At 46.2% G+C, this 144,179-nt stretch overlaps 3 protein-coding genes across 3 annotated transcripts; 2 read left to right on the top strand and 1 right to left on the bottom strand.

The window, feature by feature from the left end:
• The first annotated feature begins 45,106 nt into the window (after nucleotides 1-45,106).
• Nucleotides 45,107-90,125, top strand: LOC119448420 (cholecystokinin receptor). The gene is made up of 4 exons (XM_037711732.1): nucleotides 45,107-45,314; nucleotides 84,703-84,876; nucleotides 88,844-89,413; nucleotides 90,094-90,125. The coding sequence occupies exons 1-4, from the start codon at nucleotides 45,107-45,109 to the stop codon at nucleotides 90,123-90,125; spliced, it is 984 nt and encodes a 327-aa protein (XP_037567660.1).
• LOC119449665 (putative nuclease HARBI1) lies at nucleotides 64,980-67,683 on the top strand. The gene is made up of 4 exons (XM_037712888.2): nucleotides 64,980-65,300; nucleotides 65,356-65,498; nucleotides 66,382-66,550; nucleotides 66,927-67,683. The coding sequence occupies exons 1-4, from the start codon at nucleotides 65,082-65,084 to the stop codon at nucleotides 67,617-67,619; spliced, it is 1,224 nt and encodes a 407-aa protein (XP_037568816.1). The 5' UTR covers nucleotides 64,980-65,081; the 3' UTR covers nucleotides 67,620-67,683.
• On the bottom strand, nucleotides 67,819-69,686 carry LOC119449666 (uncharacterized). Its single transcript, XM_037712889.2, has 3 exons — nucleotides 69,430-69,686; nucleotides 68,767-68,835; nucleotides 67,819-68,522 (listed from the first exon to the last, which is right to left on the bottom strand). The coding sequence occupies exons 1-3, from the start codon at nucleotides 69,512-69,514 to the stop codon at nucleotides 67,819-67,821; spliced, it is 858 nt and encodes a 285-aa protein (XP_037568817.1). The 5' UTR covers nucleotides 69,515-69,686.
• Nucleotides 90,126-144,179: the final 54,054 nt, after the last annotated feature.

Here is a 144,179-nt window from a genome sequence, read left to right as displayed (position 1 = left end):
TTGTAATTTACTTTTTTTTTCAGCTGATGCCGTACGATGGAGCTTCATACGGGTACTGCTTACCTGGTGTCCCAACGTTGGATGAACGCACAAGAAGCGCGGAATGATCTTTTATGTAGAGAAAAATAAATATTTCCTCATTTCACAAGGAATCTTGCGTCTACTTTGTGAGATTGCACGTGGCACAGATTCGATGGGACTCGACAAGATCGTTCGCAATCATTTTTACCAAATAGACCGATTGCGCACGAAGACCGTGCGCGGTCGGGCAAAAAAAAAAAAAAAAAGCGTAGTCGGCGTGCAAGCTAGCGTTCAAAATGCGCGCGTCTAAAACCGAAAACGGAAGTAATTGATGCCGACCGCTTGGCGCGCTGCCGTCAATTCGGCCGCTGCGCTCCATGGGAGTGTCCGCTCTTGTTGAATATCTTTCTCTATGGCGCAATCGCGATGGTGCAAGAAAATATACGAAGAACCGAAGGAAAATGATCGTTGCCAAAAAAAAAAAATCAGGCCTTCCGTAAGCCGCTGGTTTCGGAATGTTCCAGAGGCGTCTACATTGTTCGACAGCTGCGGGCGTGCATGCCGCGCTTACGGTACCGCTTGCAGTCGAATCGTCTATCGACGGGGCCCGCCGAAGCAACCACTACCGCGCACCTTCACGCCACCGTCGTGTTTGCGGTTCCCTCTCTCAAACTGCGTGACTTGCAACTCACGAGCGCGTGCTTATATAACTAACGTGTCGGCATCCGTTTCTCGGATACCGAACTCGCAGCACGTGCTGGACAAGCACAGTATTACAGCGCAGACGCAGTAGCTGAAGGCCAAATACTGCAGTTCATCGTCGAAAAAGGGCAGACAATATTATGAGTGCGCCGCGACAACGGAACAATAACCGACACCGTACACACGCGTGTACACACTGGTGACGGTAGCCAACACCACCCAGATATCTAGGTGGTGTTGCTCTAGCAGACGACGCCAGGAGCAAACCACACTAAGCGTGCTGACGACGGCGACTCTGTTCGATTTTGCAGGAAATAGTGTGCAGACGCGCATTAAAAAAAACTGACAAAAAATGTCGCAGGTGCTGACGACGGCGACTCTGTTCGATTTTGCAGGAAATAGTGTGCAGACGCGCATTAAAAAAACTGACAAAAAATGTCGCAGTTTCGCCCGAAAGGCGAAGCATCAATTGCGATAGCAAATTAGCAGAGAGCTATTCGGAGTAGGGATAGTGGTTTTGTCGGCTGCATAAAGTTGGACACATTCACTTACTAACTGAATTAACAAGCGTGGTGTCAGCGCGCAGAAGCACACATGAATAGATCACTCTCGATGACCGCAGACCACCACTGTCAAAACGCTGGCAGCAAGCGCAGCCGCCGCAGCCAGCGAAGGTTCGTGCGGTCTATCGCTTCAACGGAAACTGAGCGGCCGAATGCACAGCGCATACAAAGGTCAGAGCCGTGTGGAGATCGTTTGCAAGATACGGTGCGCACGACAACACCGACAGCCCATACCGGCGCAAACGTAATAAAGAACCAAGCGCAAAGCGCAAAGTACATAAATGCATTTGTTGGCAGAAAGAAGCCACCCCCCCCCCCCCCCTCCTTCCCGCGCTGCCTTCCCGCTTTGCTCCTTTCGCGTGGGAGATTGCGTCGCCAGTTCCCCTTGCGCCCGGTTGCAAGATACGCATTCGGTTCTGCAGCAAAGCGTCGCCCCCCTCCCTCCCATACCACCACGGTGTTTCGCGCCACGGAAGTCGCGTTTGCTTTCCGCCGTGCGTTCGCACTCCGTGATAGCGCGCGTCCCACGCGTGCTTTCACTAGCACATACGGCGCGCGGCGACGATTTTATCGCCCTTGTACTTTATACAGAACCTCACGGCGACGACGACGGTGACGCCGATGGCAGAAATCTGCTTGAAGTGTCCATATAATTGCTACCGCAATAAAAAGTTAACATTATGAAATGCATGTTTCCTAGCGCGAGAAGCTGGCCTAGGTTAAACACGTAAGGAACAAACACTTGTCCCTTACGAAAGGGATATTCTAGGCGTTCAGTATCAACCAAGAAATAGATAAGCGTGTAAGCATGGCCTCCATAAAGCTAACAGGAAGGGAGATACGGTATCTCCGTCAAGCCATGTCTGGGGGCCATGCGTAGTAGCGTCTGTCTTGTTTTTGTTTTACGTGCCTGATGTACTTATAGTATGTTCGTTTCACTTGTAAACTTATTAGTTGAAAGTAACTAGCGTTTGTTCCCTACGCCTTGAACATATGTCAGTTTACTTTTTAAGCAAAGCTTTATAGCCTCACTTGTGTCGGGGTCGGTGTACGCGTACGTGGTGTCATCATCAGCATTGGCTTGAGCGTCGTCGTATTCCGCAGCTGGCTCGTCTTCGACCCTCGGGTTGTACTCGCGCTCGTTCTCGGCACGCGCTCGTGCCACTGGTTCCGCGTTCGTCGTCGTCATCATTTTCCACAGCTGGCTGCTTTGCCGCTCATCATTCCAGCGTATAATTTCACTTCTCTTCTGTCATCGTAATGAGGAGGCCACGTTTACGGGGGTATGAGCCATTCATTGTCTTACGTAACGGACTGTTTTAATTTAATTCGCAATTTAATTTCGAAGAATCGCAAGCAGCAATGGCGCGCGGATGCTGCTAAGCACGCCGCTGAGCAAACTCGAGACATCGAACACAAGCGACAACAGCGACGAGCAGAGAATCCTACAACGCAATCTAAGGAAAAGTTGCACGAAAGGGAAGGAAAAGTAGAAGAAAAGAGAAGCAAAAGTAGTAGGTCAGGTACACACACGACAAGCTTCGCTTACCCCCATTTTCTCGACAAGGCCTGGTGCTTTTCCTTTTTCTTTATTTTTTTCCCGGTTGTAAACATGCAATTTAAGAGTGCGCAACTAGCCCAACTTATTATCCTTATTATTATTAAATCAGCTAGGCTGACGATGATAATGATGGTTACCCTTATTGAACGTGATGTAATCTCTGACAGACCACGGAAAAATTCCTTGAAGAACCTCAACATTTAGCCCTCTAGAAAGCCAGAAGGCACACTATTTCCTCTGTTCAAAAGCAATGGAATCAATACTGTGCTAGCGCAGCTAACGTTGAGTCGACAAATGTACTTCGATATCGCATTACGAACGCTCCAGATCCTTACAAATATAGGAGATTATTTAATTTATTCCTTTATTTTATGTATGTATGTATGTATGTATGTATGTATGTATGTATGTATGTATGTATGTATGTATGTATGTATGTATGTATGTATGTATGTATGTATCTATTGATATATTTAGTGAGTGAGGGAGTCATTTACTCACGCTGGGTGGCTGACTGATGATTGACTAAATGAATGGGTTATTTGAATAATCAAGAAATGAATGCTTGATTGATTTACTTTTTTTCATCTTAGAGGTATACCTCCACGCTTTTCTACGTACACTAATTACAGGGATTCAAAATTCTGCTCCCCTCAATCACAAGCACAGCGAACCTACTTTACGGAGTAGTAGGAAAACATTCGAAAATGTAAATAAGTATGAGACAAACATTACTCACTCAGAAGCCATTGGCGACACTAACTTTGTGTTTTTGTACTGCTTCTAAGGTCAATTGCTTGGGTATATTTAAGCCCCTACATCTGCGACTACGTTGCAGAGCTCTACGTCACACTAAAGCTCAACCACAAAAATTGACGCAACTGGAGATCAGCGTTGTAGCAACTGCCATTGTCTTATTTTATCTTTTTTATCGTTTATAACTAAAACCAAAGAATTGTGTTTGCGTCGTGGTCTGGCGCTGGATAAGCAGACGGGGGGGGGGGGGGGGAATAACTGGTGAGCTGCAGTTTTCCAGTTCATCAATTGTGCGTAGTTATTGCAGCCGTCTCACAAATGATGCGAAGTAGTGATGCGAAAGCTGGTGCAATATTATGCGCAGTATGTCTCACATTATTGTTGGTACATGGGTGATCAGCTTGCTAAAGCCACGACTGCAATTTCTGCAATTTCTACATTTGAAGCGAGCAATCTCTTTTGAGAAGCGGTAAACTTCAGTCAGTGGTGTCTCTATAATTCAAGACACCTTCGTTTCTTTAGGTGGAGGTCGCCAGTGCTGACGACACGCCTCATCATCCACGCCTCATCCTGCCTTTCGCTTCTTGACGCTTATTGTATTCATTTATATAATTTATTATAGTCTTCGTTTATAGTAATTCGTCTAGGCGCTGGTTTATAAATAAGATGCAGTGCGTGACGCCAGCGAGCCATTTGAACGAGCGCTCCTGAAGCCAGGCACAGTATTCTCCAAGAACAGCATTTCTTGCTACAGCATTGATCTCTGGCGAATCGAGGCCACCCTGATTTGTCGGCAATGGCCATGAGTGGTTTTTACGAAGTATTTTGCTTTCGCACCGAAATGGTCGACACTGCCTTGTGTGATGACTGCGGTTGCGAGGAGACCATTCGACGCGAAAAAGCCGGCGTGCCACGTCTGTAGCAGCACCCAGCACCTAAATTCCTATTGGCGGCGACGCCGCGTCACGAATTCGCCTCGACGGAGTTCCCATTGGCTGCGCCGCCATGGCACGAGCGCGCCTCGACGGAGCAGAGTGGGTGAAAAGGGACAGCTGCTGCCACAGTTGCGCGCTAGGTATCACGTGAGAGGAGAGGGCAACGCCTAGACGCCAAATCACCCTCGCCCTCGCTCTCGATAGTCTGTGTTATCCGCTGCGTTCTTTGTGCCCGCAAGCTCTCGCCTGCGTTTTAATTGTGCTTCGGTAAGGCCAAATTAAAAAGCGCCAAGCGGCTCAAAGCGCTCCTTTTCCTGCGAGGAGTTCGTAAATCGAAGGACCGCTCAGCGGCGTTCAATTGGACATTAATATTAGTTTTCGCATTCCCAACTCGTAATAAGTGCTTAGATGTCCTCGGATGCTCTTTTCTTTTCTCTTTCTTTTTTTTTTTTTATAAGGCCAGCCAACCTGCACAAGCGGCTGCAGCTTGAATTAGTGCTCGTTGTGCTTTAAGTGATCGTGTGCTGTGATGGTGTGCAGTGATGGAGACCGGCTGTGAATGGGTTCCAGTGCTTCATATCTTCCCCACACCCCCGTTTCCCAGTGTAGGGTAGCAAACCAGATTTTCCCTTTTGGTTAACCTCCCCGCCTCACTTTCTTTTCTTTCTCATCCACCCACCTGTGAGTCCGGAAATCCAAATATGATGGGGCGCTACGATATCTTGTTTCTTTAATTATAAAATTCTCCCGAAGCTCCTAGGGGTTTCAGCTACAGACATCGGTGGCGGCAGCTGCGGGCACCGGTGGCACCGGCGGGCATCTAAACGACTAGGGGAGTAAACCCCAGCAACTCTTGCTGAAAATTTGCGTTAAATAGAACTGAATAACCGCAAGTATTATGACACCACAACAAAGAAACATTTCCTTGCAAAAACACACGGATTATTATTATTGTAACATAGCGGTGGCCGCCAAGCTGCCGTCTTTCAGGAAGAAAACGTTGACGATCCCGAACGTGAAGCGAGAACAGGCAGGCAGGCATCTATTGCACGCATATATGACTAAGGCGGAAGGGGAAACGTATGAAGAATATTTCCAGTCAGGGCAAACTTGGCGCATGCGCACCGAGAGAGCGTGCATGACACGGCGGGTTGATACCCCACCACATCTTGCTAGAATTGTTATTAAGCCCGTTTCACATGGTGCGAAATTGCAGTGCGTTTTTTCGCACCTACGATTTCCGCAGATGCGAAATTCGCAATACCGTTTCACATGTATCTACGGCAGCTGCGTTTTTCGCATACTCGTTAAGCATTCTGACTGGCGATGACATATGAGCGAGCCGTCTCCTATTGGTCGTCTGTTTCCACCGCTACAGTGGCTACCACCGCATCTGCGTTTTTCGCAGAGAAGTTCAGCACGCCGAACATCGAAAAAAAAACGCACGCACGAAAGATCCAGCGGACTATTTTCCGCAGCTGCGAATTCGCACGTGCGAATTCGCAGACAAAATCGCACCATGTGAAACGGGCTTAAGGCTTGCGTACATATAAATGATCACAACAAAAAGAAACAAAAAGCGCTGGCAACTACCAACAGAATGGCCCAACGTTCACATGCTCTGGACGGATAAAGGTAGATAGAAAAAAGATGGTGAGTAAGTGCACGCGGTATATTCTCAATACAGAATGCAAGTCGGTTTAACAGTTTTATCTAAACAACCTACAGCAAGCTTCATGATGCTCGATTACATCAAGCGCGTAATTTCTAGCACCAATTGCTTGTATTGTTTTGTGAATTTTTATTCAAATGAAATGATAACGAATGACTCAGCGACAATATAAGTGAGGATAAATGTGAATTTCTGCTGTTTCACATCTTCAGAACGAAGAAAAAAAAAACATTAGAAATTAGAGCGTTCCTTTACCGACGGAAACAACACGATTAACAACAATTCTTTCTCAGAGGTGCGGTGACAGAGGAGCTCGTATGCTTTTATATGGAATATTATTATTCAAATGCTTCAGAAGAACCACTGTTTAACGTGAATAAAGTAATCTGAATCTATCAAAAGGATCGATGCTGTGATTTTATTGCTTTCTTTTTCTATCTCTTCCATACTGGTTTTCTTCCCTCCGATATTTTTGTTGGTGTCCAGCTCCTATATGGCGTCGCTGTTCTGTAGAAGTTTCTTCCTCTTAGCGCGGTTGTTTACGTAAAAAAAAAGAAATATCTCATTTGCATGAGTGATCTCCTCCGACGGTGTCAGGTCGCAAATCCTTAGAGCGACCCGAGCTTCAAATAACTTTAGCCTTTCTTGCGGCTTAATCCTACAGCAGCATTCTTGCTGCGTTTCAAGTTAAGAATAACTCTTTTGTCAGAAAAGTTGCTTACATCTTAAAGCGCACACGGCATTTTATTACATCTTTTTCCTTTATCCTTAAGCAGTAAACTTGCATATATTATGCAACGAGACACCAAGCCAGCGCGTCACATGTGCTGTCCTTCCTTTTTTTTTTCTTTTTTTTAAATTAGGCCATCAACATTAGAAACACGTAAAGACAGCGCTTTAGCTAGGCGTTTTAATTAACGTCAAACGAGAGAAGCTCACTCTTTTATAAAGCATGAAATTTCACCTGGAGTCCATTATTTTTAACGCTGCCGTCAGCAAGCATCGTGTGTTTGAAATCAGGCCACGGTACGGCGGGGCCGGTCTTCGGTGCACATGCTGACAGAGACGCCTTCCGGATCCGCCGCTAATGGCATACTGAGAGCTGCTAATTTGTAACAGCGCGTGAAAGGGCACCGTATACGTTAACGAGTTGCAACCACAACGCCCTAGGCAGTTGCCCACGGCGCTATGAAATGTTAATAGCGAGCCTGCATGCTTGAATGCCCGGATGTTGTGCCCTTCCCCCACGCACGCTGGCTACAAGGCTAAGCCACCCCCTTCCGGGGCGGACGTGTGACACCTGCTTTCAGCGTGATGCGGTCGGCTCTTCGCTGGATCACCTTCCAACCGCCACTGACATTCTCTTCTAGAAGGGCTCGGGCTCAACTGTATGTGTTTCTTTTTGTGTTTTTTTTTGTGTGTCTTTTATTCCCGTTCTTGCGTGTTTGTTACATTCCTACTGGTGCACTCTGTCGTTGCTTTACTTTAGTCTAGGTGACCTGGGGCGGTATTCTGCAAGAGTCTACCTAGTGGACTGTCCATTTCGGCGACCGCTGATTCGTTGCTGCTTGACATGCAGGAAGGAGACTGGCTGGCACCTTGCTGCACATCAAGCAGCAGCGAATCAGCGGCTGCCGAAATGGACAGTCCACTAGGTAGACTCTTGCAGAATACCGCCCCTGTTCTCTCCCTATTCAAGCGAAGCTTGTATTGCCTCACAACTTGTGTCGGCGGTGGTGTCACGCTAAAACCCTATCGAAAACCTGTCAAAAACTCGCGTCTCGTTCACTTGGTATATGCTAAAATTGGAATGCAAGGGCACGGATGTATGAATAACACGAAAGGGCACGAATGTATCACTAACACGACTGATAGGTCACGACATCAATAACAGCACAGGCTCGTCAGTTAGGCCACAATTAACGATAATAAAATCACGTGTGGCGCTGAGCCAGGGACAAGAAAGAAAGAAGAAGAAAGAAGAAGAAAGAAAGAAAGAAAGAAAGAAGAAAGAAAGAAAGAAATCACGTGTGGTGCATACCCGCATTGATAATGCCGGTACGAGCCAGGAACAAGAAAGAAATAAAGAAGGAAAGAAACAAAGAAGGAAAGGAAGAAAACCCGGCTGCTCCCAGAATAGAGCTGAGCCGCTATTTTGGACATTCCGCCATTTTCTTCGAGGCGTGACGTAGGCGTGACGCTTACAAAATGGCGCCGATAGCCCCAATTTGCTTTCGTAACGTGATGCAAGTTTGACGTTTCTCCTAAGAAGCTGTAATGTAGGCATTGAACCTAGTATTCTTGATAAAGCAAAACAAGTTTTCCTCCCCAATAAAAATAAAGCAGCTAGCTCAAAGCGTACGATTATTCCATCACAATCGTTTCTCGCTTCCGTCGTCTGCATGCGCACTAGCTGTCGTCTGCTTGATTAGCTAGGATGCGTGTCGTCGGGAAACGGATTGAGTCATCGTATATTGGTGCCCACGCGCTTGCCTTCTACATTGAGACAACATACACGACCTACCAGTGATGATGAGCGCACGCTCTAGACCGCCTTATCGCTATCTCGTGAAACGCAAGTGACTCAGCCTGACTCGTCTGGCTGAGAAGCGGCCGAATATCATCAATAGCGTCGCACGCGCCCCAGGTATCCGCTTGCGCGACGCAAGCGCTGGCACTGCCATCTCTTGTCCACTTCGCTGCTTACTCGCACCGCGAGAGGAAACTTCAAGACGCTGCCTCACGTACATTTAAGCCCGGTGGAGGGAAGCCTTCCACCGGGCTTCCCTCGCTTCAGATCAGTTTCGGCGCCCGGATGGAAATTAACGCGTGGTACGTTCCACTGAGGAGCACACTGCGTTTGAGCAACGGCGCCACGAAGTGGCTCAGGATAGGGCTCGTCGTCGACGTGCCGATTCTATCGTGAGGTCTGGCGAAGCCCAGGCGAAACGCCAGCGAAGACCCGCGGACCCCGAGTTGCGGGAGCGTGATGTTGAGGCCAAGCGTCAGCGAAGAGCCGCCGATCCTAAGTTTAGGGCAAACGAAGCAGAACGCCTGCGACAGCGTCGTCTTGCCACAAGCTTCGCTTATCCCCATTTTCTCGACAGGGAAGGGCTCTGAAACTTTTTCCTTTCCCCTTTACTCCCATTCTCCATGTATGAAATATTTGCATCTATACCCTCCTTTCTAAAGAGTAGGCAGACGTAGTGCCCCTCTCGGTGACAGTTGCCAGCCTGCTGTCTCGCTATTTCCCTCTTTGTCCTTTGTATATGTTTTTCATATCGACAATAAATATCTTCGCATCCCACCCAATGTCGGAATGTATTTAAGTGAAACTTTGGTTGGCGTTTGTAAAGGACGCTGTTCCTGCTTAATGACCATATTCAAGTAGAGACCACATGACAGAGTTGCAGACTCAGTCGGAAAATTATCCTGCAGTCCAATGGAACGACTTTTCTCGATATCCCGGCCGCTCGATAAAAACGCACAGTGCATTTTGATCGAGCGGCCGAGCTCATATACTCTATAGCTGTCGTTGCGTAAAGCCGCAATTACGGAATCACCAATGCATTTTATTTCCGCCACTGAAGTAGATTAAAAGTGCAGAAACGCTTTCATTCAGCGATGTCTGAACGCTCTATCTAAAATTATTGAGGTTATTGCGATAGCAATTACATGAACACTTCAGGCAAATTTCTGCCGTTGCTGTCGCCGTGATGTTCTGTATACAACTATGTAAGTGTATCCAACAGGTTTATCTGTACGCCGAATAAGCCTGGTAGGTGCTATACCATTCAACCACAAAAATTTCTCCTACCATGCAGGTCGTGTGTTTTTGACTCAAGCAATTCTTATAATTTTAAGAATTATATCGCGCTTATGTTACACTTTTTCTCAGACTATTAACAAGTGCCTAACAATGTTAGTGCTCAAAATCAGATGGTGTTGGAACATCAGTGGTGCCACTTTTTTCGGTTAATACAGAAGTGCCTGTGGTAGGCCAGTACACGCCGTACACGTTGTGGTAAAGTTTTTAAGGAAGCCAAACTTTTCGCGCATCTGCGTATGTAGCATTCGGCTATAGTTGCACTCCCGTATAATTCAAACACCGTCCGTAGAGTTCAAACGCAGTGCTAAACCTTGTTATCGGTGTCAGTGATTCGCCCTTCGGATGAAGCTGAACAATTTTGTTACTTTAGAAAAACAAAATGAACAAGAAAGAATGTGACGTGTGAACAACTGAGTGCTATTAAGACCTCCAAATCTATACATCTCACTGGAAATGTGGCGCAAACTTTGCAGAAGAACATTTCTTGGACCTTCGTATGTTTATATAAGTGACAAGATGCTAATATTCTTAATCACTGTTAACTGATACGGACATTGACCTTTTATAGATCATGCGTGAAGTCATGAAAAGAACTGAGGTACTTGTAACAAGTAGATGCGCTCGTCATTTCCTTTAGAAGGCCTGATGACGCAAGAAAAAAACAATAATTAACAGCAGTGACACAGAGCAACTCGCCGAACCTTTCGTCATACCTGATAGCACACCTCTTAAAATACAATTTGTTTTGCGTTTGTCTCCCTACTAAAGTTAGTTACTTTTGGTTTGCCGAAAGTCGCGTTTTCATACAGCGCTGTGTTTATATTTTTGTTGCCACCATTAGTCGCAACATACAGAAGTAGGCTGTGTCTTCATGTGGATCGAGGCACCGTGACTTAAAGTACTGTAAACTCCACTGTAGGCAAACAAAGGGAGGTTTCTCGTTAAGTATACCTAATGTTTCTGCTGCACACATCACCTCATCTTTCCATCGTTTTACTGAAACTTGTCAATTTTTAGCCCTGACATGTCTGCAAGCGTTTTCACTCCAAATCGCAAACATGAAACGTCACGCAGAGCGCTAAATGCAAGCGCGACTGCGCTCGTTTAAAAACAACCTAGATGATGTGCTGATAGAAGGGAAGGCGATTGGGTGCGATACGCAGAATCACGGCACCAATCAACGGTCGCTCTACTTGTAGTCCAAATTCTCAGTCTTTTCCTCACTGACGTATGCATCTTGCGCACTTCAACCCGCGAAATCATCCACAAGCCGTGTCTCTATGTATGGCCGGCCAGCCATGGATCCAAAGATGGCATCGCAGTTAGAGCATGCAGGCATTCTGTTATTTAGGAATCCTTGGCGGGATAATGAGCGCAGCGGATGTGCTTTCGCTAGCACACTCCTCACACCGCGCTCTCCATGGTCCCGTTGCATTTAAACGTTTTGTTAATCAGAGATATCGAGAGGCGAGAAAATTAGACACGTCTCTCTCTAGTGTGCCTGTCCGACATGCTATTATCTGTGGACAGGATCAATAAAAACATCGCTGCCAGTAGTGCTTCCAAAGTGGTCGCCGGCTTGTCATAACATGACCATTGATGATTGCTACGACACAAGAAAAAAAAGTGTGTGTGTGTGTGTGTGTATGTGGGGGGGGGGGGGACTGAGCAGACTTCTGCGACCATACAAAATCACAGTCCCATTTCCAGCGAAGCTCTTTCTTTCGAGCAGTTGCTTAACATATTTTAAATGATTTTAATTAGGCCACACAACTTTAATACGTAAACTCATGTCATGGTCCTATACTGCACAACTTTAAACTCGGCATCAAATATTGTTCTATCAGGAACCGACACGAACTCTCAGTGGCACGTTTGTGAAAGACTCCTAATCAGTGTTTACCGCCTGGTGCCCTTAATGCGCGATATATGAGAGCTTTTCGATTCTGTACCTATCGAAACACGGCCGCTGTGAGCGGGAATGCAACCTGCGGCTTCGTGATGAGCAGCAGAACGCTCTAGTGGCAAAACTACCGTTACGAGTAGGCCATAAACTGGCCCTCGAAACAAAGCCTATGAGTTGCCTCACCGCTGCCATCTCCTTCATCTAACATTTTCCCCGTTAAGGCAAAGCTACGTGAATATGCATCTAAAATATACATACCTGTATAAGTGCAATATGTCATATAAGTTTAAGGATCACTTGCGAAAAATTTAATTCCCGTCAAGTCAGGACACGTGACCTGGAATGCAAGGTTTCAACTTGTAATAACTTTTGCGACACTATTATTAGAATCGTCTTGCCATAACAGAGCAGTAATACGCATTGTCGTGGAACGCGTGTTCCGTCAAATTTTGTGGCAGACTGCACAGGGTCAGCGCACTCTTAGGAGCTTAGTAGAAACATCTCATCGGGGTCCAAGCATTATAGCCAACATGCATACGGATAAATATTTGATTAAGTGCGTCTTTCATTATTAGATAAGCCTATTAGGCGTCATAAAGCATACCTCTTCCCCCAAATTAAAAAAAATATATAAAATTATGAATTCCAATTGATACCAACTAAATTGTTACCGACATATTTCAAGCACAAATGAATGGCATTGTACATGCAATGTATTACGAAACGTGGGATGCTGGTTTTACCATGTTACTGAAAAAGACGAAAAAAACAACACAAGTATGTCCTTTATGCGGGATCTGAGTACCCATTCAGGACTCCTGATCGTGAATTTTTTTCTTGACCGTACAATGCACGATATCTCAAAATAACAATATAAATAGAAAGATATGATGTTGGGCAACCTGCAACTTGGGCAACAGTAAGACTAGAACCCATTAGAAGTTCTTATATAAGGCCATTTGAAAGCGTTGCATAACGAGCGTAGCGAGCGCTACCACACGCATGCATGGGGCAACATTGTAGCGTGGATTGCTGTTCTGAGCTGTTGCTTCACCCAATGTGGTAAGTCGGACTAATTGGTTGCTGGAACTCACATTCATATTTGAAGCGTGGTCTTAAACAATCGCACAGGAAGAGTCTACTTGTCTTTATATATGTCAGTGTTTATTAAGTCCGCGCTGCCAATGTGACTTTTTGCTTCAGTATCAGTTGCCGTGTGAAGAACGGTAGAAAATAATAAGAAATTCGTAAAACAGCGTCATTTGTGCTTGGGGATTGACAAAGCACGACCAAGGAACGTGCCCCAAGTGCTCCTGTGATAACATCAGATGCTCGACACTTGCTTTAGATGGGTCCTGGAACGCGGGCGATCAGACTTGAGAATTTCAGAAAGGCTTGGCCGAAGTCAGACCTATAGCTTAAAACTACGACCGTTGGGGTATGGGCAACAAGTCTGCAAAGAATTGAATTCTGGAATTTTACGTGCCAAAACCACTACTTGATTAGGAGGTATGCCATAGTGGCGGACTCCGAATTAATTCTGATCACCGTGGGATATATAACGTGTCGCCAATGTACGGGACATGGGCGTTTTTAGGGGCGAAGCTCCTTAGGGCTTGAGTCTGTCCTTCCTCCGTATGTAGCCACCTGTAGTTTTATGAAGTGTTCACTAGATGGAGTAAGTCCGTAGCTCTGGTTGTCATGGAGACCGCTATGTATGTATGTATACGCATATATACATATACGTATATGTATATGTATAGTATAACCGGAAGCCGACTTCCGCTTCCGTTTCCACTTCCGGTTCCGCTTCCGGTTCCGGAAGCCAGCTTCCGGCTTCCGGAGAACGCTTCCGGCGTTTTTCTCTCTCGTCCGTAGCTAGGTGCGCTGCGGTGCACAAGGGCGTTCGTTCCCGACGCGCGTTCTCTTTCTCTCGTTCCCGACGCGCGCTCTCCTTCTTTCTCGTGCGTAGCTAGGTGCGCTGCGGTGCACAAGGGCGTTCGTTCCCGACGCGCGTTCTCTTTCTCTCGTTCCCGACGCGCGCTCTCCTTCTTTCTCGTGCGTAGCTAGGTGCGCTGCGGTGCACAAGGGCGTTCGTTCCCGACGCGCGTTCTGTTTCTCTCGTTCCCGACGCGCGCTCTCCTTCTTTCTCGTCCGTAGCTAGGTGCGCTGCGGTGCACAAGGGCGTTCGTTCCCGACGCGCGTTCTCTTTCTCTCGTTCCCGACGCGCGCTCTCTTTCTTTCTCGTCCGTAGCTAGGGGCGCTGCGGTGCACAAGGGCGTTCGTTCCCGACGCGCGTTCTCTTTCTTTCTCGTCCGTAGCTAAGGGCGCTGCGGTGCACGAGGGCGTTCGTTCCCGACGCGCGTTCTGTTTCTCTCGTTCCCGACGCGCGCTCTCCTTCTTTCTCGTCCGTAGCTAGGTGCGCTGCGGTGCACAAGGGCGTTCGTTCCCGACGCGCGTTCTCTTTCTCTCGTTCCCGACGCGCGCTCTCTTTCTTTCTCGTCCGTAGCTAGGGGCGCTGCGGTGCACAAGGGCGTTCGTTCCCGACGCGCGTTCTCTTTCTCTCGTTCCCGCCGCGCGCTCTCTTTCTTTCTCGTCCGTAGCTAGGTGCGCTGCGGTGCACAAGGGCGTTCGTTCCCGACGCGCGTTCTCTTTCTCTCGTTCCCGACGCGCGCTCTCTTTCTTTCTCGTCCGTAGCTAGGGGCGCTGCGGTGCACAAGGGCGTTCGTTCCCGACGCGCGTTCTCTTTCTCTCGTTCCCGACGCGCGCTCTCTTCTTTCTCGTCCGTAGCTAGGGGCGCTGCGGTGCACAAGGGCGTTCGTTCCCGACGCGCGTTCTCTTTCTCTCGTTCCCGACGCGCGCTCTCTTCTTTCTCGTCCGTAGCTAGGGGCGCTGCGGTGCACAAGGGCGTTCGTTCCCGACGCGCGTTCTCTTTCTCTCGTTCCCGACGCGCGCTCTCATCTTTCTCGTCCGTAGCTAGGTGCGCTGCGGTGCACAAGGGCGTTCGTTCCCGACGCGCGTTCTCTTTCTCTCGTTCCCGACGCGCGCTCTCTTTCTTTCTCGTCCGTAGCTAGGGCGCTGCGGTGCACAAGGGCAGTTCGTTCCCGACGCGCGTTCTCTTTCTCTCGTTCCCGACGCGCGCTCTCCTTTCTTCTCGTCCGTAGCTAGGTGCGCTGCGGTGCACAAGGCGTTCGTTCCCGACGCGCGTTCTCTTTCTCTCGTTCCCGACGCGCGCTCTCTTTCTTTTCTCGTCCGTAGCTAGGGCGCTGCGGTGCACAAGGCGTTCGTTCCCGACGCGCGTTCTCTTTCTCTCGTTCCAGGACGCGCGCTCTCTTCTTTCTCGTCCGTAGCTAGGTGCAGCTGCGGTGCACAAGGCGTTCGTTCCCGACGCGCGTTCTCTTTCTCCTCGTTACCGACGCGCGCTCTATTTCTTTCTCGTCCGTAGCTAGGTGCGCTGCGGTGCACAAGGGCGTTCGTTCCCGACGCGCGTTCTCTTTCTCTCGTTCCCGACGCGCGCTCTCCTTCTTTCTCGTCCGTAGCTAGGGGCGCTGCGGTGCACAAGGGCGTTCGTTCCCGACGCGCGTTCTCTTTCTCTCGTTCCCGACGCGCGCTCTCTTTCTTTCTCGTCCGTAGCTAGGTGCGCTGCGGTGCACAAGGGCGTTCGTTCCCGACGCGCGTTCTCTTTCTCTCGTTCCCGACGCGCGCTCTCTTTCTTTCTCGTCCGTAGCTAGGTGCGCTGCGGTGCACAAGGGCGTTCGTTCCCGACGCGCGTTCTCTTTCTCTCGTTCCCGACGCGCGCTCTCTTTCTTTCTCGTCCGTAGCTAGGGGCGCTGCGGTGCACAAAGGCGTTCGTTCCCGACGCGCGTTCTCTTTCTCTCGTTCCCGACGCGCGCTCTCTTTCTTTCTCGTCCGTAGCTAGGGGCGCTGCGGTGCACAAAGGCGTTCGTTCCCGACGCGCGTTCTCTTTCTCTCGTTCCCGACGCGCGCTCTCTTTCTTTCTCGTCCGTAGCTAGGGGCGCTGCGGTGCACAAGGGCGTTCGTTCCCGACGCGCGTTCTCTTTCTCTCGTTCCCGACGCGCGCTCTCTTTCTTTCTCGTCCGTAGCTAGGGGCGCTGCGGTGCACAAGGGCGTTCGTTCCCGACGCGCGTTCTCTTTCTCTCGTTCCCGACGCGCGCTCTCTTTCTTTCTCGTCCGTAGCTAGGGGCGCTGCGGTGCACAAGGCGTTCGTTCCCGACGCGCGTTCTCTTTCTCTCGTTCCCGACGCGCGCTCTCTTTCTTTCTCGTCCGTAGCTAGGGGCGCTGCGGTGCACAAGGGCGTTCGTTCCCGACGCGCGTTCTCTTTCTCTCGTTCCCGACGCGCGCTCTCCTTTCTTTCTCGTCCGTAGCTAGGGGCGCTGCGGTGCACAAAGGGCGTTCGTTCCCGACACGCGTTCTCTTTCTCTCGTTCCCGACGCACGCTCTCTTTCTTTCTTGTCCGTAGCTAGGGGCGCTGCGGTGCACAAAGGGCGTTCGTTCCCGACACGCGTTCTCTTTCTCTCGTTCCCGACGCACGCTCTCCTTCTTTCTTGTCCGTAGCTAGGGGCGCTGCGGTGCACAAGGGCGTTCGTTCCCGACGCGCGTTCTCTTTCTCTCGTTCCCGACGCGCGCTCTCTTCTTTCTCGTCCGTAGCTAGGGGCGCTGCGGTGCACAAGGCGTTCGTTCCCGACGCGCGTTCTCTTTCTCTCGTTCCCGACGCGCGCTCTCTTTCTTTCTCGTCCGTAGCTAGGGGCGCTGCGGTGCACAAAGGCGTTCGTTCCCGACGCGCGTTCTCTTTCTCTCGTTCCCGACGCGCGCTCTCCTTCTTTCTCGTCCGTAGCTAGGGGCGCTGCGGTGCACAAGGGCGTTCGTTCCCGACGCGCGTTCTCTTTCTCTCGTTCCCGACGCGCGCTCTCTTCTTTCTCGTCCGTAGCTAGGTGCGCTGCGGTGCACAAGGGCGTTCGTTCCCGACGCGCGTTCTCTTTCTCTCGTTCCCGACGCGCGCTCTCTTTCTTTCTCGTCCGTAGCTAGGGGCGCTGCGGTGCACAAGGGCGTTCGTTCCCGACGCGCGTTCTCTTTCTCTCGTTCCCGACGCGCGCTCTCTTTCTTTCTCGTCCGTAGCTAGGTGCGCTGCGGTGCACAAGGGCGTTCGTTCCCGACGCGCGTTCTCTTTCTCTCGTTCCCGACGCGCGCTCTCCTTTCTTTCTCGTCCGTAGCTAGGTGCGCTGCGGTGCACAAGGGCGTTCGTTCCCGACGCGCGTTCTCTTTCTCTCGTTCCCGACGCGCGCTCTCTTTCTTTCTCGTCCGTAGCTAGGGGCGCTGCGGTGCACAAGGGCGTTCGTTCCCGACGCGCGTTCTCTTTCTCTCGTTCCCGACGCGCGCTCTCTTCTTTCTCGTCCGTAGCTAGGTGCGCTGCGGTGCACAAGGGCGTTCGTTCCCGACGCGCGTTCTCTTTCTCTCGTTCCCGACGCGCGCTCTCTTTCTTTCTCGTCCGTAGCTAGGGGCGCTGCGGTGCACAATGGCGTTCGTTCCCGACGCGCGTTCTCTTTCTCTCGTTCCCGACGCGCGCTCTCCTTCTTTCTCGTCCGTAGCTAGGTGCGCTGCGGTGCACAAGGGCGTTCGTTCCCGACGCGCGTTCTCTTTCTCTCGTTCCCGACGCGCGCTCTCTTTCTTTCTCGTCCGTAGCTAGGTGCGCTGCGGTGCACAAGGCGTTCGTTCCCGACGCGCGTTCTCTTTCTCTCGTTCCCGACGCGCGCTCTCCTTCTTTCTCGTCCGTAGCTAGGGGCGCTGCGGTGCACAAGGCGTTCGTTCCCGACGCGCGTTCTCTTTCTCTCGTTCCCGACGCGCGCTCTCTTTCTTTCTCGTCCGTAGCTAGGGGCGCTGCGGTGCACAAGGGCGTTCGTTCCCGACGCGCGTTCTCTTTCTCTCGTTCCCGACGCGCGCTCTCCTTCTTTCTCGTCCGTAGCTAGGGGCGCTGCGGTGCACAAGGGCGTTCGTTCCCGACGCGCGTTCTCTTTCTCTCGTTCCCGACGCGCGCTCTCCTTCTTTCTCGTCCGTAGCTAGGTGCGCTGCGGTGCACAAAGGCGTTCGTTCCCGACGCGCGTTCTCTTTCTCTCGTTCCCGACGCGCGCTCTCTTTCTTTCTCGTCCGTAGCTAGGTGCGCTGCGGTGCACAAAGGCGTTCGTTCCCGACGCGCGTTCTCTTTCTCTCGTTCCCGACGCGCGCTCTCCTTCTTTCTCGTCCGTAGCTAGGTGCGCTGCGGTGCACAAGGGCGTTCGTTCCCGACGCGCGTTCTCTTTCTCTCGTTCCCGCCGCGCGCTCTCTTTCTTTCTCATCCATAGCTAGGGGCGATCGATAAGTGGTTCTTGAGGGAAAGGGAAAGGTTGGCGCTATCTAATGCAGCCCTTGAGGGAGCACGGCTCAGCGCCAACTAGGGGCGCTGCGGTGCACAAGGGCGTTCGTTCCCGACGCGCGTTCTCTTTCTCTAGTTCCCGACGCGCGCTCTCCTTCTTTCTCGTCCGTAGCTAGGGGCGCTGCGGTGCACAAGGGCGTTCGTTCCCGACGCGCGTTCTCTTTCTCTCGTTCCCGCCGCGCGCTCTCTTTCTTTCTCGTCCATAGCTAGGGGCGATCGATAAGTGGTTCTTGAGGGAAAGGGAAAGGTTGGCGCTATCTAATGCAGCCCTTGAGGGAGCACGGCTCAGCGCCAACTAGGGGCGCTGCGGTGCACAAGGGCGTTCGTTCCCGACGCGCGTTCTCTTTCTCTAGTTCCCGACGCGCGCTCTCTTTCTTTCTCGTCCATAGCTAAGTGTGCTGCGGTGCAGAAGGGCGTTCGTTCCCGACGCGCGTTCTCTTTCTCTCGTTCTCGCCGCGCGCTCTCTTTCTTTCTCGTCCATAGCTAGGGGCGATCGATAAGTGGTTCTTGAGGGAAAGGGAAAGGTTGGCGCTATCTAATGCAGCCCTTGAGGGAGCACGGCTCAGCGCCAACTAGGGGCGCTGCGGTGCACAAGGGCGTTCGTTCCCGACGCGCGTTCTCTTTCTCTAGTTCCCGACGCGCGCTCTCCTTCTTTCTCGTCCGTAGCTAGGTGCGCTGCGGTGCACAAGGGCGTTCGTTCCCGACGCGCGCTCTCTTTATCTCTCGTCCGTAGCTGTGGATTACCAGAATGATCCCCCGGTGCTTCGCCCACTCATCTTCATTCACTTCGTGGATATGCTGTGATTTTTTGCATATCGCCCCCATCGGAATGCGCCCCCCACCCCCACGCGGCCGGGATTTGATCCCGCGACCTCGTGCCAAGTTTGCAAAGACACTGCTGCAGTTGTTGAACGATACAGAATTGGAAGGTTTGCGGAAAAAGAAGAAGATTAAGGAGATGTATACGAAACATGCTCAAATGAAAACATGCTTAGCATAACCTTCTTTTATTATTTGTGCCTTGCGGCAAATGCTAACGAATAAAAAGAACCGAAAAAAAGACAGCGTATGACGCAGAGAATAGGTGAAGCTGTCTCATGCAAGTAATCTTTCGTGCGGGCAATGTGTGGGTAGGCTGTGGGTGCTTGTGCACATTTTCTCTCTCTCTCTCTCTTTCATTGGCTTTTTGTTCATTTAACATCTTGTGTGTCTAATCAAAAAGCCTCATCTCTCCAAGACGATTAGGACTCCTTTGATATTTTCACCTCAATCAGTTGCTCGTGCGCGTTCTATAGCGTCGGTATACCAACCTAAGATTCACAACGTTCTTGTCTTTCAGAAGCCGGGCTCCATAAAAGAGTAATACATCAAAGATAATTAGCCGCTCTAATTATGGCACAGTAGTGACAATAACAAGTAGGACGTAATTAAAATATGCTACGTTGGGGATGGACACGCTTTTTTGGAAAAGCACTTTACGCTTTTGTTTCATAACGTCTTTTGGCAGTCTTCTCAAACGCAAAACTTATGCACCATAATAAGGATTTTCTTTCTATGTCAACAGCTCCTAAGGAGCTCTCTCTCTCTCCTGCGCGCGCGTTCTGCAAGCGCAAATATTGAGATAAAAAGGTGAAGCATGAAGATTGTAGAGAAAGAGAGGTGTGTTATCCGTGTGCTCCGAGGATTGGCGCATGCGCATTGAGCGGGACAGAGATGACGAGAGAGAACGGCGGGGAGGGGAAAAGAATATATGCCGTCTCACAAGGCCGTAGAGTCAACGCCGGCGCATGCGTCATGTTGGCAGGAACGACATCAGATTCGTCTACAAAAAATAACGCAATGCTACAGGCTCAGTAATAGTTTCATGAAGAATCAAGCATATCTAAACGTCGTTAGCTTTTATTATTGTACCTCTCATTGTACCCCATATAGGAGCATGTATTTCACTATATACAGGTCCCTCTAGATTTGATATTAAGAACAAGCGCGACAAAATTTTGGCTCATCGTGCGATAAAAGCAAACGCACAACCGGAACAAACTATTCCTTAGGTAGTCTCTAAAAAGATCTGTAGACAATTTAACGATGTTTATCAAAATGTCCACGGAGATTCAGGGTAGTGCCTATACACCATATTTGTCCAAACAAACCGTTTTTGGAATATAGCGTGCTACAATTTCAAAACATCAATGTTGACTAAATTTTGCTTTTAAATGCAGTATTTAGACACAATATGGTCCGTGCGCTTCCTTCGTACCCCCGTCTGTGCTGCATATTACATACTTAGGCGTGTTTTTGATTATTCACCTGTGTTGTGCTCTCCCTAACGGTGCTGTACTGTTTCTCCTCCTCGTCTATCATTGTCCCTTCTCCCCCTCTTCCCCATCCCTTCCACAGGGTAGGAAACTGGTTGCTTCCATATGATTTACCTCCCTACCTTTCATTTTATCCCTCGCTGTATCCCATATCGTCGGAGGGATATATATATATGACACAGGGCAGATAAGTCTACTGCAGCTCTATAGAAAACGTACAGACTTTTAAAAAAACTTTTGTAAGGGCGCTTCATTAACTCCCCACACAATGTGTAACACTGGAAACTAACCATGGCCTTAGAATTCAATGAAAATCAGCGCTGGTTCGCTAGAACGTGATCACGAAAACAAAACCGGTGACAGGATCTATTTATTTGGTTCAAATCCTCATTCATTTACCGCTCTGTAGTAAAGAAAGCGACATCGTTCTCCAAGTTAACTTGTACTGAAGAAACAAATAGATTGGAAAACGGCTAATGCCGATGGTCTGACACATTTACTCGTTATCTAAGATTCAAGATTTATTTTATTTCTCCAAGAGAAAAAGGCCCGGAACAAAAAGCTGCCTTGAAGCAGCTTGACATGGTCCGAGGCCCATTTACAAAATGGCAGCAGTGAAAGGAAAAAATACAATTTCACATACATCATGAATCAAAGAAACCGTACACAATGCAGAATTACAATTAAACTAAATGCAAGACAAACGTAAAATTCAAGTATACAATAAACTGAGAAGTAAAAAAAAAAGTGGTATAGCAGAAACAGAAGGTATAAAACGTGATTGCAATTCCACACTATAGTATAGTAAATGAAATTCAAACAAAATAAATAGCAGTATTTTCCTTTTATACCGTGGCAATATATATATATATACAGAAAAAATACCCTAATTTGGGTTTGAGCCCACCACATGCTCAAAAAATTGGTGAACAAATGTTTTTTTTTGTTTGTTTGTTTGTTTATGTTCATATTTTCTGTGTACCATTTGTTTGAGTTAAGGGTGTTCGGAACCACGAAATGCAACATTTGGGAGCCACACGTTGTGCGAAGTCGGGGTAGTTGCCATTTCTATTGTCGTCTGGTGCTTGTATGAGTGTGCGTTTGTGTCACCGATGACAGTTGGATTATGAAATTAGCCCTAGGTAAGCTCAAGTTATTCAAGGCGCGAAGTATGGTAAGTGACACTAGATGATGGATGAGAGATATTTTATGTTTAATAAACAATGGTCTGGTATGGGCTAGGTAGTCTGAGCCAGAAACTATGCGGATAGCTTTTTTTTTTTTTTTTTTGCAGAAGTAGTAGTTGGTTTAGATGCACGCGAGCCGCAGTTCCCCACACAAGATGACAGTAGCTTATTTGTGAATGAAATAGCGAACGATAAATTATTTTTTTAACTTTCACGGGAAACAATTCACGACCTCGTGAAAGAGCCCCTACACATTTTGATAACTTTAAAGAAAGATAACGGAAGTGATCGGCCCATTTAAGATGTTCGTCAAATATTACGCCAAGAGATATACATTTACTTACAATTTCGATGACGTAGTCTCCAATATGCAGTGGCATTGATATCGTAACATTCCGATTTATCGAACAAAAAAATACCCGACTTTGTTTTATTATAATTTATACTTAAGCTGTTTACATGTGACTAGTTATGGAGGCTTTCCAATATGACGTTCGCTTCAAGCAGGAGCTCATTCGATGAGTTTCCAGATAAAAATAAACTAGTGTCGTCAGCATATATTATAAATTTAGCTTTCTTGGAGATATGAACGAGATCGTTTATAAACACGTTAAAAAGGAACGGACCTAAGATGGTGCCCTGCGGTACTCCACGTCTTATATATTCAAAACTGGAGCTACAACCATCGACGCATGCAGATTGCTGCCGCTCTTCATGGTATGGCCTTGTCACCTTATACCGTATGCATAGAGTTTATCTAAAAGAATGTCATGATTAATACAGTCAAATGCTTTCCTGAAATCAACAAAAATGCCCAGCGTTAAAAGTTTATTTTCAATGTTTTGCAAAATTAGTTCTTTTTGTTTAAGTAGCGCAGATTCTGTAGATAAGCCTTGTCTAAAACCAAATTGGGAATCTGTAAATAGGCGATTATTATTAAAGTAATTTTCTAAACGCTTGAGCAAGATTTTTTCTAGTGGTTTCGAGAAAATCGGCAGAATTGATACTGGTCGATAGTTTCCCATGTCTTGTGTCGTCCCAGATTTATGGATAACTATCACTTTGGCTAGTTTTAGTCTATCTGGGAAGTCTGAGGAGGATATCGATAGGTTAAATATATACGATAAGTGAGGTGCAAGAAGGTCAACTACAAATTTAATTGGTTTTACTGACAGACCCTCTGCGTCAAGGCTGGAGCTATTCTTCAAGGCCATTAGTGTAGCAAAAACTTCGAAGCGGTGCAACTTTGCTGTGCCGCTTGTGGCTGGGAGTGGCGTTCACGATCGCTTACTCACATCGTATGGGAATGGTCGAGAGCCCGATGTGCGACTCCTGTATGTGCGAGGAAGCCATCGAGCACCTATTGTGTACCTGTCCTGGCTACGACGTACAACGCCTCTCTCTCAGGACAACTTTAAACCGGCTGGACTCGAGACCGTTCTCTGAGTCAAAGATACTCGGACCGTGGCTACACCCGTCACTGGCACAGAAAGCGTTGCGTGCATTAGTACTGTGTTTGAAGTGCACCGGTTTAAGAGACCGCCTATGGTGTCCCTGTACATCGTCCCACGTGTACTCAGTGCTCATTCTCTCCCTATTTTTCTCTTTCTATTTCCCCCTTTCCCCTACCTCTAGTGCAGGGTAGCAAACCGGATGCTCTTCTGGTTGACCTCCTTGCCTTTCCTCTCCTTGCTCTCTCTCTCTCTCTCGAATGGGTGGGTAGGGTGGAGAAAAAGGAGTCAGCTGTCTGCACAGAAATTAGGCAGGTAGCATCTTTGTTGTAGTTTGTTTTAGGGAGACCAATAAAGTGACCAATATCCTTTCATCCTTATTCAGAACGTCTTTATTCCGTCGTTCGGCACGACAAAAAACGGCGAGTTTCGGAGCCCCCATGGTCGTAATATAATAGCGCACTCACCTGGTCTCATGAAACAGCAGCAGCCGCGGAATTGTCCCAGCGACTATTCGTGGCGGTTCAGCAGCAAGGAGCCGACGGTGCGCGCTGAACTCCGGTATGGACAACGATAACTTAAATAATAATAATAATAATAATAATAATAATAATAATAATAATAATAATAATAATAATAATAATAATAATAATAATAATAATAATAATGGTTATTTTCATCATCACACTGATGAAGGAAGCTGTAGGTAAGAACTGCTCTTCGTAGAGGCAGCTTGACAAAGGCCCCCCGGTACTACTTTTGTACAGAACGGTCAGCAGCGGAAATTACAATAACAGGCAACATACTGCAAATCGGCTCAAATAAAAAAATATCTCTGTCTCATAAACATACAAAGCACAAGAACAAGTGTAAGGGTGAACAAAGAGCCAATGTAATTTAAAAACCTAGCGTATGCAGTTTTCGCAATTCGATCGGTGAACACTGAAGACAATCTATGCCAGCTTTCACATATTTAATATGTAGGTATTATGTAGGGCTAATTTATCTTTGGAATAATTTTCTTTCGGGGTTATCACTTTTCAGATTTCTTTATTTCGTGTATTAAGCGATGTAAAGCTTTGCTGCAGATGAGAAAGGTCATGTAGAAAATGTCGATTTCCTTTTACTTCGCGCCTGATCGCTACAGCTAGTTTATAAAAGCTAATCCAAAAGAGTTCGCGGTGGAGCGACAACAACGGCTTGCACTTAGGCGTATCTTTGTATATTCTTTTTCTTTGTCATAAAATAGAAAATATTATTGCTGCTGCGGCGTTGTTCACTTCCGGGCTTGGCAATTTCTTTCGCGGGGATTCGTTTCCAATCACTGAGCGGAAAATATTTTTGCGCTGAGTTGGAAACACGACTGCAATCGAAGTATGCTTTTCCGGTGTGTGGAACGACGTTCGAGGAAGGGATAACACTAAAGAAAACATTCATTACTCGAATAGCTCGAAGGGGAAGTCCCACGCAATCGGGAAATATAAGTGACGGTACACGTTCGCGTAAGTTCACGTTTAGAGCTCGTGGTGCGATTGGATCGGAGGGAAAATTACATGGCAACGAGGTAGAGGCTTGGGCAAGTTGGTAATATGTGGCAGAATGAGCGCCGCGCGGAATACGGGAAGGCAGAAAGAGACACACACACAGCGCTGATTTCCATAAGTGTTTATTGGCGATGCGATGCCTATGAATATGGAGGGGTGCGCAGAAAGAAATAAAAACAAGCAAAGGAGTCTTGTTCAACAAGACGATGGAAATATCGCTGTTAACAATTCATAAAGCGCATGCAAAACCTTCAGAACTTCTTTAGGTATACGTTATCTTACTTGGTGTGAGCTCAGTAGAAGGGAAACTAAGGCTCAAAATACAGATATCAGGCTTTCTAATGTAGTCGGCTTCTATGATTTCGCGCATCAGCTGCCGTGACACTCAGCAGAGAGGGTGTCTTCTTTTCTCTGTCACCGTGTTCTGTGCTGTGCTAGCTTTGCCAAAGTTACCTGGGTCTGTGAACATCTAATCCCACGGCAGAGGTGTTAACTTAGAAAAATGGGTGAAGTTGCAGGTCCTGATACAAGTGGCAAATTTTCCTCTTCGAGAAATTCACGCCCACGCAGTGAAATTCACTTCCGCTCGCCGACAGCTTGCGACCAGGCTGTAGCTGTATAACCATCTTTTCAGTCGCTCACTGCGCAAAACTTCTATTTACCGCCTTCTACTACTCTATCACAAGATAATTAGCACGGGGAAACAATTGTAGTCATTAAGGAAAAAAATTTGACGCGAAGCCTTTTCTACTGAAGGACTATATTGAGCGAGATATGTATATAAAGGGTGTCCCACGTAACTTTAGTCAAAATGAAAAAATGTGCCAATGCCACGTAGGTCGAGAGAACCAACGTATACTGTTGTTTGCTGTCGCTTGGATATACTGAGATTACTTTTTGAATTCCGCCTAATTACATTAGTCAATTAATTATTCAACTGCTCACATATTATAATTAAAGGAAAAATGTCAATGAGAAAATTGTAGAACAACATGGAAAAGCTCCCGATACAGCTTTCTCTTGCTCAATACGGGCTACATAAAATTATTTTTCCGAGCGTGAAAGAAGCCCGCGAATACACGCAAAATTGCCGTGCGACTGGGTGCTCGAAGAACGCAGCGGGGTATAATAGGAAAGACGCGAGGAGAAAACGGAAGAGGAGTGTTTGCCGAAAGTGTGAGAAGAAAAGCATAGTGTGGTGACGGGGGCTGCGAGATGGCGCCGGAGTAGAGCGTCGTCTGGGGAGTCTGTCTGCTGTGGCTGCTGTGAATTGCGCCCACGCCTCACCCACGCGCTGCCTCTCGCGAACTCCAGGTTAGCGAAGTAGTCGCGCCACACTTCGCTCCGTTTGCAACGTGCCGCACGAGACAGATTGTCCGCGCCAGCCAATATATCGTGACATGAAAACACCTATAGTGCTGCGCTCAAACTTTGGATTAGGGAGTATTGTAATCGTTGTTGATTTTTTTCTTCTTCTACTAAAACAAAATAAAATGTCACACGATGCACTATACCGAAAGGAAGAGAGAGAAGCCGTAGTTGTATCTTAGTCTTACATAACGTCTTTCATAGCAGAGACATCGTCTAGTTGGACAAAGATTGCTTAGACAGTGGCGTAAATTTCAACCCAGAAGCAAATTGCACACCTACGTCATGGCAGGCGTAGGCAGTGTTAAGTCTCAAAACGACTAAAGGCATTCCTTAGGTGCTTCCCACGGGGCAGCCCTTTCATCAGCGCCCGCCCAGACGGCGACGAAACCCGATACTGACTGTGACGCGCAAACACTAATTGATGCAAGGGGGACAACGCCGCGGACTTCCGTGGGAACTGCGTCGGCTTGAGGTTCCAAAATTGCTACGTGGTTGCATCGTATATGCGGGGGCGATCGCGTAACATTGAAGGCGGAGTCCGGCGGAACGGTGCATCGTCATAGGTGGGATGTTACGAAAGGTTCGACGATTATGAGTGTCCAAGACACAGTCATCAGATTTCCTTATCTGATAACTGATTAAGTGCCTTAAAATGAAGTGCCTTAAAAGTTGGCCGCATATCTGCTTGCTTCGCTGCAAATGACATCGAAAGACGATAGTCTTCTGCCACCCCTGATAAGTAACACCCTCTCTTGTCCACCCTCCCGCCCCTCACGCTCTTCCCCTCTCCTCTCACTCCTCCCATGATGGATGCAATGGAGATTTTGCTAAATTCAATTCAAATTTACCGCGTTCGCCCTGCTCTCGCGCCATCTGTTGGGACCTTTTATTACCGTTGACTTAAAGCCGGCTGCAGAGCCGCGGCTTCAGTCGGCTTCTTTTAATGCGTAGCGTTTCCTACACCATTTCTAACGCATTCGACGCCATTTCTAACGCATTGATTTTTCATTTACTAACGCAAAAACCAGTACAATATGTATTCCTAATTAAATGAACGCTACGGATTACGGTTATGTGCCTCCAAACTCTGTACTGCTAAATTAGCCATCCTATACTCCGTTTCATACATCAGCCAGGTGCAACGCTGTAAAAGCTGCGCAAGAAGTACGGCCATTAAAATGTATTACTCCGTGCGTTCCGTCTATGCAGCGGTCTATGTAAAGGTCTATGCTTCGCTGCGCGCCAGCGGCGTTTGCTCCCGCGAGCTTGCACGTGAGGCTGCAGCCCGTCGCTGCAAATAAAACGCGCATAGCATGGCATTTTCAGCGCAGCTTAAGAAACTAGGGTCTTTACAGTTACGTATCTATGTATTTTCTATTAAAGGAACACACCTCCTAATACTTACCTAGTGATGTTGCGCCTCAGATATGCGTAATATTTACTTTGTGATCGATAACGTTCACAAGTATGAACAGCCGTACCAGTTTAAGTAGTGTGGGCGGTAAGCAAGTGGTCCAATTTTGGCCGGGTGGCTGAATCGGGTGACAGACAGACAGACAGACAGACCAAATTTTCAGCGTTTAGGTTCCCCAAGAAAGACTATCGTCTTTAAAAGCGAACGCCTTTGATGCAGTGAGGTGTGCCGACGTGTCCTGATATGCGCTCAGACATGTAGTGCGCTCAGACATTTATAGTGCTCACTTGGAGTGGGTTGGGGAATATGGAATATGGAAGCCCACATGCCCACATTGAGTGGGCTTCCATATCCAGAACCAGTGTAAATAACGTAAAATAAACCATTTTTCTTTCACTCCTACTCCCGGACGTACTAATCCCTGTACCTGGAGGATTCCTGGCCTAAACGCTAACGCGAGACGCAACGGCAGCGAGATGGAAACAAATGGGGGAAGAATAATGAAAGCAAGAATGTGCAAGTGGCGCGAAAGAGGAAATGACTGAGAGTCTGAGTGCGAGGGTATGAAAGTAAGAACACCTACAAGGGCGCGGAGAGGGAGGGCTCATGGGCATTGAACGGGCAAAGGGAGTTCGTTGTCGGCCCCATGTAAACAGCACGAGGGTTGGCAAGAAAGGACGTTGTGGGCGGACGGAGACATGGCGAATACTTCGCATAAGTGTGGCCCACTGCAACGCTGTGACAGAGAAAGCATTGCACAAGCGCCAGAATGGTGGCCTCCTCGCCCGCATCATTTGGAGCGCCATCCCGCCGCTCGACCTCGACGGCCACTTTGTCTTCGTCACACGTGCTTCGCTAACAAATGAACATATGAACATAGGCAACCTCGGCCGCGGCACCATTTGCCTCAGCCCAGCTGTTCGTGACATTCTCGTGTCTCCCGGTTCCCCGGGGCGATGTGCGCGGCTCGCCGCTTTCTCAACTCTTTATAGGCCGCGAGTCATTCTCGGCGCACAGCCGTTCGCCGCAAGCGATTTGTTTTTAGCCGGACCAGCAGCCGTTCGAACCCTTTCTTCCTCGTTGACTCCGAGGGGGCGCTTAAGCTCCGACCCATGCAGCGTGGCACAGGTGCACTTGGCGTGCCGCAGGAGACTCCTCCCTTCCATAATTCAGACTTTCCGGTGGCGCTGATTTTACGTCGCAGCAGCTCATGAGGTCCTAGATCTATCTCTCGCCCACTGAGCTTCAATATGGGTGTTTTTTTATTCGCTTAGTCGTTGTCAGATCTCTGTTCCATGTGCTCGCATATTGGCTTGGCAGTCGTCAGTGCACCTAGCTCAGCGCCAGCCCACGCTCCGAAATCTCGAGAAATCCTGCATCTCTTCTGTTCCGCTCACGGATTCTTCTGCACACACTTTTCTCGTCTTCAAACTGCCCGGCTGGCGCCCCGAGTTTCGTCTCGTTAAGCCTTATAGTCTAGAACACGGTACGTGGAGAAGTTTTCTCTTGGTTGTTTCTTTCGCTTCCTAGATGCGTGTATTCCAACAAAGCGTGGTGCACTCTAGGAATGAGGTAGAAAATATGCATAGCGAATCTTAAAGTTTGTCTTCATGGCTGTATGTAAGCTTGAAAACTGTGCAAACGACGGTAAGTTTTTCTTTACGTGCACTATCGAAGTTCTTCCTGGTTGACCGGCATGCAGAGTCGCAACAAGCTGTCGTGCACAGAGTTTATAACTATATATATATATATATATATATATATATATATATATATATATATATATACAGGGTGTTTCAGCGAACACTTTCAAAAATTCTTAAAGCGTGCCTGTGGCAGATAGCCCAATTCTAGTTAATGAGCTGGTCTACTCGAAGAGGCGGACATTACTTGCACAAAAAATTGACATGCATACTCGACTAATTAACAAAAATTCACTAGTTAAGTTTTTAACTAATTATCTGATGGCCCATATCGCAATTTACAAATTGTAACCGTGGAGTTCGCAAGGCGGATACACTTGGAATTAATTCTCAGGATGACACCAGTATCGAGATATTAATTCCCGAACTTTGCGGAGAAATGCATTGGCGTTCCAGTTAAATTCTTTAAAAAATGTCGCTTTATGCATTGAAGCACAAAATTAACTGAAACGCCAATGCATTTCTCCGCGAAGTTCTGGAATTAATATCTCGAAACTGGTGTCATCCTGAGAATTAATTCTAAGTGTATCCGCCTTGCGAACTCCCCAGCTACAATTTGTAAATTGCAATATGGGCCATCAGATGATTAGTTAAAAACTTAATTAGTGAATTTTCGTTAATTAGTCGATTATGCATGTCATTTTTTTGTGCAAGTAATGTCCGCCTCTTCGAGTAGACCAGCTCATTAACTAGAATTGGGCTATCTGCCACAGGCAACCTTAAATAAATTCTGAAAGTGTTCGCTGAAACACCCTGTATATATATATATATATATATATATATTATATATATATATGTATGTATACAGTAACGGTTACACTGTAATGACTTTAGGACAAGTTAACTCTGTTCATTAACTGCACATGGTATTTACTGACGACCAACTCGTTCCAAAAAAGTTTTTCTTGGTTCTTTTACGTTCACTGCAATCGCACCGCGGGAGTGCGTTCTGCTACTGCACGTTCGAACACTGCCGTGGAGACCATCAGGTCATCAACAGTGCCTATGTTTTTATTGACAGTTCTTTTTTTTTGTTTAGCATATCGATTCTGCGAATCGTACTTTGCTTAGTACGTATCTTCTATATATTATAAAATATAGTTACTCCAAGGTACTATATATATGGTAAGGGCTTAAACATTCAAATTGGGAAAGCAAAGTGGGCATCCCTGTATGAATGCTGCTGTGCGAGTGGCAGGAAATCGGTCAAGCTGCAATAGAGTAGCGGTTTCTCCGGCACCCTATTTTTGCCGTATCTTGTCCATATAATATTAAATTCATCGATTGATTGCTTGCTTGATTAGTTGATTGATTAATTGATGGGTTGAAGTGTTGTTGTTCTAGTGCTGAAATTAGAACGTAATCATGAAATCACTTACTTTTTTTCCTAGAAAGTTGGTGCTTCTCTGTTCAATGAGTAAGTAAGCTGCAAAGTGCGCTTAACAGGTGATAAAGATTTGGATAGTGTTGTTGCTGTTGTTGTTCATGTGGGAAATGTTTTCCATCATCGTCCTGTAAACATACACAATAAAGTTTCATCGTAACTGGCTTGACTGAACAGCTGGGTCAAAGAGGAAAATAATTATCTATTGTGTCTGCAAATTCCAATGATGTCGCGTTTACGGTTTATTATCTGTGAGTTCTCGTACAGAATAGAGTTTATACGTGGTTTTTGATTACGAGCCATCGGTGGAATTTCAATTCGAATTTCAGTTTACTCAGGCATGTTTACAACGAGCCCACGAAATGTGACAAAAGAAGCCAAGCGCTGCATGCCTCTGACAAAGGTCAACAACCAGGGTAGTACATTGGACGCCAGTTAGTGGTTACGGTGGCTAAAAGGGGGAGGTGGGAGCAACGCCGCCGTCGGAAAGCGCGGCGCGTGTTGCAGTGATTCATGATGCGAAGTGGTGACGCGCGCGTCGAAGCTTAGATGGGTTGAGGCCAGGCAGACGCTTAGTGGACAATATGTTTGTACTAACTCAGTGCATAGAGATTTCAGTAGCTTTGAAACGACCTTTATCGATAGCATTTCTAGATATTAAAGGAGCTTATGACAACGTAGACAGGGAATTGTTATGGGATATTCCTCAGCACGAAGGCATAGAGGACGATTTCGTGGAGCTGCTGAGGGAGATATATAGAGACAACCAAGTACAAGTGTTATGGGAAGGCCGAAAAGGTAGTTAAGTGGTGGGAATTCACCAAGGATTGAAGCAAGGATGCCCTCTGTCACCATTGTTGTTCACGCTTTACGTTAAGGGCATAGAAAGACGACTGGAAAACAGCGAATTAGGTTTCGATTTATCCTACATGCGTAACGGACAAACGGTGCAACAGAAGGTCCCTGGACTGATGTACGCAGACGACATTGGGCTACTAGCGGACAATAAAAAAGATTTACAGATACTTGCGGGTATCTGTGGGAATGCAGCGACAAATCTAGGCCTTAAGTTTAGCACAGAGAAATCAGGAATTATGATCTTTAATGAAGAGACGAGTAACTTTGTGGTGTCAATTCCACATCAAGTAATACCCATAGTGAAGCAATATAAGTACCTCGGCGTACACATAAACGAAGGAAAGAATTACTCAAGCAACCACCAAGATAATTCGAAAATACATTGGAAGCGGAATGCAGCAATAATGAAACACAGAGCACTGTGGAGCCACAATAAGTATGAAGTGGTGCGTGGAATATGGAAAGGAGTAATGGTGCCAGCGCTAACATTCGCAAATGTCATTTTGTGCTTAAAATCGGATATTTTGTCGGGTTTGGAAATTAACCAAAGATCAGTAGGCCGATTGGCTTTGGGAGCCCACCGTAATACCACAAATAAGGCAGTGCAGGGTGACATGGGTTGGGCCTCTTTTGAAGTCAGAGAAGCACAGAGCAAAATTAGTTTTGAAGAAAGGCTCAGGAACATGGAGGAAAATGAATGGGCGGCTAAAGTTAGCACAAGTATCTCTACATGAAAAGCGGGGACACAGAATGGAGGAAGAGGTCAAGGAAGTTGGCAACCAAGTACAGGATAATCGAAACTGTAAATAGACAACCAGGGGTCATCAGAAAGAAAGTGAGAGAAATAGAGGCCGTGAATTGGATGCAAAGAATGGAAACAAAAAGGACAATGGAGATTTACAAGAATTAGAAGAAAGAAATAAGAAGGGAAAATCTGTACGATCACACAAAGGGCAGTGCCTTGCTATTTGAGGCTCGAGCCGGTTGCCTAAGGACCAAAACATACCGGAACAAATATTCGGAACTAGATGAGGCATGTGTATGCTGCAGTAAAGATCCAGAGACCACTCAGCACATCCTAATGGAATGCGATGGGATCCACCCAGCGAGAACCGTAGGTAACGTGCAACTTCCAGAAGCGCTTGGGTATAAAGTGGAAGGAAACATCAGCAGATCAGCCGTAGAGATAAGCAAGAGACGATTAGAGTACTGGTGGGAAAAAAAGCAGCGAAAACATGGATACAACTTGATCTCTTAAAATCATAGGTAGCGGTACAAGGTAAATTTTGGAAAAAGAAAAAGAATAATGAGAGGTAAACAAAAAATGTCACAGTTTCGCCCTAAGGGCGAAGCAATGAATGCGATAGCAACACAGCAATGTCATACGAAGTAAGGTGAGCGGCTTTGGTAGCAATATGAATTGTAGTAAACATGAGCTGATTAAGTAAGCAGGTGTGCTGCGGCGTAAGTAGACCGACATGAAGAGAGATTCGATGACCACGAGAAGGCGCGTGTGAAACGGTGGTGTTGATGAGAAGCGCTGCCCGTGGGCAGCGCGTGCGAAGGGACACACCTGTAGCGCTGCACTGCCGATCCGGGCAGCATTGCATGTGTAGCGTGCGTTGGAAAATGTGGCCCGACTATTACTAACTGTGGTGTGAGCGCGCACAAACAAACATGAATTGATCACACTGAATGACTGCAGACAACGACTGTCAAAACGCTGGCAGCAAGCGCATATACGCCGCAACGGGGAAGGTACGTGCGGTCTATCGCTTCAACGGAAACTGAGCGGCGAATGTAAAGGTCAGAGCCGTGTGGAGATAAGAGACGGTGCGAGCGAGCGACGAGCGCGGTTGTTGGCAGAGTAGAAATGCGCCCCCCCCCCCCCTACGCTCCCTCCGGTGCTCGCTTCTCGCTTCCTTGCTTGCGCGTGGAAGATTGAGTGCGTTCGCTCTCAGTGACAGCGTGCGTCCCCGCACGCTTCCGCTCGGGCATACGGCGCGCGGCGAAGATTTTATCTATACGGAACCTCACGGCGACGGCGACGACGACGGCGACGCCGACGGCAGAAATCCGGTGGAAGTGTCCATATAATTGCTATCGCAATAAAATGCTAGATAAAGAACATGTATAGTATACATGATTAAATCAAGCAGGCTGGTGACTATTTGTCGCCGCCCCGTTTCAAAGGGGATGCCAATAAATCATCATCATCATCATCGATGCCTCCGCTGTAGTTCGGCTGCTGCCGGAGCTAGCGAGTGCGCTCGGTTGGCATGGTTCTGTTCGGTTCTTGTTGCTCCACGCTCGTTTCTGTTCACATTCACGCTGCGCAGGTGTGCCTCCTTGCGGTGACAATATTTTTACACGTTGCCATGCCGTAACAAGCAATGACAAGTCGCTTAAAACGACAGACGCACTGTTTCGCGCCGGGCTGCACAACAGGCTGCGTTTTTGGTAGAAAATCAGAAAAAAAAACCATCCCTTTTCTCAGTGCCTGATGACGATGAGGCACCTAAAGCGTGGCAGCGGGACAGAACCAAGATAATGTTGCTTGCTATCGCTTGGAGATATTGAGATTATTCTCTGCATTCCGCCTAATTACATAATTAATCGTAATTAAATAATCAACGTCTGAAATATTATAATTAGATGAAAAGTGTCAATGAGAAAGTTGTAGAGCAACATGAGAAACTCCCGATACAGCTTTCTGTTGCTCAATATGTTCTACATAAAAGTTTTTTCCGAGCGTGAACTAAGCCGGCGAATACATGCAAGGTCGCGCTGGAATTTTACGTGTATTCGCGGGCTTCTTTTACGCTCGGAAAAACGCTCTTATGTAGCACGTGTTGAGCAACAGAAAGCTGTATCGGGGAGTTTTTCATGTTGCTCTACAACTTTCTCATTGACACTTGATTTTCATCTCATTAAAATATTTCAGAAGTTGATTAATTAAGATTACGTAATTTGGCGGAATGCGAAAAATCTCAGTATCTCCAAGCGACGGCAAGCAATATTTATCTTGTTTCTGTCCAGCAACGTGGCATTTGCATATTTTTAAATCTTGGCGCATGATAGTTGAGACACATTATAGGTTAAATCTTATAATCAAGTGCTGTCTGTCATACTTTTGAGTATTTCTCATGGTCACCACCATTCTTGTTCATCGAATTAGCGACTAAAATAGTTTTGTTTACTTAATTTTTATGTGTAATGATTTCTAAATCGTCATATATTGGTATTAACTAATTTGACGAGCAGGATGCAGTGCGTCGCAGTAATATGACCTAAGGATCTCTTCATACCTTGCCTAGAAATAGGTGCAGCTTTCTTTACCCACAGCACTATAGCATAATATTCTTCATATTAGCTAAAACAATTTTTTTTCACTCCTGACGATTCGGGAAAGCACGTAGAATGCGTGCGACTGAGACAAGGGGACAAGTCTTCGTGCCGCGGCTGTGACGTGCCCGAAGAGAATGCATTTTTAACACTGAACCACTCATCAGAGGATAGCCGCTAGTCATTTATTGTCTCCTCTACTAAGAAGGTACGATAGCTTAAATAGTTACGTTAGGTACGATAGCTTTAATAGCTTAAAGCTATTTATGTCAAATATGCGACCACTAATTGCGAACAAGAACGCCCGCTTCGAAACCCGCGGCACCAACCGCCGTGCCTCCGCGCCCAGGGAGCGATCTTGCTAGCGACTGCAGCGCTGCCGCTGCTGTCATGATTGCTTGCAACACTCCGCCGCCGCCGTTGCTCTCACCTCCCCCTTCTAGCCACCGTACAGCGGTTAAGCAACAGAGGATTACAAGAAACTTTGGTTAGACACATAGACACAGGAAAATGCGCGAAGTATCCCAAGAATGCTAGTCACATTAAAGTAACTTCAGGAATACAGAAAACATAATGATTAGTTTAAGAAAGAAGAAAATATTAGGCTTAATAGGCATATTAATACTAGGCATATTATTGCATCTTTATGGGTACACGTTACATTGACGTGCTCAGTTTTTTTATGTTTCGTGACGTTGCCTGAGAGCCTGGGGAAGTGAGCGCAACTTTTGACCAATTGCGAAGGGTTATGGCAAAAATGGTGCAGAATAGGAAATATTTATTTTTCTTTTGTTTGGTCTAATCATACCTCAGTGTGTACACGTCATATCAGATATTTGGCGGTTTTCGTGACATCGCCTGACAGACAGGCGAAGTGGGGGGTGGTCTGAAAAATGTTGGGTGAAATCGGGTAGGCCTTATTGCTGAAATGGGATAGAAACAGCTTGGAATAGCTTTAGGTTATAGCGCATATGGTCCGGGTGTTTCCAGTGAATATCAAAAACTGTTTCTCTTTTTCTGTTTTGCATCGCAGGTTGTATGGCAGAATATTTAAAACTTTTTTTGTGCCCCGGTTATTGGTTCCATCCTTCCGGCCTTCCATCTTTTCGTAACTTGAAGTTACGAGTGGACAGAGGGTCGTCAAGTTACTTAACGTAACGCGTTATACGTAACCTCAAGTTACGTGTCAATCGGGTGCAATTAGAAGTTCACTTATGTTTCTTCTCCTTCTGAGTGTGTGCTTGCGTGTGCATCGTACAGGCTACACTATATGTAGCGCCGCCTATAATCTGTAAGCTATCACGCTATCTCGTTGATGTGTGTGTAGGTGCGTGTGAGCGTGCCCACTCCAATTTTATATTTACTCACCTCGCTTCCGCCACACTATTCTATCTGCTCAGCGTCTGCCAGTATTCGGTGCCGAACAAGGAGTTCGATTTTCTGTAAAGAACGCTGACGTCTCAGTGAAATGGCGTCTAAGTGCACTTCCTACGCGCTATAACATGTGCACCACGGCACTTAGGCCTTTTTGGTCGCGACGCTTCGCTGTGTGCGGAGTTCGTCTAATCTCCTCTAAGTCCCCTTCCCTTACTTCATGAGCGCATGGTCTCCTTTCCGTCCGCCCTACGTACAAGAACCGTACACGCTTCGGCGGCAACGGTTCAGATATCCTGAGTAGCTAGGTTTGAAGTAGCGTACCTTGCATACGAATGAAGCTTCGACGGGCTGACTGAGCACTAATTCCTTAATGTGGATATCACCATTCCTTTGTCTATATACGGTCCCTTAGTGCCGAGAAATCACATACGGCATATCCATGCGTCCAACGCATCACCGGAGTAATCATGAGCACAATCTGCCTTAGTAAGAAACACCTGCATGAAGAATTATGGGACAACAAAGAGAGAGAGAGAGAAATAGAGGTGGCGTCCGGTTGGCTCCCATGCAGTAGTGCAAGAGAGAGTGTCCTGCTCATGCTGTTAAGAGGAACTGTGGTAGGATGCGCTAAAAGACAGCGACTATCAGTAAAACGTACATAAAGGCGCAAACGATAGCACACATCACATGCTTCAGTGTCTACTTGTGGACCTTATACATAGTTCGTGCACTTTGGCGCATCCTCGCGCAGTATGAGCTAACAACTCAAACAAGAAGCAGAGCTAATAGGAGGAAGCTCATTTAAGGGTTTCTCCCACAACGCAGCTTAAAGTCCGCGGGCTGTACGTTTTCTAGGAGGCTTTGAAGAGGTCGCACAGTAAAAGCTTTCTCAAATCCCGCTTCTTCTCCTAACACTCCGCGATTCGCCTCATTCAGTATTTCTACTCGCCCCTGGTAATGCATGCGATAAAGAACGAGACCACAGCGCTTGTCCCAGCAAACAGGCCTATGATGAACGGTGATGGTGGCTACCAAAAGTTCACCTCGAACTTTGCCATTAAACCGTCATTTGCAATATTCAGTACGTTTTACAGGACCTTAAACCAGCACCCATGCGCGAAACTCCTTTGTGACGGCACTCCAGTAAAAAAGAAAAAAAAAACGAAAAAAAAACGCACAATTAGAACGACAGAAAGACCTCGAAAGAGTTAGTTTAGCTAGATGTGCGTTTTCGGATCTGCCATCCTGTTTTCGTAACGGATTAGGCCGCCTATTTAAGCGCCCGGCCCCGCGTCACCCATCGGCGCGGTTTGCCCTTGCGCTAAACCCTTGTCTATCCGGCCAGCGAGCTTGGTTCACGGGGGCTGCACTGCGCAAGGTTTATCAGGACCGTGGCAGCGAAGCACCCGTGCGGGCGGCTGGCGCTGTTGCGAGAAGGCTTCTAGACAGAAAGCAATTACACTAAGCAATTTGCCAAGAGCCGACGCCACAGTGGCGGCGCCACTGATCTCTGCTTTGCGTGGCGAGCGTACCCTACTCAAATCCGAGGATTATAACACAAGAATAGGACGCCGGCGGTCGGCCTAGCAGCTATATCACCGGCACGATTCAAGCGGTAGTGTTCTTAAGCAAAGACGAGTTGCTATTCGAAAAAAAAAAGAACAAAAAGAACCAGCCATTTTCTTCTCCGTGATACTCACTTAAGAATGAGAATCGATTATTGAGAAATGTTTTCAAGGAAAAAGAAACATTTTGCGCTACAGTCAGAGCTCACTCGAGGCTAAGGTAGCTTTTACGCAACACGTTGACGGGGGAGCGTACAAAGAGAACAGGGCGTGATCAAGATGTGCACGCGGCTCTAAAGGCACACAGTAAGACAGCGATTGTTCGCATAATATATAAGCTGCACAGATGGTGGTCCATCATGAGCACCCACGTGATAGGCGACGTCACGTTCGAAGGGGAGATTGGGCACAGTGGTCGCGTTGTAATATTATGCGAGATGAATATGTGCTATAGCGGCAGCTGCGGCTACAAAACTCCGCTTTGACTCGAGTTAAAGTAGCACGCATCACGTGACGCAAAGAAAAATAAAACCAGCAATGCACACGCCAATGAGATGCAACTTGCATAGCTTGTAGCGTTCCTGTGTGTTTATTATGAAATGCGGACACGTTGGTATAAAAACGGGCGATGGTTAGAGTTTTCCAGCATAATAGCATTACACAGATAAGCAAGAAAAAACAAGGGAGCACTAAGATTCTGGCGCACATTCTCTCCCCCCCCCTCCTCTCTCTATTCCTGTCGCTCATGCTCAGTTCAAAGTACCGCTTACGATAGGCTTGTTAGCGTCTTCAAGACCAAAGTGTTCGTGTTCACCGCTGTGGTGCTATTTTGCAGTCTCGACAATAAACGCCGTGATAACCGAGAAAGCTGCTGTTTAACGAATGTTGTTACCCGGGGATATCGGGTGAAAACGTGGGAGCTTCAGCTGTCGAAAACAAAAGGATCCATTATGCATGATTCGAGCTTGGGAGGAGAAGATTCTCTTGCGTGCAGGCTGCTCCTTAGTGCGGAGGTAATTGCGTAGCCGTTGCGCATTGAGAAGAGGCAACCTTTATATTTCCTTTTATCCGCCTACCCCTTACTGGCGCGCAGGGTAGCCAACCGGAACTACATCTGGTTAACCTCCCTGCCTTTCTATGCATCATTTCTCTTTTTCTCTCTCTGAGGCTTCCGTAAAAACAGAACGCAAACAGCAGCAGGGCTAGACCACAAGACAGAGTTAGGGGCAGCATAGACGCGTATTACGATTCCCCCCAACTCTAAGTCGCGTGAATAAGAGGACAAGAGATCGATTGACGCGTAGGGGGCGGGGGAAATTAGAAATTCCAGATTAGGACTAAGGTGAAGGAAATCAATAACAAAGCAAAAGCAACAGCTGGGAGTGTTGATGTTAACTTGATCTTGAGAAACACGTAGAACGACTGAAATATATGCATGCTGGTTGGAATTTATGTTGTTGAAACTTGAAAGACAGGCGTGCGAACACCGATGCAAGAAGTTACGAAAAGGACAACAAAACGCCGACAACACGAGTGATCAAGCATGTACACCTACTGATAATGGAGTGACTAAGATCGGTAACTAGAAGCTGCTTCGAATCGATTGATACATTACTTTTATAAGCGCCGGTCTCATATGAAAAGTTGCCTTTTCTGGTGCTATGACCTTTCTCATTTCCGGACTACCATTTCATTTTGAGGAACACAGCGCGAACAGAGATGAGTCGGAGAGAATGGAAGCACCTGTCCCAGCATTTCTTTTTCTGCTGTCCTAGTGGTATCTGTTTGGGCTGTATTCCGCAAGATGTAAGTGAAAGAAAGTCACCGAGGAATTACACAACTGCAGAAAAGGCAATCTTCCGTAGAAGATTGAAGGAAACGATACAGGAACTGAGCTTCTTCTCTAGTCCGGCCGGCAGAGTTTGACAGCGTTTCCTGCCTCATTCTTACTTTTTTCATTACTTTTTTATTTTATTTTACCGAAGCAGAATCAGGGTAGCTTGCGATTTGCGATGGTGTCGTATTTTCCGAAATGCAGGAAAGTAAAGCGAGAACATAAAACTCCAAGGTAGCACTGAGTGTCGTATCTTACGTCTTGTTTCAATATAAGTGCTGCCGTGAGATGTTTACCGTTCCCTAGCTTAAACAAACGCGAATGAGACAGTGGGACCATTTTCAGGAGCGCAGTCACGTGTGGACATCCATTGCATAGCTTTCCCTCTATTGCCACAGAACGCTGTCGTCGAGTATAGCTTACAGGGTAGCAGTATATAGTCCAAATGTAGCGCTGGGTACAATCAGCGTGCTCAAGCACAACAGAAAGCGAAAAGCTCGCTACCGTGAATTAGCACTGCTAGTCGCGAAAGTTTGCGACAGGGAGAAAGGAAGCCCAACTCCAGATTGCTTCCATGTTGGCAGGTGAAACTGGCGAACCCCGAACCTAGCACTACAGTCGCTAATCAGTGCGAACAAATACAAAAAAGCGAAAAAAAAAATGCTTGAGATAAACAAGGCACAAATAAGGGTCGCAGTAAACCTTGTCCTGCGGGACCAGCCGTTATAAAGCGCGCAAACTTCGAGCGGAAGCGAGGACCGCTGTCTTTCCACGGAGATGCGGAAGTGACAAGGCCTCGATGGGCAGCGCAGCCGTGTTGCGCGGAGAAAGTTAATTTCTCAGGGAACTCTGGAGCTGAACGCTGTGCATGTTGCGACGTGTGGCTCAGAACCACGCGTGCGCCGAGTAGCAAATTTCTTTGAGAGCGAACGTTGTCGCTGGAAGCCTCGTTCATTTATCGTTCGCGTTATCTTACTTTCTTCAATCACTCTCTCAGCTGTGTGAAGAGAATGAGGTCTCAGGGGAGGATGGGAAATGATTGTCGTATAGTAGCTGCTAACTTAAGTAAAGGTAGCCACCAGTAATAGATGTCGTGTGGAACAATGGTTTACATTCACAAGTAACTGATAAATTTTTTTTCAAAGGGTACGTGGTGGAAGGTCGCCATTTATGATAGCGATAGGCGAGATAATGAAATCACCGCCCGTGCTAAGTATTAAAAACTCCATAGGTAGACGTAGATGTTGATGTAGAGCCTAGATGGTATTGGCACATAACCACTCTGGGGGATTGGCCAAGAACCGGGTAGTTGAACATAACAACAATAAAGCAGAATTATAAATTATAGCAAACAAAATTTGGGAATAGGTACGTATATGAGAATTAATAGGTAGATTATATCTCATGAGTATATTCGAATAAAGTAATAAATGAAAATAAAAAAAATAAATAAACAGCTAATCATCGATTTTGTAAGGAAGTCACAGGCCTGGGTGGCACACGCCACACAGTCACATCGTAATCTGGTGGAGCGGCTCAAGAGTAGCTCCAATTTCGGCATCACGCAAAACAGGGTCTTCGCGGCAAAGTCTCTTCACCTCGTTTTGACGAGAACGATCTGAACTGTCCGCTTGGTGTTGACGGTGAGCTGCGGCTTGTAATGCTCTCTGCACAGCAGTCTGCTGAGCCCGATGATGCCTGGTTGTAGCCGCGCACGTAGATCTAGGATTCGTTTCTTCAGCAGCGGTTAATTCGTACCTTGCAAGGAGACGCCATAACGTGTACCGAAGAAGTATCCAGAATACATGGCGCACATCTCACATCCCTTGATCCATGGCACTTTACGTTGTTGTTTTTGATGATGATGATCATGATGGTTTGTTGGAATCTTCAAAACGGGCTGGTGACAAATAGTCACCTAGCCTGTTTGAGTTAACCAGGTCCAGTTACATGCAGCATACAACTGCCATATAACAGCACGCCACTGCAGGCACCTTAACCAGATGGCGCCACCATACTGGCGGAGGCTCGGGATCGCGTTGATTGCGCGCCTCGTCTGAATCGCATCTCGTCGTCTGCGCCTGCGCGATTGCATAGGGTGCGTTTATAGGGCATTTTCCCGCTGCCTGACAGCAAGCGCTTGCGCGGCTCAGTGGTAGGGTATCTGAGTCCCGCGCAACGGGCGCGGGTTCGATCCCGGCGCGAACCGGGTCATTTTTTTTTTTTTTGCATTTCCAGCGATAGCGGTTACGGTCACAGGCGGCGGCGGTGGAGGCGGCGGACACCATCGTGAACCGAAACTGCAATTGAAATGAGCCCATAATAGCTTACGCTGTAAAATATAACCGAACGTGAGAGACCAACTCGAACACCGAGGGCCCGCTCGAACTTAATCCTCTTTCGCTCTCCTCTTCAAGCACCTATTCTTTATTGTAGCACTTCTTTTTCTACACTAAGGCCACTAGCTGACGCCACTTACGAATGAGGCCAATTTCGCAAGGTTTGTAAGCGATGCTTACCATTAGCTGTCCTCTTTTGCTAACACTTTGCACAACATCATGATTAGCAGGTATTCGCTCTTACAATCGCTTCGAACGTAAACACTTTTTTTTTGTGCGCGCGTGCGTGCGTGCGTGTGCGTGGAAGGGGGGGGGGGGTATTACGGTCTTTCGCGTTCTGTTCGGTTACTGCAACATCACTAAGTGGCAGTATGCAAAATTTGTGGCATCGGGAGGGAGAGAGCAGCCAATCGGCAAGCCGTGAACTCCCCGGCCGACAAACGTCCGGGGAGTTCGTCGTTTTTGGTGACGTCAAAATGACGACACGCTCCTGTCAATCACTTTGTTAACGAGTACGTCGGCTACTAGACGCAGAACGCGACGACATGTCAAGTTCGAGCGCTCGCTACGAGGCCGACTTCGCATGGCATGTCTGGTGGATTGGATGGGATCCAAAAGGCGGCTGCGGCTACGGAGTGGTTCACCGCTTGCCGTTTGGCTGCTCTCTCCCTCCTGTTCTCAAAAAATTTTGCATACTACCACTTTGTGACGTCGCAGCAACTTAACAGAACGCGTTTCAAACAAAGATCTCCGATCGCGCCCTTGGCTGAGGAAACGTTGGTTGCATTGACACGGAAGATGTGGTGGCTAGGCGACAAAAGTTGTCTTGTCAGTCATACGATCTGAATTTACTGGTACATCGTTCTGTACACCTTTTTCATTATTTATTTTATTTCAAACATTCTTTCCATCACTTTAGCACATCACGGTAGGTAGGTTCATGCCTCACCTCGTTTTGGGCCTGCTTTAATAAATTATCATGTCGACGCCATCGTTGTCTTCTTGCTGCTGTCGTGCCACCCGCACTAGATACGCTAATACATTTAATAACGCTCAACAGAACCACAAACTAAGCTGTATATTATGTTACCTTTAAAATGAAATTAACGCTTATCGGGACACCATAAAAAACATTTGCCGAAGGCCTTGACAAGGCGAACCCATCTGTGACACTCCTTGATGCAAAGTGACAAAGTAATCACAGGGCGGCAAGAAAAAGTAGGGACATTATGCACATTCCATAAGCTGGCTCTGACGTACGTGCATTACAAAAAAAGAAAAATAATTAAGATGATTTACAGCCTGTTATCAATATCTGGAACTCATATAAGGTACTTAGAGACATCAAATATTCCCTGAAACAAGCAATCAAAGTAAATGCATTTCTCAGGAAGCCATGTTTTGCAAGTTCCCGGCATGTTGTAATTTATGTTGTTACGGCGCAACCAAAAGTTGCGCCAGTCGGAAGAAGACGATTTCACGTGTAGAGGTAGAATCGGTCTCGCCAGCCATCTTGTTTATGTATCGTTGCCTCTCTTCTTTATATTGTAAAGGCACCTGTATATGCGAGTTCCGCAATGTAACAATATTTTAAGCTGAGCGTTCACCAAAGGACAGCAAATATGTTGAAAAAACGTAACCTGTTGTGCACTTCTTTGAATCAGGTACATAATTACAGAGTGGTAATTTTCCAGATTAGGGACTTGGCAGTTTATCTTGGCAGTAGTTGTTCTTTTCATCAATATGAAGGTTATGCATTATGTAGAACATCTACTTTTTTTTTAACCGCTGTGAAGCTGCCCTGTGTATGAGGTGGCCAGGTTCCCCTCAAGCTGCTACTTGCAGCTTTTTCGCCTGGTCATTCTCGCAACCTTCTTGGTGTTGCAGAATAAATTCAATTCAATTCAATTCAATATTTCATGAGCGGTCTGATTTTCTCGCATTTTCTCCATAGGGAACTTGGCGTGTAGAAAAGCATAGGTGTGCTGCTTTTCAAGGCAACTAACGAAGAGTGCCTCTGTTTCGGTTTACTTTTGATTCGTATAACAGTGATTCCTGCAGTGCGTCTAATTTGCATTCTTTTATTTTTTTTCCTTTTGCTCGTCTTGATTCCACGTTCCCTCATAAACACCGCCAGAAGCATGCGTATTGAGAGTCGTGCAGTCGGGTGCAGGGTGGTTCTCACCAGAAGTAGTTCTGTTACCCGTTTCGTTTTTCTGGCTTTGTGTCTTCTGCAGGAACAAGTTCTAGTGAGAGTACTGCTACGAAAGAATTGGCGGAGAAAAACATAGTTTCATAATGTGAAGTTAGAGATGTTTACCTTGTGCGTGTGTGCACGTGCGATGCGGAAGCTCCCGCTATTTCGGCGCATTCAGAAACCCTTAGAGTATCCGACCGACCGACCGACCGACCGACCGACCGACCGACCGACCGACCGACCGACCGACCGACCGACCGACCGACCGACCGACCGACCGACCGACCGACCGACCGACCGACCGACCGACCGACCGACTGACCGACTCATTAGAAATGTTGGCAACTTTTGTCGCGGGCTTCTGCATGTTTCTTTTCCATTAGATTGTATTACCTCAAGAAGCTGCACGTTCATTTACCAAGTCTAGAAAGAAACGCAGACGAATACATACATGCACCGCTTCGAAAAAGTAAGCTTTCGCAAATAACATATAAAGGCTTGCTTTTCCACCGTTCTATGAAGTCTGCTTTTCGAGACTTAGTCCGCTATAGACCGTGCCTGAAACTGATTTTGCCGACAACGAAACCGACGTAAGCGCCGCCTCGAGCTCAAGACGTCCCGTTCTCTTGCTTGTCAATACAATGTTAGATATAGCGACACCGCAACAATTCATTTCGTTGTGTATCAGCAGTTCTCTGCTGCCTAAATGTCATATATTGGCCACTAACAACTAGTTTTACTTGTATAGAGACGACTGATTGATTGATTCGATTGATTGATTGATTGATTGATTGATCTCTCTTTTTTTTTTCTCTATTCCTCCTTTTGATCGCATGTCTTCGGCCTTACCATGGCAGCGGTGTCTGTCTCGGTGTCGGTGTGGACGCTGGTGTCGATCTCACTGGAGCGCTTCTTCGCCATCGTGCGCCCTCTGCAGTCCCGGCGCTGGCAGACCATATCGCACGCCTACCGCGTCATCGCCGTCGTCTGGGCACTCTCGCTTGTTCACGTGGCACCCATCGCCGTGCTAAGCCAACTCATACCCACGAGGACGGCAGGTACGTCTCTTCGTTCGCCGCTTCCGCTAACGCTCTCTTCGTTCGGTGACTATCTATGAGAGTTTAACATTTGGCGCTCAATTCACAACGATTTTCATTCGCACGGCTTCTTTGTCATCGGCCAGCCACTTTCACTAATACGGGTGTCACACGGGGCTCTTTCGATCACCGTGGAGCCCGATCGGGATAGAATTTCTCGGTCGCGACTACCTCTTACACGCCGGCTCGGGGAGGGAGCCAATCATGGCCGAGAAATTCTAACCCGATCGGGCTCGATCATGATGGAAAGCGGCCATGTGACACCGGTATAAGATATTTTATTGCGATAGCAATTATATGGACACTCAAAAGCAGATTTCTGCCGTCGGCGTCGCCGTCGCCGTCGCCGTGAGGTTCCGTATGACGTCAATGGAGATGAAATCGTCGCCGCGCGCCGAACGCTGTATGTGCGAGTGAAAGGGCGCGAGGGACGCGCGCTTTCACGGGGAGTGAACGCACGGCGGAGAACAAACGCGCGTTCTGCGCTGTGCTCCCTTAAGGGCTGCAGAAGTAGGCGTCTCTTTCCTCCTCTACAATCACCATATATGTAGAGCAAACGTGCCTTCTTCCGACGCGCGAAAGCCCGTGGGGGAGGGGGGGGAGGGGGAGGGAAGGGAGGCGACGTTTAGCTGCGGCACCAAGTGCCTATTTATATCAGAGGCTCCGGCAACAGTCACCAACGCCGCAGGCATTTTGAGCGAACGCGGGCAAAACGCCGACGGCGTCGACAACAGTTCTGCGTGTTGCCGGTGCTGCTGCATGTCCAAGTTTATACAGCCGATAAAGCTGCTATCATTACTCCGTATAGCTCTCTTCAAATTTGCTATCGCAATTGATGCTTCGCCTTTCAGGTGAAACTGCGACAACTTTTTTACGGGGATGAATATTCCCAACGGCGTACTTACAGAAGGAGTGCGGAGCGCTATAACATAGCAGCCAGGGCTAATAATAGTTGGCTTGCGAACTTTCACTCCGTGCAATGATCAACTTATTTTGGTGGATGGGCGAAGAATCGTGAGTTAGCAAGGGTAAAACATTTTTTAAATGAATATAAAGTTAAACGATATAACCTGGAGTCCCAAAATCAAAGAACGATGCAAATATGCGTTGAATAATAACTAAATAAATATTACTGTAAGGAGGCAAAGCAAACCAGTAAGGCATGTGTTGACAGCTGGCGTAGCACAAGGAAAGCTAGGAAACGGGCGGCGAGTAGCAGCGCAGATCGTGCCCGAGAGGCTGCCCGTAAGCGGCGGGCTAGACAGGAAGGCGGGTGCCGCGAAGCGGAGAATGCGGCAAAGCGACGCAGTTACCACGCCAGTAAATTGGACGAGCACAAGTGTGTGTATGCGAAATTACAGAAAGACTTTCTGGACAGGCATTTCGGATTCAGTTGTGCGGTGTGCGACAGACCGTGGTTGGAGAACGATTTCATGGTGATTGGTAACATTCGAGATATCGCGAAGCGTGAACGTGATGCGGTTTTGACCCCAGCTTCTGACTTAGCCAGCTGCTCGGTTTGGCTGCGCCGAGGTAGCGCTAATGGCCATAGCACGCATCGATCATTTGGTGTGACAGGTGGATGCTAACAAGCCACCTGCTGCGTTTCCGCGCTTGAGCAAAGAACCGAATAGGCAGTTAGTATGTTGCGTGAACTGGTATAGGGAGGGCGCGTGTAGTGCGTACTGCCGAACAGCAGCTCCTCTGGCAGCCCACATTCACTGAGCGCAATGGATGCGATTTTTCTTTCTTGAGCATTTTCATCTGAGACAATTTAGTAATAACGAAAAGCACCCTTCTCCTATACGGAATGTACATGGACCATGGTCCACGAGTCAACTCAAAGAAAAAACTAACGGTTCTTTCAAGAACGATTCCAGAATGCCAGGAGTTTCCATAAGTATTCGTGACAAGTGGTATTGTGGAGCAATGTGTGCACTAGTCGATTTTATAATCTTCACTGTGCGCTGAATTAAAACAGCGATGGATTTCTACCTTCCATCGATGCTAGTGCATGAAGGGCTTAGGCAATCACTGTCAAAAACTTACAAAAAATATCCTGTATTTGAGCAGTGACATGTACACAAGTACTCATTTAGGTAAATCTACGTCGTGGTGACCATATCTTATTTCAGCTATAGTTATATTTGCTTAATTATTTATCTTTCTTGTCGGTAGAACAAATATAAATCCAGAAGCCGAAGTTTTATATACAATAATCTCTCCGCATCAATCGATTTGTAAAAGAAGAGAACGGATGTCCAAAATGAGCGCGTGGTGATGTGTGGAACAAAATAGGGAAAGGAAATCTGAGGACAATTTATTCGTATGTGTTGTCGAGGCCAGAAAAGCGACGCTGTCAAAGCGTCATACTAGAATTTACTAGCCATACGCTGGAGCAATGGCCATAAAACGACCTTGTAAAATGTTCCCGTTGCCAAAAGCACTTCATTATTCGGTCTCTATACTCTGTGGTTGATAGTACCATTACCACGTATACTGGGCTAACTAGAGACTAAAGCAAGAGGGCCCTCTCGTGAAACGTTCGCTGCGTGATTGGCAAAGGTCCTATTCAATCAAGACGAAAAGTACTATTGTCCTGAAGTCTCATGATTTTTTTCCCAAGTCGTACGCTTTAACACAAATTATTTCACTGAAAAAAAGAAGAAAAGGCCCCAACTTATGTGAACTTGATTTTTTTTTTCACGAGAGATTGCGCTACCGCGGTGGCGACAGAAAACAAACGCGGTTTCATGAACCCAGTGCTGTTCAGACAGGCGCTTTACTTTTCGTGCTCATGGTGTGGCACGATAAAATTTGTCAGGTAAATTAATAACCGTTGCTGCAGGGAACTTCAGAAAAGTAGCAGGAAATACGCGTGACGCCAGCTCGATCACGCAGGTTTTTGTTCAAGCTCGTCCACCGCCTATTGACGTGTTTATTTTCAAGGTTAGGCAAGATGTGCATCGCGAAAGGGGTTCTGCGCAACTACCCTTGTCATCCTAGACAACAAGCTCATTATATTAAACAGGGTGAAGCAAGAGTGGGCGAGGCAGTTCGATTGCATGGATGTTCAACTCACACGTAATCACTGGCAAAAAATCATGCTCGATATTTCATTACAAAAGAAAGTCAAATTAAAAAAAGAAAGTTATATTAAAGGCAATGAACAGTCAGTATAAACCAAACTAAGCGTCAGTAAAGATTTCAATAACGCGTCAATAAAGAGACGCATTAATGAAATAAACAGAGACCACTTTACTTAAATGCAGAGACGTTTGCTGGCGTAGATGTATCTGTGTATGCATGCTACTCCGCAAGCAAGTAGAAGAGGGGAGAGAAAGACCCGGAATAATAAGAGCAGATGAAAGTAAAAAAGTGGCATAAATTAACAGCACGTTTACGTATTGATTTGGCTTTTTATTTATTTATTTTTTATTTCAAAATACCTTACAGAACCCATGAGGAGCATTGAGTAAGGGGGGCATCACTGCAAGACACTTTTACACGTTTTGAGTCCTACCTCTCTGAATATATGAGTCATATTGACTACACTGCTTGTTTTGCATACAATTGTACATTGTCCGAATAACTGCTTGAGTTTTGAGAGGAAACCAATGTATTGAAGGTGATGCAACAGGAAATCGAGTGCTTGACGTCGCGTTGATGGAGGGTGCCGAGGACCTAATAAAGCCCCATTTACGCTACAGCGCATAGCTTAGGGCGAAAGACACGAAGCAGACGACACAGTTCGTGAACGTGACACAATATATTTCGTTTGTCATTTCTTTCCTTCTCTAAGAAATGTGGCTATACCATATTTTACAGTACAGCATATTCTAACACTATATTTGTTATCTGAACAAATTCCGACTCTATTAATCTGAATCAACGTCCAGCTTTCCTTTTTGTGGCTGTGTAAACGCTTCCAACTTGCACAAGTCAAGTTTCAAGTGAAGTTTATTTACTACGTGTTCTGAGTACAGTGTTCAAGGCCACTCTTGCTAGGGGGCCATCACCAGGCACTAACAGCAGCGAACATAACGTACAGGAAAATACGTGCCGGAAAATGTTAAGTTTGTTTAGTACAAATAAGCACATCAGATATTCTTGGTAGAGCACTGCACGGGCTCGGGCTTACCCAAAAGCCCGGGTCCGGCCCGGCCCGTGGGCCGGGCCGGGCCGGGTAGAACAGTTTTTTCACGGGCTCGGGCCGGCCTCGGACACGGCGTGTGCTTTTTGATCCGGGCCCGGGCCGGTCTCGGGTTTTTTGACACGGGCCCGGGCCGGGCTCGGGCTTTCTGGTGGTGTGCATGTGACGTGCAGCGAGTTATTCTCGGGCGTCTCAACTCTGAAAAACATTATTTTTTGGTCTCGGGCCGGGTTCGGGCCGGTTTCGAGTCGGGCTCGGGCCGGGCTCGGGCCTAAGGTAAAGGGGTGGCGGGCCGGGCCGGGCGGGTAACTTAGATTATTTCCGGGCCCGGGCCGGGCCCGGGCTGAAAAAATCGGCCCGTGCAGTGCTCTAATTCTTGGTACTTATCTGATTCCCTGCACATGAATGCATTTACATGCATGTACATATTACCGGCACATTCGAACACGTAAGCATGCACAATGGTTTTCTGTAATTGAGCAACTAGCAAGTAAGACAAATACTGACACATCGATGAGATGTAACGTATTTATCATTAAAACACAGCGTGTAGTACATCGCCGGACGAAAGGGCTCAGACAGCTGCGCCTGCGAACACCAGGAGGCACGCACTGTACAGCCCACTCATGCGCCCTATAGAGCATTCTCAAACAAGTGCTCGCTGGCCTGCCCACCCTCTGCCTCAACGGAACACTTTACCATAGCAGGATGGGGCCTCAACGTCAGTCGCGTGGCCTAGCAACACCGGGACCTCAGTGAAAGACAGCTAAGTTTACAACATGCAAGTGAAATTTATCAAAGACAAAAATGTTGAGCAGTTGCCTGCGTGGTAGTACCGCATCCCTACTCATGCATTTCTCAAGTTGGTTTAACTGCGCAGGTACGCTGCACCGCAGGGTTTGCGAAAAATAATTTGGCCTTTAATGCTGTATCATCTATGTTTCCGATCCTTGTGTTACACGGTTGCTCGGGCGTGCTACGTGACCGGATACATTCCCTAGAAGTTGCATGATTTTTCTATCCGCAATATGTAACTGGTATAGAAGAAGGTATGCGTAAGGACCTTTAGCCTGAATTATTCTGTTCTCTTGAAATAACGTTTTTTTGGGGGGATGCAAACAGTGAAAACTATTTACTCAACGAACAGCTTCCCTTTTTTGAAGTAATAAGAGCTTGTTAATGCTACCTTTCGTTTTCATAGTCAACACTAAGGTCAGTAGCTTATATGTGATCTAAAAATGAAATGATAAAGCTGAAACATTGTAGTCGTATTCACCACTACAATACGTCATGTCATTCTTTTACTTAACTGCCTTTTTATCTTAGTTTTTTCATTCAGCATTATGAAGTACGTTTTCTTTATTTGTTTGAACATTCTCTTTAATTGAGTAGGGTGTATATAGCGCTATTCGCCCACTTCAGGTAAATTACTATTACTTGCGTGAGAAATTGCAATTCTGAGTTTGCTAGTTAAGCAGATTCACTAGTTGACTCATTGCTGAATTTAAGCCACGCGTTCGAAGAGCGTAATTGACGCCGAGCACTTGCGAAGTCTTATCTTCCTAGCAGAAATTTCAAGACTAACTCTATTTTCGAGATTTATTTATTTATTTATTTATTTATTTATTTATTTATTTATTTATTTATTTATTTATTTATTTATTTATTTATTATTACGCTCAGGGCCAGAGGCATTAAAGAGGGGAGTGGGTTACAGCAAATGAATATAAACACAATAATAAAAAAGCAGTTAGAACGTTCAAGTACAAAGGCTTCTGATTGTACAGTTTTAGCTAGGGTAAAATCGTCGTAAGAAATTGGTAGCAAAGTACGATAGTAAAATAGTAAATACGAAATGCACTTAGGTTACAAACATATAGTAGGAAAAATGCTTCGATTATATGTTAGCTAAAGCCGCTCGAAACCTTTGGTTATCGTGAATGGATACGATTTCAGCGGGAAGGTGGTTCCATTCCGTGGATGACCGAAGGAAAAATGATTGCAAAAAAGTTTTAGGGTGACATGATTCGAGACCAACCTTAAAACGATGGTCGATTCGAGGTGATATGTATTGTGGCTGAAAAATGAAATCATTGCGGAGTGTTGAATGATAGTATAGCTTGTGAAAAAGAACTAGGCGTGCGATTTTGCGACGAGAAGAAAGTAGACTAAGCGAAAGGTTAGTTTTCATGACAGACACACTTGCAGTTCTATTGTAATTACGTAAGATGAAACGATCTGAATTATTTTGAACGAGTTCTAATGAATTAATTAGTTTATCAGTGGCAGGATCCCAAACAGCACATGCATATTCTAGTTTCGGACGTATAAGGGTAGTAAAAAGAAGCATTTTTAGGGATGAAGGGGCAGTTGAAAAGTTACGGCGCAGGTAGCCAAGCATGCTGTTAGCATTGCTAATTACGTAGTCGGTATGAACATTCCAAGATAAGTTAGCAGAAATATGCACACCTAGGTATTTGTAAGAGTTAACCATTTCCAAGGGAACATTATTTAGATAATATGTATGCATGCTGTTAGTTAGTCGTGATACACGCATCACTTTACATTTGCCAACGTTTAGTTCCATTAACCAATTTTTGCACCAATTAGCTACAGTAGTTAGATCAGACTGCAGATGGTTAGGATCTTCTGCATTAGTTATTTCACGAAAGATAACACAATCATCAGCAAATAAGGGAATGTTAGATGATAGAGAGGAAGGGAGGTCGTTAATATAAATGAGAAACAAAAGAGGCCCGAGCACTGAACCTTGCGGTACACCGGAAGTTACGCTTCGAAGTGGTGAGTTATGGCCATTTGCGGTTACAAATTGAGTGCGATTAGATAGGAAGCATTCAATCCACTTCAGGATGCTAGTGTCAAGGTTCAGCTGACTTAGTTTATAACGTAAACGTTTATGACAGACCTTATCAAATGGTTTAGCGAAGTCTAAAAAAATGCAATCTGCAAATTATGAACGATCGAGAATACGACGTAATTTATGCGTAAAGATTGCAAGTTGAGTTTCACATGAAAATGTTTTTCTAAATCCATGCTGAGCAGGTGTGAAAAATGCATTTGATTTAAGGAAGTTAACAAGATGTTTGAAAATTATATGTTCGAGCAACTTACAGCAAGTACTTGAGAGTGAGATGGGACGATAATTGGCTGTTAGATTTTTGTTACCTGACTTATGCAGTGGAACCACCTTCCTGATTTTTCATTGGCTAGGTTGAGCAGACGTATCAAGTGATTGCTGAAAAAGTTTGGTTAGGATAACAGAACTAACGGCGTTTGTATTTTTTAGAAATTGAGCGTTAATAGAGTCGTAACCAGGCGATGAGTTTGGTTCAGGGAATCTATTAGTTTTGCAACGCCAGCAGTTTCAACTCTCACTGGAGGCATAGCTACGTAATCTTACTGGCGAGTAGGAGGTAGGCGGTCATAGCAGGAAATGGAAAAAATTTTGCACAAATGTGTCGTTAAGAGTGGCAGCGCACTGTTCGTTAGGTACATGGTTGCCCAATGGGTCTTCCAGAGTTATGTGATCATTGCGAAAGGGCCTGATTACACTCCAAAACTTTTTAACGTTAGTCTTTCACATGGATGGAAGCACGTTAGATAGAAAATTAGATTTAGCGTTCTTTAGGGCTGTTACGTACTTGTCGAATGCGGACTTATAAGCAGACAAGCGTGTGTCGGTTGGCGAGTGTTTTGTAGAACGATATAGGCGTTTTTTTGCGGTTACGTAGGCGATTTAGATGGGCATTGAACCAAGGAGCATCAGAATTCGAGGTGATGATGCGAGATGGGATGTACTTTTCAGTTAGTTCCTGAACTTTAGCGGCGAACATGTCCCAATTAAGCTGAAGCGGACGATTTTCGAAATCCGGCAAGAAAGTGTCTAGAAATACAGTTAATTCGTTATTTACGGCGGTAAAGTTTGCTTTCTTGTAAATATGTATAGTTTTTCTGAGTTTACTTGCTTTAGGTGTAGAAAGGTTAATTGAAAATGCAAGTAGGCAGTGATCGCTTAAACCAGGTAAGTGTGTAATCTCCGAAATTGTGTCGGGGTGGGATGTCAAAACTAGGTCAAGGGTATTTGCGGCGTTAGAAGATACACGTGTAGGTTGAGTTACTAGCTGTGACAATGAAAAAAACTGAGCACAAGTCTAGAAATTCCTTAGCTTGGGCTGAAAAGGGAGTGAGTGAAGATGATTGATCGTTCCAGGTTATGTTTGGTAGATTAAAGTCGCCCAGGAGTAAGATGGGAGATAAGGGAAAACGCGTGCGAACAAGATTAATACTATCGTGCAGTTCATGGAAAAATGTAGGTGGTGCAGACGGGGAGCTATAGCACACGCCTCTGATGAATTTTTTTGTGACCAAAAGCTACGGAAGCCCAGACAGCTTCTAGATCGTCGCTCGTACAAACCACAGAAGACTGAATATCATTTGAAATTGCCAAAAGGACGACCTCCTCTACGCGCAGTACGGTCGCAGCGATAAACACGGTATTGCGGAGCACAGTGGAACACTTCAGTGTCAGTGACATGCGCAGGCAACCATGTTTCGGTAAGTGCAATGATTTTTGCGGAACATGTGTTGATTGCAGACGATAAAGAATCGTATTTATTGGACGCACTTCTGACGTTAGAATACAAAACGGAAACTTGAGGCAATGAAGAAAATGAACCACTGCCCCTCGCGCTTTCCTAGATCGGAGGACGGGACGATACAGGGCTTGTACGTTTTACATTATTACTGTGTTGCTTAAGTTCTTGAATTTCATCAGAATTGGCGTTGTACACGTACGATTTTCCGTTCAGGGTCAACTTATCATAGCGCAATTTCAAAGGTTCAGAAGAGGCTTGGCTCTTACCGAATGCTATCAGCTTTCTTCGCGCGGTTCGTGTAGCTACTGAGAAATCTTAACTTATACTGATGTTTTTATGCTTGAATTGGCTGCGCTGAGACAGTAGTTTTTCTTTGGTTTTGAAGCTTGCAAACTTCACAATAACAGGACGGGAGTTGTTAGGCATAAACGAACCAAGGCGGTGCGCACGTTGGATTGCGTCTGCAGGAAATGTGTCGGTAATACTAGTGATTACTCTGGTTATATTTGATTCTGTTTCTTGCCAAGTTTCAATCTTATCAGGGAGACCATGGAAAATTAAATTGTCGTGGCGCGATCGATCTTCCAATTCGTTTAAACGGGATTCAAAAAGGTTATTCCGAGCGCTAACTTCTTCAATAGTTTTTGTCATGCTAGAAACTTTCAAGCTGACATTATCAACGTTTTGGGACTTTTCCTCTAGTGCCTCTAGCCTTTTCATAATACCAGACACTTTTGATTCAAGCGATTTTTGTCCGCTTTTTATGGCCTTAACATCAGCAGTAATCTCCGTCTGGAACTTTGACGTTTGTAAAGAACGCGTATGCACGTCTTTTATGAGCTTAAAGATTAGGTTCATCTGCTCAGAGGGGTCCTCTGGTAAAGATTCAATGTCAAACAGAGATTCAGAGCGGGTGTTAGGGCCAGGGTTTGATTCGACGTCCCCAGAGCACAACAAAAGAAACGCCATAGAAAAACACTCACAAACTGTTTCACAGAACACCCTCCCCAAATTTTGCACCCACCCTACCCCAAATTTTGCTATAATATTCGTTGCTGTTATAGTTATCATCTGCAATTCCTGGACGCTGGCTCTTCGTAAACGGTGAGCTAGAATACCAATACATTTCGTATCACATTTTAATGCTAAATATCTCGGAAGTGGAGCTATAATCTTCCGATTTCTGCTAAGCAAGCATGACTTTACCACTCCAGGGCTTCAATTTAGCAATTGCAACATGTGCAGTAAAGCGGGTAATTAAACAATTAAGTATAGTTACTCTTTTTAATTATCTACCTGGAGATTACAACCCGTGACGCTGTCTCGCCTCTTTCATAAATGTTTAAAAAAGCAGAATAACGGTATCGCTCCCCGACTTTCTCTTTGTTATAGCATTTGGTATAGGTGGAATGCACCCGCATTGTAGGTATCCGATAATGAAAAAAAAAAAAGAAAGAATGCACAAACTCCACTGGAGTTGTCTAAATACGTGTAAGCATACCCCCAAAACTTCAAGTTGGCCCACGCCCAAATTTAAGTTCAATTTCAAGTTGACCCACCCCAAATTTCCAGTTGGCCTACCCCCAAGTTTAATTTAGCCCAACCCTAGATTTCAGGTTGGCCCGCCATCAAATTTAATTGGTCCACCCCCAATTTTTCCTTGGCCCAGCCCCAGATTTCAAACTGGCCCACCCTAAATGTAAATTCGCGCACACCCAAATATAAGTTGGCCCACCCCAAATCTAACTTGGCCACGCCCCCAGATTTCAAGTTGACATAACCCCAATTTTCAAGTTGACCCATTCCCAAATTTCAGTTGGCTCATCCCTACCAAAGCTGCCCCGCGCATTTTCTATAGAGCCCCTTGTATCCCAGTTCTCTGTGATCAATTTTTTTGTTTATATTGTTCCTTATCGCCTATAAAGCTACCAATCATTTACATTTAAACTAGCATAACTATTGAATGTGTTACATTTTGCATTTTTGTGCAGATACAAAGCATAACACTTTCCGCGTGATGGGGCTGGGATACTCGCCAAAGAAATCTTACGCATTAAAGAATATCGGCCGATCCCTAAGGCAATGAAGTCTAACGCAGCGTTTCAAAGTGCTAACTGTCACGGGGGAAGGATGCGAGAAACTGGCACGGGAGGCACGCGCCAGACATTTCAAATAGTGACTTTGGCATGATAGAAGCATGCGTGCATTCGTGGCCTAATGTTTAGAGGATTGGGCTGTTGGCGCTTGGCGATAGACGATTGGTACCGCATTTCCTTGTAGCATTATAAGCAACTTCGTCTACTTTGATGTATCTATGTAGGTGTAACATAAATACGAGGTGTGTTAAGCGTACGTGAGTGTGTCACAGTGTGCACAAAATCTCAAGCTTGTAAGAGATACGAGGTATCAAAAAAATCACTTTGATAAATGAACCCGTGCTGCACGCGCGCACTGCTGTCGAGGCGTCAGGATGATCACATTCCAAGTATGCTGTCACATATTTAGAGAGATTACGATGCTTAGGATTTTTTTTTGGTTAATTTGTTCGAACTAAAAAGAAAATTGAACGTTTCGTCAGAAGAGCTCTAAGCATTGACAGCGATTGAAAGGTTTAGCGTTGCGATTGAGCTCCTCGGATGGTGTTTCCATTTTACGTAATAACAACTTACGTAAAAGTTGCTTAAGTAACTTTTACCTAAGTAACAGTTGGGCAGAAGGAACAGCACGCTGGCAGCTACCAGGCATCTCACAACGCTGACGGGACGAGCTAGGAGCGCCGCCAGTGCCTTTGCAGCCATCGCGCCTCGATAGTGCACGACATGAAACCGACGGGAAACCGTTGGCGTGAGTCAGCGCCCGGGGAAAAATTAGATAACGTTCGCTTGACGCTTGTTACCCTTTCCGGGGTGATAGTCTTGACATTAGCGAATGCCGCCGTATTGCCAAATTCGCCATCCTGTCACTTATTGGCCGAGAAGGCCGCTACGGCCTCTGTGATTGGCTCAGTATGTCGCCGTTAGAGAATTCGTGCCGCCTCGTGCGAAAATAAACACCGGTGGTATAATCTATAATTAAACGGCCACATGTTTCACTGAGTAATATGCTTACTTCCTCGCCCCTTTTCTCTCATAATTTGTGGTAGGGAACCAGAGGCAGGTAAGCTCCCTTCTTCTGTCTCTCTTTCTCTTTAACTCTGTCATTATCGCTATATTAATCACCGACAGTACGCCTCCGCTCCCTGCAGCAACTTGGTTTTGCGTTACGAAAGTAGAACCGTGCAACGTTGCCTAAACCTTGTACTGAAATTTCTATCTCTTTACGGGCCCTCGTTAAATGAGATAAACTACTCGTAGGATGGAGAACCGTGCAAAACTAGGCCACGTGCGCGCACTAAAAACTGGGCGCGCAAGAAAACTCTCAGATAAGCTAACCAGTGTTTTGTTTTCCTCAGCGAATCGTTCAGCTTTACTCGCCTACAGCCGGCAGTGTTATGAATAATGTCAGGGAAGTTCTGCGCGCGCGTCGGCTTTAGAAACAAGGGAGAAGCTCACATTCCACGGGGAACAAAGTGAAACGAGGAAAAGGTAGCTCAGCTTAAGTTTGCGGGTGTGTGTGAAAAATGTTGGTTGTTAAGATGAGTAGCCCAACTTGCGGCGGACTCATTACTCTTCACTATAACAATGCCCCAACACTTCGTCACCGTGACCCCACTAACCGGAAACAATGGTTCCGTTTTATTTTGAAACGAAAGGCCGACTTAAATAACTTCATTTCTCGTCTCTGAGTATATGCAGCCCGTCGGGCAAACTGCTGGAACTTCGTAGAGAGGCATCTTTTGCTTTAGCAAGTTGCGTGCAAAGGAAACCAGAACCGGTGTCTTCGCGTGACAGCAAACACACCTTTCATGTTCTCGGAACCAGCGCTGCATGGAATTCCAACACAAACTGCCGCTGAACAAGAAGCCTCCAGCGGGGATACATCATCAGGCTTGTTATGGATGACGTCTGCGCGTCTCCACAGTCCAGCAGATGGTTATGACACACAGCGTCTAGCGATGGTTTCCAACTACTATGGCATTCATACAACTACGACAATGTCAACGTTGGGCGCTACTTCAGCTTTGTTAATCTTGCTCCTCGTGTTAAATATTCTCGTGCTCGGATTGTTTACAACGCTTTGAAGTAGGCGAGTCCTGTTTTGTGCACGTCACGAAGGTGAAGATTAGAAAGGCTGGCGTAGATGCACAGCGAAGGAGTGACACTTTAATATAGATAACCAGAATGAACGTCTGAAGTTCAGTTCATTCGCCCTTTGTAACCTCCTTTAAAAGCGAAGCTTTCCTAGCGAGCCGTGCCTCACTTTGCTGACCGCCGCTGTTGCTGTCCTGCCGAGCAGCACAGACACAGAAAGTAAAAGATCAACGTGTCCGACGATGAGATGGAACCCGGGCCTACTAACACAAGAGCCTGGTTTCCACAACAACAAGTTAGAATCGTACGCATGCTTTACGCAGCTCTTTGAGATGATTGGCGCGTACGTCACGTCGCGTTGCCCATGTGCACAAGGAAACCACTATATTACAGTTGCACTTCACATAGATTACAGCGTGTGCGTTGTACCAGCACATTTTTTTTGTTTTAGTTTTTTTTCTTTTTTTTTCTTTTTTTTTTACGGCATGAGGTGCTTGGCTCGGTCTAACGCAGATTCCCGTTCCTCTGAAACTTTGTCATCACCCGACATAGTGGTGCCAAGCTTTCGATTGCCCTTCATTTCTTCTTCTTCTTTCTGGGGTTTTACGTGCCAAAACCAGATCTGATTATGAGGCACGTCGTAGTGGAGGGCTCCGGAATAATTTTGACCACCTGGAGTTCGTTAACGTGCACTACAACGCAAGCACACGGGCGTTTTTTGCATTTCGCCTCCATCGAAATGCGGCCGCCGCGGCCGGGATTCGATCCCGCGATCTCGTGCTCAGCAGCACAACGCCTTAGCTGACTGAGCCACCCCGGCGGGTTTCCTTTCACCTCTAGTGTGTGATGATTGCCAACTGCCAAAGGATTGACACAACTACGCCGACGCCGTCGTTGTCCTTGTTACTTTTATCTTTGCTAGTCTTCCTCTCCGTGTTAAATATTCTCGGGCTCGCATAGTTTACAATGCCCTGAAGTTAACGAGTCGTGTTTTGTGCACGTCACAAGGCGTGTGTTTAGGAAAGTTTAGCGCATGTTATCTCGGCGGTATTCTTCATGTTGGTGCTCGTTTACATGGAGGCCCAGCTTATGCTAATACCGGAGGCGGTACTCCGTTTCACGGGATTGGATTGGCATGGCTTCAGGTAGCAATGTTTTTCTTCGCTCATGGTAGTCCGTGCCTTGAAACCATGCTTGAAACGACTGAAAATACATAACCGCCGTGCTGGAACGCAAGCCATGCTAGTGTTCCAGCACGCCGTGAACTCTCGTAGACAAACTCAATAACGCGTCAAAACACATAATTTTTTATTAGGCGCAGTGGTGCAATACAAGCGATGACCATGAAGACCTATATTGTTCTGTGCACTATATAGTATATTCAGCAGATGTAAACTAACTAGCCGAAGCCTCAGCAGACACGGAATGGACGAACCATTTCGACCATGTCGGCTTTGCTATGCTCACGCAAGCTCGCGTCTCGAGATAATTGAAACGCGTACAGCTTTTCTTTGTGACTTTGAAGCACTGCCCCAAGACTCGGGTACGTTTTACGAATGACTGACTGTCTGCGTAAGTTATAAAGCGGGAACTTTACGACAGGTGTGAGAAAGATGATCACAGCTACAATATGGGTACAAATAACATTCAAGAAGCCGGTGAAAATAATTAGAAGTACTTATGAATCTCACTGGCAATATGTCTAAATTTGTCCCTGTATGCATAAGAAACATTATTCGGCTTTGTAACATTTTTTTTCTTTTTCTATATATCTCTTATATGCCTAGGTCACATTGTGGCAGAAGAGAGCTTTCCCATTATTCTGAATAATAACACCGCGAAATACCGCGTTACAGTTCGGCCCTGCCTGGAAGAAGCTGCAACATATATGTAAACTAGTAGCCCACATATCAAGAAAATGGCGGCTAGTTGCAACTGTGGCCATCTACGTATCGGGGGGACAACTAACAGCAAGCAAAAAACAGAGAAATGACGTCACAACCGGGAATGGTAGTGACGTCAAGATCTTATGCTGCTTGGCGCGAATGTTTGAATTTCTTTAGCGTCCGGCATTTCGACCACTACGCAAGCAGTTATTTTTCTTTGGAGGCTGAGGTCAGCTTGCGACTCGTCTCAGCAGAAGCGCCAGTGTGTCAATAACCTATTGGAGGGACTTATGTCTTAATGTAAACACAATTAGGCTCTTATTGACTGCAAATGCTCCAGTAGGTTCCTTAGGAAAGGTGAGCGAATAGATGGAAATGAATGACAGTGCCCACACAGGTTTTAAACGCAACTTCACTTTTATTTGTCTAGAATAATGCAACCAATATAACTGACCAAACAAAACACATGTTTCAATGGATGAAAAGTACTATTGCCAACACATAGTCGTAATGTATAGCAACATATGCGAAACCTGTTTACAGAATCATTCGCAATTCCGTGCGACACCACGTATTCATATCCAGCAGTCCTCAGGCAGGACAACATTGTCACACATGATCACTTAAGGCTGATTAACTCTACGCCGACACGAGAACGATTTTGGTCTGCCGACTGATGACGCGAGCAGTTTACAGGACGAAAAAAGTTGTCGCAGTTTCACCTGAAAGGCGAAGCATCAATTGCGATAGATAGCAAATTGGTAGAGAGCTATACGGAGTAATGATATTAGCTTTATCAGCTGTATAAACTTGGACATGCAGCAGCACCGGCAACACGCAGAACTGTTGTCGACGCCGTCGGCGTTTTGCCCGCGTTCGCTCAAAATGCGTGCGGCGTTGGTGACTGTTGCCGGAGCCTCTGATATAAATAGGCACTTTGTGCCGCAGCTAAACGTCGCCTCCCTTCCCTCCCCCTCCCTCCCCCCCTCCCCCACGGCCTCTCGCGCATCGGAAGAAGGCGCGTTTGCTCTACATATATGGTGATTGTAAAGGAGGAAAGAGACGCCTACTTCTGCAGCCCTTAAGGGAGCACGGCGCAGAACGCGCGTTTGTTCTCCGCCGTGCGTTCACTCCCCGTGAAAGCGCGCGCCCCTCGCGCCCTTTCACTCGCACATACAGCGTTCGGCGCGCGGCGACGATTTCATCTCCATTGGCGTCATACGGAACGTCACGGCGACGGCGACGGCGACGGCGACGCCGACGGCAGAAATCTGCTTTTGAGTGTCCATATAATTACTATCGCAATAAAACGCTTTGGCCAACGGCGTCAAGGAAGGAAAATGCTGTCGCCAACATTCGGCAGACCAAGATCGGTGCCGTGTCGGCCTAGTGTGAATGAGCCTTTAGAGAACATTTGACTTACTAATTTTCCTGCTCGTCGGACACTCAGAGCCTGCGTTACGGAGAGTGAACGAACATAGCGCGACGTTTCTTCGTGGAGCGTTCTGCATTTATCGTCACGACGAGACACACAGCGCGTCGGATGCCGCAGCGTGAACTTGCACGATAACAACAACAACAACAACAACAACAAAAAAGCTCCCTCAGCAATTTGGCCCTTATGGACGTCTTTCTTACTGTTTTAGTTTTTATTAGTTATTACAGTTAGCACGAGTTAAGTCGTAGGCTCGGTTTGAGCGGTGAATTGAATTTTATGCGTAAGTGTCAAATGACCCTTTGAGCGAAATGCAGCTCTACTAATGTGAAACCTGGGGAGGTGCGAAGCATGCAGTGATGCACCGCTAATGGGCTCATGCTTTCTTAAGCAATGGCTCATAACCCCGTAAACCCGGCCTCCCCATTACGACGACAGAAGAGAAGTGAAATTCTATGCTGGAATGATGAGCGAGCGGCAACGCAGCAAGCTGTGGAAGACAACGACGACGACGACGACGAACGCTGGAGCAGTGACACGAGCGCGTGCCGAGCGCGAGCACGAACCACTTGCTTTACCGTGACGACGCTTCTTCGCACCTAAAAGCCTGCACTGACACCTTTCGCCAATGTATGCCGTGTGCTAGGTCTCACGAAATTTGAAGTGAATCGCACGCCACACTTAGAACAAACACGCAAGGAAAACAAAAAAAACACTCGGACGAAACTGCCGCATTGAAGTGAGCAACGCCATTGCGCAATAACAGCTGGCTTGCACAGTCTTGCTCTATCTTGCGCCAGAATCACTGGTTGGTATTGGTCCCGAAGAACGAACCAGTAAATTGTGCATTAGAAAAAAATAGCATTTGTTGTTTTACTACAGGAGGAGGAACAAACTTTTATTTAAACCAGCAGTTTAGCTGGCTGGGCCTAGGCCTCCCACGTGGGGACATCGAGGTCTTGCCTCTTCGCCGCCTCGCAGGCTTGCTGGGTAGCCCAGAGTTGGTCGTCGAGTTGGGAGCTGCGCAGGGCGGCGTGCCATCTCGACGAGAGGGTCACGGTATTATTTGTCGGGTATTGGTTTTTACATTCCCATAGCATGTGGGGAAGCGATGCTGCCTCAGTCTTACAGATCTTGCAAATGTTACTAGGGTAGGTGTCCGGGTAGATCCTGTGGTAACGTGTTAGTGAGGGGTACGTGTTTGTCTGTAACAGGCGAAGGGTGGTTTTACTACAGCAAAAAAAAATATTTGAAACGGAATATTTACTCGTATGACGGTATCTTGATTAAAAATTTTCGAACATTTTTTTGCACGTCATATAATTGCGTCCTTGCCTTCGAGCGCACGCAACATCAGAGAAGGGTTCGAGGTCATGCACTGAGAACTGTGGCAACCAAGGCAACAGCTGCTATCCTTTTCACCGCTTCTACAGCACGATTTGTGAATTCGTGGAGCAAGGCCACGCAAGAAAAAAGAGATGAAAAATACAAAGAAACGGGAAGAATCCACACACTAGGGCCGGCTCTGTAGGAATCAGTGTAATAGGGAAAAACTTGTAGTTGGCTGCCTATAGAATCATTTCGGTTTCCTAAGATCCTTCGCATTTACATGAAAATGAAAAACATACTGAAATTACACATAATGACGTACTAAACTGGGCTGACGTTTCTTACTTTGTAGGCGTCTTCTTGCCCTCGTCAAACCTGAATTACTGAGAAGTCACGAGAGTTTATTATTTCTTGGCGGCTGCACTACGAGAGAGGACGAGCGTTAGAAGGGGTAATAACTAAAATTGGGTTAGTTATCGACTTGGCAAGCTACGCTATCTACGTAGAGGGATGAAAGAGAAAGAACCACACACAAACACACACACACAAACACACACACGCGCGCGCGCGCGTGTATGTGTGTTTATCTGAATTTCGCATGCTGTTTGCTTGAGCGTTGCGCATTGGCTTCTAGCGGTGATAAAAGAAACTACGACTGAAGCGAGAAAAAACAAAAGACGAACAAAAATTTACGTAGAATCTCCTTAGGGAGTTATCGGAATGATGCGCAAGCATTTCGTTGTAACGACATGGTGTTCACACTCAACACTACCGGTAATCCTAACACTGCTCAGCGGCTGCGGTCGTCTTGGTGCCATTACGGTAAATGCGACAGCGCTGCGGCGACACGAACTGCTGCGGAAGGCTGCGCAACGTGAACTGATGAGGCAAGCAAACTACTGCAGGTGGCGGCGCCAGATGCGTTGATCATGTTCCGATACGAAGCCACGGCTGCTCCGCAGTTCTGGCTTACTAAAGGTGTGCCTAGTCAACACCTAGATAGCAGTCAACACCTAGATAGCAGAAGGCCTGTTCACTCTGATCCATGACGTCACGCTACCTGGGCCGAAATTTCCATTGCCAAGGCTGGCGTGACGAAAGCGATCACGTCAAAATTACTGTTGCTTACTCGGCAGCATTCCCATTAGATTCTACGGCAGTCGGGCCAGGTAGCAAGACGTGATGGTTCGGAGTGAACAGGCCTTGCGCTATCTAGGCGGTGTTGGCCTTGTGCGTGCCTGATTGCACACGTCACGTGCTCACAGACGGGCTCGTGCCGTTGCTCAAGCATTTGTTGTTGTCTTCTTCCACAGCTGGCGGAAACACTGCTGCTTGCTCTATCTTGAAAGCGATCGCCTTACACGAAGGACGGATGGACGCTCGGACAGTTTTCTCGTAGCGTAACCGTAGAAATGCTTGCGCATTTAAAATAACTGCTGGCGTAGCAGTCGAAATGCCGGACGCTAAAGAAATTCAAAGATTCGCGCCGAGCAGCAGAAGATCTTGACGTCATGGTCATTTCCGGTTGTGACGTCACTTTATTTTTTATTTTTTTGCTTGCTGTTTGTTGTTACCCCGATACGTAGATGGCGACGGTTGCAACGAGCTGCCATTTTCTTGATATGTGGGCTTGTATGAAAGCTTCGCTACATATAACTTGTTTAGCTACTACGCACGCACGGCTCACCAACACACGGTCCGCGTACGCACGCAAGGCCGCACACCCACGCACGTGAAAGAAAATATGATACACTTATGGTGTATTCGGATGGTCGTTTTCGAGCGCTCTAGAGGGCTCTGAAAAGTGGCCACGCGTTCGGGTGGTAGAAGTCGAGCGCTCGGACTACGTTCGGATGGTTCTTTCAGAGCGCCAGCCTCTGACTCAGAGCGCTCCCAACCGCTCTGACTTGCTAGAGAGAACGTTGGCGCGATCTGGCCGAGAGCAGTGTCACGTGATACTAACCGCCGCGGTTTGACGCGGTTGCCGACAGGTGACAGCACCGGCGCACATTTTCGCCGTCGGGAGTTTCGGAGCGTCGTGCGGGTTTGTTGCGTTGTGTTCGTGGTGTTTTCGTGTGTCGCTCCCGTCAATTTATATCCAGGAAAGCATAATTGCACCATGTCGAAACGAAGGCGGCTACGAAAGGCGCAAGAATCATCAGTGATGCTTTTAGAGCACCTCGCAACCGAGGGCCTTGAAGCTAGCAGCTCCGACGACGACGACGACGACCGCCACATTTATGCAAACAAGTTCGCCGAGTTGTTCGCCGAGCATCTTGAAGTGCCGAAGGTCAAAGGCTATGTTCAGAAGGTAGTCAGCGATTATTCCGACAAACAGGTAACATTAAGTTCGGCCGCAAGGCAAAGTGAACTCACCTAATGTTCTTCTACAGTTTCGCAGCAACTTCCGCCTCCCGCGATCAGCCTGTAACCAGCTGGTCAAACAGTTCGAAGCGTCGGAATGTTTTCCGTCTGACAGGAACCATGGCGGTGTGCCCGTCAAATCGGCAGAGGAGCACATTCTCTCATTTCTCTGGTGAATGAACCGCATTTCTGATTTGTATGTTGAGTTGAAGATCCAGTGTAGTACAAGCAGCAATATAATCAGCAAGCTTCTCTGAACTTTTTGTTTGGAGTAGGATCATCACTGTCTCCATTCATCGTGAAAAAAGTAGTTAATATAAAAAAAGACAGAAGAAGCTCTTCGCTTTCCAGTAGATGTTCAACAAGGCGGCTAACAAGCATGTCGAGCCTGGTGCCTATTAAGCATATGGCGATCCTTATTCTAATTTGCTGTTTTAATCAGTTTGAGCAGACGCTGCTTTACCTTATTGATAACAATGCAAACACGTGCTGTTTTATGTTCTGTTGATGCACGTAATGGCATACAGAAATACTCGTCATACTCCAAACGACAACACAGCACAAATCGAGTAGCAATGGGCTGGTTCCAGACCCATGTAATGCACACTCGAATACAGAGGCATGTAAAGATCATGCGATTTGTGCTTGCAGTTTTAAATTGTCTTATTTTAGTTGTTCAATAATGGGACCAAATCTTGGTTTACCTGCACTATATATCATCATCAGCCTATATTTATGTCCACTGCAGGACCAAGGCCTCTCCCTGCGATCTCCAATTACCCCTGTCTTGCGCTAGCTGATTCCAACTTGCGCCTGCGAATTTCCTAACTTCATATATAGGCGCCCGCTGTGGTCTCAATAGAGGCCAAATAAGTCAGCTGTGGAGTTTGCACACACATGGAGTAGCTCCTGTTTGTTACCACATGTAGAACTATATTAGATGCAGGGCACTTCTTTCTGCAAGTAGCTGCTCTCCGTACTTTCATGTAAATTAAGCATGACAATCTTTCCATGTAATGGTCAAGCATAACAACTCATATGAAAATATTTTCTAGGTATGCTGTCAACAAGGCCTCAATGAGGGAGGTTGCTGTGCTTTTCAACATGGCAGAGTCTACGCAGTTTGCTGTGATTGATAGGGTGCTCGGCTTTCTTTGTGCCATTGCCCCAGACGTCATATACTTTGGAATGGACAAAGAGGCATTAGCCAGGGAATTCGAGAATGTGAGCTGTTATTTTGCCTTCTTATATTTTTTATCTGCATTTCAACATGAAGTATGTTAAGGGAAAACAATCAAATATGCATGAAGAAGCACGCCTTTCGAAATAATACAGAACTCCTTTTTTTGTTGACAAGTTGTAAACAGCAATAATAATAAAAGGGACTGTACACCAACTTGTGCAAAATGACCAATGCACGAGATATAATTGCAAAATGACATGGCTTCAATGATAAGCACTAATTCTCACTTCTAATTAGTGCATTACCATTAGATTGACAGCGGGAACTAATGTGCTGTTGTAAAATATTTTTCTAGCCTTTATTATGTATGTTCTTTATGGTTTATTCTGACTTCGCAATGACCTTTTCTTTTTGCAGCTTGCAGGGTTTCCGAATGTAATAGGGTGTATCGATGGCACCTATATTCCCATGCGCTGCCCAGTGAACAAGACAAGGTCTACCTATATAAACAGGCATGACCAGGTGTCATTAACAATGCAGGGCATCTGCAACTCCAAAGGCAGGTTCCAAGACGTCTTTACTGGCCCACCAAGCAAGGTTCATGATGGTCGTGTGCTGAAACTATCAACTGTTCAGCAAGATTTGCCCACACTTTGCCAGGTGAACAGGTATCACATCCTTGGAGATGCCGCCTACCCAATTAGGGAACACCTTCTTACGCCGTTTAAGAATTATGGCAACATGACGCAAGCAAAGAGCAAGTACAATACTTGCCATGCATCTACAAGGGTAGTCATTGAAAATGCATTCGCCTTATTAAAGCAGAGGTTTCGTCAGCTTCGCTACATCGAATTCACCACAGTTGACAAAATAACACAGTTCATTGTAGGATGCTGCGTGCTCCACAACATATGCCTCGACAATGGCGACATAGATGTGGAGGATCTGTTGACCGACGAAGAGAGGGAAGAAAGAAGCCAGGATACACTGCTGCGCATCAGACAGGACCGCGCAGAGTTGGCTGCTAACAGGCAGCCACAGACTGACCGTGAAAGTGTGCTTCGCCGTCTGGGTGAATTGAAAAGAAATGCTTTGGTGGGGCAGCTGTAGGTAACGAGGGAGAAAATAAAGGAATTGTTGGTCATTTATCTTGAACCAGAAAGAATGTTAGTGCTTTACTCGGTTTACTAATCCTGAAACATTTTTTCTCTTTTCTGAAGTGTGCAAGTTTCACACAAATTGATGTCATAGCAAAGACAAATTTTATTGCACATGACATACAGAGGCATGAACTTGTATATGCCACGCTTCACATGTTGTCTTCTTTTGCTGCAAGGTCTTTCAATGCAGCGATGTGCTCCCTGTGGAGTTTGAGCAGCTCTTGATGCCTTTCCTCTCGTCTTTTCTCTCTCTCTTCCCTTTTTGCTTCTCGCTCTTCATTTATTTTTTGCATGTGCTCAAAGAAATACTTCATGTGCATCATTCGACCTGCATTAGGACGGCCTGTCTTGTGTGTTCCCTTTCTTTTTGGTGCAGAGTCGGTAACTACGCTTGAAGGGGCGTCGAGAAATTCAGAGTTGCCTGACAGGTCAGCACAGTCAGCTCCTATAGGAATGTTGGCAGCACCTGTAAGAATGTTGGCGGGATCCTTGGCACCTTGAGCAGATTGAGATGTCTTGTATGTCACGGAGTGCACACCACGAAGAACTTCGGGCTGTATGCTGTCATCTGCTGCCCTTATTGCCGCAAATTCTTCTTCATACGACACCTGGCAGCGGGAATGGCCTGATGTTTTGTTATTAGTGTCTTCATCTTTCTTTCGCTTTGCAATTGTCTTGAATCGTGACTCGCACTGTGTCGGAGTCCTGTAAATATTCAGGATCTGAAGAATTTCCTTAGAAATATACTCGTACATAGCACGCTTGCAGCGGAATTTTTTCATGGGGCCTACTTTGGTTGAGTAGTGTGCATAAAGGTTTAATAACAGCCTTGTCTCGCCTTCTCCCCATGGTCCTGTTTACAGGAGAAAAAGAAAAGCCGGGTTATAACATTAGTAATATTTTTGCAAATGCTCGAATATTTTTATGTACTAGCAAAGCAAGTGAGGGGAGTAAATGGACATGCAAGCATTTTAATAATTGTCACTGCAGGAGAACAGTAAGCAAAACCTTGTGACATTAGGTTCACAAGGCCTGGCTGTTTGAATTCAGCCTACAACAATGAGAAAGAAAAAGCGTTGCAACGTCATTACACCTACCGGAAGACGGGCTGTTCTCGCTGGCAGCAGTGGTGGCTTCCCCAAGCAAGACTGGGCTTGGTGCGTTACCTGTGATAAAAGATAGTTGAATGACACGGTATTAATAATTATTAGGAGTCACGAGCATCTGATGTAAACGCGTGTTCCTACACAGGACGCGTTCTACGAAGCGCATACACTCAGCGGAAAATGAATTATAAGCTGCTCAATTACGCAGACGAAGTTCAATTCCAACTGTCGCAGTTTTCTTTCCGTGCTGGTGGTGTAGCAGTGGCGATACATGCGAAAACGCCAGTGTCACTCATGGCATCCATTACTGAAGAAGGCTTAATCGGCGAAACACACTAGCAGACGACTTCGAATGAAATGTAAGCAGTGCTGAAAACCAGCGCACGCGCCTTACAGGAGCAGCAGATAACACACACAGCGGGTGTTACGCCTACTGCTAGTACATGAAGCTTCCGAGCTAAAGCTGTTAGTGTACCCTAATATTATAAACTGGAATTCATGTTAGCGAGATATACAGGCGCCTAAAAAGCAAGGTGCCGGTACAAAGTTTCACTAGCGGCGCGCTCCTTGTACAACACGCGCGAAGGGGCTGCAGCACAGTTCCAAACACTTGACGAACAAAAAACTTCTTTCGAAAGCTTCCGCTCAACTTACCGTCATACATGGTGAGGAAGAGTGACTGCGCTGGGCTGAGAGAGCCGTCGCTGCGGTCAAGCACATCTGAACTGGACGACGCCATTTGTCACTGTCGCACAAGAATGTTTACACGGCGGCTTCCCGCGCTGCCTGCGCAGTGGCGCCACCGGCGCGCTGCTCCGAGATCGCTCATGCATTCGGTTGGTACACTGCGTCTCCCGCTCAGATTGCGGGCTCGCTCGCATCTGCAGACTCTGAGCCAGAGGACCAGAGCGGCCAACCGAATACGCCATTAGTGAAATGCGTCACTAAGTTAGACGCAGCAATGAGTTCACGTAACCGTTTGCTATAGTTTATGGCATTCTTTTTTCGGTCCTAAGAAAAATAACACTACCCTTAAAAAAGTGGCAACTCATCCATCCTTTGGAGATGATTGGCAACGTTAATGCCATTAGAAATGATTCTTATGTAGGTCTGTAATTGGTGATGACATGTTTTATATGTTGTGATGATCGTTATTATCTTTCTTCGGCCGTTTCGGTGGTTGGGCGTTGACGGTCAGTCGCCCGCATTTGTTCCGAGCGAGCGGCACGGCCTTCCGCTGGAAAGCCAGCAGATGGATTGCCATTGCAACTGCAATGGCAATCCATCAAGCGGCCGCGCTCGGCGCGGATGGCGCGTTATTGCATTATTATATTTATGGCTGCACGCCCCTTGTGTCACCTTAGCACACTCATCCTGGGGGATTGGCCAAGAATGGACACATAGCAATATCCCATACGCCGAATTTGTCTGTTCGGGCTCATACCCAGTGGTCTATGTGTGCTAGGCAAGACTGCGAGCTGGTGTAGACAACTTGGGTCGCTGGGTATGGCGAACAGTTAGATGCCGGCGAGCAAACATGCCGGCCGCAACGTTGGTCAAGTTCCCCCCCAAACTCTAATCGCATTAAACGGGGCTAGTTCTCAGGCGTCTTTTTGTCGACTACTGTACCCCTAAAAAAGATTCGATAGAATACACCTGACGCTGAGTGTAGACAGTAATGCGTTTAGCAATGAATCAATATAGCGACTCAACGTATTGCCACCGTCTAAACGAGTTTTGTATGAGGCGTGTACTGAAGCGAGGACTCCTCTTTCGCGCTTCCCTAAGAACACACGGCTCCATCTATAGCGGCGCCGCCACGAAGCCCGCGAATGGCTTCCAAAATGCATGGCGCGTGGGTGCCTGCGAACGCTTAGAATTGTTCCCTCGCTTGCCGCACGCTCAGTCACACATACTCACTGACCAAAGTTGGCGAGAGATTCAGTGAAAAGCGGCACATAGCCGGCGAATTTGTGGCGCAAACTGCTAAAGTGTCGCGTTGCTATCCTTGAGGAACCCTTGTGTCGTGGGTTGAATATCCACCCAGCATCGTAAAAATTTAAAGGATCTTTTTCATCATTGTAGAATGGGACATTCCCAGTGGCAAATACCTATAGTTACCCAAGTTGGCATCAAAAAGGCTGATTGAAGGCCAGAACAGACGGAGTTGCACGTTACCCAGTGCCCCAAGTCGGCGCCAAAGAATTTCATCGAACAGCGTTACCTACCCAGTCCCGCATCTACAGTGACCCTCGTCGTCGTGAGAGAAGTTCGTTAAAGAGGGGCATAATATGTACGCGTTGTCACATACCCGCTGACACAGGTAGGCGGGAAAACGGTTAGAGACAAACTTATATACATAAGTGAATAGATAAATAGACAGTTAACCCCTGAAAGTGCATGAAGAACCTTTCATTAAAGAAAAGGGGGCAGCATAGTTCAGAGATTCCTTCGGCTCTGTACTTTATTACTGCGAAATCAGCATTCTCCCGCAGCGAAGACCATCCTCATATATTTTCGATTACCTGCTTCTTGCACTAAATGCGTTCTGCCAAAGCGGGGAGCTGGTTTAACGGTGTTTTCACGAGCTTGACAACGGATAGTTAATTGCACGCAGACACACCGTCATCATGTCAAGAACAATTTCTAAGCGACACATAATGTAGTCGTTGTCCAGTGTCCATTGCGGTATTGCTTATTCTGGCCTCCGAAACATGCATGCACGGACACTCCGGCTCTCAGAGTCTGTGTGAAGCGCAAAACATTGCACGAATTCCCCACGATTGTTGTTAACCACCCAGTGGTTCACCCTCTAGACTCCCAAATGCCACTGTTTCAGTGAAATGGGTTCAAATCCCAGCGTATTTCTTTTTATTCACGTTATGACAATGGCGAAGCTGGAGGTGAAGAGTAGGTATGACGGCGTCAACTACCATCGTTGTATGTCGTCGATGACGACAACGGTCGTCGTCAGCGTAACAGATGGACGGACGGACGGACAGGACAGGCAGACGAGGAATGGACGGACAAGGCAAAGTAAATTTCGAGCATCTATATAACTGCTGTCGCAGGAAAAAAAAAACAACGCTTGTGTAATCGCGGTCATTTCGCGCAATCTGAAAAAACTATTCCCCTGCCTTTGGGCAGCTTTTCTAACCTCCTTTGAAGCACACGCAGTAAGTCACGCAAAGGTCGCGTGCTGCACACATGTTCGGGTGGCACGTGTCCTTCGGCAGGCACTTACGGTCCACTCCACGCAACTCGTGCGTGTTCAGCAAGCGGCTGCGGTGGCGTAGAGAGCGGGAAGTTCGGGAACGAGAATCGCTGATCGAACTCCGGTTCCGAGATTGAACACGCCACGCGCAACGATCCCCGCAACTCGTGCGTGGAACTCTGTCCCGCTATCTGCGGTGGCGCATAAAGCGGGAAGCCCGTGGAACGAGACTCGCGGGTCGAATTCCGGTTCGGAGATTGAACGCGCCACGCAACGCTACGGCGATCGATAATAGGCCAGCGAAGCTTCGTCCCAAGTTTATTGCAACACCGCGGAAGGAACGCCGTGCGGATTACCGCATAGGGCACGAAAGAAGTATATCAATGGCCGAGAGACGAGAAGCTTGAGCGAAAGACACGGCAAGCCGAGTGTACGGCCAACCGTCTGCTCATTCTTCTTGTTCGGTCTGTCACAAGGACGATCTTTAGGTCAACTCTAGAGAAAATTATTTTTGGGAAGAGGACACAGAGAGGAGATGCACGCGACGGCATTAACTTAAATGTAATACGCCGAATCGGCTGCTCTTATTTTCGGCTCACCCATCATTTTAAGCGTGGATGACCGATTTTTGCTCTATGTTCATGGTCGATGGCGCCGGAGCACGGCCACCTAAACAACGACGTTGAAATGGGAAGCCGTAGTTGCTCCTGCTAGGCAACGCCTTGACAGCTACAGCAGAGAAACAGTGCGAAATACGGGACGTACAGTTTAGACGACAGACACGGCGCTCTTGGATTCTCTACAGCATGCGCCAACCAGCCCAGTTCGCCACACTTCCCACACCAAAGTGCTAGGTTATTACGCGCAATGCGCCTAAACGAACTTTTTGGCGCTCCGGTTTGGGTTCCTGCTCATCGGAAACTGCTCACTTTTGGGTCAACTCGGGAGCAAAAAAATAACGGTTCAAACCGGTTTTAACTGGTTTAGGTTTAAATAGGGTTAAGTTTAACATAATAATGAGTACATAACAACAGGTCAATTAATTTTGTCCAAAATCTCGACGGTGCTCCTGAGCTGCACCGATAGAAAAAAAGAAGAAGAAGAAGAAAAAGTACGCATAATGTCCCTAGAGATCGCAAGAAGGCAAAAAAAAAAAAGAGAAATCACGTTATGGAAGCACAGCCCAGAAGCAACACATCAGAAGCAGCACGTCATTCCTGTTGCACCTACTTCCGTGTACATATCAGTGTGTTCAAAAGCGGTCACTCGACTCGAAAGCGCTTCTTCATGTAACCCGATTATTTACAGATCTCCCACCCCCGTAGAACTATTTGACGCACACCATTTTCAAACACTCACGAGTCTATCACTAGCATACGTGCCTTCCAACGCGCCACGTTAAAGATCATAATAATGGCGTTGCCACTTCCGATGTGCATTCACATGTGCATTTACAATTGAAGGATAGCATGGATGAGCCACAAGTGCACGCGATGCGCCGATAAAAAGCTCCAGATTAGGTGGGCAACCTGAACCAAAAGCATAATGCTTTTGTAACGTATTCTTGTTTGTTCTTTTTTGGTTTCTGAGTGAAAAAAAAAAAAGTGGCGACGTTCCGGTTCAGCTTTGGTTTGTGCAAAAGTAATGTTTCTTTTGGTTTTTGGTTCAATTCCGGTTCGGCATCCTCATTGCACGAGTAAGACTCGTGGTTTTGTGGGTAGTATAAATAGCCCTAAAAATTATTTTAGCAACTAGATAAGCGAGATACCCCATTACCAAAACACACTTCTAGTCAGTTCACGCGATGACCTCGAGCAATAGCGGTCACAACTACGGCGTGACAGGGAGCGCCGGCAGCAGGCCAAGCGCGGGCCTGTACCAAAGCGAACGTTCCGTTTTGCATTTCCCGTCATCATTTGAACAGTGCCTCTCCTCCACAACTGAGCAGGTCACGTGGCCTCCAACACTGAGTACGCGGGAAGACAATGCTCATCAAGCCACCATCCTTCTCGCCCTGTTCTCGCTATACTGTACTAGAATATACTAGCTGTTCTAGCTATCACGCACCAAGTTTAAATAAAAAAAGAACGGAAGCCTTCTGTCATGAGGATGAAACCAATTGCATGTAGTTAGCAGCAACCCAAAGAAGCGTTTACTTTGTAACTATAAATACTGTATCTACGGTAGACATGTCAACGTTAGGTGTTTGAGTGACTTCGAAGACGTCACTTTCCGTTGTTTGCGGTACGCTATATTTTTGCGCGGCTATTTTCCGCGTGTTAAAGAAAGCGCCCCGCGTGCTTGCGAACCAGCCCAAACGTGGTCATATTTTTTATAAATATTAATTTATTTCTAGAGTTTCAAGTGCCAAAACCACGGTCTGATTATGGGGAGCGCCGTAGTGGGGACTCCGTATTAATTTTAAACACCTGCGGTTCTTTAATGTGCACCCAATGTACATTACACGTGCTTTTGTGAATTTCACCCCCATCGAAATGCGGCAGCCGCGGCCGGGATTTTATCCCGTGCCTTCGTGCTCAGCAGCGCAACGAGAAAGTCATCAAGCAACGGTATTTGACTTTTATATTCTCGGGCTTTTTTTAACATGCGGCAAAAAAAAGAAAGCAAAGCGAAAATTAGCATGTAGCAAACAATTCATTTGGGTGCTATCGAAGTCGCTCTAACACCTAACGTTGACACTACTGCCGTAGATCTAGTTATTAAAAAGTTCGTTAAGTAACCATTGCAAACTAATTAGGAATAATTCCGAGGCGCTTTTTCAGGCTGCTGCTAACGACATACCGGTGGTTTCATCCGTATAGCAGACTTGTCTGTTAACCTAGTGCATGATAGCCGGGACATTGTATATATATGCATCCTCACCCATTACCGTCGCACTCGCAGCAGATCACGTGGCTTCCAAAACACAAACTATGCGGGCAGCATTGGGGCGTCGACGGCGACACCCAGTGTCCATGTGTCCCCCTATATACAGGGTGTTTCAGCGAACACTTTCAAAAATTCTTAAAGTTTACCTGTAGCAGATAGCGCAATTCTAGTTAATGAGCCGGTCTACTCGAAGTGGCGGACATTACTTGCGCAAAAAATTGAAATGCATAATCGACTAATTAATAAAAATTCACTAATTAAGTTTTTAACTAATTACCTGATGGCCCAAATTGTAATCTACAAATTCTAGCCGTGGAGTTTGCAAGGCGGATCCACTTGGAACGAAATCCCGGGATGACACCGCTTTCGACGATATTAATTCCCGAACTTTGCGGAGAAATGCATTGGCGTTCCAGTTAATTTTGTGCTTCAATGGATAAAGTGACGTTTTGTTAAGAAACTAACTGGAACGCCAATGCACTTCTTCGCAAAGTTCGGGAATTAATATCTCGAAAGCGGTGTCATCCCGGGATTTCGTTCCAAGTGGATCCGCCTTGCAAACTCCACGGCTACAATTTGTAGATTACAATATGGGCCATCAGGTAATTAGTTAAAAACTTAATTAGTGAATTTTTTATTAATTAGTGATTATGCATTTCAATTTTTTGCGCAAGTAATCTCCGCCGCTTCGAGTAGACCAGCTCATTAACTAGAATTGGGCTACCTGCCACAGGCAACCTTAAATAAATTTTGAAAGTGTTCGCTGAAACACCCTGTATAATTGTGATATAGCAAAAAAGAAATAAAAGCTAACAGGTTTCTATAAGCTTCTCCGGAGCTTGCATCACATTGCCTCCGGAATCGTCCCGCGCTACCAATCACATTAAAACCATTGGAAGGACCTATGCCTTTGATTGCACGGCTTTCGAGACCAGCGCGCTTTATTTTGCAATCGACACGAACAACGAAAGCTGGTGAGTGCCCTGTATGATGCCATCACATTAAAAGTTTGCGAATGGCCGCCGAAAGGAAATTCTTAATTGGACCATAAGCTAATGAGCTATGCATACCGGCTGTAGGGAGCACTTGTTAACGAATATTTTCGTGGAAGACTTCAATGTTCGCGAGTATATGGGAGGAAATTTTCTTTAGTTACATCGTTTGTATAAGCGAACGAGCACAGCGGCGCACTTGCCACGGCATTTCTCCAGTGGCGCCTACCAGTCATCAAACCTGGCTGCATTTGGTGGTAATAAAAAAAGCCAGGAGAAGTTGCGAGCCGATATGGGCGTTTACGCCAGTGCAGCTAACCTAAAATGGATCTCGAAATTCTTGAAGCTGCATTATGCAAACGGTGCGTATTTAAATCATTAGTTTACAGATTTAGGGAAACCTTTAACCACCCATGATTGTCATCATACGCATTGAATAAGACCCGCCGGGGTGGCTCAGTCAGCTAAGGCGTTGCGCTGATGAGCACGAGGTCGCGGGATCGAATCCCGGCCCCTGCGGTCGCATTTCGATGGACGCGAAATGCAAAAACGCCCGTGTGCTTGAGTTGTAGTGCACGTTAAAGAACCCCAGGTGGTCAAAATTAATCCGGAGCCCTCCACTACGACGTGCCTCATAATCAGAACTGGTTTTGGCAAGTAAAACCCCAGAAAGAAGAAGATACGCATTGAATAAGTTCTGCGTAAAGCGGCAGGGGTGCCGAAAGTTTCATTAAGGTGAAAATTGTCATCCGCTCAAAAGTAACAGACAGCTACACAAAAGAATTTCATGCGGGTTACTCAGAAAGAAAGCTTTGAAGTTAAAAAAAAAAAAAACTAAGAGAGAGAACAAAGACGGCCGATTCTGGTCGGGGAAATAATTCCAGCACCAAAACGTTTCCTGTGCAGTCACTTGGTTCCTGTGCAGGAGGTTGGTGATGCTTCGGTGAAATAACTTTAATGGATTCCTTGAAACGCGGGAACCATAGAATAAACAAATACTTTCTGCATAAGTGCGCAATGTGGGCGAAGTTTCAAGAAAGAGAAAATGTTCCTTAAAGCAGCATTAAGCTACGAATGTTCTTCAACTGCGAATATATATTTCTGGAAAGGTCGCGCGCTTTCTGTTTTCTTTAGTATTATTTATTTATTTATTTTATGGATCCCTGCCCTAAAAGTCAGCCAGGCAGCTGTCCACGGGGAAATCTTACAAGCTTTTCATGTATTTGCTCAGAACGAACATTAACCAAGTCTTCCACCAAAGTGAAGAAAACAGACGGAGAAAGAAAAAAAAAGGTACTTGATTGTGTGCGTGTTTCTCATTCTACGAACGAATCAGCAGCTTGCATGGCAAATAAAAACAAAGACGAAAAATAAAACACTTTCTGATTGCACGTCAAATTGCCTATTGGGCCTAAAAGCGCAGTTCGAGGTCGATGACAACATTTCTGTCAATTTTATATGCAAGGACATGGTCGAGCGATGTTTTCAGTGGCAGCATCCTGTGCAGGATTCATTTCGGTACCTAGAGCAGAAGGTAACCGCGTGATTCCTGTCCTAAGAAGGGACATCTTCTCCATTCTGAAAACGTAACGTTCAGTCCCGAAGTTATTTCGTTTATTCTTCTTATTTTATCAACGGGCTTGCCTTCAAAATCTTTAAGGGTGCGCGTTCTCCAACAGCCGCGGAAGGCCCGAGTATCACTTACATGCTTTCGAAAACTGCCGAAAACGTGAGCGGCCGGCAACCTCGTTACTCTCACCGGAAGAATATAAAATATGAAAAAAAAAGAGAAAAAGCCGTAGCACCTTTTCTTTCCTACATTTTCATGCGGCCTCAGCAGTCTTTAATGGCAAAGGGGCGTGCGTTCATCTGGTGCCGTATATAACAGTGTAACGCAGCGAGAGAGAATTACGACTCGGATTCCGTGACTTCATTTCGCTGGCGGCCGCCGAACGGGGTTCTCCGCTTCGCTAACCAATCAGACGGGAAGAAAAGTGGATTCCATAATGACCTCAGTATTACGTCGTATAATTGCGTTCTTGCTTTCGAGCGCACGCCACATCGCAGAAAGGGTCGAGGTCGTGCATTGAGAACTGTGGCCACCAAGGCAACAGCTGCTATCGTAAACCGCTTCTACAGCACGATTAGTGAATTCGTGCAGCAAGGACACGCCAAAAAGAAAGAAAGAAAGAAAGAAAGAAGAAAGAAAGAAAGAAAGAAAGAAAGAAAGAAAGAAAGAAAGAAAGAAAGAAAGAAAGCAAAGAAATGCGTAGGATCCACTGCACTGTGGGCCTGTGGAAATCAGTGTTATGGGAAGAATTTCGCAGGTGGCTGTCTATCTAGCATCATTTCGGCTTCCACAGATGCATCGCATTTATATGAAAATGAAAACCATAGTGGCGTTACCCATAACGACTTACTAAACAGGGACTGACGTTTCCTACTTCGTAGGCGTCTTCTTGCCCTCGTCAAAACCGAGATTACTGAGAAGTCACGAGAGTTTATTATTATTGGCGGCTGGACTACAAGAGAGGACGAGCGTAAGAAAATGTCATAACTAAAATTGGGTTTGTTATCGGCTTGGCAAGCTACGCTCTCTACGTATCTACGTAAAGAGAAAGAACAACACACAAACACGCACACACACGCACGCGCGTGTTGTTCATATTTGCGGGATTTTCATAATGCTGTTTGCTAGAGCAATGCGCAGCGGCTTCAAGCGGCGATAAAGAATGTACAACTGAAGCGAAGAAAAAAAAAGCAAGAAAAAAATTTGCCTAGCTTGGACTGGAGGCGCAATGCTAAGGAGACAGCGGAGCTGATGGGCACCTAGCTAGTCCTGGCTTTTCGGCTAGGCTAAGCACTACCAAGTCATCCCCAGCATTTTCCGGAATTTATTAATTATTGATCGATTATCGATTAGCTTTTGATTTGCTGTCGATTGGCTATCGCAAGGTATTCGCCACGTATTTGGGCTAGGCTAAGCACTACCAAGACATCCCCAGCATTTTCCGCAATTTATATTTGACTAAGCTTAAGTCCATGCTTAAGTCCAACCATGCTTACCTAGACTTAGCCAGGCTCAGCTTCGCTATTTCACAGGGGTGTGTGCCATTGCGCTTGGACCTTTCCTGCACGACCGCCAGGATCGGCCCACAATTTCTGTTCACACGTTACGGACTAACGCTCGGCTGAAACAGCTCCGCTGTTAAAAAAAAAAAAAAAACGAGAAAAAAAAACAAAAAAAAAACACCGCATATCCACGAAGTGAATGATGATGGTGAGTGGGTGAAGCACCGGGGGATCATTCGGGCAAAACGCCGGAAGCGTTCTCCGGAAGCCGGAGCTTCGCGTACACACACACACACACAACCCAAAACACCAAGCTAGTTGCATTCGAAATAGTGATGAACCGGATACAGAGGCTCCTTATATAACTAGCGATGAAGTTAGAAGGGCCTTGAAAGACATGACCAGGGGAAAAGCTGCTGGAGAAGATGGAATAACAGTAGATTTAATCAAAGATGGAGGAGATTACATGCTTGAAAAGCTTGTGGCCCTTTATACGAAATACATCACAACTTCAAGGAATAAGGATTATAAACAGGGATAAGGTGCCTCAGAATTTATCCCTGTTTATAATCCTTATTCCTCGTGTGCTACTCCATTAGTCAGCCATCATTTTTGATTTTGGATCACAACTTCAAGTGTACCTGAAAACTGGAAGAACGCCAACATTATACTACTCCATAAGAAGGAAGACGTTAAAGAATTGAAGAATTATAGACCCATTAGCTTGCTTTCAGTATTGTATAAAATATTCAAGACGATAATTTCCAATACAGCCAGGGCAACACTTGACTTCAGCCAACCAAGAGAACAGGCTGGCTTCAGGAAGGGATATTCTACGATGGATCATATCCATGTCATCAATCAGGTAATCGAAAAATCTGCGGAGTACAATCAACCTCTCTATATGGCTTTCATAGATTATGAAAAGACATTTGATTCAGTAGAGTTAGCTGCAGTCATAGAGGCATTGCGTAATCAAGGAGTACAGGAGGCATACGTGAATATCTTAGCAAATATCTACAAGGATTCCACAGCTACCTTGGTTCTCCACAAGAAAAGTAGAAAGTTACCTATCAAGAAAGGGGTCAGGCAAGGAGACACAATATCTCTAATGCTATTCACTGCATGCTTAGAAGAAGTATTCAAGCTCTTAGACTGGGAAAGCTTAGGAGTGAGGATCAACGGCGAATATCTCAGCAACCTTCGGTTTGCAGATGACATTGTCCTATTCAGCAACAATGGAGACGAATTACAACAAATAATTGAGGACCTTCATCGAGAAAGTGTAAGAATTGGGTTGAAGATGAATATGCAGAAGACAAAGCTAATGTTCAATAGCCTGGCAAGGGAACAAGAATTCAGGATCGCCAGTCAGCCTCTAGAGTCTGTAAAGGAATACGTTTATCTAGGTCAATTACACACAGGAGACCCTGATCATGAGAAAAAAATTTACAGAAGAATAAAATTGCGTTGGAGTGCATACGGCAGGCATTGCCAAATCCTGACCGGGAGCTTACCACTGTTGTTGAAAAGAAAAGTGCGCAATCATTGCATTCTACCGGTGCTAACATACGGGGCAGAAACATGGAGGTTAACAAAGAAGCTCGAGAACAAGTTAAGGGCCGCACAAAGAGCGATGGAACGAAAAATCTTAGGACTAACGTTAAGAGACAGGAAGAGAGTGGTGTGGATCAGAGAACAAACGGCGATAGACGATATTCTAGTTGACATTAGGCGGAAGAAATGGAGCTGGGCAGGCCATGTAATGCGTAGGATGGATAACCGGTGGACCATTAGGGCTACAGAATAGATACCAAGAGGAAGGAAGCGCCGTCGAGGACGGCAGAAAACCAGGTGGGATGATGAAGTTAGGAAATTCTCAGGCGCAAGTTGGAATACGCTAGCGCAAGACAGGGGTAATTGGACATCGCAGGGATGGGCCTTCGTCCTGCAGTGGACATAAATATAGGCTGATGATGATGATGATGATGATGATGATGATGATGATGATGATGATGATGATATATGAGAAAGCCTTATGACTACGTATGACTACTGACATTCATGATTATGACTATATATATGAGTGACTGGAAAGAATGTTTACGCACTATCTGGCAAGCCACACTAGGCAGCTTCTGCAGTACTTTTCTTTTTTTTAACGGCTTGGCCCACGTTAGCGGGGACTCGCTACAATACAAAACACAAGAAGTTTCACAATGAAGCACGCTAGACATCGCTCAAGGTGCCCGATTTTTCCTCCAATATCACTATCATTCGCACTGAGTCCTGAGCATGCAAATAAACTGCATGCTCATTTGTACCTGCCGCGGTACCGTAGCAGCTATGGCGCTGCGCTGCTGAGGTCGTGGTTTCGACCCCGGCCACGGTGGCCGCATTGCGATTGGCGCGCAATGCAAGAGCGCTCGTGTACTTGATTTAAGTGCATGTAATCAACATCAGGTGGCGAAAGTTATTCAGGAGTAGAGCACTGCACGGGCTCGGGCTTAACCGAAAGCCCGGGCCCGGCCCGGCCCGGGCTTTCGGTTTAAGATTAAACGTTTAAGATTAAACGTTTAAATATGAGAGTCAACTTAAGGAAAGGAAGGAAATTCAGAATGCTAGCGGTTGAAACAAGCGTTCCTTCCAAGGCGCTTGCCAGATGTGGCTCCAATGACATCTCGTCGGAAAACGAATGCACTGAAGAACGTCAGCCTTATTCTGTTCATATTGGTTTCTGGGAGCAGAGCTGACAGGCATGGCTTATCCGGTTACACAAGAAGATTCTACGCAGAATGGAGGTCTTTCACCTCGTCGTTGGCAGCACATATATCTCCTCGTGTCACATTGCGATCGTTGTGTGTGCCGACTCATTGCAACACCAGGTTTATACCTTGCGTTTGTTGCAACCAAATTGCGTATTTCGCGAAGTTTCGAGACCTCTTTTAGGCCTTATATGCATGGCTCTCTTTTTTGTAAGAAAGTGTGGGTGTGTTCAAGTTCGTGGGTGTGTTGAGAGAGACGCCATTTCTTGCCACGGCCTTGTACCGATGTTAACGTCACGAGCATGGGAGCAGTTTTATAAGCCCCTCGAAGACAACCGGGGAAGTATGAACTTGGAAGACATGTAGTGGGGCTTACTAGTGCAAAAAAAAAAAAAGGCTTTGCGGGAGGAAAAAAATTTTACTTTGTGCAGCTTCTAAAAGAAGTACCTCGTGCGCTTAACGCACACTTCACGTAGGCTTAATTGACATACCACTGCGCTGCAAACAAGAAAAGTGGCCCACCGAAAGATGGCGATTTGCACTAGTGAAATCGAGCCAACAAGAGGAGTATCGGGATGTAGGCAACGTTTCCACAAGAAAGCCTATCAAGACAAGTCCCCTTTCCAAATCTTTGTGAACGTTTGTCAACGCTTGTCAACTCTTTCGCAACATTTCAACAAGGAAACTTGTGTGGGCATGCACCCTTGACGAAAGGAAGAGAAAGCAAGGAGAGGAAAGACGGGGGGCGATCAACCAGACAAGCGTGCGTTTGCTACCCTACACAGGGGGTAAGAAAAAAGGGGGGAATAGAAAGAGGAAAATGACATAAAGTGAACACTACGTGCACGCGGGACGAGGAACAGGACTGCAAATGGTCACTCAGGCCACTGACTGTCAAGCACTGCATTAATGCACGAATATATTTTTGCGCCAGCGACCCAACTGTCGAAGCGTTAGCTGCAGCCTGAGATTTCCATTCAGTGTTGCCAGCTTTTGTTTCGATCGTGTTGTTAAACAAAAACACAGAAATTTTTGCAAAAGTTTCCTCCGAAGTCACCAAAAATTGGCGCTAAAACTGTCGAGTGAATTTCAAATATTGTAGGCTGTTTATGAACACTATAATATAGGCTAACCTGGCCGTGCGCATCTACCGAAACGTTTCACATTCGTCTAGTGACCGTGCAGGTGACGAATAAACAGTGATTTTACCAACCGGGTGTAGATGACATTTACTTACTATATCTAACAAAGAAATAAAGACAATATTGACCACTCAAACAGTGTGTTTACTTTAGATTTTGAGATTACATGTTCATCACTGGTTCCAAAGAACACGGGTCACCTTATTTTCCTAGCAGCAGGACGGACTTGGTCTACGTAATGTCTACAAAGTTTTTCGTTTTCGGCACTGGTCAAAGAAAAGTTGAATTATGCGAGATCAATTTGTTCATGTTGATAACACGTCATTGACACCTACGTGACCTTTACAAAGGTCAAATGCTACGTTGCCGGCCCTTGATTAAACTGAAAACTCCGTGCAGTATTTATTTGTTCGAAAGGCGTGGTGTGTTCAGGTTTGGGTGAACAAGCCCAATCGATTTGGTCTGTTCGCCTTTCTGCGGTTCATCTGTCCTATTATTCATCTGCTTCGTTCTAACCTCAGCATAAACTTTATTGCGGTAAGTTCTGGTAATTTATTTTAGTGCTACGATCACGAACTCCCCCTAATCGAGCGTACTGAATGAAACTGCAGCACCCGAAGTGTTATGACTTAGTCTAATGGATGCTACAAGGAATCAAGAGAAAAGAGCGTGTAGTGGGCACAGTGAGCCTGTTCGCGTCGGCGCAATTAGCCGCAGCGTATGGCCGCCGCGAGTTCAGGCAACCGTTGCTTTCGTCATGGTCACAAAGCCTACTCAGCGCACAGCCAATTTCGAGAAACATTTTGCAGCTTTTAAATTATAAATTTAAATTAAACCTTTTAAATTTAAATTCTAGAAAGTCAATATGGAAGCAACTTTCCTAACTTCGAAGTCGCTAAAATGGTGCCCATTGTTCTATCACGTCGCTAAAGATAGACGCCAGTCGCTAAATAGAACAAAATTTGTCGCTGAACCGGCGAAGAAGCCGGTAAATTTAGTGACAAATTACTAAAATGGCAACATTGCTTGTCACTGTTCACCCACTTTTGATCACTTTCTAGTCTCCATCTTCCTGTGAACCATTGTTTGTGAACCCTTGTCGAAGCGTTGAGTATAATGCGGATCTGAGAAAAAAGGACCACGACGGATGAACACTGTATGCACAGTCTGACGAAAGTATTCGCAAGGAGTGTAAGAGCAAGCGCATTGATTTCGTTCAACAATAAGAAATCAACGTGTCGCCAAGGAATCGTACCCTATGAGAAGAGCGTACGATTCTCGCCGTGCTCTCACGAGCCGCGCAAGGTCCCTTTTGTTCAAGTTACGCGTCGGGGTGCGTTAACTTAGCACATCGCCTTCGCCAGCAAGGATGTGCACGAAGCCCTTCGTGCCTGACTTCTAGACATTGCAGTGAAACACTTGAGCTCATACTTTAAGAATGCCCCGCTTTCAACTGCTGTCACTTTGTGCTGCTGAGCAAGTTCAAGCAGTCTGTTTTGCTGGAACTGCGCTCACTGATCTTTTCGTTTCGAAAGGATTGTTTTTGTGGCCTGCCACCTTGCTGTTTCTTTCATCTTCACTTCCCTTCTCCCTATCCCCTCCATCGTAAAAAGCAGGCAGGCGTTGTGGCCCTCTGAATGGCAGTTGTCAGCTCTATCTCCCCCTATTTCGCTCTCTGTCGATTGTATATACGTGTTTTCACATCGAATAGTAATTATAATGTAAAGATCAAGTCATATTGCGTTTTGTTTTTTCGCCACTGTTTTCTCGTGCGCTCTTATTTACGCAATCCATCGCGCCTGCCATGGATTGTGACGATGTTGTAACGTGGCTGTCCACTCGGTGCCTCGCAGGGCGTCAAAAGTGCCGCGAGCTGTGGCCCAGTGACGAAGCAGAGAAGGTCTTCAACCTCTACTTGGACTCGGTGCTCCTGGTGCTGCCTCTGCTCATCATGATAGTCGTGTACGCCGTCATCACGCGCACGCTGTGCGTCGGCATACGCCTGGAGAACCGATCCGTCGCACTAGGTGGGTCCCCTATAGATATAACACGATTGCAATACAGTCTTGTTTGTTTGTTCGTTTGTTTTTTTGGTTGGTTGTTCGTTTGTTTGTTTCTTCGTTTCTTCGTTTGTTTGTTTGTTTACTTGTTTCTTTGTTCGTCCATCTTCAGGATTTATACAACACAGAGATAGGGTAGGGGTATATTATGAAACGAGAATTAGAATCAAACAGCTGATACAATAATAAACATGAAACAATCGACAAAATTGTAGAAAAAGTACAGTCGGGACACAGCAACTAAAAAGATGGAAACAAGCGTAGCAGTACAAACGCTATAGACGTAGAACAAAACAAACCCACCAGCCAGAAGGGTAAGCACAAATTGAAGAACACATTCAAACGAAAGTTATGCATGTTCTTAAAAATCTCTTGAAATGTGATGTGTCCGTGATAGCACTGTCTGCTTTTGGGAGCTGATTCCATTGAGGGGTAGTTCTAGGTAAAAATGTATCTGGATAGGTTACACTTCTAGAACGAGGAACATCCACACTTTTCTATAGGTGGTCAATTCTAGACGATATTAAAGCAATAATAGGAACAGTTAGAACAAGTACTACGTGCTTCAGAGCCCTAACCTGTAGGGTCAGAGTTAGTAGATTTATATCCTTGAAGCGGGCGACGCTAAGTGTGACCTCTTTTTTTAGATGCGAAGAAGCTTATGGCGGGGGCTTTGTCCGTCCCTTCTTCCATCCAGCGGCGTCCCACACCCCCACAGCGCATGCGCGTCCCCTCCCCCTCTCTCTCTCCTCTCCTACGTTCCCCCCTTTTCTCTCCTCTAGGAATCCTCTACTCTACGGAGCGGCGCGCACGACAGGTGGTGCGACAGCTGCATACTCCGCTGGGGGCGCCACGGTAGTTCCGCGGTATGAAAATGACGGAGCGCGCACGCCTCATTCTCCCTCCTGTGCAGCGTCGCGATGAGCGCTCGGGCCGCTACCGCGAAACGGGAGCGGCGACGTGGCGATCCCGAACTTCGGGCTCGCGAAGCCGAAAGGAAACGTGAACGGTGGCAAGCGGATCCTGAACTCCGGGCTCGGGAAGCCGAATCGAAACGTCAACGTCGAGCGGTGGATCCCGAGCCGGCGCGACAACGCGAAGCCGAATCACAACGCAAACGTCGAGCGGCAGATCAAGCTAACCATCTCCCCACTGCTTCGCATTCACACATGGTTCTGCGGGAGATGGAGTAATTTTTTTTATGCAGCTAGTGTTTCTGATAGGAACATCGGCTCCCGTGAATGACGCCGCAATCAGAGACCTCAGCTAGGCCATCTGTAAACCTGTGTAGATTTGCTCCTACAGAGTTATTTTTCTGAAATGATTATTTCGGCCCGGCAATACCTTTTTTATAACGCATCTGGGCGTTCATTCACGAATCAGTTCGTAAGAAAATGCGTCGTCTAATTGTGGCAGTGAGTGAGAGAATTGCAGAAGGCGCGGGCGGGTGTATTCACATAACCTCGCCTGCGTACGACCTCACTTATGGTTCGCTATAGCCGCTGGGATTATCTTAATGCCATAGCAATCGCTAAAAACGAGTGGCAGAGCCTGAGCGACGAACACTCAGAAAACGCTTCCACGTACGAGAGTTTAATGAACCCGAATCTCTGTCCCTCCGGTCTCAGCGTTTTTGAGGCCGAATGCAAAAAGGCGTTCGTTAGTAGCAGCTGTTTGCCATTAGCCAGCTGCCTTCGTTATTATGTCAAACATCACGAATGACCTGGCATCTGCTCTTTCAAACAGTTCTAGTGCAGGAAAACGTTTTGCGATTCGGGCCACGTAACAGCGCTGAACACGGCCCCGTGTTGTACGCATGGTGGCTGCGACGCACTGCATTCACTGCACAACGCTGTTTTGCTTCCCGACTTAATTTATTCATTGCCGAAGTGCACGTACTCTCCTCTGTCGTTCGGCGAAAGCTTTCCGATCGGGTGTTTCATCTTAAATGATGCAATCGCGTGAATCCTGCATTGCTCAGTAGGGCACGTATGAAAAGCTTTCGAAAGGCACCAACACAACGAGAACGAAGAACGAGAGTCTGCTGTAAAGTTCGTTTATTTTTTTTATTTATTTTGCGAAATCGGCTAAATGCATGGTGCTTTTGTATCGCTCGTGCACACCGCCTAACACGGATACCCTGCAATACCCACCATCGGCGCTCTTGTCTCGCGGATCCCTCGTCTTATCTCCCTCCTTTCACAAACCATGCGATGTCAGGAATACCTGGCATGTCATGCGCCACCGTGCTTGCTATTATTATTATTATTATTATTATTATTATTATTATTATTATTATTATTATTATTATTATTATTATTATTATTATTATTATTATTATTATTATTATTATTATCTTTTTTTGTGGTGATGAGCCGGACAGCATGCTTTTCTCAACAGTTTAAGCAAACCCACCAATAGTGGATTTCGTATTCCACAACTCCCTGACTGCGCATCCCGATGTCGTATAGCTGACGAAAGATTGCGAAGCACGGAGACGCACTAAAATTAAAAGGGTTGCGTCAGAGATCCGTTTAATGGGAAGCTCAAGTGCCATTTGACAAAACCCATTCTGCTGAGTATGCAAAGAACCGCCGTAGCGTATACATACTGCTTTGTGAACAAGAGCATTAAGCCGGAAAAATAAATTTGATTCCGATGTTGTTTGTTTATTCGCTTCTTCAATGTTCCGTGCGGCACCCGTCCACGTTATCACCGATATCAGTCGGTCGTGATCGGAGATTAATAAGAAAAGTATAAAATCGAGCCAAAGAGTTCCGTACATTATACCGGCGCTAGTGCAATTATTCGCAAATCAGTTGGAAAGATAGATCGGTTCGTAAAAACAAGAGTTGGCTAACGGTGGCCGTGAATTTGTTAGCAGCAAAGACGACCTGCCGCTGACGAAAGGGCATCACGAAAGAGAAGTTCTGTTAATACGGCCTGTTAATCGGAGTAACACAGAGTGCGTAGTGAGCAAGTCAGTCGATAGATTCAGAGGTTTAGATGGAGGGTTGAGTTTAGGAAATGTGCAGTCACATTGTCGGTTTGATTGGCCGACGACAGTGGTAGGCGTTGGTGTGTAAGAGAGGCAATTACCCCGCAGTCGGATTAAACTGGGATCTTGGTAACGGCGGTGCGAGCGAAGTGATCAGAAAAATATAATTGCGATTGTAAAAGTTTAAACATCTTTATATCGTCGTCAGAATAGTGCCTATGGTCAACTGATATCGTTTTCAGTCAACTAAACTAAAGTGGATTTAACCTATAGTGCGTTCACGTCACTGTGACATCATGGCCCGCCAAACATGTCACACACTCAGCAATATGCGGGTGGCGGTCTCAAAGCAAGCCCAAAATAATGGCGGACACATTGCTTCGCGTAGGTTGCTTCTAACCTTGACGAGTTTTATATTTGCATTTTATTGAAATTAACTAACAATATTGCCAAAATGTTCTTTCTAGTAACCCTTAAATCAACAACCCACACGCGTCACTGTAGATCAATGTCTATGTGACTTTCTGTTGCTGGGTGCAAGGTCGTAGGTTTGATTCGCAGTGTCAGAAAAAAAAACACAAAGAAGAGAGAAACGCTCTTGTACGAGATTTCGGTGCATGCCCAAGGAAGGTTCGCATCACGGACGGAATGACGATTTACACCATATCTCGAGCGTGACAATGGATGAGCGGCCCCGAATCAGGAGAGCCACACACAACTTAGTCGGGCTGCATGCAGTCAAACTGCTCTCGCGGTGTTTAGATGCGTCAGAACCACGACAGGCCTACTTGTCTGGCGAATACGCATAAATCCCAAGTGCTGCCCGCTGTACAGCATCTCTTGTGGACAACGTCTGGCTTTCAAACATAAAACTGTGGAATTTATTTTTATGACCAGCAACATTGATATTTCTCTCCCCCTCCTCCTCCTCCTCAGGCATCCCGATGAAGTCCGCAGCGCGCGAGATGGACAAGGGAAGCAGCTCCTGCAGCGGCACGGCGACGCCTACGGGACGGGAGGACGCTTCCTTCGCGATGACCACGGCGTCCACCAACAAAGGGACGACGTTCGGTCGCTCGGCCAACGGCGTCCGTTGCCACACCGTGCTGGTCCGCGGCTGCAACCCCGAGAGAGCGCAGGCGTCCATGGTGCGCGTCATCCGCATGCTGTTCGTGGTCGTGGTCGAGTTCTTCGTCTGCTGGACGCCCCTGTATGTTGTGCACACGTGGTCGCTGTACGACCCGGACACTGTCTACGACTGGCTCGGTTCTGCGGGCGTCAGCGTCGTGCACCTGCTGGCCTACGCCTCATCGTGCTCCAATCCCATCACCTACTGCTTCATGCACCAGAAGTTCCGCAAGGGATTCCTAGCCGCCGTTGACTGCCGCCGAGGAGGACGAGGATGCTGCGGCGGCGCGGCGTCCTGCTTCAATCGCCAGCGTTCGGTCCGCGGCTCTACCTACGTGTCCGGCACCACGTTTGTCTACGAGGACACACAGAAGAAAGGTACGTGCCCGCGGGGAGGCGGGAGTGGGTGGGGAGGGGGGGGGGAGGATGTCTGGGTTCCCAAGGGGCAAATGTAAGAGGGATATGAAGAACGATATGTCCCTTAATGGGAACCATAGTGACGATTTCCTGGCCTCAGCGTGGCAGCGTCTATGCGAACGCTCTCACTCACGCAAGCACTCACTCATGCAAACAACACAGCACACTCAGCCTACTGATTCTAAACTATATAAACACTGTCCGGACAAGGAATGTCTCTAGAGCCAATGTTTCAACAAGCGGACTTTGTCAGGGCAGTTGTTGCCATGACGATGCCTTGTCCACTTGTCGAAACGCTGGCCCCTAACACATCCCTCGTTCTACTATACTGTTCGTAACTATACGTTCCCATCTTCCTGCTCACCACTGTCTATTTTGTACTTCAATGTATAGCCATTACATTAACCCTTGATCTAGTTTCTCCAACCGGTAGCCATTGTGAGGTGTGCTATACAAGCGATATATAGGTAAGGATTATCTACGTCCTCCCATTACAAAGATAACCCTTACTTTCAGTCTAGTGCATTATCTCATGATGAATATCTCCTTCAGCTTGGGTTAACCTGCATTGGTCAGCAAGATTTCGCGACATAACAATTGACCATGCTCCATTTTGTTTTCTCTTTCCCTGCTCTTTCCAGTCCCGAATGGCCGTGGTGCGGACTTCGTTTGAACGCGCAACGACAGCGCCTGGACTTTTGAACAGAGAGGACATCACCTTGCTGATGAAAATGTGCACTCTGAAATGACAAACGACATATGTCAGTAGCCTCGCGTTTGCAACAGCATTTGTGTCGTGTAACGCGCGTGCTGCGAAGTGGCTCAACGTGTTCTTTAATATCCGCATTCATCTACAGCAACACTGTAATGGACACGCTATAAGGTCCGTTGTCTCGCTCTTATCGCTAATGATATTCTGTGATATATTCTTTTCTATACGATATATGATGTACTCGATTCTTACCTTGCTCAGTAAATGATGTATTGTGTACTCACTTCCTGGTAACCAAATGTATCCGCAGCTGAATCATAGTAGAACATACGTATAATGTAGAAACAATAAGCATGTAGCCAATGCCCAATTAGCTTTTCTTGAGCGAATGCGTTCTCTCGTGGTATAAACACTCATATTCAGGTTTACAAAGCTTTAATTTATAACGAAAGTCTTAATTTTCCTTTTTATTTATTCCTAGTTTCTGGGAAAGCACAATCTGCCACTCATACGTTTAGTATAGTAGTGTTCGTGGCAACGTAAGGCGAGTGATGCTTCTGGGGCCCTTGCAGCGTTTGGCAGGTTATCTACAGCAACTAAATAACATCATAATGTTATTCTGTGAATGCATTACCTCAGCAAAGGCCTTCAGCGCTGTCTGTGTGGCAGCGCCTGCTGCAATTAAAACTGAACTGTACACGCGTCAGAAATTTTCTTAGAGTGTTCTGGTAAGTCGCAGAACATTACCTAGCTAGTCATGGTAAGGTCACGGTTTGATACGAAGGTAAATCTGGGGCCTGGGGCAAATTTAACCGGCATGTAACAAAGTTCTCGACATGTAATCAAACGATCAACGTAGCTGTATTCAAAAGCGGCTCTATATATCCATCTCTCGGCGTATTATCGTTTGTCTCATAGAGTTACTTCATGAGTCGAGTGTGACATTCGCCTTGCCTCTGCTCGACAAACATTTATGTTTACCTGTCGAAAACGCACACCGGTAAGTTATTGTTTCCAAAGAACGAGCCAGGCCACACGGTCAAGCCCCATTTCAAGGCAATGTCTTTAAATCTTGCTTGAGCCAGTCTGACTAAACGCATCATCTTTGAAAGGGCGGATAAATTCGAGGTGCAACGTGACAAAACTAGCGCGAGCCTTACACTGATTGCGGACACAGTGAATTGAGCGTACCCTTCATCAAATCCCGTTATCGACAGCGCTTTAGCAACGAGCGTTATTTCGCATTACTGTGGACTCAAAAGCGGTGTTCATGCGCAGTTCGTAACAGTAAGTGTGTCTCACTGCGACACCACGCGGCATTGAAGCTGTGGTAAAGGGTTGTCCGCTCTTAGAAAGTAAACCTCATTAGCATGCTGAAATGCTCACAGGTACCTGAACCCGTAATGAACGCCTGTCAGCTAAACTTCCTTTAGTAGATATGTACGATTAAAAAGAGCAAAAAAAAACAGAACACAGTATTTACACAAATGCGGCCTCTGCTACAAGATGATGCGTGAGCTTCACCTAAATGTATAGGCTTGTTGGAAGATATTTGCGAATCAAATCGAACCCGAATATCGAAAAAAAAACGCGGGCTTCGAATATAAACTGAAATGCCAATTCTATTTCTTTTATTTATTCATTATAAAGTAGGGGAAAAAGCATAAATATGAAATATGGAAACAAGGGATGTTGCTCATTTTATTCAATGGACGCAATCCCATTGTGAAGTTGGTTCGAGTGCGCCGGGTGCCGATTAGTGAGAAGTAGTGTAAATGATACCGCTGCAGTTGTTCGTTGGCTTTTCAAAGTAATGCTGTATATTCAGCAATATTCGATTATTTGAAGCAATGGAATACCCAATTCCCTAAACGCATACCTGTTCGAAATTTATAAAATTTGCAGACCACTACTTAGTATACCGGTGCGCGGCCCAATCCACCTGCGCCGCGGAGCCATGTTCACAAAACAGTTACGTTAGAGAAGTTGTGAAGTTATAAGAACACGCACCGGTCAACCATGAGAACGAGCATCTTATCGGCAATGAACTTCAGCGAGTGATGACCAAGAGCCGTACTAGCAAGAATAAGAAAAAAAGAAAACTTACGCTAGAATCCTTCGCAAAACCAGACGACAGTTAATCGTGATGTTCGACATAGCGTAGCCAAAGCGGCCGGCTAATGCCAAACAGCAACAATTAACGAAAGGCATTTTGAATTCTGCACCTGTTCTCACAAACGATAGACTGTGAATTCGGCTTCACTTTCCTTTTCTTCAGTGAGCATCTGGATGTGGCCGCCGAAATATGTTAAAAATACATTGGACTCAACGCTGACGAGATGTTCTTCCTGAGACTACATGACCCTCTGCATGATGGATAGCGTTGCGAAAACCGAGGAGGAATCCTCGAAAATTTTCGTTCGTAACTGCCACTGGGTGGCCTCCTTCGTTAATAATGTGTCTGCCATCAAGGTTGGCTCGCATCTAGTCTTACGAACTATTCTAAAGCATTAGTTCTTTTTGGGGGGTTAATACGGAGCCGAGTCTGTTGAAACACTTCGTACTTCGGCCTCGGGTCAAGATGAGCACAAATCACTCTGTGCACAGGGCGTTGTTTAGGTAGGTGACAAATTTATAATATACTCTCGCCGCTAGGAGAGGAGGAAAATGAGAATGGTGCTCGGTACTAGTGACAATGCGAGGTGACGCTGTAATGCTGCCGCTGTAGAATTCCGCGTCTGAATTTTTACCTTCGTAGGTCTTGCTTCTCACACCTCCGCAGCATGTTTTTCGTATTTCCGACTGGCAATCCGGGGTTAGCTTTAGCAACATCAAACCAATTTTCCTTTGCGTTGGGTACAAGCCACGGATGTATTATAACTGCATGCTCTGCATAAGTTCATTGAAGCGTCTGGAAGATAACACTGCTAGAGGTGCCCACCGTAGGGTACTAAATGTTTTTTTCCTTTTGTGAATAAGCTTCGTCAAAATGCTGTAATGCTTCAGTTGCATAAGGTGTCATTTCTGATTTTTCGATTTTTTTTTTCTTCTTTAGTCCTTTGTTGTGTGCACTTTTCATAAACTCCAGTGTGACCAATCCCCCTCGTGGACATGTGGACCGGCGTTGAGGCCTCAACAACTACAACCACTACAACAAGCGGATCCGGCCTTGTTATCTGTTTTTTTTTAACTTGTTATAAATGTCCAACAGTGTTATATGAGGCGTAAGCGTGTCCCTTATTCCTAATAATAAGTATAAACAAAGCGGTGAGGCAGAACGAAGGCAGAATTGCCTCCACTCCATCAAGTCCTGTTTTTCTAGCTCATGCTATTGGCGGATATTAGCAAATACTGCGAAAGATCGCCGCTAGCTAGCCCTTCCTGGTCCAATAATTCCTGCAGGAATTACAACGTATTATAACTAATTGATGAAATGGAGACAACCACCACAACTAATATTAGAAATCTTATCGTTAGAAACTCTAAATAAGTAACTTGTTGATTTGGTGTCGCATATAGACGTGGTTCTCCACGGAAATTTTGCAAATGTACTTTGCGTTGGATGAAGCTGGGGTTGGGCTGTCTGCCGTACCTTTGGAGCATGCCGCCAATCACTTGCATCGGAAGGCACAAAAATGGTCTTCATATATTATGTTGCCATACTTTACGCCTTTTTTATTGCGACATTAAAAAGTTCTAAGAACCTCACTTTGCTGCGCAATTCATCAGAAAAAAACCTGATAGATGTTGGCGTAAACTGCACTGAAAATACTTTTTCTTTCATTTTGCTTGTCATTCCTCATTCGTAGGCTCTAAATACACATATTCTCACTTGAACAATAAAATTCAGACCACTAAGGGTTACGAAACTTCAGCAAGAGGCAACACACATCCCTCATGAAAAATCAGGTTCATATTCCCGAAAACTTCTTAGGCTAGAATCATTCATTCAAATAACTTTATTGAGGGCCCTGCAATATAGTGGGGTGGGCCAGGACCCCACCTAGGCTTCGACCAAGGGTTGTTGGCTCTTGGCGGCCTCCTCGGCTTGCTGGAGGGCCCAGAGTTGGTGAATCGTTCGTAAAAAAATTAGCGTAGCTTACACTGGAGGCGCAATGCTAAAGAAACTGCGGAGCTGATGGGCATCTAGCTAGTCCTGGCTTTTGGGCAAGGCTAAGCACTACCAAGTCATTCCTAGCATTTTCCGGAACAGTTACGTTAGAGAAGTTATGAAATCATAACACGCACCGGTCAACCATGAGAACGAGCGTCTGTCTAAGCTTAAGTAGTCCCCTACCATGCATGCTTAGTTAGACTGAGCCAGGCTCAGCTTCGCTAGTTCACAGGGGTATGTGCCATTGCACTTGGACCCTTTCTGCACAGCCGCCAGGATCGGCCCACTTTTTCTGTTCGCGTGTTACGGACTAACGCTCGGCTTAAACAGTTAAAATAAACTTCCAGTCAATCCTGCTCTTGCACATATTACAGAAGGCGGCCGGTCAGTGACAAAAGCACTTACGAACGAAAATCACCGCAAACTCGGAACCGAGTGTCCCTGCGAGAAGATAAAATTCCCTCATGGTTGCACATGGAGCCGCTCTGCAATGAAACATTTCCAGCAGTCTTTCACTCTTCGAGAATCTCGGCAGTTTAATTGATGTGCTTTCGGTATAAGAGAAAGAGCAACCCACTGGACCCGCAGAGACAAACCTGAGCGTATATAGCTTTGGTTACAGCCATCCCGCAGTTGCCGGCTCGTGTCCGGTTTGTGTGTTCAGCAACAGCTCAGCGTTTGCATTTTTAACAGCGGAGCTGTTTATGGTTGAGGTTGATCCCTACGGAGTGATGGTGTTCGCAGTTTCGAGCGAAGTGTGAAATGAGGAGAGGAGGTGCAGAGAAAGAAAGAAAGACCGACAGAGAACGATAGAAATAAATAAAACAAAATAAACTTTCTTGGCAAGGCGGGATTCGAACCCGGGCACCCGAGGTCCGAAGGCGAGCGTCGTAAGCACTAGGCTTTACACCCACGCTTGCAGAAAATGCATTTATGGGAACCGTATGATTTCGTTCTACCGACAATCGTAACACAACTGTCTATGGGCGAGAGAAAGAGAAAATGAAAGCGAGAGAGAGAAAAAGAAGAAGAAGGAAGAAAGAAAGAAAGAAAGAAAGAAAGAAAGAAAGAAAGAAAGAAAGAAAGAAAGAAAGAAAGAAAGAGAAACACAGGTAGAGAAAAAAAGGCGGGGTTTGAAACCTGGTACTCAAGGTACAAAGGTGAGCGTCATACCCACTACGCTACACACCCACGGTTGCAGAGCTCTGCGGTTTCATCAGATTTCAGAAGCGTGGAACTAACTTAAATTTTCGTTTCACATTACCGAACTCGTGAAAGAGAGAACTCCTTGCTGGGTCAAATTTGTGCTTTTATAATCAATTCTAAACAGCGCGAACAAGATGCTCTCAAACACGCGCTAAAACTACACACTGTTGAAAGTACAGCGCAAAGCTGTACAAAAGAAATACATGCGGGTTCCCCAGAAGAAAGCGGCAGTGTTCATTTCCATCGCCTCGTTCTTCACTCATATTCACAAAGCTCCTCGTTCGTAAGTGTTATTTGCCATTGACGGGCTGCCCTCGCTAAAAATATGCCCAGCACCAGGATTGGTTAAAATTTTCTCTCACGAATAAATCTGGCCTAAGAGCGTTTTGTGAATACCGGGCCCGGTGTGCGCTTTCTGTGGAAACCGTGTGGATTTGTAAGGTATCGCTTCGTGTTCCGACCAGCCTCTTACGACGTGGCTGCACCCTTCTAGCCAATCTATGGCTTGAAGGAGCATTTTGAAATGCGTGCTCCTTTATGACTTAAATGGACAAAGGCCACTTTGTGACTTCTGCGGGTGCTGCTCAACGATCTCGCACCTTCGTTGCGAGTACCTTCGTTTCGCCCCGCGTTGAGCAGCGCTCTTAGTCCCGCTAGACGAGCTGCAAAGCGCCCACTCACAGAAAGTAGAATTCTTGCACACTGGCCTACACGGACATCAGAGCGACCCGCTATACAACGACGCTGGTGCATTATCTGATAGATACCAAACTGTGTGACAAATTGTGACTGCGCGTTGACTGTGTTTATGACTGTGTTACGCCTTCGCAGACTGCGCGACAGCGCTCACTGAGAGAGTTATGTACTGCTTTTTTTTTCTTGTTTTCTTTTCTTTCCCTCTCATCTTTCGCAACACTTACCCCCTTCAACAGTACGGGGTAGTCAAGCGAAGGTATCCTCTGTTCAACCTCCCATGCCTTTCCTTTGCTTTTAGCTATCTCGCTCTTTCCTTACGCTGCTTTCAGAACCCCGGATATCCAACTTCAGCTCTGCCGAAATTCATCCAATCTTGCCGATTTCCTCATATCTGTTATTAAACACGACACAGTTGCTACGTCGTATGTTATATAAAGGATATGCGACACAACGGTAATTTGATTCACACATATATTTATATTTTTTTGCTTTGCTAGAATTTTTAGCAAATAAAAGTGGAAAATGGATGTTTGAGTAACACTTTAGCGGTATTGTATATACATAGCACGGAGTTCAGCTTTTTTTAGCTCTGGCAGCTGAATATGTCACAATATGTTTCCGTTTGCTCAATAAAATATTTCACATACACTGCTTTCGTGTTCTTGTGCGGTTTTTTTCCGTCTTTTTTTCTTTCGGTCCACTCTCTAGGGCGTTCTAAAGTACACTTCCGGCAGCTTAAGCAAGCTGCACACGCCTCACCAGCTGTTTTCACAGGGGGCTGCCCATCTTAGGGTATTTGTTTCTTCCTGCTAATCCACTCGTGTTTAAAGCCTTGTTCTTTAGCATTGCTTCTGAGATACCGTCTAACGTCGATATTGCGGACGCGACTTGCTTTTGCCTGTACTGTCGCACGGTTTCAATAAAATATATCAACGCACATTAAGCTTTGAGAGAATTGAACCCCCTGCATACTCAATGTGTCTTCATTTAACTTCAATGTGCTGCGTTTTGCCGCATACGATCACTTCACTGAAAGCATCACCAAGTTCGACGAGATGTTCGACATTCCGCGGCCCAGCAGTAGTGTCGAAAGACGATTGTTTTCTTTTTTCGTGAAACTTGTAGCCGACAAATATACTATGCATTTATTTACAGTCTGCGATTAAGTTATTTTTATTTAAAAAAATGCAGCATGACTGACTGAACAATCGACATATATCTACTCTATGATTACGATCACTGTCTATCGAAATTGCACAAAACAACGCCTTACCACGTCGTTTTTCTTGCAACAAAGTGCCGAGCGCCTAGGAATAAAGTTTTACAAAGGTTACACGTTTATGGACGTTCCACCATAATTTGCGCCTAAGGCGATAGATTAAAATATTGGATCCCACTCAGGAGCACGATGGATATATCTAATTTCACAGATCCAGAATATGCGCACTATGGCTTCTCGACAGCGTCAGTAAACGTGAGTTACTATCGGCTCGCCCTCGTCAAGATGAATGGAGCTTTCACGCCAACGTTTTGGTTACTCTGGTGTTGCACGCTTTCACGTCTAAGTCAGTCTTCGAGCTTTCACGTTTAAGTCACCGCTTTAAGTATAGCGGTTCAATCGACCAACGGTGTCTCTTCGCGTTCCCCATATAAGGATTCCCATTCCCCATATAAGGATACACACACAAAAGCAGACAAATAAAGAAGCAACGTTATAGTGCTGTTTATCACTGCTCAATAAATTATCGCTTCGGTTAAATCAAGCGTCCGGTCAGTTGCAGGCTGAACCAAGCTTGTCTTATAGGTCATGTCGTAATTTTATGTACTAATTTCTCCTACGATAAATTAACCATATCTACTTCGCAAAAACTGCTTGTGTTCGTTTTCACGAAGATTTACTATAGGCTTTACGCTCCTATAGTACTTGCGGACCTATTTCGCACGCATGCGCAAGGAAAAAGAAGTGGCCCAGTTGAGTTACCGCAAATTATATGAAGATTTATTTTCATTCTGTTGAAATACAGAGATAAAAAAGGACTGGTGATAAAGCTGCTTTTAGAGCAGCTGCCCTGTCCGCGTATACCTGTCGCGGGCATACGGGTGTACGTATACACTCTGAACTCTGGTGTTGCACGTACCATGCGTGGTATGGGTTTGGCAACTATAGCTCTCTCGACGTGCCGAATCAATGTTACCGAGAACGTTACCGGGTTACAACCATGCAACCGGGTTATGCGCACGAATAGATGAGTGGGTTCAGCTTGGCTCGTCTTGGTCGACCTCGACTGTACAGTATAGCGTCCGTCTATATTTCGCGCCTGACAGCTACAGCACCGGAAATCATCCCAGCAATAGAAAGAACCGGGAATTTCGGAACGCGTTCGCGCTACCGACTTTTACGCTTGCCCAGGCATATAATTCTCTAGAGACGCGCGGCCGACGTGCTGCGCACGTGACGTTTTCTCACACGTTCGCGCACAGTACACGTATACGTAACGACGGAACTGTCTAGGGTCACACAAAACATGCATTCAAGGTTTCCGCGAGTATTATTCGTGGTGCTCCGTGACAGTATAAACACAAGGCGTTCGTGCGCAAAGCGTTGCCATGGTGATCACCGGTTCATACTTTTTCATACCCGGCGGCCGTTATTTTCCGCCGGACGTTAAAAGAGCGCGCACTTTGTTTTGTTGTTCCCTCGATTCCGGCTGCGTGCTGAGCCTGTGATGCATTGCACGCGGTACGAATAACAATTTTTGATGAAACCTCAGGACGTCCGCAAAAGAATGCTGCATGTGAGCCGAAGTGGTATTTGCGTTTTCACTACATGCACGCAGGCCAAACGTGCCCTGAGTGTTTGCATCCACCTCTGCGTTCTTGCAGCGTAGGACTGCTTTCATATACTGCAAATAAAATGTCGGACATTGTAAATAAAGACACGCCCACTGTTCTATCTTATTTAGTTTTCTTGTGTGCTTTTATAGATCTGTCGGCATCCACGGCATTGTGGAAAAAACTGCGTGAGACTGTCTGCAGGTTTTGGGAACACGGGCGAGAAGTTGTATTTGCTTAAGATAATGTTGTTTTCATTCCACGATTGAATCAGCGGCAACCTGGGTATCCCATCGCCTGCGGCGATGGTAAATATTCCTTGAGTAGCATGACATTTTTATTTCGTTTTATTGCAAAGCATTCTTGGCGAGTTCGACTCAGTTTTCTGTAACGAATGTCTGGCGACAATCTCGCCATTTTCGTGGGTGGATCCCGAAGATGGTTCAATCTAAAAATGTGGGCCCTTCCCGTAAGTATGTGCTATTGGGTATGCACCTGTCTTCAATAGATCTCTTCGACATTGTGTTACATGTCGGCCTTCACCGTATCTCGTGAAGATGTCGACACTATAGGTATGCGGCCTTGGGACCACAGGGTAGGCGCCACTGAGACAACTGAGCATGGGCCACGGCTTATGTGCCACGCGGCATGCACCACTTTTCGGTGGACCTCTTTGGTGCCAACTGGTGTGTGTGCTACTGGGTTCGTGTCCCTAGTGCCACATGGTATGCGCCACTGAGCATGTGCCGCCCTTAAATGACCCCCTCTGGCACCGACTTAGGTCACTGGGCATCCCCAAAAACAATATCACCGCCCAAGCACTCCGTATAGGTGGTTAGCCAGCGAAGCTGAAACATGCGGCCCCGGTTTTTATCACTGAGTTAGTCCCGACGGTGACTTAATGTCTTTGACAATTATTGGTTACGCCTTGGAGTTTCTTAATGAGGTTACACACACGTTCGACTGCGACGGAGAAAACGACGTCACTGATGGTATGCCCGCAGTCCGCCATAGTCGCATTGCCGCTTGCGATTCTTAAAAATTATATTGCTTCAAAATTAAATCTGTCCGTCACGGTAAGACAATGAATGGCTGATACCCATACTCGTGGCTCATACCCCCGTAAACGCGGCCTCCCCGTTACGACAGAGGAGAAGGGAAATTCTACGCTGGAATGATGAGCGGCAACGGAGCCAGCTGTGGAAGAAGACGACAACAAACGCGGGAGCAGTGGCACGAGCGCGTTTGCGCGGTTGCGTATAGCGGCGCCAACGAGTCAGCTGTGAAAGAAAACGACAACGCTCGAGTCATTGCTGATGATGACAGTTTCACCGTACAGGCGATGGATGAACGAATCGGCTAGCCATATACAGCTTCGCTGCAAATCAAACAACACCATGCGATGCACTCTTGTCAGAGTAATCTGGTCGATGACGGCGTTTTTGTTGTCTTGGTCAGGCCTCACCTTCAGCTCTTCAGGACTGACTCAGATTTGTGCAGGCATCATGGGTGGTCCTGAGGAGAGCGAGCGGCTGCTTATACTACCGTGCACTCAGCGGTGCATGAGCTGCTCCGTTGCTCGCGCCACCCGCGTGACACGTTATTCACCACAGCCGTACTTGCGCGTTGTCAGTAGAGTTGCCTTGCTATTTGCTTTATATCGTGTCGTCAAGTGCCCATCTTGAACGACATCAGAAGGATGTAAGTGTTATACTGTCCTCTGATGTCCCGGCTTCTGCCTTCTCTATGGCTATGACAGAAATGTAGTATCTGCGTAATTCAACGTGTTATGTCTTTATGCCACTGGGTACATGCTCTTTTTTGGGGAATCCCCTGCAGACCTTAAAAGACAACAGTGCACATTCATACAAGCTCAGAAGAATAACCCATGGTATATGTAAACTGGTGGCGTAGCATCCATACAAACCTACATGTCAAGAAAATGGCGGGTCGTTGCAACCGTCGCCATCTACGTATCGGGGGGACAACTAATAGCAAGCAAAAATTTTTAAAAAGTGACGTCACAACCGGAAATAGCACTGACGTCAAGGTATTATGCTTTTTGGCGCGAATGTTTGAACTTCTTCAGCGTCCGGAATTTCGCCCGCTACGCCAGCAGCTATTCATTTTTTTTTCTTTTTCTTTTTGAGACTGAGGTGAGCTTGCGACTCGCGTATGCCTTAGGCTGTTATTGACGGCAATTGCTCCAGTAGGTTCCTTAGGAAGTTTAGTGAATAGGATAGAAATAAATGACAGTGCCACAGAGGTTTAAAAATCAACTTTACATTTACTCGTCTATAACAATGCAACCAATATAACTGACCAAGCGAAACTTGTTTCAATGGATGAAAAATACTATGGCCAGCACACAGTCGTAATGTATAGTAACATATGCGAAACCTTTTCACAGAATCATTCGCAATCATTCGACACAGCGCGTCGGATGCCGCAGCGTGAACTTGCACGATAACAAAAAACATGCACTCACACCTTTCACCAATGAATTCTGTGCGCTAGGCCACGCTAAAATTGAAGTGAAGCGCATGCCATACTTTGAACAAACGCGCAAGGAAATTAAAAAAAAAATCCTCGGGTGAAACCGCAGTGCTCTAGTGAGCAACGCCATTCCGCACGACATGATAGCTGGTTTGCAGTCTTGCCAAGTATTGCACCAGAATCCCTGGTTGGTAGGGGTCTCTAAGAAGTGAGTTAGTGAGTGAAACAACTTTATTGAGACCAGCGGATTGAGGCCTGGTCCTATGCCGCGCCAGGGGCGGTAGAAGAGACCTGTCTCTAAGAACAAACTAATAAATTGTGAAATAGAAATGAATTAACATTTGTTGTTTTAGTAAAGGAAAAATATTTGAAACGGAATATTTACTCGTATGACAGTATTCGGATTTAAAATTTTCGAACATTTTTTTTTGGACATCGGTTTCCTAGTTTCACTGTTTGTCCCCCCCCCCTCACCTTGTCACCCTTCAATCGTGCAACACTAACTGATCTCTCTGGCGATAGGTGTTGGCATGCTTTTCAATTCAAGCTGCGCGACCTATTTAGATGGACCTTGAATAACCTACGCACTTGAGCAAGCAAATACCTCCTCCGATGTCAACTCACCAATCACCCCTCTTACTGTATAGTCAATCGAGCGACTATCCCAACACACCCCGCATCCTATGGAAAATGCCATCTCACAATATCCCCCTTATCCAAAGTGTCGAAGCACTTCACAATGTATCGAAGCAATCGATGAAAGCAAGAGATGAAATCAGTCACCCTTGAAGAAAATTACAAGGGTGGCCGCGAAATTTTCAACTGCCTATTATCTGGCTGTTAGGTAATCTGTATTTCATATGACACGACCGAAAGTTGGAACGATGGGCACCGGTCAGCGGTATAATGACAAGGCGTCGCGGAACGTGACACACGTGGCCAACCCAGCTGCTTTCACAGCAGGACAAACAGGAACAGGGAAAGAGAAAAAAAATGAAACGAAGAACGGATAAAAAAGGCGGCGCTTGGCTGGCCTTCAAAAATACCGTGCAGCCTTGGGGAGGCTATGAGGCTATAGCTTTAGGCCGCCATTTGGCTGTAAGCGCTGCGACCGATTGGATGCGACCTAAGATATCTCACCGTTGATCAACAATTTTAACCAGCGTGTAAAGCCACCAGTCAACCGCGAAACACTTTTCATGTTGCGCAATGCTGTGTCATCGGCTATTGCTGCCACGCTGGCCGTTCGCAGTTCTATTGTAATGATAATGCCGGAAAAGGCCCAGATAAATCGTGCAAGAGAGCTGTCACGCGGACCAACACTATCCGTTCTTTCTGTGTACCTATGACGCCAAAACAACAATAATTGTGGGGATCGGTGCCCTTCTTGTGCATCCCGGTGACTGTTGTTTCATGGCTTACCGGCGGTCGAGTGTGACAGCTGTATTACCGTTTTAACGGGGAAGGGCCAATATAATGAAGAATTCTATTCAAATGCTATTCTATTTTCCGCTTGGTCAGCTGTCCGAGCACAATCTGCCTTCATCATTACCGGGATCGGCCAGCCGTGAGCGGTGGATGATAAGAAACAAATAGAATCTAGTGATACGTCCTTACATTGTGTTATATCCGCCACCAGGCTCGTTAACATGGACCTGACGTGGGTTGCTCAAGTCACACGTTAAGCTGCGACACGCCTGACTGGACCACATGTATATTTTTTTCTGAAACATTTACTGACTGAACAAAACGGAAGCTGTAACCGGCGTCGCGACGATGTAATAGAGCATGAAAAACCGAGCTTACCGGGTCTGGTTGCTGGCTCCACATCGCCGACCGCATTTTTGCGCGTTTATACGCACCTCGTCAGGCGCAGGTTGAGCCGAGTTGAATTACACCACGAAGGTGCGCTGACTCAGCCCAACCCGATGCTCACTAACCTCTCTCTATCCACACTTAGGCGCAGCTTACGAAAGTGTCATACGCATTAAACCAACCCGAACCTCTTTTGACGTCTTAAAGTAACCGCGCCGGTCATGAATCCGCACCACAGATAGCCATTAGTAGGCTTCTTATCCCTGCATGGTTTTCGCGAAGCAGGTGTGGGAGAGTTCAAAAAGCGAACGACAATGGTGGCAGAGGAGGCGGCGCGTGCTTCGAATGCGGCCCGAAAGACAACGGAAGCAGCTGAACGGCGGATAAGGTGACGCTGCTGGTGGACAAAACAGGACGACCAAGACGGAGATGTCACAACATGTTGACAGTGCGCCATAGAATAGACGCCCCATATACATCGGCCACGAGAAGGGGGCAAAATTGATAAAAAATTCGAGGTGGCACTTGTTTCTTAGAAACAGAGTGCCCCGGACGTTCTTTTGACTACCTGGCAGCGTGTGAACCGTCGGCGTGCGTTGACAAAGGAGACTTGTGTCAAAGGGACAAATATTTACGTTCCTATACAATTGTTCCTCACCGCTGCCTCGCCCCCGATTTCGATTAGCTGGCGTTCGTTGTCACGTACCGTGGGTCGTATTCACGAAGCAGGGCTCGTATTGACGAAATGTTATCTCGGAAGTGCAGTTAATGAAAAAGCGAACCAGAATAGCGAACTTAACGCTAGAGGAGATAACCCGCCAGGCATAAATATTACTAATGAACTTGTAGGTTTGTGAACTCGGCGCCACTTTCTACGCATGATTAATTTGCAAGCACACGCATGTCAATCGCGATAGCGAATGTGTTATCAGCGGTTATCAGGGAAGGCGGATGACCAATGACGAACGAGGTTCGTATTGACAAAACCCGATTACGCTAGAATTGTTCGTAAAAGCAAATTCGAGCCAATTATAATGCAGTACATATTATTAGAGAAGGTATAGCCAATCCATGGAAAAGATCACTTACGAACGAAAAGCTTTGCGAATTCGTCTCCAGGTATTTTTTTTTCTATACTAAACAAAGACTGCACTAAACGGCAAAGCTTGTTCGACACAAAGGGCGGAAAGAGACGGATGAGCTCTATAATATTGGCTTAAAGGCTGATCACTAGTTGCTTCTAGTGATAGTGTCTTGACAGCAGCCGCCATCCTATATACTGCGCTGTTTGACAATATTGTCGCTGCTGCGGAACATAAAATTTCGGACAGCCAATCAGGAGAGAGGTTATTGTATGTAGTAGGCGTCTGTCCGAGTCAAAACTAAAGATTAGTCATCTCAAACTACAGAGAATGTCTAGTAGCTCCTACTCGTTAGTATCATAAGATACTGATGACAGGGAAATAGCTAAATTTGCTACCCTCGTTCACAAAGAGAGGAAACGGTTAGGTGAGGCTAGTTTAAATGGATATAAGTTAACATTAAAATAAATGCTCAACGCATCTATTCAACCTAACCTAACCCTTCTCGTTGTATTAAAGTGTTTTTCTGGAGGACTGCAGTCGCCAATTATTCACCTTGGCAGCAAAGGTACGCCGCAAGTATCGGTTCTGTCCCCTTTTCTGTTTAACGTGGACTTGCTCGGATTACAGCCTGCATTAGCTAGCATCCCCAACCTCAAGCATAGCCTCTACGCGGACGACATCACCCTGTGGGTCACCGGGGGCAGCGACGGGGACATCCAAGAGACGCTGCAGCAAGCCATCAACGAGGTTGTTGCATACGTAGAACCACGCGGCCTTGGTTGCTCCCCACAGAAATCGGAGCTCCTTCTATACAAGCCTACGTGGGGAGGTAGACGCCCAGACCCTCATCTCCCCGAGATACAACTCCACGTGAATCAGCAACTCATACCTACAGTGCCTAGCATCCGTATACTTGGCTTAAGCATCCAACAAAATGACAGAAACACGGAGATGCTCAAGCAGTTAGATAGTCATGTACGCCAAACCACACGCCTCATTGCACGCGTCTCAAATCGACAACACGGCATGAAAGAAAACAACCTGATTCGTCTGGTAACCACCTACGCCCTGAGCAGGATCACCTATGTCGCCCCGTACCTTCACCTCAATGCGACTTACAAGCTCAAACTCAACACCATGATTAAGAGGGCCTGTAAGCAAGCCCTACAGCGTCCAATTTCCACATGTAACGAGAAACTGGATGCCCTCGGCCTTCACAATACCATAGACGAGCTTATTGAAGCTTAGCGCATAACCCAATACGAACGACTCGCCAACTCCACCACGGGCAGGCACATTCTGCGCACCCTATAGGCATAACCTACACCACCCAATTCGGACCAAAAGTACCCGTTTCTCCAAACATTCGCGCTCAGTTAGTTATATCGCCTATACCTCGTAATGTGCAACCAGAACACAATCAGGAGCGACGTGCAGACAGAGCTAAACATCTACAAAAGTGCTACGACCAAGCCGCAGATGTAGCCTACGTGGACCCCGCGGAATACCCCCACCAGAACGCCATGGCGGTCGCCGTAGTCGCGGGCTCGCAGTACCGCCTCGCCGCGGCCGCATTAATACTCACCAGTCAACCCGAAGAAGGAGAGGAAACGGCCATCGCCTTGGCCTATGCCCCTACCAATGCGCACTACATCATCAGCGATTCAAAAACGGCCATTCGCAACTACACAAGAGGACTTATGACTCCAAGCACAGAAAACACTCTCCGGCACTCCCGCCTTAAGGCAAAGCCGCGTACAGATCATCTGGGCCCCTGGTCATTCGGGCCTGGCTGGAAACGAAGCCGCCCACGATGCCGCCCGAGCTCTCGCACACCAGGCGCATCATCCGTCTCATGCGCCTTCCGATCCTGACGAGCCCTTAGTTCTGCACCGCGGTCACGCGCGCGACCGCATGGTCACATTCAGAGAAATCCTCCTCCACTACTGCAGAGAGCAATTACGCTACCCCCAGCACACAAAACATTGAATAAATCACAATCCACCACTTGGCGACTACTTCAGACGCGAACTTTCCCAAACCCCGTGCTATACCACCGAACTTACCCCGATGCATACTCCCCACTCTGCAATGCCTGCGAGGCCCGCGCCGACCTCGATCACATCATCTGGGCATGCCCGAAAGCTACACCCACCAACACCCACCGCACTAACACTACACGCATCATAACTACGGCCGAGCAGTGGGAGACTTTGCGGCTCAGCTTGGACCCAGAAGAGCAGCTCTGGGCCGTCCGGATGGCCGAAGACGCCGCCAGAAAGCAAGGGCTGGCCGCCGTCTGAGGAAGGGGAGGTTTGGGGAGTAAGTCTCCAAACCCCCGCCGCCCCCAGACACCATCATGGACAAAATAAAGTTTTATCTCTCTCTCTCTGGCCATACCGGCCTAGTATCCCGCTCCCAATAACAAGAGCGATGAACTAGACACATTCATACACTTTACACAAGCGCACAGCATACACAAATAACAGACACCCACGACCACAGGCATATAAATAGTGTGGTGCGATTGTGCGGCAATGAACATGGCTGTCACTTGGGGCCCACACTGAAGCACCACGACGCCGATGTTACATTATGTTGACGGTGCCTGATATGATGGACGTACCAAATACATCGCCCCGGAAAGGAAGGGGGGAGGGGCAAAAGGTAAATGTTTCTTTAAGAGGACACTAACGTGAATAACAGGTTGACTTGTACTAGAAGATTATCTGTCCACAATGGCGAACAAAGTCAATTTTGCCGTGAAAGGAGGCATGGACGTGCGGCGATGCCAACTAGATGTTTCCGCACTAGCTCACTGTGACATGATGGATTTTGGTGGCGGACAACGTAACACTCTTAAAACAGACGAAGACTAAACTTAGCAAGTTTCAAGGGCCTGTATTCACAAGAAACTTATTAGGCTAGAATTGTTCGTAAAGGAAAATCTCAGTCAATTCTCATGCTGAACGACAAAGGAAGACAGGTATAGGACAACGGAAAGACTGAACAACTAAGCCACCTACTTATTCCAAAGAAGAAACCATAGCGAAGAAACAAATCAACAACTTCCGGCAAAAGCCATCTCGTGTCGATAACTGTCAACGTTAACGCGATTAGTATTCGAGCAATGTATACCGGGTGTTTCAGCGAACACTTTCAAAATTTTTTAAAGGTTGCCTGTGGCAGATAGCACAATTATCGTTCATGAGCTGATCAACTCGAACAGGCGGACATTACTTGCAGAAAAAATTGAAATGCATAATCGACCAATTAACAAAAATTCATCAATTAAGCTTTTAACGCAGTAGTGCACCAAGTTGGGCTAGTTGGTTAAGATTCATATTGGAAAGATTTTAACTGCGCTAGAAACAGGGACAAAAGAGGACGAAAAAGACACGAAGGTATTGTCTTTTTCGTAGGCCGGAAAGTGATGACTAATGACGGCACATTGGTATACGCGTCGTGAACCCAGGAAGGTAGTTCCCTGGGTAGTTCTAAATAATGTTTTATTTCCTGATGAGTTTACTTTTCTTAAAAAAAAAAAAAGACGACGCTAAAGTTGATCATGGCACAGCTGAGCTTGACAACGCGAAGTATGGACGAATCAATGGGACTCGAAAAAGCGATTGCTGTAAAATTTGCCCGGTCTCCACCTATACGAGCGGCCTTTCCCTTACAGAAGCTTTTCGCGACAGACTTGTTACCTTACGAAAAATCGATGGCACACGCCACCCGCTTCACGGCCCTCGATCGGAACAAAGCCTTAGGCGGTTCAATATATTTGGGCGATTCTGCAACCGCGCTCACTATGCTGTAGCATCGGGGCATTAAAGGCACGCAGCTGTGAGCAAGCAGAGAATAATGGCTATTGCTTTGAGGCTCGGTGCGGTGCTGTTGGTAAACGCACTAGAATGCAGCATTTATTCTTTTGATCTCACGTACGCTTCCTTAAGAAAAAAGAAAAAAGAAAGAAAGAAAGTGCTATGGCGCAAGATGAGCCGGCTTCCATTTAGTTCCACGTTGTACATTCAGGGCCTGAATGAATATTTACTGAAAAGTACTACAGTGTGTGCCTGCTGGATATTCTGTCTTCGTGTGATTTACCACTGTTACAAGATTTCTTTTTTTTTTCGCGTGGCTGCATGCGTGGATCACGCGAAAATATTCTGAAAATAAACAGATGATGATGAATCCTATAATAAACAGTGCTAAAGATAACTGCCACCATTAAATATAAGCGCTAACTCGCATGTGCATAAGAAAGCCCGTTGATATGTTGAAGAAGCCGGCCCGGAAACACTTCTTGAACATAGTAAGAAAAGGTTGCCGATATGTTAACGAGGTTCCTGTGAACATGTGAGCCAAATGTTATGCACTGCATGCACCAGGGAATGTTTAGAATCTCGTGTTGAAAGAGGTGAAAAATCGCTTCATCTCTCCTTCGCAGCGTCGTCATGCAGCGTCATCGCAAGCACCGGAGTCTACAACAGCGGTTGGCTGATTTTGTGATAGCCGAGAACATTCTACGTAAAACAATGACTGCTCCTTTGAGTTAAGTGATATATATATATATATATATATATATATATATATATATACACGACAGTTGCGCGTTGATACGTCTGCTACGCGTGGCCTCCGCGATGAAAATCGTAGCGTAGATGCCCCGGTCGCCACCGGGTGCTGCCACGAGCCGTCTGGGGCCAGAGGGGCATTACTCCCTTGCGGCCTCTTACCCTCGCCCCTGTGTAGCTGCCAGCGCTCTAGTGGGAATGAAAGGAGAGACAAAGTGGCTGATCGGTCCAATAACTACGTCTAACTTTGCTTGTACTTGAAGGATTTAAAAAAAATTTGCGGCAGGACATTCGCGAGGCATTGTAATTTCACAGTGATGTCATTCGATGATTAGTTAGAAAAGTGTTTTGAGGCCCCTTAGGACACTAGAACCTATGCGTTTGCATACACACGTACCTGTTAGGCGACACTAATGTTTTCGTCGAGCTTAATTAGGTTCAATAAGTGGTGTCCAGATTAGTCGCTGCCGTGAAGTCACCCATCTCTCTGGCGCCTGCAGTATGCGCCGAAGCATGACTATTGAGATCGATTTCTGTTATACTCTGAGGCTGCCGTCATTAGGGGATGCGATGCGGGCCCAATTCATTTAGTATTGTGCTCAATTAGCTTAGTCTAGAATCTACCTTCGAGCGATTATTTCCTGCTTTCTGCGTGTAAGACCCGTTCAAGGAACGAATTATATGGCTAAACTTTCAGGGCTCAAGCCAAGTAGATTTACCATGTGCAAAAGTAAGTCTACTTGGATGTCAGCGGTAATGTGTGGCGAGAGTTTTTCCTTCGGCATTAATTGTGCGTTTTGTAAATGACTCAATATAGAGCACTGCACGGGCCGTTCTTTAAGGCCCGGGCCCAGACCAGGCCCGGTCCGAGCCCGGTCCAAGCCCGAAAGTACCATACATTGAACCAGCCGAGCTTGGCCCGCTGATTTTAAACCTGGCCCGTACCCGGCATGGGCCCGAAAGATTCCGTCCCAGCCCGACCCGGGCCGGTCCGGTTCTGTTCAACCCATTAGCCCTTGAGCCTATTTGTAGCTAGGTCGAGTTCTTGGTTATTGTGAAGATACTGTCATGTGATCAACGGGCGCCGGGCGCTGTTCAAGCTGCATCAAGGCAGCTTTTTGCCCTCCGTCTTTTCTTGCTGGCTACTTTAACTGTGAGGGAAATTTCAGTGCTAGCATAACACGCACAGATTATTATTATTATGATTCGAATATTTCGTATAAAAACAAACATATATAATGGAAAGTTAGGGAAATAGGAAGGGATCAGGCTGGCAACAGCCACCGGGAGTGGCACAACGCCTGCTTACTTTTAGAGAGGAAGATACAGAAACGTACACGCGTTGATTACCATGCTTGTGCTTTAAATTAAAGTGTGGCATGAACAGCCGTACTACATTTTCTAAATATACTATAGCGAAGGAATGGATGAACACTCTCGTAAACACAGCCTGCCATTTCATCTCACTTTTCAATCTCATAGAATCATTGGGATGTACAGTGATGGAACTAGAGCCAATAAATTTGGCCCCAACGTAAAGTTAAATAGGGTGTCTATTGGCTTTCAAGAATGCCATAATACACGGCCACTAGAAGTTTTTTTTTTCATTAAACAGCAATTGGTGATCCGCACGGCTAACGCTCATGTGAAATCATATTGTCACGTAGAACACGCCATTTTTAGAGCTTTATTCGGCTTCATTGTAATGATGTCACACTGTCAGTCGACAGTTTAGGCAATTGTTTCGCAATATAAGCAAATTTGGACCCTGTCTCCTTTTGTTTCAGTACAGTGCATGTGCGACGTAGGCCACGTAGTTTTTTTTTTTTCCCGTCGCATAGGAATATGATCTGCTTGTTTGTTCACGTAAATTCGCAGGGAATCCAACTAGTGCTAGAAAAACATACATAAGGCTGCGAACCCGAGCATTCAGCCCTTTAACGTGTGAAAATAGCATTCAAAAGAAAAAATTCACTGGGACAATAAAATTTTCTGCCTTGTTTTCTTTTTTACATTCCTCTCACCAATGTTGAGAAATATTGCAGTATCCGTGTAGGCTTAAAGTACTCATCCAATAACAATGGACAGTTTAAAGCCTAAATTTAATTAGTTGGACTAATTGTGTGATAAACTACGGCAGAATATTCAACTCCCTTGAACAAATAATGCAGACAACGGATAATTATTTATCTAGGATAACCCCCACTTAAGCGATGTTTGCGTATGGTCCGCGGCAGCGAAATAAGGAAGCACTTTTCTTTGGATGCATCGCCAATATTTAGCGGCGTCTCGGCTAACGAGAGTCGGAGCCCCTCTTAATAAAACGTTGAATACCGACGGCTTTATGGTGTAGTGCGAGATATAAAAAAAAATATCAGACGCATCTCATGGCCGCTCTTTGGCGCGAAATGACCGGAGTGAGAACATTAGCTAAACGTCTTCAGCGATCATTACATTCCCTCAAGCCACGCGAAAATAAATAAAAAATACACAAAAAGAATGCTTAGTATATTATGCAGTTCTTTGGTTGCCCTTATTATACATATAGGCGTCAAAGAGTCAGTAAGGTCCGCACCGCTGCAGGCTGTCGAAATTACCATACGTTCTTCTCGCGTTGCGTGTACCACATAATGAAACGTAGGGCTGTCAATTTCATGCCCGTTGCGACCGCAAATTAGTTGCGACGGCAAAACCGCAACGACGTTGCTTACAACGTCGTTGCAGCCGGCTGCAGTATGTGCACGTATGAGTCGGAATACTGCAACAATCAGCAGCGCTGTATTGCGCGCATTCTTACTTACCCTTTCCAGTTGGACGTAACGCATTAAAGGGTGATTGCGTACCGAGAGAAGGAATCTGTGCATTCAGGCAACAACCATGGCGTTGCACGCTAACGAACATGCGTTACCTTTTTTTCTGCGTGCGGTCCTTGCAGCCATGGTGAGCTATTTGTGGCTCGTACGGATGACAAGATCGGTAAATTGACCATCGCGAAATCGTCATTGTCATATTACAGGTGCTCATTACGCGTGGTGCGAGCGCGCAGTTGTCTTGCGGTGCTTCGCTGCTTGTGGACTCTTTTGTAGCTGTTGTTGATCTGCCTTTAACGCGGTTCGGAGGCAAGACTACTGGCTCTCTTTGTTTCCGCGGCTCTTACACGCTTTTTGTGCACTTTCAGTTAATGAACTTTGGAAACCAATGGGACCACAGAGGCAGCTCGTTAACGAACAATGCACTTCCTGTAACTTGCGAACGTATGCTCTGGTAGAGAAAAGGAACGTTTTGTGTGCTGCTAAAAATGCCCCTGCTGTCAGTTCGAATGAATACAATGTGTTTTCGCGGACTCGCCGGAAACTTTCCCGAAGTTAGATGTGCTTAGGCCTGCATTCGGCGGTGATACAGTTCGCCGCTTCCCTTTCACTTTTCCATTTGGTTGAGGTGATTGTTTAGCCAACTACTGCCACATACATACCCGCCAATTCTCCTAAATGTTCTGTAATGTTTACTAACTTTGGCTAGTTCTAAGATATATCTATGGTTTTACGAATGTTGCATCAAGTTTTATGAGAAATAGATTCACTTCGCGAAAATGTTTTCAAGCTGTTGACTGATGGCGGCGGCGAACAATTTCAAGAAAACGCAAGCAAAAGAAAATTACAAACCACCGCAAGTAATAAAGCAACAATAAAGCAACTGCTAATGATACATCAAAGTGGTTAAGTACTTTTTAGAGCGCTGCTCTTATTGGCCCGTTCCTGCAGCGAACGTCGGCGACGGCGTAACCGAGTGAACGAGCACAACTGCGAAAGATGAAAGAGCAAGACGCGAGCCGCAAACGGTGGAGACCAATGAGAGAGGCCCCTTCAGTGACGTGCGCGCGGGAAACTGGTTTCATGCGAACCCGCCCGACCGCTCGATGCGTACTCGTATCTGGTCTCAGCCGGACCACTCCTTTCGTACTATCGTCTGCTCGCGTCAGTTCTCGCTTGTTTGGTTTGTTGGATTTGGTCTCGTTCGTGCTTGTTTCGATTGTCATGTTCTGCGATTGTTTGGTAATCTGATTGTATGCGCGGCGCGAATTGTGTAGTACTTTCTGGAAGCCAAGTGGCACCAGCGATTATAGTGGAACCTTCGACGAGTAATGTATAAAAGCCGACTCACTTGACCCGCAGAACATATTTTCGACGATTGCCGACTGTGCTACCGGTCTCTCTCAAATTCTTTGCCTCAATATATCGCCAAATGAAAACACGTATATAGCTGCGCTCAAATTTCGCATTAGGGAGTATCGTAATCATCGGTGATATTTTTTTTCGTGTTTCGTTCTCCAGTGCGCAGCTGTCCACGTGCCGTTCCACTCATTGCACTGAGAGCCAGAACGAGGGTTTTCGGACTGCCAAAGGCAGACACTGAAAGCACTACGTGCTGCGTTTGAGGAGCAACTGCTCACGCGTGCTCCCTACAGCCCAGCGAATATTATGACAGAGCCCCGGTAAAGCTTTCGATGGGAAGTTGTACGCATATAAGATTTAAACATCGGGATCTATTGAAAATCCATCCATTACAGATTCTCAAAACAACGCAAAAAAAACAAAAAGAAATTATGAAAGCTTTCTGTAATGCGGCTCAGTGTGCATTAACGGTTCCAACGCTCATTGCGGGACTTCTACGCGCTGAAGGCCACCAGTCTGCGCGAACAATGAAGGGCACAGAATTGACGTCCGCTGCAACAGAGCGGGGGGAGGGTGGAGGGACCAGATATTTCTCGACGTATTGGTACCGTAGATCACCCCCGGTACGTTCCATGAGTGAAGCGGTAAACTTTATCTGCAGAAAAGCAGAAGCAAGACTATGGGTTGTTTGTGCTGACGACAAATCAGGAATCCGAATTATCAAGAATTCAATTCACGGAGGAATGGTTCAGTGCATTGAAGAAGCCGTGGAAGATATATCATTGCTGGGACACGACGTTGGATATTTAGGTGGGTGCCCCACCACAATAGATTATAGGGCAGTGAGGAGGCCGATGGATTCGCCAAGAACGCCCTGAACAAACGAAACTCTTGTGCGCTTTGTCTACGTTGGATATCCAGAACATTAAAACGCAAGTGTTTTCCCACTGTTTTATGGAGAAGTGACTCGCAGGTGATACCGCGATACATTCATTGTTATATGACATTGACTCACATAGGAAATTCAACATAGCAGCGGATCTTTCGCGACACACTGAGATAATAATTCACAAGCATCTACTGGAAATGGCATATACAAATGGTTTTCTGTACCGGATACGTCGCTTCACTTCGGCTGGGCGTTGCTGTGGTAATAAAATCGAGAGCGTCTACCACATCTTTCTCGAGAGCACCAAATACGCCGTAAAAAGAAGGACGTTAACGAAAACAGTAAGAATAGGAGACAAATACCCCATCACAATGCAAAAGTTACATGCGCAGCGTATAATTAGACATTTGCAGCAAAATGCGAAAATATTCGTAAAATTTATTTTAGTTGAGACAGAGTTAGATCAGCGTTTATGTTAATTAGTAATGTACCATTATGTGTGAAGTGGCGCCCTTATGATCTGCACTGTGGACTGAAGTTGAACTTAAACTTAGGTGTGTGTTTGGGCCTATTGCTAATTTATTACGTGCAGTAAATCATTCGGTTCCCGGCATGGACAGAAGATAAATGTCGAGGGAACTCTCCGTTGCGGCATGCACTGTTACTTTCATTATTAGTTTCATTCGTATTTATTAATTTATTTATTTCTGCAGAACGCAGAGAAGTGGAGTAGCCTAGGTACTCCATATTTCAATCTCTATACGGCAACTCATGCATAACAGAACAAAACAAATCTAGGGTTACGTGATTAGCGCATTGGTGATTAGCGGAGTGGACTATTGCACATTCAGCGCTTATCGCAAATACAGTGACGCCTCTAAAGAAGGTAATTATACGGTGGCATGACGTGGAGATTCGAACGCTTGATGGTCACGTCGTCACTCAGTTGGCCAGGGTCACGACTTTATATCCTGAATTCGAGAATATACGTTAGCACAGCAAGCTGTTTCCTCTCACGCGAGTTCTTCCTCAGCCTCATTCTCGGGGTTGACTTCATGCAGGAATACGGTGCCTATATTGACCGCAAGGAGTGCCCATATCGTCAGCTTCTCAATAGAGTAAGCCATCTGCGGGCACGAAGACAACCGACGCCGCAAGTTGTTTCGTGTTTCCGCCGAGAGTGTCATGCTACGTTTACGGATGAGTATATCCCAGCAGAAGGCACACGCGGTGGATTGCCCAAAAGTGAAGCGAACACTGAAAACAGCCTCTCGTACCGAGGCAGCCCATGCACGATGAATCTAGAGAGGAGACGGAGATTCCACACCTGTATATAGTCACCCGCGCCTGTGATATCTCTGAGGTCATGAGGCCCGCGCCACAGGCTTCGCATCGCGAGACCACCAGAAGCAACGACTCTTCATTGACGTAATAGACGGCGAGCGCATAGTCTGCACCGCGACAGAAAGCTGGATATTCACTATAATTGAATTTAAGAAAAGACGCAGCTTCACCCTAAAGGCGGAGCATCAATTGCTAATTTGCTATACCAAATTAGTAGAGAGCTATACGTAGTAAGGATAGTTGTTTTATAGGCTGTATAAACTTGGACAAATTCGCTTATAACTGAATTAACGAGCATGGTGTGAGCGCGCACAAGCAAACATGAATAGATCACCCTCGATGACCGCAGACAACCGCTGTCAAAACGCTGGTGTGAGCAAGCGCGCCGGCAGCAGCGAGCAAAGGTTTGTGCGGTCTATCGCTTCAACGAAAACTGAGCGTCGAAAGGACAGCGCATACAAAGGTAGGAGCTGATGCAGATCGCTTTCATGATTAGGTTCGCGCGACCACTCGCAGCAGCGCAAAGTACAATTGCGCAGTTGCTGGCAGAGTAGAAGCCGCACCCCCTCCCTCCCGCGTTGATTTCCCACTTTCCTCCTTTCGCACGCGAGATTGAATCGCCAGATCCCCATGCGCCGGGTGGCTAAATGCGCAGTTGGTTCTGGAGCAAAACGGGGCCCCCTTCCCTCGCTTCCATCCCCCCATGGCCTTTCGCGCGACGAAGACATCGCGTTTGCTCTCCGCCGTGCGTTCGCTCTCCGTGAAAGCGCGCGTCCCTTTCGCGCTGTATGTGCGTCCCTCGCTCATACAGCATACGGCACGCGGTGACGATTTTATCGCCCTTGGACTTTATACGGAACCTCACGGCGACGGCCATGGCAGAAATCCGCTTGGAGTGTGCATATAATTGCTATTCCAATAAAACTTTACCTGGTGGTAAACTTTAATTTAACTATTCAAGTAACAGGTAAGACAGAGAAGAGAGAGACACAGATAGCAGAGAGGAAAGGTAGCGTGGTTCACCGGAAGCACGTCCAGTTTGCTAGCCTACACTAGGGGAAGGCGATGCGAGACGAAAAAAAGGGAAAGAAGGCGAGAGAAAGAGCCTATTTGCAGGCACACGTGAAGATGCGCAGCAAATACTCTCAGTGGACAACGACTGAACCGATTTGAATGAAATTTGTTGCACTTTAGAGGAAAAGCTGAAGTCTATATACCTTAGTCAGGAAAAGTTTGATTTACAGCCTAATCTTTAATTTGAATTTTAATTTATTTTAATTTAATTTACATTGATTCACATAGATATCTCCAGGGATTCAACAATTTTTTCATGAAAGCTGACAAAAGTTATTAACTTAAAAATCATGAGCCATTCCCCTCTGCGAAGGTAAATGACCAGCGAAGCTGTTTAGCACACGACACAGACATGACACAGAATTTTCAACACAGGTACGAACACAACCATTCTCTTGATCGGTGGTCATCGTGAGGAAGATACGCACACACATTTATTGTCTTGATCGGTGGTCAATTGGTGTTTGCGGCCCACCGGCGCCGATTGCACACTCGCATCTGTTCTCGCCGTCGCTCTTCACAGGTGCGTTGCTGATCGGGAATCCGGAGTTTACACGGCCTCCCCATTACGCCGACAGAAGAGAAGTGATTTTCAAGATGGAGAACGGCAAATTGTCTTTCTGGTTTGCTTATATACCGCCACCAAGGGAGATCGGAAGGAAAGCAAACTAGACTACGCAAGCGCTCGGAACGCCGACAAAGAGAGGTTGGTGCAAACGTAGACATGGCCGACGCGGGTCGCACAGTGGCAAATCTTTGAGAAACCTTTATTATCTACCTGGGAGTCTACTGATCTTGAAAATGGTGTCTATTGATAACTAATCTACTCAAAAATGCATATCCGAGGGACGCCGACGAGCCAGCTGTGGAAGATGACGAACACGCGAGCAGTGGCACGAGCGCGTTCGCACGGGACCTGAGGTATTGCTTAAGTACAGAAAAAATCCACGGAACCCTAGCTTTAAGCAGCTTCGCTGTAAAAAATGGTGCATGAAGTTTACAAATTCGTAACTCGTGCACACCCAAATTAGATATCGCAGTTCCGTAAACTGCATCTATCTTAAGCGGACAAACTTAATTTATGAGTTTACATCTGATCTAAAACTTCTGCAGTACTTCTGAGAATATAGCAGAAGTCCTACTCACAAATCAGTGGTACATTACAGAGCTGTGCATAATACATAAATGTTGCTCTCCTTATAGGCCTCAGCAGGCGCAGATTACAGAATTACAATAGGTTTCTTATTTCTGAGTTACAGAGTTGTAAACTTCATGCTTCAGATTTCTTAAAGTTAGCGATTTTAACAATGTTTTTGTTCTATTGAAGAAGAAACAAGAAGAAGAAAAAATCTTTATTCAAGCATAATGTACTACAAGATGGTTGACAGTATCATCTGGATCCTTAGCCTATGTGGCTAGTTTTGGATCCATACCATAAACGTCAGCATAAATTGTAATCCAAAGCAAAAAGCAAAAGTAGGTAATCCTATATACACTGCTTTGAAGTGATGTTTTAATGATGGAATAGCATTTGGAAGTTTTCTTATTAAGCTGGGTATTTCATTCCATATTTTTGCACCGACAAATGATAGGGAACGTTGACCGTATACACTATGAGCTTTCGGCAAGTTGAATTTATTATGCTCAGCTTGTCTTGTGTCCCTTGCAGGCCTGATAAATATTGATGAGAGATCTGGCTTGTTCGTGGTTAGTATTTTGTATATTAGTATAGCTGTGTTATAGTGCCGAGCTTGGATGAGTGGCATAATACTTAACTCTGCAAAAAGTTGTGCAGAGGGCGCGTCCTTAGTGGCCGATGCAATTATTCTGACCGCACGTTTCTGAATTGTGATTAAAGGATCAATGTACGAGGCGTAGGTGAAACCCCAAGATTCTATGCAGTATGTTAAATGGCAGTGAAAATGCTGAAATAAATGAGCCGTAATGTTTGGGGGTGGAAGTGTTACCGCGCCTTTAATATAGTATAACAGCCAAAAGCAATTTTTTTTTAGTTACTTGTTCAATATGTGGAGCCCAGTGCAGCGACGATTCGAGAGTTATTCCTAGATATTTATAACTACTAATTTGTTGAATTTGTGTGTTTCCGAGGTACAAGTTGCACTTAGTGGGAATAGTTTTTCGGTTAGAAGCAAATACTACATACTTGGTCTTTTTGGAGTTTAAGATTGGTTTGTTAGTTTCAAACCATGGTAAAGTATTCTGCAGCTCACTTTGAGCGATTTCTTCTGCTTCCTGTAGTGACTGTCGTGGAATTATTATAGCTGCATCATCCGCGTATAAGATATAATTAGAAAATCTGAGTGATCTAGGATAATCGTTTATGAAGAGAGAAAAGAGTATTGGACCCAGCACCGACCCTTGCGGAACGCCCGTTTTTACTGTCTTTAGTGAAGATTCTTTGCCTCTAACATCTACGTATTGCTTACGATTTGTTAAATAGCTGCGAAAAAAGCCAAGTACTTGTCCTCTAAAACCATAATGTTCTAATTTTCGTAGTAGTATACTGTGATCTACCGAGTCAAACGCTTTTCTAATATCCAAGAACACGCCAAGTGCGAAGTAGTTCTTGTTAAGTGCTTGGTTTATTATTTCTGTTAGTGAGCTTACGGCAGCTGTAACAGAGTTACCGGTTTGAAAACCGTGTTGTTCGTTTGAAAGTATGCGGTATTTTTCAAGATAGCTTGTGACGCGCTTTGCGATCAGTTTTTCGAAGAGCGTGTTAATACATGATAAAATAGTTTTTGGACGATAATTCGCTAAGTCATTTGGATTACCTGCTTTGTATATTGCTACCACTCTTCCGATCTTGAGCTGGTCAGGATATGTACCCGATAGTACGGATTCATTGAACAAGTTTGCAAGCACTGGACTCAAGATGTCAATCTTGTTTTTGAGTAAGCTTACAGGCAGATTATCGTGACCCGTGGCCTTATTTGATGGCATAATTTTGACAGTATCTATGATTTCCGCTGTTGTTACTTCAGAGAAAACAAATGTGTTTATTTGAGGAGGAGGTAAAAATGAAACAAACTCTGTGTCATGCGCACCCTGGTTGTATTGTGTAGTGGTTCCCATATTTACAAAGTAGTCATTAAATGATTCGGCAAGATCTGCTTCAGTAGTGCCTAACGCGTTGCTATCAGGAAGTATACTGCACTGTTCTGTTGGCTTTATGACAGAATTCACTATTCGCCAAATTTCTTTGGAATTTCCTTTTGCTTTTATTATTAATGTATTGTAATATTCTTTTTTACGCTTACGCATTACTGAAAGAGAGAGATTGCGCGCTGTCTTATATCGAGCACGGTAATAATCACTGTCTCTGTTTTGTTTCAGTTTATTATGCCAATGTTCTTTTTGTTTGTTTACTATGAGTATTGCGTCCGTCATCCAGGGGCAGATAGGAATTTCGAGAAGTACCTGGCTCTGCGTGAGCTTGCATTTTGTTTAACACAGCTGGATAGTAATAGGTGAGAGAATTTTTCATATGTTTGGTTGACATCAACGTGAAAAATTTCAGCGAAGTTCAGTTCTTCTAAACGTTTCCTAGTTTTCAGGTAGTCCCACCTTTCTGCTAAGCTAGTTGTTTGAATTTTGATATTAGAGTCATGTAAGAGTACGTGGATATATATATCGGTAAATGGTCTGTTATGTTTTCAAGAATGACTCCCGAATTAACGCTATTCATATCATAGTTAGAAAGTATATGATCAATTATAGATGATGTGGTTGCTGTGACTCTTGTAGGGTTAGTAATGTGGTTATAAAAGCCATAGCACGATATGAGATTTTGATATTCAATATTGCTCTGATCGGCAACGTTTATATTGAAACCTCCGCATAAGATCACCTTGTTACTTGTGTTTGCGAACTTTGCTATGGTTCTGTCAAGTTTATCCAAGTATGACCGAAGTTTTGAGTCTGGTGGCCTGTATATCGCGCCAATTACAAGTTTGTGTTCGAGTTCTACAAAAAGCATCTCGTATTCACCAGTTTTCGTTTCCGTGACATCCAGTATCTTATATTTTATTTCCGATGACAGGTACAGTGCCACACCACCACCTCTAGAGTCGGCCACTCTTGGGAGAGACAGAAAGTTGTAATTAGGAATGTTTATAAATTCGCATTCTTTTAACCAAGTTTCTGATAGAGCTACGATGTTGTAGCGACATTTAAGCCGCGCCAGTAAGGACAATAATGAATCATGATTTTTGTGCAAGCTTCTGATGTTACAATGCAGGATATGAAGCTGGTGTGAACTCAAACTGGCTTGTTTGTGGGGCGAAATACACATAGTGATTGCAACGTCCGATGCCGCGCGTTTAATTCAGTCACACAATTCTTGCAAGGTCTTCCCTTGTTGCAATGTGAATAGCTCTCGAATTTTCTGTCTTCCTTGCAAGAATTTTGGACTGAGCGACCCACACGAATTTCAGTTCTTCTCTTTCTTTTTTGCAATGGCCATACCTAGCAGAGCTTTTTTTTTTCGGGACAAAGGTGCTCGTTGATGAACACTGCATCACTTTCAGAGAATCCTATTTCATTGGCCACGAAACGCTTCTTTTTTGCGGCGAATAACAGGGTGTCACGCTTTGTTCGCGATATGAACCTCACGATGACGTTGCTTTTGTTTTTGTTTTTTTCTTTTGTTGGCACACGATGAACGACGTCGATGTCTGACGACACAATACTGACCTCTACTTTGTCTCCAATTTTTCTAACCACTTCTTCCAGCGATTCGTTCTGGTTCTGTGGGATTCCCTTGATCTCCACATTATTTTTCCTTGTGTATTGCTTTAGTTCAGTAAGTTCTTTCTGTGTGCTGGCCAGTGACTGTGCCAATCGTTTCTTTTCTGCGTTCAAAGTAGCCTGCTCTCGCTTTAAATCATCCAATGCTTGATTAGTCACCTTCGAAAAGTTCTTCGAAGGTTTCATTCATATACGTGACACTCTGTTTCACATCATCAAGTTCTTTTTTTAAGTTCACATTCATGTCAGTGAAGTGCTTTAACAGCTCTTTGATAGTGCATGGCTGCTTCTCACTCATTTGGACAGCGAGCGATCCGAGTTCTTCAAATAGAATAAAGAGAAGAAAAAAAAAGAAATTATTACACACCTGCAAAATATTGCAGATACGGTTAGGGCTTGCTTCGATGCGCTTTCACCCGGATCGCTCGCTGTAATGAAGTCTAAATAAAAAGAAAACTAGTCGCCGCGCTCAGATCATTCTTGCTTTTCTTTATTTTGAATGCTGCAAACCTCAGGCAATTTCGGTACAGCGGTAGCAGAGCATTACGTTTGCAACGTTCCCATGTGTGTGTTTAAATAGGAGCTTCCGAGGTAAAACTTGCCCTTAAAATGTCTAAGTAAAACTTGTCTTATTTTTGATAATTACTCCTCGTCGGCTGTGCAACGACTTTACCACCTCGTTCGCAATGATGATTGGCCGCAGAACGTAAGACCTGCTTTGAACAGAGCATATACTTACATGTACGAACAGCTTCATCAATTATGTCCAAACATTGCACAGTGTTAGCTTAATGGTCAACAAACCCATTAAGGCCCAGCGAACTTTTAAAGGTGGAGTACCATTTTAATTTGTAAATATTTAAATCGGAAAAATAATGCGTTCCTTAGTACGCCATTTTGCTAAGAAGGGTCCTGCCAAGACGACCATATTGCAGTTTTTTGTCAGCTGCATGATGTATTTGATCTACTCATCGTCAATAGCAGGTGCGGCTGTACATGCACGTTCTTTATTTTTTGTCAATCATAGCATATGCTTCTCGAAGCTGAACATTGTGGGGACCGTTTAGAAAAGAATGGCGTAAACTGTGAGTGAATGACATTCCGTATACTAAACATATTTATAGCATCGCAAGAAAATGAATGCCGGTGTACTTTGTAAAGTACACTGGGCCTACGTGTGTGCAAGAAAGGTGTGCTTGTTGTCGAAGCATACACGATGGGTTTTTTTCCCTGTATTACGACAAAATATTTTGGCTGACTACAAGAACTTCCGAGACCGTTGCATGTAGAAAGTATATTAAGGTTTGCATCAACATTGCTATAATTCCTCGTGGTTCCTTTCTCTCTGCCGACAAAGATGACGACGCTCTTCTCAGTCAATAAAAGAGCAAGCAGTTACAGTAGATCTATATAAATAAAAAGCCATTAAATGTGATATGAACATTATTTAAAAAGACAGATACTTCATGCGGAATTTTATTACAAATTTAAAAATATATGGGAAGAAACAGAAAACAACAAAAACGATCTATATGCATTTGCCAATCGAGATGAGTTATGCAATGAAAGTATGGCAACCCATATTGAGAACCAGACGTAGACCCCGTGTATTGAAAGGTGAGAAACTTCTAACGAAAATATCGCCGAGCAAATCATACAACAGAATTGTAATGCAAGGACCGGCTGTCACTGGAGGTGATGCCACGAGTTTGTTGAATGTTTCCACTACCACTGAATCAAATGCTGAATGCCTGCATTCTTCGTAAGATATCACGTCTAGATCTGCATCAATATTATATTTTCATCACGCACGCCTCTGAAAGCAACATTAAAATCCATCCCCGTTACTTGATAAAGTCATGCTACGCATTCAGCGGTAAAAACACCCCCCAGCAAAGAATGTTTCCCAATAAAATGCTAATTCTGCTACCAGAAGGCTATGCGGGCTTGCGCAAAGTTTCGTTTGACTCTTCGCTGCAAGGTATTTTGTTCTTCAAAGCTCCAAAATATAGCATACATATTTGGGGACTTACATCAGGTGTTGCTGCCACAAAATCACAGCGTACTTTGTAAAATACACTATCGTAGCGTTTCAAAGAACAATGCGTCACTCATTGAACTCTCGCATTGTATTTACACTGTGAAAACATCATCTGACACCAAACATCAACAAAGTGTAACTGGTAGATTCTTCTTTGGCCTTAATGGTTTAAGCTTGGCATGTAGGAGAGACCTCATGAATATATCAGCTGGTGCGAGTGCCTGAGTTTGTTTTTGTAACCTTAGGAGTAATTTTGTTTCCCGTATGCGGCGGCTCTTATCTGCTTCTGAATTTTGCGATTGCGCCTTAAAGAAGCTCTTCGGACGTCACTAGAGGTTGTAACCAAATAATCTGACATAAGCCTCCGAGATTTGGGTATGAGCTAGCACAACACGTCTGCACACGGAAACCGTACGTAGCTACAAGCTTCAGAGCACGACATCATGAAGATTTCGTGGTGCAGCCCTTTTCATCCAGTGCCGACGAAGAAAGAAATAATGACTAGTTGCATTAAGGTGAATTTTTTATGAAGGAAATATTAACATGATAAATGTTATTTGCGCACCACTTGAAACGGTGACTAAGAAACGACAGATCATGCGTCTTTCGCAAACTAGTCCTCGTTTCAAGTGGTGCGCAAATAACATTTATCATGAATTGTTACCAACTAGGCCAAACTAGTACCCTTCAATATTAACAGTCCCGGCTTACTATCCAACAGTAACATTTTGTAGCACCCACCGACGCCGCAGTGGGAAGCGCTCTGGTCGGCGCTCTCAGCCGGCGCCTTGGTGCCGGCAGAAAACAGAAGAGAAAATAAATAAGCGCAGCGCGAGCTCGAAGCGCAAGCTCGGCACGCGCAGGGTCGTTCCAGAAGCCAGCCACGCTGGTCGTCACAGCCGCCGCTCCGCTAGCCGCCTTCGCCTTCCGAGTAGGAACGACGGCACGGCCAGTACGGCCACCGTCACGTCCTCCTACAGTTTAAAAGACTGTTGCTCAGAGCGGCAAAGAATAACAAACAGTTGTGCCAATCTAATTGTCTTCATATTTTTGCCCGCGTGTCTTCAAGAGTTTCAGTGGGACGGAAACAAATAGCAGAAACTTCGAATTTTACGGTTCAGTCCCCGACGCAAAATAAATTACTATCAACATCACCAAACATGTTTTCTTACCTTTTTTTTTTTCAAACAGACGGCTCTTTAGATTGCATGGGTCTACACATATTTCTATGAAGTGCATGCGCAAATACGTTCCCCAATGTAGTTTATTTTGCGTTCACGTTATTTTTGTAATTTCTTCCCGCAAGACCTAGGGCCCTGTAGCGTAACACTATTCCATTCTGTTTTTATTCCACTCTGCCTGACGTCAGAGTTACGTAACCGCCGACGCAAGCTTCTTATATATAATTGGCTGAGAAGAGGCAAGGAGCAAGCAGAAGTGGAGAGGGTTTCGGTGGGGCCTAGCTAGCGCAGTAAAAGTAGATAACCTGATGAGGAAGGTAGTGCTGGCGTCGGCGATTGGCTCGCTTCTCCTTGCTTAGCTTTCGATATCTGGTAGAAAATCGCAGCGACGAGCAACGGAAGGGTAAAAATGCCGTTAAAACGGATCTCCAGCAAAGAAAATTTGGCAAAATGATGTCCTGTACTATCGCGATGAAAAAAAAAACGCGAACAGGGGAGCGCGTGGCCGAAGCATAGCTGAAGGTACAGTGCGCGCCGTTGAGTCATCACCATTGACGGGCGGACACGTTCGGTTTGATCGCGCTGTGCGATGATGTACCCCCTATATTGCGATATTTCTGTTTCTGTTCTGCTTCTCTTTTATTTGAAAACGAGAAAAAGTTACGGCGCAGTAATGATGACAGCGCAAACTATCGCGATCAAAACAAACGCGAACAGCGCAAAGCGTGACTTTTGGCACAGTCAGTGCAGACTAGCGTCGGCCCGTTAGTGCAAGGAAACGCTTGTGCCTGGAAACTCCGATATGCTTTGGTTGTCGCTAGGCGAATCTGTGCTTTTAGTCGGCGTCACCATAGCGCTAGAATCTTGTTCCGGCTGGCGCTATCGCACCGCGTGTGCGTTCCGAGTGTCAGACATGACTGGCAGATGATAAGCTTTCCTTTTCAATATCGCAGTATAGGGGGTGCATCATCGCACAGCGCGATGAAACCGGACGTGCGCGGCGCCTGTCAATGGTGATGACTGAACGAGGCACACTATACCTTCAGTTATGCTTCAGCCACGCTCTTCGCTGTTCCCGTTTCTTTTCATCGCGATAGTACGTGCCGAAATGGCTCGACAACGTTATGCTGCCACGCACAAAAAAAAATTATTATACTCAAATAAATCCATTCTCACCGGCAACTCCGAGTAGCCAGTGCCAGAGCAATCGGTGGGCAGCCATCTTGTATTCATTTCGGAACGGGGAAATCCCTGGCTATTCCGCAAAAAGTCAGTTTTGATCGGCATATTATTGCATGTTTAATGCGTACACGTCACTTTGACGGGGAAAGTTTCGTGGTAGTGTGACATCGTGTGACAGAAAGGAAAAGTGGGGGCAGACCGAAACTTTTGACTAATTGCGGAGGGCAGATGGTGAAAAAGGCGTAGCTTCAGAACGATTTATTTTTTATTTGTTCGATCTAACTATGCATAATTAGTGTGCACCTCGTATCAGATAAGGAGTCTTCACAGTTTTCCTGACGTCATGCGACAGAAAGCGAAGTGAGGTGGCCTGAACAATTTTTGACCAGTCGTGAAGGGCTGATTCCAGAAATGGAATAGAAAAGTTTGGAATCGCTTTACATTTTAGCGCCCTTACATTTTCACGTCGCAGTGACGATAAAGAATTAACACTGCCAAAAGTGTGAGTTAAGAATTTAAACTTTTATGTGAAAACGTCGAAATTGTGCTCACGATGGCAAGGGAAACTCAAATCCCGACGATAGCAGCGAGCACAGTTGTCTGTCGTCTAGTCTAAGCTCGCGGGTGAAGACCGCTCGCAATTTTTTTCTACAGGTATTATTAATTGTGCATTCCAGAGTAATCGATGGTGCCTGCGTAGTACTTTCGATAATCTTACAACAGTATTCGCGTCGCACGCGCACTTTGATTAGACAATACTTTTTAGTGATAAAATCGGTCACAACATTCGAGAACTTTCGTGTAGAGTATACGTGTAGTACCTGTAACATGTGTAATAACAAGAGGAGGACAGTCCAGGGGCAAGCTGCATCGCCAATGCAGTGCGCGAGACATTGCTCGCCCTGAACCACTGCTCTTCGCTGCGAACCTTTCTAGATTCACGGCGCACGTTCAATAAACCTCTTTTCCAGTGGTCAGTGCTGGGGTCTCCACAAAGCCTGCACTCTGGAACTCCGATCCCGCACGGTACAGTCGATCATGCCAGCCGATGCGGTCCAGCAGACATAACCATACCACCGGCCGTCCTTTGCTCCGGCGCACTTCGCCAAAGAGATCCGGCTGTGTTCAGTATAAAAGACGACAACGACCATGACGTCGAGGACTAGCTCACGTGGTACGAGAGGGTGAGCACGCACAATCAATGGGATGTTACCACGAAGCTGAATAACGCCATCTTTTGCCTCCCGAACGTTGCAAACTTGCGGTATAAAAACCACGAAACGGACTGTAAGACCTGGTAAGACCGGACTGTTAGACTTAGTAGGTATGCACATATCTACGGTTCAGTCGTAGTTTATCAGAAGCCTTTGGTATAAGCAACGCCTCCGTGTGGCAGGCTAAGGAGAAATTAGATTACCAAGGTAATAAATACGAGGCCAATGTTGTCTGTCGCTGGATGCTCTGGAGTTTTCTTACCAAGGCCAAAGAGCGCAGACGCGCAAGCCGACAAGCCCCTTCTGCGAGGCATAGGGTATCGGCGACCGTAGGGCTGTCAATGGTGGTCATGGTGCCGTCGTCTGCGTGGCATTCCGTCGTGCTAAGCGGCATTAGGGAAGAATGCCGGCAGATCCCACGCCCTGTGGGAATCGATGTTATGCGAAGCAATGTGCGGGGAGCCCAAGTTAACGAAGCGACCATGAGAGCACCAAGACGTAGGTACGTGGCTCTTTCATGACCTACATGACACGCATGTGATGACATTGCATGTCTCATCAGCATGATGATTATGATTCTACCATCATCCTTTAATGTTTCCTTCACTTAATGCCCATGTCCTGAACCCATTCCAGTCGTTTTCGAGTGTTAATCTTTTTTTCGCTCAGTCATTGTCATTTTTGCTCAGTCATGGTCTTGACTATGACTTCTACCATTATCCTTTAGTGTTTACTTCACTTAGTACCCACTTCAGAACCTATTTCAGTGGTTTTCGAGTGTTATTCTTTTTTCGCTGAGTCATTGTCATTTTTGCTGAGTCATACTCATGACTATGACTTCTACCAGCATTCTTTAGCGTTTTCTTCACTTAGTACCCACACCCGAACCCTTTTCAGTGGTTTTTGAGTGTTAATCTTTTTCGCTGGGTCATTGACATGACCTACATGACACGCATGTCATAACATTTATGTCATGACCTATCACTAGTGTTCGTCATACACTCCTGTCATACTATGCCAATTTTGGTACCTACCAATTAACGAAACGACCATGAGAGTACATAGATAGATAGATAGATAGATAGATAGATAGATAGATAGATAGATAGATAGATAGATAGATAGATAGATAGATAGATAGATAGATAGATAGATAGATAGATAGATAGATAGATAGATAGATAGATAGATAGATAGATAGATAGATAGATAGATAGATAGATAGATAGATAGATACTGTCAAAGTAGCAAATGCACGCCCATAAACGCTTCGCATTTAAAACAGTCGGCGTCAGCATGTTTTTGACCCAGCTTGTAAGGAACGATGAAGTTGTCTTGCTGTAATGAGAGAGCCCAGCGCGCAAGGCGCCAACATGGGTCGCGGAGGTTCGCAAGCCTGCATATAGAATGGTGGTCTGTAACAATTACAAAACCTAAAAGGCATCACATTCAATTGTGAAATAGCCATCCACAGTTATGAAGGTTGTTTTCTTCTTGACCACCGCTGCGTCGTGATTTGGCATTAGCCCCATTGTAGATCCACTGAAGAAAGATAAGATGCCGAATGAAGGGAGTCAATTGCATCATCACTTTGGGGCAGCGCATAAACTTTCTGTGTCATGGCATTCAATTCGCGACAATTGACACAGCATCTCAAGCTATCGCCACTCTTTCTGACGAGTATGACAGGAGCTGCCCAAGGACTAGAGCACTCTGGTATAGCTCCCTTTTTAACCATTTCGCTCACTTGTTGATCAATTACTTTGTGCTCCGTAGTAGAAACGCGATAAAGTTTTGTCTTATCGGACGTGTCAATCCCGTATTGATTGTATGTCATGTTCGATACTCAGGGATCGGGAGCGTTTTGTCAAGCTGCGCAAAGTCGAACACCGCCAGGTGATTAGAAAGCACATCCGCACACTCATGGTGCTCATTCGTGCTGAGCGACTTGTTTACCACAGAAACTTGGTGTCTGTGAGAAAAAGTAGAACAGGCTCAGGCGAATCTGTTAGTATGGCTACAGACGAAGACCAATATTCTCTAAAGCAGGTGAATTTCAAGCCATCTGGAAGTAGGGCAGGTTCTGCAGAACAGTTAGGCGTCCAGATGCCAGCACGCTCATTGCCGTTTGATACCGCACAATGAGGAACCAAAATGTTCTTCTTCACAGAGCTTAATGAGATGCATTGGCTCTGCAGAGACATCGAAACTGACTGAAACATTGCCGCGACAAACAACTAGACGCACAAAGCGGTCGACGCCATCCCAATGGTATCATCAGGCACGATGTTCTCTCTGACTGCATTTTCCTCTAAGAGTCCGTACGGAACATGGCGATCGAAGAAAACTTCCCCCATACGGCCGTCAACGGTCGCGCCCGACTGCCGAAAGAAGTCAATGCCCAAATTCACGTCGTGCCTCGATCGGGGAATTGACTTCAAATTCTGTGGCGAAAACTCCAGCACCGGAGTACACTTCGGGGCAGTGTACACACAAACTGGACAGCAAGGAGGCGTCACTGACTATACAGAGAACATTACAATTTGCGCATATACAATGCGCATCTAAACGCGCGCGCGCGCCTGCGTGCGTGTGTGGTGTGTGTGTGTGTGTGTGCATGTGTGTGTGTGTGTGTGTGTGTGTGTGTGTGTGTGTGTGTGTGTGTGTGTGTGTGTGTGTGTGTGTGTGTGTGTGTGTGTGTGTGTGTGTGTGTGTGTGTGTGTGTGTGTGTGTGTGTGTGTGTGTGTGTGTGTGTGTGTGTGCGTGCGTGCGTGCGTGCGTGCGTGCGTGCGTGCGTGCGTGCGTGCGTGCGTGCGTGCGTGCGTGCGAGCGAGCGTGCGAGCGTGCGCGCGCGCGCGCGTTGCCTTCGGTACTGCAGACTTAACGCAACCTGCGTAATTAAACTGTCCTAACAGCGTTAACCTGGAATTTTATTTCGATAGCAATTATATGGACACTTGAAGTGGATTTCTGCCGTCGGCGTCGTCGTCGCCGTCGCCATGAGGTTCCGTATAAAGTCCAAGGGCGATAAAATCGTCGCCGTGCGCCGCATGTGCGAGTGAAAGCGCGCGAGGGACGCGCGCTTTCACGCGTCCCTTGCTCTAGACACCGAGCACTACACTCAGTACGCCGAAGAAGCCTGCCAACTGGCTCGCGGTAAACATCAGTTACCAACAAGGTCCCTATGCACGACGTTACAACTTCCGCCGTCAAGACGTTGCCTACCGCCCCGCCGACCGAGTCTGGATGTGGACCCCTATTCGACGTCCCGGCTTGTCTGAAAACTTTGAAGCCGCTATTTCGGACCGTACAAGGTTGTGAAACGTGTCAGTGACGTTACTTACGAGGCATTTCCGGACGGCGCCTTGTCTTCGAGTCGACCGCTTCGGCCCGAAATTGTGCATGTCGTATGGCTTAAGCCGTACTTCACACAGTAGCTCTTCTGCCGGTGTGGCATCGAGGCGATGCTTTCAGAAGAGGGGGGGGTGGACTAATGCCACCTAGCGTTTTGGGGAGAAAGCACACGGAGAAGACGAGAAAGTAGAGGATCCGACTGGACGGTTTTGAGCCAGGGCAACACCACCTTGTCATCTTGTTCACCTTGTCGTCCAACCACGTGACAATATATCATTAAGTTCGGTGCGGCGTATTCAGCTCACAGTGCTCATAAAACACGAGTCAGCGCAAATGATTTGTGGCAAGCGCTCAATGGTTGATTAGGCAGTAGAGTTAGAACGTTGCGCCACACGTGGCTCGAACTTGCGACGAGATGCGTGCAAACAGCAAAGTACAGTTACATGCTCCGTTTTCCACGGGACTTGCCAAACCGCAACTCTGCACTTGAGGCCACTTGTGGTCCCTGACCTCTTTTGCAGTTTTGTTAGATTACTTAAGATCCTTGATATGGTTGAACTGGCCCTGGTAGAAAACGACAAGTCAGCATTGCCTAATGTTGACTTTAGGCGCGGGAGAAGAAAAATAAGTTCGGCAGGGAGCGGCTAAAGCTGCTGCTTTGATGGAAAGAAAGCGGTATGTGCAACTGTCTTCTTGTTTTCAGTGTTGTCCAAAAAATAATAGTAGTTCCAGCTCCCCTTCGCTCGGTAATGTAAATAGCGAATAAAAAAGCAAAAAAAAAAAAGAAACAGAAAAAAGACGAACAAGTGCGCAATCCGGCCAACCAGCGCCGCGCAACTGGCGGTTTAAGTTCTCCTCCCGCGCAGCTGCCGCGCCAGACTCTGTTGTGAGCAGCAAACTGCCGTCGGCGTTCTGTGCTACGATTGCTTAACGCAGAGCGCACTTTGCTGGTACGCTGTCGCCTTGCCACGCCACTATACTGAGGCACATTCTTTGTTTGCCTCTGTTTGCCTTCTCGCTTCTTTCTTTCTTTCTTTCTTTTCATGTGCCCTTTCGCTGTATATTCCGTCTCCCTGCGTTGGAATCCGGCATGTGTATTCCTGAACTCACATCACCAGAAGCTCAGCACATCATCAGAAGCTCATCAGAAATGACGCGCAAGGAGCTATTCCTATACCTCGCAAAATTCGAGCTGAATTGCGCAACTATGCAGCTGAAGTCAAAGCCATATTCGCAAAGGCTCTCACGCCTCGCGAGACGGGTATGTGATTGGCCGGGGCAAATATGCTTTAAGTATTCAAAAGAACTGCGCTCTTAATCTCTCAAAGGCTGCGGTACATAATGATTGCAGGGTAGAGAAATGGCAGGAGGGGGAACTGCCATTTTAGTTAGAGCTTGCGGGTTTGTACTTTACAGTTTACAAAAGGCAAGGAGGGGACTGGGGGAGGGGTTACAGCAGTGGCGTTACGTGTTATACATACGGGGGCAATACGGGTTCGCATCCACAAAGCTGTTCGTATAAGCATAGTATAGGCGGCCAATCCAGACAGCGTAGGTATAATGTTAGGGAACAACGTCAGCCAAAGGCAAACGCTTCTAGGAATGACCAGTATTGTGACTTCGTCACCCGTATAAGATAGTGCCACCATTACTTTTGTCATATAACCGCCAGGTTATATCTCATTTTGGTCGTGTCGACGGCTTCGCGAGATCTCCTCTCTGTTTCCCTAAGTTAGCCCTACGTGGTTGGAATTTCTCGCTCTGAGTAAGACGAGGAATGCGGGAGACTCAGCGCTGAGTTGGCTATTCTTCTCGCCAACTGCTTTTCCTTTCGGTTCTTTCTCTTTTTTTTTTCGTTAGTTTTGGTTCTCGGTTTGATTTTACCCTCAGAGTTTCAGAAACGCCGGAATGCTGATGTAGTTAAATTTACGTGCGCATTAAAACTTGATTCCCTAGACGAATCGTATTGGTGATTTACATCGCCGACGAGCGCAGCGTGGCCCATCAAAAGAAACATTTTGCCCGAGCAAATTGTGCAGAAATAATTCACTTTGAAATAGGTGAGAATGTTGCGAACTAACCATAAGCAGCTAACCTGCACAGCTCTTGCACGCAGCGTGATTGCACGCCACTGAGAGACGTCCTCTTCTTCTTTGGGTGGAATCAGCGAATTGGTCCGTATTGAGATTCAAGCTTTAAGAACCACACAAGGTCGGAATTTATACGGAGTCCTTCGTTACATATTTCAGCGCCTGACTTAGTTCACCGACAGCGACTCGATCTGCCCAACGTACTACGAAATTACACGGTGTGCTATTGCTCCGCCGATCGTCGTAGCAAAGAACGAAGCACAAAAACGCCCTAGACGAAGCGCGCAACGAAGTTTGGATGATGACTTACTGTGGCAAATACTGATATAGCACGTCACGGCAAATGCTTGCCAGGCCATACGTGCCATAGCAGCACCTGCCGCGACTGGCCACGATGTTCACTTTCGAAATTCGTTGCGCTTTTCGCCACGGGGCAGTTTCCATCTGATAGTGGGACCGTCTCTTCTGCAATGCCAGAGCACACGGTTTCGATATCGCCCGTTGCCGCTCATCATTCCAGCGTAGAATTTCACTTCTCTTTTGTCGTCGTAATGGAGAGGCCGCGTGAGCCATTGCTTAAGGGAGTATGAGCCATTCATTGTCGTACGTGACGGACAGATTCAATTTTGAAGAAATTCAATTTCAAAGACTCGCAAGTGGCAATGCGACAACGGTGGACTGCAGGCATCCTTATTCCGTTAGTGACGTCGTTCTCTCCGTCGCAGCCGTACGTGTCAGTAACCTTATTAAGGAACACAAAGACGTAACCAATAATTGAGAAAGACTTGAATGAACCATCGGGATTAACCCAGTGAAAAACACGGGGGCCACATGTTTCAGCTTCGCTGGTTAACCATCTGTACGGAGTGCTTGGGCGGTGATCTTTTTTTTTTTTTGTAAGCGATTCGGTCACACGTCACGGACGGACGGACAGGCTTCCTCGCGTTTAAACCGCATGTAACGTGACGTGAATCATGACTTATGTAATGAAAACATTTAATACTAATACATCTTATATATTTGCAACTGTACTACCCATGCGTATTTGGTATCATTGTGTATAGAAGAAGCCATTACTCGCTCAAGCATGTGTGTCACGTGCCCAGATGATGCCGTTGTCGCGCCACACTCAATGCAATGGGAGGTAGATTTAGCCTCTCGCCCGGTCTTCAGAGAGGCATAGCTCGCGAGCACGTTTAGGTATAATCTATCAAACTCGAACTTTAGTCAAATCTGTTTTTTGTTGTACTGCAGGGCACGTTGTGGAGCCACGTCACAGAGCTGCTTGCGCCGTGACCGGCATGGCCCGCAACGCGCCCTTACCCCGGAAGCAGGACTGAAGCTTCCGGGGGGTAAAATCTTCTTCACACCCTGACAATGCACGAAAGGCGGAGCCCATGCTGGCACACGTGCTTTGTATTGCGGATGTGCCACAGGCAACTCGGGCTTACCCAGCCACTCTATCGAAACGTACAAACTTTGGGAACCTAACAGTTTCTTCAGCGCACAAAGACGCAAGAATTATTTTACCAAGCGAATGGCGTAAACGTGGATCATAAGAATATATCGAGTTATGTAGACGCAATATTTCCAGGAAGCTTCAGCAGTACCAACTGTCAGCCCGAGAACGTGAGCGCGCGACCTGGGAGCTTCGTCTTCCATCACTGCAGCGCATTAGGGAGCGCGAGAGTATTGCGTTTGTTCACGAGACAGGAGGAAGACGGAGAGCAATGTTGTGATCTCATAGTAAAGATTACTTGATTTAATTACATTTATTTTCTAATTTAATTACCCTAATTTAGTTTCTCATAGGTGTGGCCAATCCCGCTCGTGCTTATGTGCCATGTTGAAAAGCAATCAGCACCAGCATCAACTTCATAGGCACAATTTAGTGGCTTTTCTTACAATCACCAGGAACAACTTAAATTTCGCGGAAGCCAACTGGCGAGGTAAGATGGAGAACTTATTATGGAAAAGACAGAACTGTGGGCCATATAGCTAGTGCGCCCTGACCAGCCACTCTGCAAGGAGATGCGGTGACGATCAGCGAGGAAAGGTGGTGAAACAGGAAGATGACATCCGTACATACAGTAAGGAGATGAAACAGTGAAAGATAAAAGCGAAAGATTAAAGATGAAAACAAACGGGCGCAGCGGGGGATGAAAGACGCGAGGTGGAAAGTGGAGGAGGAGGGTGCAGTGGAACCATGAGCGGAAAGCGGGGGAAGAGGATATGGCGAAGGGGGCGAGAAGAAAAACCTGGTTCGGCGACGATGGCTACGACATGGTGCCAGAGTAGCGCGCGTCGTCTGGAAGGTCTGTCGGCGGCGGCTGCTGTATCGCCCTTACGCGTCACCCACGCGCTGGCTCTCGCGATCTCCAGATTAGCAAGGCAGTCGCGCCACACTTCATCCCGTCTGCAGCGTGCCCACGCACGAGACCGACTGTCCGCGCCAGCTAATATATCGCGAAATCAAAACACCCATAGAGCTGCACCCAAATTTCGCATTACAGAGTATCGTAATTGTCGGTTATATTCTTTTTTAATGCGCTTAGCATTCTTTGTTTACTTCGGGCGTTTTGAATCTATCTATCTATCAAGTTCTCTACCATCTAGGGCCAGTAGGTATGAGCTTGTAGTTGTGATGCCATAATGGTCCTGTCAACGTCGTCATTTCCGTTCCGTCATGTGACTCTCGGCATGCCGTCGTTGCCAAGCGTTCAACGCCGACCGAGTGACTGAAGTTGTCTGATAACTTGGATCCCTGATGCCGTCGTGGTCGTTGCATCGTCGATCGTCATTTCAGCTTTGCCATGTGATCCTTGTCATGCCCCCGTCGTCATGTCATGGTCGTTATGCTGCCGTAATGCACTGGTTGTCATACCGCAGTCGTGATCCAGTCGTGATCGTTTCATCGTCGTCACTCCACCTTTGCCATGCGACTCTGGTCATACCGTCGTTGACACGCCATCGTCGTCGTTGATCGTAATTACGTTGTGGTCATTCAACGTGATTATGCCATCGTCATTTCGTCGTCATCAGACAGTGGCTGTCACGCATCCGTCGCGATACCGTGGTCGTCGTGCCGTCGTGGTCGTGCCATCGTTGTCATTCCAGTTTCGTAATCCAGTTGTCATACCACGGCCATCACGCCATCGTCGTATACACTCGTTGTCACCCCATTGTCCTATGTGGCCATTGTCACGCTGTTGTCCGTTATACATCGTCATCATTTCAGAATCGTCATCTCATTGTCGTCATGTGGTCGACATCATTCTTTCTTCGTCATTCCATTGTTGACACTGCGTCGTCGTCATATAGTGGCCGTCATGCCGTCATACTCATAGGCGATCTTGGTAAGCGAGTGCCATAGATAAGTGAGCTGATACCGGATACGGTGTATGTGGCCAATCGCCGAAGGCACGGAGGCCTCAGAATGACCACAGCGTATTTTAAATAATCGTGACTTTAGCAATGCTGTTTGTCCCTACACTGCTTGAATGCTAATCGCACTACCGTCGAGAGTCGTCGTGAAATGAGTTCTGCCATAATTTTATTTTGCTTTGTTTGTTTAGAAGGGTAAACTACGCGAGATGGCATGTAGTCGTGTTGCAATTCCAGTTTTTTATTTCGCGGTTGAAGTTATGCCATAAAAGTACCAAACAAACCAACCGAGCAAGCAACACTTCTCCCCCTCGTTTTCTCCCAGCTCACAAAGAAAAAAAATTCTACTATATTCCTACCGCACTCTGCAAAATGCTTTTAACGTCTAACATAAAAGTAGCATAAAAATATGAAGTGCATTCCTGACTAAGTTTTTATTTTTTATTTTTTTATGTTGTTCCGGGAGAAACGCAGGTCTCCGTATTATAATACAGTGGTCGTAGCACATATAGGTGAAACAACAACCAAAAATGTCACAGTTTCGCCCTAAGGGCGAAGCAATGAATGCGATAGCAACACAGCAATGTCATACAAAGTAAGGTGAGCGGCTTTGGTAGCAATATGAATTGTAGTAAACATGAGCTGATTAAGTAAGCAGGTGTGCTGCGGCGTAAGTAGACCGACATGAAGAGAGACTCGATGACCACGAGAAGGCGCCTGTGAAGCGGTGGTGTTGATGAGAAGCGCTTCCCGTGGGCAGCGCGTGCGAAGGGACACACCTGTAGCGCTGCACTGCCGATCCGGGCAGCATTGCATGTGTAGCGTGCGTTGGAAAATGTGGCCCGACTATTACTAACTGAATGAACAAGCGTGGTGTTCATGAACAAACATGAATAGATCACACTGAATGACTGCAGACAACGACTGTCAAAGCGCTGGCAGCAAGCAGCGGGCGAAGGTACGTGCGGTCTATCGCTTCAACGGAAACTGAGCGGCGAACGCACGGCGCATAAAGGTCAGAGCCGTGTGGAGATAAGCGACGGTGCGAGCGAGCGACGAGCGCGGTGGCTGGCAGAGTAGAAGTGCGCCCCCCCCCCCTCCCCCCAGCTCCCTCCGGCGCTGGCTTCCCGCTTCCTTGCTTGCGCGTGGGAGATTGAGTGCGTTCGCTCTCCGTGATAGCGCGCGTCCCCGCACACTTCCGCTCGGGCATACGGCGCGCGGCGAAGATTTTATCTATAGGGAACCTGACGGCGACGGCGACGGCGACGCCGACGGCATAAATCCGGTTGAAGTGTCCATATAATTGCTATCGCAATAAAATGAAAATTCACCGACGATTACGATACCAATGCGAAACTAGAGCACAGCTCTATACGTGTTTTCATTTCGCCATATATTGACTGGCGCGGACAATCTGCCTCGTGGCCTCGTGCGGCACATTTCAAACGGAGCGAAGTGTGGCGCGACTGCATCGCTAATCGGGAGATCGCGAGAGGCAGCGCGTGGGTGACGCGGGGGCGCGATTCACAGCAGCAGCCGCAGACAGACCTCCGCTCATGCAGCGCTTTGTTTCCATATTATAGCATCGGTGGACGCGCTCGCCGCATGCATAATTAATGGTGTCATCGGCGAACAGACGACGCCCGCTACACTGGCGCCACCTCATAGCGATCGTCGCCGCAGAACACGTCTTTCGCGGTAGTGCGCCTTTCTTCTCACGCTTTCGCCATGCCCTCCTCCTCCGCTTTCCGCCTCATGGTTCCGCTCCACCCTACTCCTCCGTTTTCATCCTCGGGCTCTCTTCGCTATCGCCGCATTTCATCCCCCGCTGCGCGCCGCGTTCGTTATTTCATCCTTCGCTGTGCTCGTTCGTTCTGTTAAGGCTCGTTCGCACTAGGCCGACAAGACACCGGTTTTGGTCTGTGGACTGTTGGCGAGAGCGTTTTCCTTCCTCTAAACCGTTGGCCACAGCGGTTTCCGTCCTCTAAACTGCCGACGCCGACAGTCGGCAGACCAAAATCGGTGTCGTGTCGGCCTAGTGTGAACGAGCCTTTACGAGGATCGCCGACGCCAACGCTCAATGCAGAAACGGACGCCTAAGAGTTGCGCTCTAAAAAGAAAGAGAACAGATGAGAAGATAAATTATTGAATCAGACGTGATTGACAAACTTGGTGAGCAATGAATGAGCACCCCTTCAACTTTTATTCTCGAAAAATAAAAGTGGTTTGAGCGCCAGGTGTAAACTGTTTTCCTTTCTTTTTTTTATGTGTCGACTATAAATGTGCGCCCTGTATGAAATAAACACCATTTGGAAGTCCGCGCTGTGTATGTCTTTTCTATAGCTTGTCCCTTGTTTCTTTACGCCCTGGTATTTGACGATCATGAATAATAAACTAGCGCGGATTTCAGCCATCGTGAATAAATAAAAAGTTTCATAATTACTTTTATGCACTTAACTGGATGTGAACGAATAAAAAAGATACTGGCGTTTCTGAAATGGACTCTGAGCAACATGCACTAGGTTTCATTCGCGTAAGAAGATCTGTCTTTTCTTAAAGCTCGGTGCATGATAGCTGGGACAGCCTGTATACTGTAGCGCATGCTAAGAAGATCAATGGTATGCCAAGGATTCCGTCTTTTTCCCTTTCATCAAACATGCCTGCAAAATATCTAAAATCACTTTCTCACATCTTTGTACCATTTTCCTCAAAGCTTTCGCATTCTTGATCTCCCCATGTCGAGGCTATACCGCCAGTTTCATAGTCCCTTATTCATCTCTTGTATGTTCAGACTCCTCGGCATTTGAATTCATCTTTCCTGCCGCTTCTAATTCCGCCCGATTTCTTGCCTATCCGCTACAATTCTGTTCCATTTTCTGGCATGAATAGCAACAGCATCAATGACGACTAGGCACGGCAGATTGATGTAAAACGGCCGGCAACGCAGGACTGTAAGCCTAGGTTCTTATGCCTAGGACCGTGCCTTGTGTTCTTATCTTTTTTTTTTTTGATATTTTCTCTGCCGCCTTGTTTTCCGGTGTTGCAAGAAAAGAAGAAATGTATGCGTCCTATGCAACAGAGCCGGCGCTTTTATTTATAACCGGAGCCAGAATTCTCGGCCCCTTTTTCTTCCAGTTTTGATTCGATGCCTGACGCCTTTCCACATATGAAAAATGGGCACCTGCCTTTTAACATCTGGAAAAAAACATTTCGAAGTGAAAGAATGTCAGAGGAAACATGCATTGGAGGAGAAAAAAGACAGAAAAACAAGATATGAAGGATGACAGAAGTCTCAGAAGAAGCACTCATATGCGTCGCAAGCTTTCACGCCCCGAAGAGTAGTCGGCTGTCGTCCAAACGTAGTCCTTTCACATGCTGTGCAAGCTGTGCCTACGCTGGAATGGCAGTCGTCTTCACGTTTGCCTGAATTCTATCATTGCGCTTATCGTAAATATTTTATTCAAGAACTTGTACGGCCTTCAAACAACGCGGAAGGCCTTTGTAGTTGGGCAGTGAAACATCGGACTTCCATTCCGGTGCCATACACAACTCAGAAACTAAAACTGCTGTGTGTGTGTGTGTTTTTTTTTTCCTTCTTTTTTTTAGATGTAGAAGCGTGGGTCATTCGCGCATGGTTGCAGTACGGACCATAGGGGTCCACTACTTATTACGCATACATGAAAATAAAAATGGTCATCCCCCCGAATGTAGCTCGAAACTAGAAAGGAAATCAAATCGGGTTTCTCAGAAAAAACGCTCACAGTTGAGGAAAAATTTGTCATGCCCGGGATGCACAGAACTGGTTTCCATATATATATATATATATATATATATATATATATATATATATATATATATATATATATATACAGTATTTACCGGGTGATCATTTTTAAGCTTTCCGGAACTTTGAACAATCGCCTGTTGCAGATTGCATATAGTTATGGTCCTTGAGCTGGATTATCTAGAGAGGCGGACATCACTCGCACGCCGCAATCTAAACCCATATTCAATTTAGAAATTCATGAATTAACTTCTTAAGAAATACTTTACGGCACATACGTGCAGTTTAAGAATTGTAGCCGGTGAGCTTGCAAGGCGTATCCGCTTGGAATGACTTTCCAGAATGACACCAGTTTGGAGATATGCGCAATCAAACTTGCCTAAAAGTGCGCTGTTGTTGCACCTACTTTTTTTTAACAAAACGCTATTTTATGCAAGGAAGCCCAAAATTAACTGCAACGTCCATGTAGTTCGTCTGAGGCATTGGAATATAATATCTCGAAACTGCTGTAATCCTGGAGCTTCGTTTCACGTGGATAGGCTTTGCAAAATCACCGGCTACAATTTGTAAATTGCAATATGTACTGTAAAGTAATTATTAAGAAGTTAATGAGTGCATTTTTGTCAATTCGTTGAATATGCGTTTCGATTTCTCGTGCTAGTAATGTCCGCTTCTTCGAGTAATCCAGCTCAAGGACAAGAATTAGGCTATCTGGCACAGGTCATTTATGAAAATTCGGGTAAACCTAAAAATGATCACCCCGTATATGTGTGTTATGAACTAAACACTGCGAAAAAACTAAAACGTCATATACTTTCGACATGGACTCGCCTCTGCGCTGCAAAACAATAATCGCTCCTTTTCTATGTTGGGTGGCACGGTGCTACTCGAGTCCTTTGCCGTCAGCTACGTGTACCTTTGTTTTCATTTCTTTTCTTTTTGCTGAGGAGAAGGGGGAGGGGGGAGACCTTTGTTGCGGGCTAAATGTTGTTCAACATTTGTCACGATTTATGTTGTACACTGCGCATATATCAGCTCTGGCCAGACTCACGTACTTTTACGCGACAAATGCACCTGTGAACCTTTGTCTTGCGTGGAACCAAACTACGTAAACGAAGGCGTTCGCAGCTGTTCCGGAAGTCCTCACGCCCGCAGAGCTGAAGCAAGCCAATTAATTCACAGCCGTAATGGGGATCCTGCAGACAATACCAGTGGTGATCTGCAAAATATTTTTTTGCTTGACTTTTGTGCAACTAAAGAGGGCCCAGAGCCTTTGGTAGCGAAGAGGAGCAACCCTTTATAGTTCTTGTGGGCAGCGGGACACGGTGAGAACAAAACTAGAAGGAAGTGAACAGGACACACGCTGTCATAGACAGCGGTGCTTCGATTATACCGCGCGAGTAACAGCGGAACAAATGTGTAGGCGATACAGGGTAGGGATACTTCGTCAAAGCTACTACAGTCGGATCCGTGTTATCAAGCTGTGCAACTGGTCCTTTGTGTAACAGCGTTGTGGTGGCCCATGTCATTAAGATGATCAACTCGCGCAAAACAGACGTAGCAGGAGCATGCCATGATCATTAAACCGGAGAAGAAGCGCAAATCTCTATTCAGAGGTCTGTTTGGGCACAAGTTCAGGGATCTCCAGTGGTCTTAAAAAGTCCGTAAAGGGACACGAACGAGAAAAGTAATTTTAGTAGTATTAGTAAATTACATTTGTACAATACCAAGCAAGTCACTCTTGCCACGAGTAGAGGCTCGGTAAGCCAGACAAAAATGCAAAAGCGAAAGGCGGGCGGTGACGCTGCCTTGAAGTTCCCGCACAACCTCGCCGTGACGTCATAGGTTTGGACGGCTTCTGCTAGGAACTACGTCATTTTTTACGGTTAAATATGGCACTACCCTGTACTCTAAGGGTGCCAGGGATTAAGCTGAGCAAGTTTCAAGAGCTTGCTCCGAGCCACGAACGACCCAAATATGCAAACATACTTTGAAATCCATGACGTCACACTGAGGTCACGGATCCGGCGCGGTGTCTTCAGCGCGAATTCAGTTAACGGGACTGGGACCATCATTTATTTATTGGAATATACAGCCCATTACAGTGAAATTAACAGAAATAGAGTCTTTAAGGAATTAAATTGAGTTTCAATGATTTAGGGCAATAGCTTTCCGAGTCTGCTCCTTGACCGCAGGTATCTAGGGGCCGGGAAAGCCACTCCTCATAAGCCACATCTACTCATAAGCTTCCCCATCTACTCATAAGCTTCCAAGGTCAGTACAGCTAATATTGTAACCAGAAAACGGTTTTATGTAGCGGAGGTCACTGTTCGTCGGCGCATTCAGGATATCATCATCAAGTATACAAGGTGTTTCACTTCACTTGAACCAAACTGCAAACAACATTACCTTGGCTCTGTCCAGCTACGTAGCATTTGCAGATTTGGTCCAAGTTAAGGCCGTTTCACATGATGCGATTTCCATCGCATGCGACGAAAATCGCAGTCGCAGTGCTGACTCTGGGATCTTCGGCTGCGACCAAACCAGCGTCCCAACGTTGCAGCGATTGCTGTGATTTTCCGTCGAAATTGCGCCGTGAGCTATTTCGGGGTCTGTTTTGGAAAATGGCGTCTCGCTCAACATGTGCGATGCACGCAGAGGTGGATTGCTGAATCCGGTACGTACGCGAAGGCAGAATCAAAAACTTGTGCCACAGATTCCATTCTCCCATTTATATGCGTTCGTTGACGCGCTACGTAGCAAACGAAGTGCATTTTCACCTTTGCTTCGTATGCTGTAGACACACCTATGCGAGTTCCCAATACTACGAGGTGTTCGATCCCCATGAGACGACATGGCCTCTTGGGGTCCTTACAATTTTAATTTGTTGAGTAGCATACAAAAATCACCCGAACGGAGCAGTTTAAATAATTGCAACCTCTGCAAGGGCAAATGACAAGGCAGCAAAGTACCCGAAGTTTCAACGTTGCACTGAACGAGCGATCGTTTAGATGTATTCTTTTCCTGTCGGTTTCCCACACGCGTAAACTTCCCGATGCATCTTGAAAGGTTATCTTGCCTCACTTGCTCATTAAATTTGACATGCCAAGCGTGCAGGCTATCGTAATGAATTTTCTACGACAGCATATTCAACTCCGTGGCTTGAATAAACAGACTCAATTTGTTTTCGAATACTCCATGCACGTTACGTTATATCTTCTCCGATGGAGAATTTTTTGTCCTACGCAGAAACCAATCAACCTTGAATATATTGCGGACTTTAATCCTATTCAGGCAGAGCGACACATAGAAGGCACATGAGACAACACGCAGCGGTGAACAACCAGCTGCGAACAGCTGTTTACGTACGTCATGCAGAGAAACCGCCGTTGCGCATTCCAAAACAAACTTAAAATTCGAAACGTTTTTAAATTACAAAACACACGTAATATCTGGTCCTAATAAAGAGAGGTAAATTATCTATAACGCGAACGCCTTTTTCATTACAATAAAATAACTATGCGGTGTGTGCGACAAAACCTGGGAGCAAGCAACCCTGGCCGTCGCATCAGTCGCATTGTTGAAATCGCAATCATGTGAATTGAGCTCTCAAAAATTCGCATTGTGACGCGTGCGACCGCACTGATAGTTTTCGCTCCAGTCGCTATATGTGAAACAGTCTTTAAAAACAGCTTGTATAGTAGAGGGTTTGACGGAATACCGCATGATCAGGTCAAGTCATCGTAGCACTTATAACACGACACTGACCACAAAAATGACACAGTTGATGTTGTCATACCCCTACAAGGTAGCTAGTTTACATGCAGAAATGTTATCAAGCAACGTAAAGGTGTGAACTAAAATGTCAATTTATTGGTCAATGTCAAATTAGGCTGCAAAACCTTTGCTTCCGACGCATTATGACTATTGCAGAAGTCATCGTGTCATGTTTGCTGCACAGAACTTAGTCATTGCCGCTGACTTTCTCCCGAAACACGCGGACATAGACTCCCACTTTTTCTTGCACCCTCTCGTTTCCGCAACCGCCAGTTCTGTGCAACTCTTGCGTTCGTGAGTTCCACTTCACTAACAAGCTAGGCGGTCCGTGCACCCACGCCCATTATAACAGCGTCATTCCGGTCATGCCTACGTGAAAGGCCAGCGGTAATGACTAGCACGCAAGGGCGAAGGCACGCCGCATGCCGATGCCCGCCTCCAACCGCTGAGCGCGTATACGCGCTCATCCACATCGAGCGCTCTCGATCTGGGCGTACTCCTAGACTGTGATTAATCACTCGACCATCTTCGGTCCTGTGCGAGGAATCTGTCCAACCCTCATCGCAAATGCTACGGCGACACGGAACCGGTCAGCTCACTTAATGAAGAATCTCCACCCTAAACCGCGGGCACCGCACATGCGAGTTCTTTATTCCGCACCATTCTTCTTCGATATGGAATTCGCGATTGCTGGAGCGATTCCGTGCATGCTCCTGTATGCGGGCTTAGGGAGTTTCGTGAACCGTAAAACATCCCTTCTGCCCTGAAAGAGAGTATGTGAACCAAAATAATTGCGAAACTCGCACGGATTCGTAATCTGCGAACATCCTGGGGCAATTTGTCAGGAAATAACCGAGCTATTCATCTCTCATGAGCAAGAAAGGAATGACACTGCCATAGGCTCTTGCTTAACTGTGCGAACAGGGAGCTCGGCTGTG

The sequence above is a fragment of the Dermacentor silvarum genome, chromosome 4, assembly GCF_013339745.2.
Source record: "Dermacentor silvarum isolate Dsil-2018 chromosome 4, BIME_Dsil_1.4, whole genome shotgun sequence".
Taxonomy (NCBI): domain Eukaryota; kingdom Metazoa; phylum Arthropoda; class Arachnida; order Ixodida; family Ixodidae; genus Dermacentor; species Dermacentor silvarum.
This window is presented reverse-complemented; position numbering and strand designations above follow the sequence as displayed.

Bases quoted from the DNA above. Each gene is read 5' to 3' on its own strand.
- LOC119449665 (XM_037712888.2), top strand. From the start codon at position 65,082: ATGTCGAAACGAAGGCGGCTACGAAAGGCGCAAGAATCATCAGTGATG. The intron at 65,301-65,355 runs GTAACATTAAGT...GTTCTTCTACAG, and splicing joins GCGATTATTCCGACAAACAG to TTTCGCAGCAACTTCCGCCT. The intron at 66,551-66,926 runs GTGAGCTGTTAT...TTCTTTTTGCAG, and splicing joins TAGCCAGGGAATTCGAGAAT to CTTGCAGGGTTTCCGAATGT.
- LOC119449666 (XM_037712889.2), bottom strand. From the start codon at position 69,514: ATGGCGTCGTCCAGTTCAGATGTGCTTGACCGCAGCGACGGCTCTCTC. The intron at 68,836-69,429 runs GTAAGTTGAGCG...CTTTTATCACAG, and splicing joins CTTCCTCACCATGTATGACG to GTAACGCACCAAGCCCAGTC. The intron at 68,523-68,766 runs GTAGGTGTAATG...TCCTGTAAACAG, and splicing joins CGAGAACAGCCCGTCTTCCG to GACCATGGGGAGAAGGCGAG.
- LOC119448420 (XM_037711732.1), top strand. From the start codon at position 45,107: ATGGCAGCGGTGTCTGTCTCGGTGTCGGTGTGGACGCTGGTGTCGATC. The intron at 45,315-84,702 runs GTACGTCTCTTC...GGTGCCTCGCAG, and splicing joins CATACCCACGAGGACGGCAG to GGCGTCAAAAGTGCCGCGAG. The intron at 84,877-88,843 runs GTGGGTCCCCTA...CCTCCTCCTCAG, and splicing joins GAACCGATCCGTCGCACTAG to GCATCCCGATGAAGTCCGCA.